Consider the following 144179-nt stretch of genomic DNA (forward strand, 5'->3'; position numbering starts at 1 on the left):
CTGGCTCTTCCATGTGCCAGGGACTCAAATACTTGAACCACCACCCCTTACACCACCTGCTTCTCAGCTGCATTGGCAGGGACTTAGATCAGGAGTAGCTGGGACCTGAACAGGCATTCTGATCCTGACACGGAGTGCAGGTGATTCAAGTGGCAGCCTGCTACGCCACAATGCTGGACCCCTCCCTTTAAAAAAGTATATATATTATGATTATTATTATTGGAAAATAATATACTAGTGGCCTCTCATTTCTGCCTGGCCCTGCCCTGGCTGTTGTGGGCATTTGGGAAGTGACTCAATACATGGGAAGCTTGCGTGTGCTCTCTTTTTCTGTTGCTCTGCCTTTCAAAAGAAAACAGGAATATTCTTTTTAAAATAAAATATCGGGCCTAGTAGCTAAAGTCCTCGCCTTGCATGCACCGGGATCCTATATGGTCACCAGTTCCAATCCCAGGAGCTCTACTTCCCATCCAGCTCCCTGTTTGTAGCCTGGGAAAGCAGTCAAGGACGGCCCAAAGCCTTGGGACCCTGTGCCCGTGTGGGAGACCTGGAATGAAGTTCCTGGCTCCTGGCTTCGAATCAGCGCAGCACCGGCCGTTGTGCTCACTTGGGGAGTGAATCATCGGATGGAAGATCTTCCTCTCTGTCTCCTCCTCTCTGTATATCTGACTTTCCAATAAAGATAAATAAATAAATAAAAACAAAACATCATCTGATACATGAGTACATGTTCATTTTTGTTGAGTTTTTTGGGGGGAGGGGGTATATGTGAGAATTTCTCTAAAGTAAACTCCCAGACACGGAGTTGCTAAATCCAGGAATTGCCTTCCCTCCTTTTGGTAAATTTCTCTTTTGAAGGAGCATAGCACTACACCCCTCTCCCTGCACGCGCGCGCGCGCACACACACACACACACACACACACACACACACATACAATCCTTCACCCTCCCTACATTTTTTACAACCTTCTCCATTTCACTGTTTGCTTATCTCTGAATAGAACATGATAACCTTCCGATTGCTTACTCAAGAGTTATGGCAAAGAGCTCAGAAGTGAAATCTCAATAAAATCTTATAAACCAGATGTTGTCTATGATATGGGGACCTCCATCATGTGGGGGTGAAATTCCTCTAGCTTCCTCTTTGTCCTTCCCTAAATAGGCTATTCAATCCTATCTTATTTTCTTTGTTTTAGACATGCGCATGTACAACATGAGCACATTGTATACCGTGTGTGGAGAGACAGGCAATGTGGGTGTTTATTAAAGCATATGAATTTGAATGATTTTATGGGGGAAATCACTCAGATTTTAATCAAATAGAAATGATGTAAGAACTGTAGTGGAAAATGAAAACTATAATTGTGTTCATCATGCATCTAGAGCTTCAGAGAAGAAGCTAACCACCACCTAGACACAGGAAGAGACTTGACTTGCAACACCAACACCAAGGATAAGGTGGATTGTTACTGGATTTGCCCTTGGGGTGGGATGTGATCTGACAGTATTTCAGAAGAGCACTGGAATTGAAAGAAGGAGTCAGTGCTTTACACACCACACTTTCCATTACATGTTGGGCAACACTGAGTTGTTTTCAACACGTGTGTCCATTATGGCGCTCGAATGAGAACATTGCATGGGAACTTCAGCCCACGGTGCTGTTGGCTCCCTCGCTCTCCCACCACTCACACCCTTAGGTGTTCCAGGCTCTGCTTCCTCCTTCAGTCCCTCCATTCCTCTCAGTTCATGAACAGATCCAGTACCCCGGTGTCCGCCTTCCTCTCCCCTCACCTCAATTCAACCTTCAGCCTGGGCTCACATCTTTTCCATGGGGTTCATGATCTGCGTTGAATCCCTTAAGCCTCATTCCTAAGCAGTCACTAAAAATATTTTAATGAATTAAAAATAATGTTTAGAGGAAATAGGGAGATCATGGATTTGGGGAACTCTTCAATAGAAACTCATTTGGGAGAAGAGATGCTTGTATTTAACCCTTGGAGGGTGATAGTTTGTTAAGAACTGTCACCAGGCTTCATTTCATTTCTGGAATTCGTGGAAGTGGAGTTCAGTCAATCCTAAAGTAGAGAGTTCTAGGTGCCTGGATAAATGGAACTAGGTGTTCTTTGTACAAGGATACTTCAAACATTCACAGGGAAATGCAGTATTGTCTTTATTTCCATTTTCCCATAAACTTTTGGAAGTATCCTCAGATCTATAAGATAACTTGCTTCAGTAGGAAATAATGGTGGGTTGGTGGAAGGAGTGAATGGTGTTCTGAAGCCAGGTTGAATAATGACCCAACTTATTATTATTTAAAGATCTATTTATTTTTATTGGAAAATCAGATATACAGAGAGGAGAGACAGGAAGATCTTCCAATCTTCCAAGTGGTCGTAAAGGCCAGAGCTGTAACAATCTGAAACCTGGAGCCAGGAGCCTTTTCCGGGTCTCCTATGTGGGTGCAGGGTCTCAAGGCTTTGGGCCATCCTTGACTGGTTTCCCAGGCCACAAGTAGGGAGCTGGATGGGAGTGGAGCAACCAGGTTATGAACTGCTGCCCATATGGGATCCTGGTGCTTGCAAGTTGAGGATTTAGAAACTGAGCCATCATGCTGGACCCAGCTTCATAATTTTTTTTAAAAATGACATATTTATTTGTTTGAAAGTCAGGGTTTCAGAGACAGAGGGAGAGATATAGTCTTCCAATTGTTGGTTCACTCCCAAAATGGTTGCAAGAGCTGTGGCTGGGATAGATTGAAGCCAAGAGCCAGGGGCATCTTTCCTTTCTCCCATGGAGGTGCGGGGTGCAAACACTGGGTCACTTCCATCAGCAAGGACTTAGAGCTGGAGGGGAAATGGAGACGCTGGGACTTGAACCAGCTCTCATACGGGATGCTGATGTGGGCAGTGGCCGTTTTATCGACTACAGCACAGCATCGGCCCCTGAATGTTAATACTGTTGTTGAATATAGGCCAGTTGTTCTGTAGGCTTTTTCTAAATCTGATTTTGTTTGATGTCTCCCCAGGGCTTGTGTGAGGTTTTTCATTTTTGGCAGCAACACCGCAGAGCAGTGTGGAACGCTGCATCCACATGGCAGGAAGGTCCTATTAGTGATGCTGACTCTGATCACTTGGTTGAGGCAATGTCTGCCAAGTTCCTCTACTGTAAAGTTACTCTGCGCCTTTATTATCAATAAGCACTTGGGGGAATTGTGTAACTGAGCCCCTGCGATGAGGAGCCCACCTTCTCCGCTGACCTCCCCTTCCCTTCCCCGGTGGGAAAAAAAACAGATTCCTCGGGCTTGTGAACCACCTGTAACTTGTTTTCTTCTCTTTAGGAGCGTGCCCCACCCCTTTCCTCCTTCGTCAGTTCTTTCAACCTTTTTTTTATATTTTTAAAATTTTATTTAGTTTGTGATATCTTCAACTTTCTTATGATAAATTAAAAATTTTTTCTTTTCCCCTAGAGAAAAATTCTCTGCCAGGTTGGGGCCTTGGGGCCCTGCACCGGCATGGGAGACCCAAGAGAACCTCCTGGCTCCTGGCTCCTAGCTTCCAAATCAGCCCTGTTGCGGTCATTTGGAGAGCGAACCAGCAGATGGAAAATCTTTGTCTTTCCTCTATAAATCTTCCTTCCCAATAAAAACAAATCTTAAAAAAAAAAGAAGAAGAAATTTGGGGCTCACACTATGCTATAGCACGTTAGGCTGCTGCCTGGGGCACTGGCATCCCACATAGGGAATTATTTGAGGCTCTGCTGCTCCATTTCCAACCCAGCCACCCTGCTTAGCCTCCTTCTAGGCTACCGGCACAAGTGCTGTAATTGTTACTGATGTTTCCTAATGATGTAAATTGCCAGGTTGTTTCTTCTCTACCTATTTAACCATGCATTTATATCAGAATTTGCGCAAGGGTATTCCTTCCTGGTGGTGATCCATTGCTATCACACGGTTGTGCAAACCTACAATATGGCTGGAACGACCGACTAATGTTCCAGTCACACGCCGGCAGCGTGAATGATTGGTCCGTTTCTCTAACACTGGACATTTAATTATTTTCAATAATTTGACACTGCTAGTGACGCTTGATATACATACATCTTAGCATTTTTAAATGCTTCCACAAAATTAACTTCCTTTTGAGAAATACTGGTGTTGGAAAAGTTTATGCTCTTGAGTTTGAGCTAAGCCACAAATTGACATTAAGTCCACATAGAAATCCGACACTCTATGCAACTGCGCACTCCACCCCGACTACCCGGGCGATAGGTTTCCGAGCTCTGCAAGCCTCTGCCGGCCGGGTGACTAGACCAAAGTGTCTAAACAGCACGTAACAATAAAGTTATTGATGTCGAGGAAGAAACTTCCGGTAGGGGCAAATCTATTTCCGTCAGGGCCTGTCTCAGTCACTTCTATAGCCCAACCGGAAATATTAGTGCCCCGTTTAAAGCCACGTCTGTGCAGGCCTCGGCCCCGCCCACGCACCGTGAAAGCATTTCCGGGGCAGCAGCATCCCGGCCCGGCCCGGCCCGCCCCGCTGCCGGTGCTGCGCTGGAAGCCCGGGTTCTCCCGGAAGCGGCCTCCCTGTTGGGGTCCCCGCTGTCCGGCTGCCGCTGCGGGCCGCCGGGGCCGAGGCGATGGCGGAGGCGCCGCTGCTGCTGCTGCCGGAGGCGGAGCGGGACGCTCGGGAGAAGGTGGCCCTTTGGGATCGGAGACCGGACTCGACGGCGCCGCTGACCGACAGACAGACCGACTCGGTGCTGGAGCTGCAGGCGGCGGCGGAGAACCTGCCGGTGCCGGCCGAGGTGAGGCGAGGGGCGGGCGCCGGCTGCGTCTCGGCGGCCCTGGCGGCCCTGGCGGCCCCGGGCCTCGCCGCCCTCCGCCGGGGATGTCGGTCCGCGGGCTCCGGAGCCCTCCCGGGGCTGTCAGGCCTCGCGGCGCCCGACCCGTGGTGGTGCACCGGGCGCGGGAGGGCGGTGGGAGCGTGCGGTGACCCCGGGTCCTGCGGCCCGCTGCTCGGGCTTGGCTGCGGGAGACGCTGCAGGTGCTGCCGGTTGACCACGTTGATGAATGCCTCAGCTGCCCTGTTCCTTGGGCCAAGGGGACTTGGGGTGAGCGACGCTTGATCATGATTGGGTTTCCTTCGTCACACCTCGAACAGTGAGTGGACTGTTGGTCCAGTACAGGTTAAGGGAGATCAGACTTCTTTCACTATAAAAGGGACTGTCTTTGAAAACTGGGCCAGGATATGATTAAATAATGCTAGTTTAATCCAGTTGGCATTGAGATGTGGGTAGGTAGGAACTCTCTCAGGTGGTTGACAAGCTTTGTCTTGTTGGGAGGGCTAGGTTGTAACAGCGTTGCAAGCCGGTGATGGTTATTTTTGATGTTGGAGGTATTCTAATTGATTTAGAGTTGTGTCCGAATGCAGACTGAGAGTCTGCAGGTTTTTTTGCCTTGGGAGTTTGGGTTGAAAGTTCCCTTCCCATTGGTCCTGGCATGCTCACTACTGTAACACAGGTGTTCCTGCCCAGCTTCTCTGGCCAACTGTAGGATATCGTGCCGGAAGTGGGCTCAAGGAAGTGGGAGGAACTACCTTTGGTTTGGCTAGCAAAGTCTTTTATGATCTGGGTAATAAAACTTATTTGTTCTATAAAAATTCTAGTCTATCATTGATTTGGCTTTCACTGAAGTGGTTTGCTTGGATTTTATAGTACAGGTGTTTGTGTTTGTAGGAGAAAGGAGAGTGAGAGGAAGAGAAAGATTCTACAAGAAAATTGCTTTTTAAATGTTCCCTTTAACTTACTGTATCCTTGTTTTTTTAACAGAGGAGTGGGGAGAGGTGCTCCTGTCTGCCCTCGGTCCAGCTCTCCCTGTTAGGGAGCCGTTCCTGCTGCCTCCCAGGGCCTCTTTTAGTGTGAGGGTGGAGGCAGGAGCCAGAGCCCACATCCCCGGAGGAGGAACGCAGGGGCCTTCACCTGTGCCCCGTTCTCATTGATTTTCTGAGAAATTGCTTCCCGTCTCTGAATTGTTTGGGGGTGTTTTGGGCATTGTGGCGTTCTTGATTTTTCTGCGCCATGAAGCTGGAATGTCTTTGCACTTGTTTGAGTCCTCCTCCGTTGCTTTCATAGGTGTTTTCAAAACAGTTTTCATGGTGGAGATCTCACCTCTGTGGTTCATCTTATGCCCCATTTTTTTTTTTTTTTTTTAGCTATTTGGCGGTGAGATCGCTTTCTTGATTTCTTTTTAAGATACTTTGCTATTGGTAACAAACAATGCTACTAATCTTTTCACATTGACTCTGCATCCTACAACTCTGTTGAATTTGTTTATTGGTTCTGATAGTTTTTGGTGAAGGCTTTTGTTTTGTTTAAAGATTTATTTGTTTTTATTGGAAAGGCAAATATACAGAGAGGAGAGGTAGAGAGAAAGATCTTCCCATCTTCCTGTGTGCTGGTTCACTCCCCAGGAGGCCATAATGGTAGGATGGGAAGTGGAGTTCTGGGCTCCTGGTTTTGATCTAACCCAGTCCTGGCTATTGTGCCTATCTGTGATATGAACCAACAGATGGAAAATCTCTCTTTCTCTTTCTGTCTCTCCTCTCTTTCATTAGTGTGTGTGTGTGTATGTCCTTCTGTGTCACGCTGCTTTTCAAATCAGTAAATAAATACAGATAAAGTATGACCAACTGTTTCAGTTCTAAGGAAGCAGAGGATTACATAAGTAGCTTCTAATACTCTCACTACTAGGATGGCATATGCCCTCACTGGATCTCCATGTGGATGGAGAGGATTCAGCCAGGTACATGTGCTCTGTCAGGCCCCCGCATGGAGAGCTTTTGTGCCTTGTGTTTCCCCTCATGGTTGACTGTTCTTTCTGCTCACCTGGTGGAGAGGGAGCCACAACACAATCCCTAGAGTCTATGGTGCAGTGGAGTGGAGTGAGTGAAGGTGAAGGCTGCCTGACCCATGCCTGCAAAGCGGGTGCTGCTGTGAGCTGGAGGAGAGAGGGCATGCTGTGGGGGCCCAAAGGACATGTCAGGGAGCTGGGGCAGTCAGGAAGACTGGGCTAGGGGCTCTTACAAGTGACCACAGATGTAGAGGATTAAAACACCATATGGTGTGTGGTGCAGTAGCTAAGATACCACTTGGGTTGCCCATATCCCATATCGAAGTGCCGGGATTTGAATCTTGTATCTACTTGCGGCCTTATGCTCATGCACACCCTGACAGCTCAGATCCCCACTACCCACGTAGGAGTTCTGCATTGAGTTCCAGCTGCTAGACACCCAAGAAAACTGTGTGGGGATGGACTGGGCCACAACATCCACCACTCATACACATGCAGGACAGAAAGGATAGCCTATGACCGGTAACTGCCTAGCACCCACTGGCATGGGAGAGAACTGGGTCTGGGAGTGGGTATGGTAGGGAAACCAGGGTAACTCCCCTGTTGAACCATTGCTCCCACTGGTGAGCATGTGATTCAGGCCTGGGTGTTGGTCAGACTGGGCACGGTAGCTCCGTCTGTCTGCACACATGTGGGGTGGTTTTGGAAGGGGGTGGCCCAGGCAGAGCCAGACCAGCCTTAGCTCACCGGCAAGTGCAGGAGCCAGGCTGGAATGCAAGGCACACCAAGCTAGGCTATCACACCTGCTGGTTTGTGTGAGTCAGGGATGGGAGCAGACTAGGCAGGACCTAGCTATAGTGCTCACCAGAGAGAGTTGGGACTAGGGGCAGGCCAGGTCAGGCCAGGCTGCAGCATCCAATGGCAGAGGTCAAGAAAAGAGATTGGTCATGCAGAACTGGTTCAGAGCAACCACTGGTGTGCACAAGATTTGGGGCTGGGAACAGGCCTGGTTGGGGAGCTAAGGGGATGTTCCGGTTAGGTTATAGTTCCCACTGGTGAGCGCAAGAACCAGAATGGGGGTGGTGGTCTGGGCTGGCCATGGCTGCCACGTCCCTTGCCATGAGTGTGGACAAGCTGTGGAGCACGCCAGACTAGGCTAGACTTTAGCATCCACTAGTGCTTGTGAGAGCCAGAGTGTGAGTAGGATAGGCTGGGCTAGGTTTTTGTTCCCACTGAGCCACAGTAGAGCTGTGTCAGGGTGTGGACTAGGTGTGGCTGGGCTGTAACACCCAACAGTAAGAACTGGGTTGGGTCTGGGACAGTTAGGCAAAGCTCCTGTTCCTGCCAGGACTGGAAGTGGACTAAGTCAGTCCAGGCCTAGGGCCTACTGGTGAACAGGAGATCTGCCACTGAGAGGAGACCTGATAGAGAAACTTGGGGAACTCCTTTGTTCTTTTTTTCTTTTTTTTTTTTTTAAGATTTATTTATTTTTCATTCGAAAGTCAGGTTTACAAGGGAGAAGGAGAGACAGAGAGGAAAATCTTCCATCCTCTGTTTCACTTCCAAAGTATCTACAACAGCCAGAGCTGAGCTGATGAAGCCAAGAGCCAGGAGCTTTCCCTGGGTCTTCCACATGGAATCAGGGTCCCAAGGTTTTGGGCAATTCTTGACTGCTTTCCCAGGCCACAAGCAAGGAATTGAAAGGGAAGTGGAGCAGCCAGGACACAAACCAGCACCATATGGGATCCGGGTGCATGCAAAGTGAGGACTTTAGCCACTAGGCTACCATGCCAGGTCTTGGGAAACTCTTTTGTCAGGGTGTAGTCCCTGCAGGTGAGCACAAGAACCAAAGCAAGGAGCAGCCCAGAGCAGACCAGGTTACAGTATCTATGGCATATATGTGGGTCAGGTATGGAAGCAGGCCAGGCTGGGCTAGTTTATAATACCCACTGACAGATTTGAGAACCATGATGGGGTGTAGGACTGGCTGGGTCTTGCCACATCACCAGCCAGTTCACTTCATGGCCGGGACTGGGTGCTGACTGCGCTGGGTTGGGTGGCATTTCCAGCTAGCACAAGCTGGAGCTGGGGGCAGACTGGGCTAAGCCAGGCTATAGCATTCACTGGAAAATGCCGAGATGAGATGGGCCATGCCACTTGGGCTATAGTACCCACCAATGCACGTGAGACTGGGGTCAGGGAATGAGCCTGGTAGGAGACTAGTAGGGACTCTAGTGTTGGGCACTGCTCCTGCTAGTGAGTGTGAGAGCTGGAACTGGGGACAGGCTGGGCAGGGCCACAACACCTATTGGCCTATGTGTGAACTGGGTTAGGGGGAGAGCCAGGCTGGGGTAACTGATTGTATCTACTGGTACAGGTATGAGCCAGAATAAGGATAGGCAGGTTGGGCTTTGCCATAGCATCAGCTGGCAAGTGCTGGGACTGGGAGCAAGTCCTGTTGAGGTTGGCTGCAGAACCACCTGAAGGGTGGAATATGCAAGGTGGGTCCAGTGGGGAGTCAGTGAGCTTCTCTCTGATGGGCTGCAACTCCTATTGGTGAGCATGAGAACCAGGACTTGGGACAGGCCAGGCTGGACAGGCAGTGGCACCCACTGGCACGAGTATAGGCTGGAGGGTGGAGTTGGTTGAGTTGAGTTATGCTTCAGTGTCAATGATGTATATGAGATCTCAATGCAATGTGGGGCAGATCGGACCAGTCCACTGTACATGCTGGCAGGCACAGGAACCAGAGCTGGGAGCCGGTCCAGTGGGAGTTACTGGGGGTCACACTGACTGGGATGCAGCTCCTCCCGTGCTATGTGGAGGCCAAACATGTGATGGGCAGGGCTGGGCTGGACTGGGCTGCAGCACCTATTGGTTTGCCGAGGATGGAGAGCCGAAAAAAGTAATCACCTACCCAGTGACAGCAAATTTCTGGGCATTGGAGACTCAGAGGTGGACTATGACAGCCTTGGGAGAATTTCCTCATCCTTGGATCTGTGATATCGGCAGCATTTCAAAACTATTGAAACCACATGAGCAGACCCTCAGAAAATGCTCCACAATGGGGACCCTAGGATGACATTGGGTGGCAGTTCCCCATTCCCTGGCCAGAACTCCATCCAGGTTTTCCCTGTGGGTGGAGCAGGGAGTTGGATGGGAAGTGGAGCAGCTTGGGCAGGAATGCTGGCGTGTGTAGGGTGAGGCTTTAATCACTGAGTCATTGTGCAGGCTCAGACGCTGGGGTTTTTTAGCTAAAGGATGTTGTTGGGCCAGCATTGTGGCGTGTTGCGTTAAGCTGCCATCTGTGACATGGGTATCCCATTTGGGAACTGGTTTGAGACCTGGCTGCTTCACTTCCCATCCTCCTCCCTGCTAATGTAACTCTGCTTTTCAAATAAAGCATAATAAATAAAACATCTTTAACAAGAGATCTTGTTGTTTGTCTTCTTTTCCCGTTTGGCTCTCTTTGTTTCTTTCTCTGGACTAATTGCTCATATTGGGACTTCCAGGAGTATGTTGAGTAAAAGTGGTAAAAGCAGGTATCCTTGTGCTGTTCCAGAACTAGGGAGAAGCCTTCAGTGAGTCTCCCTTCAGTGTGATGTTAGCTGTGAGCTGCTTTTGTATGTATATGATATATTGAAATTTGTTCTTCCATTCCTAATTTGTTCCGAGTTCTTATCATGGAGAATGTTGGGTTTTATCAGCTGCTCTTACTGCGTCTGTTGACCTCGGAACAAATTTAAGAATAGAAGAAACATACTTCAGCATATATCGTATATATAGAAAAGCATATGGGAAATCATACTTTTGTTTTTAAAGATTTATTTATTTTGGGTCCAGCACAGTGGCCTAGTGGCTAGAGTCCCTCGCCTTGAATGCGCCAGGATCCCATATGGGCGCCGGTTCTAATACTGGCGGCTCCACTTCCCATCCAGCTCCCTGCTTGTGGCCTGGGAAAGCAGTGGAGGTAGGCCCAAAGCGTTAGGACCCTTTAACCCATGTGGGAGACCCGGAAGAAGTTCCTGATACCTATCTTCAGCTCAGCTCTGGCCCTGTCACTTGTGGAGTGAACCAGCAAATGGAAGATCTTTGTCTCTTCTTCTCTCTGTAAATCTGCCTTTCCAATTAAAAAAAAAAATTTTTTTTAAACTTGTCAGCAGGAGGTGTGGGAGACTTGGCAGTTGGGGAGATGGTGGGAGAAGGCGTGTGGCAGTTAATGTGAGCGCTGTTCTCGGGCTTGGTCAGGCTGTTGTGTTAGCGCAGAGGGCAGGCCACCTCCAGTGGCACACAGGCGTCCGTCCTGGCCGGGTGGCAGTTGACAAGAGGTACAAGTGAGAAAAGGCGTGTGCATTAGCCCAGACTCACCATTGGAAAGGTGACCAAGTCCTTCCTTCCTAGTGCTGGGACATCATTGTCATGTTTATTTTTGAGGCTAGCGTTTAACTGACAGAACCCAGCAGACCATATTTGATTGGGTAGAAAATGCTCTCTTTTTCTTTGAAAGAAGCCGGGATGGAAATCCAATGTAGAGTTCAGAGAATTTTTAGGTTATTTACATGTTTTTGTGCTTTTTCAAGCTCCCAGTTGAAGACTTGTGCAGTTTGCCATCCCAGTCGCTGCCTGATGAGCTGATTTCAGTAGTGCCCGAATCCACAGAAGATGTTCTCTTGAAGGGTTTCACTTCTTTAGGAATGGAAGAAGAAAGAATTGAAACCGCACAGCAGGTGAATGGCAGTATCTTTTCCGTCTTTTCTGAGAGAAGGCTGATGAGAGGCCAGAATGGAAAGTTCTTAACATTTGACACTGTCATTGACAACAGATCTTTCTAGGACATTCTTGATCTTGTAGTAGTTGTGGCTGTGAAGTTTTTCAAAGTAATCTGTTGCTCAGTTGTATTTGCAATGTAGACCAAAGAATGATATGTCCAGTTTTGATGCTGATAGATTATGTTTATTAAGGTCTTAATATTGTGCATCTTTGACTTTGTCAAGTATATATGGTCTGTGTTAGTCTGTCCCCTCAGCATTTCCCCTTGTTGCTAGGTAATTCTTTTTAAAAACCCAGTTATCTCCTTTAAATGAGCCTTTAGAGCTACAAGTGTAATTCAAAAAGTTCATGGAAAATGAAATTAGAAGTTAAGTTCATTTTGGTGCAAAAATGTTGAGATATACGTGTGAGGGGCCTACAGTAAATTCATGAAAAAGCACACCATTAAGAACTGCATGAATTTCGGTCCTTTTGCACCAATAAAGAATTTCAGTTCTTTTGCACCAGTAGAAACTCATATTTTAATACCATTCTCTGTGAACTCTTTGAATTCCTCTCAGGTTTTTCAGTCTTTAACATGCAGTGTTTTCTTGGGTTTTGGTTATTCATAGCTACAGGGCTAAATATGCAGCCATTTCTTCAGCCACTTTTCAGTTTGACACCAGGTGTCAAAGTAAAACGCACAGCCAGTGTTTGAATTGTGTGGACAGTGAGCTGACAGATACATGTTGCAAAGCCATCATAAGCTCTCCTCTTTTTTTTAAGATTTATTTTATTTTTTATTGGAAAACCAGTTATACAGAGAGGAGGAGAGACATAGATCTTTTGTCTGATGGGTCGCTCCCCAAGTGACCGCAATGACTGGAGCTGAGCCAATCTGAAGCCAGGAGCCTCTTCCAGGTCTCCCATGTGGGTACAGGTTCCCAAGGTCTTGGGCCATCCTCAACTGCTTTCCCAGGCCACAGGCAGGGAGCTGGATGGGAAGCAGGGCCGCCGGGATTCGAACCGGTGCCCATATGGGATTCTGGCGCGTTCAAGGCAAGGACTTTAACTGCTCTGCTGTTGCGCTGGGCCCAGCCTTACTTCTAAGAGTCAGCTCCATCAGAGTACCTCTGTGTGCTTAAGCAAATGACTTACACTCTTGAACCTGTAGTTTATTTATCTGTGAAACATCAGTACCTACATTCTTATCCCATATGATTTTATGAGAACTAAATAAAATAGTTTGTGTAGATTTACTATATGGCAGGCACATAATAGACACTCAGAAAATGATAGCCAAGTACATGGCAAAATGGTATGCCCTTGACACTGACTCCCCTTAGAAAACTGGAGAAGGTAATCTAGCACCGTCTCTGCCAGCTAGCTTAGATGGAAAAAACCTCATGATTAAATTTGCATCTGGATGTCCCTCTTTCAAATAAAAAGTCATTACTATATTGAGTTGTGATTTGTGTCCAATGTAATGTACTCATATTAAGGGTCAGCTCCATGAATTTTGACAAGCTCAAATACGGGTATAACTAACATGCTGGAGACATAAAGCATTGGTCACGTAGTTCCTTCATGGTTATTTCAAGTCAGCCCTTCATCATCTCTTTTTAGTAATATTTTCCATGACACTCACGGTTAGCTAATGCCAAAGTTAATTTTCTTGCAGTAGTACTAAGTGGTGTTATTTCTGAGTTTATATTCCAACAGTTATTGTTACAAAATATTAATGTTGGTAATTACCCAAAGCCCTATGTTATCTGCTCAGATTTGGCAAGTTTACAAATAGACATTAGCCTCTTAGGAAGACATACACATACACACACACACACACACACACACACATATTTGCATGTTGTACTTTTAAGCCTTCTCCTTACTTGATTCTGAAAATGGCTAATTTTTTTTTATATCCTTTGCTTTTTTAGCATAGTGGGGTTTTTGTGTGTGTAATTAAATTGCCTATTTTGGCTTAAAGCTGTTAAGTCTGATCCCTAAACCAAAGCAGTTAATGTCTGCCTTTTTGTTGTACTGTTTTGCGTGTAGCCACTACTTATTTTATCGTTCTTAGTTTTGTTGACAATGTGATACTTTTTTTTTTTCCAGTTTTTCTCATGGTTTGCAAAGCTACAAACTCAGATGGATCAGGATGAAGGAATTAAATATAGGTATGTGTGGCTCTTGATATCCTAATTTTTTCATTCCTGTCATCATGAGTATTTCACATTTCCTGTCTTGAAAAGATTAAAGTTTAAAAAAAAGAAAAGACTCACATGAGCCAGCACTGTGGCTCAACAGCTAATCCTCTGCTATTAGCGCTGGCATCCCTTATGGGCACCTCATTGGAATTCCGACTGCTCTGCTTCCCATCCAGCTCCCTGCTTGCGGCTGTAGGAAAGCTGTGGAGATTGGCTCAAGTTCTTGGGTCACTATACCCACATGGGAGACCTGAAAGAAGCTCCTGGCTCCTGGCTTCAGAATGGTTCAGCTCCAGCTGTTGCTGTCCTTTGGGGAGTGAAACAATAGATGGAAGATTTTTCTCTCTGTCTCTCCTCTCTGTGTAAATCTGCCTTTGAAATAAGAAACAAATGTTAAAAATGAAAACAAGAACAGGCAATTAAAAAAAAAACACATTTAAACAGCCATTTTCTGTACAAATTACCAGAGAAAGAACTTAGGTCATTACAACTATAATTTGTGTTTTGTGTGGTGGTTAAAATGTCATTCAGGATGCCTGCACCCCGTATCGGAGTGCCTGAATTTTGATATTTAAATATTCTTTTTTAAAGGTTTGTCTGTTTTAATTGGAAAGACAGTTTTACAGGAGGAAGGAGAGACAAAGAGAAAGATCTTCCATCCACCTGTTCATTCCTCAAATGGCTGCAGTGGCTGGAGCTGAGCTGAGCTGATCTGAAGCTTCTTCCTGGTCTCCAGGAGCCAGGAGCTTCTTCCTGGTCTCCCACACGGGTGCTGGGTCCCGAGATTGTGGGCCATCCTCAAGTGCTTTCCCAGGCCACAAGCAGAAAGCTGGATGGGAAGTGGAGCTACTGGGGCAGGAACCAGCACCAATATGGGATCCTGGTGCTTGGAGGGGAGGACTAGCCAGTTGAGCCATTGCACCAGGCCTTGAGTTTGAGTCCTGACTGTACTTCTGACCCACCTTTCTGTTGATGTGCTTCCTGAGAAGGCAGCAGGTGAGGCTTTGATTACTTTGGGCCCTTCCACCTTGGGAGGCTTAGCATGAGTTCAGGCTCCTCACTCTGGACTATCCTGCCTGGGCTGTAGAAGGCCTTTGGACAACCACTGTCTTGCTTGCTCTCACACTTTCTTCTCTCTCCATTTTTCAAATATGTTACTTAAATGTATATATTTTTAAAGGGCTTATATCATAATAAATAGATTAGTGAGAGTTTTCTAGGAGTTCTAAGAGGCTTTTGTGGCTTTCTTTGAGAAGGAAAAGCATCCTTACCAGATTTTAAGGATGACCACTGAGATTGAGTGTTACTATGTGGTTCTGTTGATCTCTCTTGGTGGCATGGGGAAAATGGCAGGGAGCTACTGATATTGTTAACATTTATTGATGAACACTTGGCGTATGCTGCTGTTAATCTTCATAGTGATGCATTAGGAAAGACCCCTGTCAAAGGTGGAAGTGGTCTGAAGGAACCACTTCCTTGCATGACCTTACATGATGAGAGCTGGGATGTTTGTGGTGTTCCAGTATCTGAAAGCTGAGCTGGTAACTCATTTCCTTACATTTGGGGATCCAGATTATGGCTTCTAGGCTAATTCCTTCCATTGCTTAGTGTATTAGTGATTTATCTTCCCAAGTATTGAAATAGTTTATGGCACAGCTTTCACTCCATTTGATGAATATTATCAGCTTTTGTGAGTCAGTTGAACTATCCTCCTGAGATTCAAGCATTTTGGGAAAAATGAGGCTGTTGTTTCTTGATTGTGTTTATTGGGGGAAAATATTATTGTCAATCCCCTTTTGGTTCTGTTTTCTAGACAGATGAGGGATTACTTGTCTGGGTTTCAGGAGCAGTGTGATGCCATCCTGAACGACGTAAACAGTGCTCTTCAGCATCTGGAGTCGTTGCAGAAACAGTATCTTTTTGTGTCCAATAAGACAGGAACCCTACACGAAGCCTGTGAACAGCTCTTAAAAGAACAGGTAATTTGTAGTGAGAGGGTCATTGATTACACTTAATATCTCACATAGCCTTAAATAGATGTTTACACGTATTTAAATAGATGCATAACATTTTTTATTTATTCACTCTCTCAGTTCTGATTGAACAGCGCTGTGTGTTTGAGACCATGTGCTATGCATGTAGATTGTTCCATTTATAGCCTTTTATTCTGAAGAAAATGACACAAACAGGGCCGTGTCAGGCATTCCTGGGTGCTGAGCTCTGAGGTCTCAGTTCAGTTTGACAGTAGTGGCTCCAATAGCTTATTTCATTCACTCTTGGCTTTGAAACTTTTCAAACAAGCATAGTGATTTGTACCGGTAATGAAATTGATGAAAAGATCAACAGATAGGGTTGTACTTAAACTTGTAACTTAGAGATTTGAATTATCTCAGAATTTTCTGTAAATGTGTCTTTGTGTTTTAAAATGTTTATTATTTTACAGAAAGATGATATGAAATTTGCTATAATAATTTTTTGCCTACTTTGCGATTGCAGAAATATTTCAGTGTTATTCTGAAATCTCATATCTGATGTAAATTTATTTGTCTAATTTAAACCTATTCAATAGAATTTTGAGAATGAAATGTTGATTTGCATATTCTTAAAATAATAATTGATTTTTCTCTTTTAAAAATGCAAGTCGGAACTTATTGATTTGGCTGAAAACATTCAACAGAAGCTTTCCTATTTCAACGAATTAGAAACTATTAATACGGTAATTTTTTTTTACTTTTTGTAAAGTTATTTTTGCTTTGTGTTTCTTCTTAGTATGATTTTTAAACTTATACTGGGTCTCAGTGATTTTTTAACTTAAGTTTGTTTGCTGATAGACAGTTGTATTTGTAACTAATTGAGATTCCATTATGAGTTTAGATTTTTTTCAGATATAATTGAAGTTGTGTTTTTTCTTAAGCTGCATTACTGTTAATATAACCTCCATATCGGTTACCTCTAATTATATTTTATTTGTAATCCATAAAGATTATAAAAAAATCAATTTTAACTCTTGCTATGGTTAGGTTACTATGATAGTAGTAGAAGCACTTTTAAAACTAGCTTTAGTGTTTAGTTTGAAGGAAAGTATAATCTTCCTAACATACACATGTGTCTCAAAGTCCAGTAAAAAGGTACTGTGTAAGTTACATTTTATATGTTTCTGACACATGAATTAGTCCTAATAATTATATGTGAATCATGTTACTAAATCATTAAAGTAATCATAATTGCCATGGTTTACTAAAGATACAGAAGTAAAATCAGTTGCTAGTTGACAGTGGAATGTGTTGGGAAGTAGCTCATTGCCAAGCTATTTGTCCATCATGATAAAAAATAATTGGGAATAATATGCTTTCATAGGATGATTGCTAAACATAACATGACTGCTAGTTAATCCTTTAACTTTAAGAAAGTCTGCAGTGTTTGTAAATGAAATAATCATGTATTTTGTAAAGTGTTTGAAAGTGGGAAATCTAAGTGTTTGATGCCTTAATTTAATACAATATTTTATAGGGGAGTATTAGAAAATATTTGCTAATTCATAAAGTGCACCATTAAAGCTGATTAGGGTTAAACTGGATTAAAATCTGTATCTGATATTTGTCTGTTGAACATTGTTACCTGGGGCCTACATTTGAGGATATTTTAATTTTAGAATGTATTATAAAGACATTAGTTCACTATATTGCATCTTGACATATGCAAAGCTATAATTTTTACCTTTTATTTGTATCTTTCTATGAATTAAGATTAATATTTTTCTTCCTTAAAGAAACTGAATTCCCCAACGTTGTCTGTGAATAGTGAAGGATTTATACCTATGCTGGCCAAGTTGGATGACTGTATAACATACATCTCCTCTCATGTAAGTTATAGGGTTTTTGTATGTTTTTGAAGACTCCTCTAATATTCTTAGTATATCACTTCTTGTGTTGTAAAGCAATTGTTTTGCCTGAAAGGAAGATATGTACGAGTGACATGTTGGAAGAAAATTGGTAAATCCCAGTCATTATCAATAACATAATTGGAACATTTCTGGCTCCTGAGACTCCCCAGGAGTGAAGAGGGTATAATTGATTCTATCTCCCTAAAAGAATGAGTCATTCTTACAAATTGTTGATGCTTGACATGCTAGGTGTGTTGAAAGCAGAATGGGTTGTATTTCTGGTGCAAGTGAAGGGACAAGGCGTTAAATTCAATCACCCTTTCTTTCTATCCTCTGAAGATTTATTGCTGTATTTATTTCCAATCACTTCTATTTTTTTCTAGTTGGGACTTATGTAATATCCATAAAGTCCACAGGGTATTGAAAGTGTATTTTGCCAATGACTACAAATATTGGTTGAGTTCTTGCTTTGTGCCGGACTTACTTTGTGCAACTAAATAGGCATAGCGTTCATCTTTGTGGAATCTGTGATGTATATAAACCCATTTTTGAACTTTATATGTTAGTTTATTTAAGGAACATTGGATTTTCCTAAAAAGCTAGATTTTTGTCAATGTTTCCTCTTTGTAAATCTTTATCTTTCCTTTCAAGCCCAATTTTAAAGATTATCCTGTGTATTTACTGAAGTTTAAACAATGTCTTGCTAAAGCTTTGCACCTCATGAGGACATACACTGTGAGCACACTACAGACCCTCACCAGCCAGTTACTAAAAAGGGTGAGTTCATGCTTCCCACCGATACGTTCTTTACTTTGGAGTCATTCATCTTTGATGATCCTTTTCTGAGTTAGTACTTTGTGTTTCTGGAAAAGTTTTATGTATTGTCAAATAAGAGTATGTACTGAGCTTTCCTTATAATAAGAAAAATTGTCATATGCTAAATGTCCTTAATAATATTTAGCGGTGTAAGTGTCCAGCAATGTATGATTAATAATAAGATATAAACTATTTGTCACTTAAAATATTTCTATCTGTTGCATGAAGGAAATAGCTAAATAATAATAAGTTTTGTCTGAATGATGGGAATTAAAATTTTTATGCTTTCCCATATCTAGCAAGCATATTTTTACCAAACAAATACCTCCCAATACTTGGTATTATATTGGGAACTGTATGTTAACAAAAGAAGTTGCTAAGGTCCTTGCCCTTGTGGTGCTCACTTTATTTGTGTATTTATTTATTTATTTCAAAATTGTAGTAGATACTAGGTAAAAGATCTAATGGTGTTTCTTAGGAAATGAGAATAGAACAAGCTAGGATAGTCAATGACTATATTTCTTTCCTAAGAAAATGAAACCATAAAATTGTATTATATTTTAGGTAGCAGTTTGTAATGACGTGGAGTGTCTTTTTGGGCTTTCGGTTTAAAGCCACTGGCTTTTGGGTTCTGTCATGCTGTACACATTACTTTTGGTTAATGTAACAGCTGGACTATTTATTCTCGTTTGTAAAGTTTTAGCAAATTTAGGAAACTTATCAGTACCTGCTACGTGCTAGTCTACAACTATGTATTTGGGTATTGTAAGGGAGATAGTGAATGTCAGGTTGAGCAACTTAGTGTTCTGTGTTCAGAAAGTGACAGACTAATGAATCTGAATGTAGGTCTGTTTATTGTCAAAACTGAAGTAGCATGTGGGTGAATTTGAACTGTGAAAGGGAGGAGGATGACAATTTACTTCATTATTTCTCATTTGTAACAATAATATCTAATTGGAAGTTTTTACTGTAATCTTTTGATATGGAGGCTAAGCTGTAGTCATATGAAATGGTATCAGGTTTCTGGACAGTTACTTGTTTGCTAATTATCTTTCCTGTTTATCCTGTTTTCTTAGGATCCTTCCTCTGTACCTCATGCAGACAATGCCTTCACACTATTTTATGTGAAATTTCGAGCAGCTGCCCCCAAAGTCAGAGTAAGTGTTGGCATAAATAGGATATTGCTATGACATTTATTTAGCCAGCCCTTCTGAAGTCTTGTTGTGTTAAGTCTGACCCACACCTGACTGTTATAACCATTTAGGGAGTAAGCCAGCAGGTGGAAGATCTCTCTGTCTTTCCTCTTTCTTCCTGAGTTTGTGTAAATCTGTCTTTCAAATAAATAAATAGGATGCCAACACTATGAAATGCTATCAGTTTCAAATAGTATCAACCAATAAAAATAAATCTTTAAAAAAAGCATTTCAGATAATGAGATCAAAAGCCTGTAAGAATACTTTTTTTTTTTAAGATTTAATTTGTTTTCATTGCAAAATACAGAGAGGAGAGACAGAGAGGTAGATCTTCCCTCTGATGATTTACTCCCCAATTAGCTGCAGCGGCTGGAGTAGAGCCAATCCAAAGCCAGGAGTCCAGAACCTCTTCCGGGTCTCCCACATGGGTGTAGGCACCCAAGGCTTTGGGCTGTTCTTGACTGCTTTCCCAGACCACAAGCAGGGAGTTGGGTGGGAAGCAGGGTCGCCTGGACTAGAACGTACCCATATCGGATCCTGGCACATGCAAGGTGAGGACTTTAGCTGCTGGCTACCATGCCAGGCCCAAGAATACTTTTGATTCAGTATGTTGGGTTTGCCACATAAGAGGTGGGCAGTGTGAAGCCAGTGTGGAAGTGGAAACTCAGAGACGTGAACCACCTTGCAAGAGCACAAACAGCTGCTGAAGGCCAGGCACCTGGACTGTCTAGTATCACTCAGGTGTTTCACCATTGGGGTGTTATTTGAAATAATTTAGATGTCTAAGCATGGAAAAATGTTTGACTTAGGATATATCAGCCCAGTGGGCTATTCATAGCTTTTGCACATAGCGCTTTTTGAAATTTTTTATTGATAATAAAAAAGAACAGATTTAATGTAGTTCATAGATACAATTCTGAGAATGATACTTCTCCCCTTTCCTCCTGTCTTCTCTAACACTGAATACATAGCAGTAATTCTGAAATTGTTGAAAAATATAAAATGACTGGATGAAAAAAAATTAAACTAAAAAAATTAAACCTAAAACTAAAAGAAAATTATTGCAATGGTAAATTGTGATTTTCAATGATATTTTTAGCTGTTCTTTATGTTTGGTTTTTCCAAGTGGCTTGTAGTATGGTTAAATCAGAAGGTAACAGAGAGTGTGTTTAAATCAGACGAGTCTTTGATGCATTTTTCTTCTTTATTCTGTAGACTCTTATTGAGCAAATAGAGCTCCGATCTGAAAAAATACCTGAGTGAGTACCGAAAGTTCTTTGGCTTCCCAGTGAGCTCCCTGTTGGATAGTACTGTTCCAAATTGCTTACATCCCTAACTTTTTCTGAGCGATGTTCTTGTAGCACACCACTTATCTTGGGGAGTAAAGCACAAACCTAACTTAACACATTAAATGGCAGAAGAGACCCCTGTTCCTAGAAGGTAAATGTGTTTGTAGCCTGTGAAGCTTAGGGCACTGTGATATATGATGGCTTGTTTTTATTGGATTTCTGTATTCCTGGTATGTAGACAGGTGAAAGCTGGCCCTTGGAGGTTTGGCCACGTATTTTGGGATTTAAAATCAGATTCCATTTTCTTATCTTTTGAAATAGAAACTTGTAAAACCAGAAGTTCATATTGCCGTCTCATTGTGTTCCCTCAGATACCAACAGCTGCTGAGTGACATCCACCAGTGTTACCTTGATCAGCGGGAGCTCCTGCTGGGCCCCAGTATAGCATGTACTGTCACAGAGTTAACCAGCCAGAACAACAGAGATCATTGTGCCTTGGTAAGTGCTGGCTCCTTTGGCTTCATTGACGAACCTTCTGAGCTGTTTTGTACCTTACAGCTATTTTCTGCATATAGTTTTGCCTCTCATATCAAGACTGTAATTTTTCCGATTTTGACATGTTTAATTACTAACCTAATTCAGTTTTTCAAAATATTCAGTTTTATTTCTTTATCTGTGAGATATGAAGATTTGCAAGTAACTATTTGTTGAGGCTTCAGAGGTTGTAGGTTTATACTGAAATTTTTTTTTGATTTATTTTAATTTTCATTAAAAAATCAGATGTACAGAGAGGAGGAGAGACAGAGAGGAAGATCTTCTGTCCGATGATTCACTTCCCAAGTGGCCGCAACGACTGGTGCTGCGCCAATCCAAAGCCAGGAGCCAGGAACCTCTTCCAGGTCTCCCACACGGGTGCAGGGTCCCAAGGCTTTGGGCCGTCCTCGACTGCTTTCCCAGGCCCCAAGCAGGGAGCTGGATGGGAAGTGCACTAGCCAGGACATGAGCCGGCATGGAATCCTGGCATGTAATGCTAGGATTTAGCCACTGAATCATCATGTTAGGCTCCAAACAACTTATTTCTAATAAGATTTTATGTAAATATGCAGTAATACTTCAAATAAGTTCATGGAAAACTAGAAGTAAAAGATAAGTGTATGGGCAGGTGCAGTGGTGGCATGCAGATCTTCTACCTATGGCAGTGGTGTTCTGTATAGGCCCTGGTTCGTGTCCTGGCTGTTCCACTTCCCATCCAGCTCGCTGCTTATGACCTGGGAAAGCAATAGATGATGGCCCTGGTCCTTGAGACCCTGCATCTGCGTGGGAGACCCGGAAGAAGTTCCTGGCCCCCTGCTTCGGTTTGATGCATCCCTGGCTGTTGAGCCATTTGGGGAGTTACCCAGCAGATGGAAGATCTCTCTCTCTCTTTTTGTCTCTGTGAATCTGCCTTTTCATTAAAAATAAACCTTTATAAAAAAAAGTTTATTTTGTGGCAGTAGTTTTTGAAATCCATGCAACAGTTCTTTGATAATGTGCAATTTTTGCATGAACTTTCTAGAATTGTGTTTGCATAGATTTCAAAGTTTTTTTCACCAATATAAATTTTTCACTTAATTCCCTGTCCATGAACTTTTGAAGTACCTTCCTGTATGTGTCATCTCATTGCAAATGAAGTATAGACTATTGCATAAATTCTGGGAGCTTATATTTCTTTAATTGTAAGTGATGTGTGCTCGCTTCCTCCAGGTTCGCAGTGGCTGTGCCTTTATGGTCCATGTATGCCAGGATGAGCATCAGCTTTATAATGAATTTTTTACAAAACCAACATCAAAATTAGAGTAAGTGTTAGTGGACTCTTGTTGATTTATTTAGCTTGTGACCATATTGGAGTAATGTAAGAGTGGTGTCTAGTTAACTGCAGGTTTTTAACTGTGTGTGTTCAGGTGTGACAGTGGTTATTTTCTTAAAATAAACATGTGGGTTAAGGCCAACATGTTTTGAATATTTTTTGGAGACATTATGGTATGATGGTATGAATACTGTGAAGGGAACTGTGAGATCCAGATCTCCCTATCTCCACTAGGTATAGGGATTACTTCTAGTTAAAAATTCCTGTGATTCTAAACTAAGGAAAGATACTTAAGTACAGATGCCATTTAATGAGCTTTATTTTTCTCAGTATCTTACAGATCCACTATAGTCAGTTTCAGTTTTTTCATGTTGGCTGTTTTGAATTTTGCAGATTCTGAGATTGTGACTCTTAAAATGGGGAAGAGAAATATATATTTAAGCATTTTAATTGGGGTGATCACTTTCAATGCAATACTGTATGTAGAAAAATGCTGTTTAAAATGTGAAGAGTATAGAAAACTTTTTCTTTTCAAATGTTTTAAAAGTTTCTCCGAATATCTAGTATATTCCAAAGGACTTTGCATTTTAACTTAATCTGTAAGCATGTACGAATTATGAACTTGTCTTTCCTGGAGGAGGAGAATACAAGGATACTTTGATAAGTTCATGGAAAAATGAAATTAAGACAACTTTATTTTGGTGCAATAAAATGAAAACTTTGTATAGGTTTTTTTAAAATGCATTTTCACAAACTTTTTGAAGATTTCTCTGTAAATGGATTACAATTTTTTTGTGTGCCAAAATTGATTTGCATGTTACTCTCATTTTTCATGAACTTTTAAAAGTAGCCTGATCCCGTTTGATTCACAGTGAAGTAGAATAGAAAAGGTAATTGCTGAAATAATTTGTATTGTTTTGACAGGGCATACACAAAATTGTTGGTAAAAACTTCTAATAAATAAAATAAGATACAGTAAAGAAATACTGATTTAGGTACAGCTATTTGAACTTGTGGCTGTGGATTGATTATCAGGTCTTAACTTTTAGACCAAAAAGTTTACGGATTTGTTTTTACCCTTTCACTTCTCTCGTTCCTTCATATTCCCAGATACTAACGTTTAGGAGATACTGTTTTTTATCAGCTAGAGGAATTCGATGAGACTTTGCAGCTATTAGAAAATCCTGATGGGTTGACTACTAATACTCATGTTTTGCTGTTGTGTTTTAGTGAGCTTCTTGAGAAACTGTGTGTGTCATTGTATGATGTCTTCAGGCCATTGATCATTCATGTTATTCACCTGGAGACTCTGTCAGAACTTTGTGGGATTCTTAAAAATGAGGTCCTTGAAGATCACGTGCAGAACAATGGTAAGTAAGGAGAGATTCAATTTTATCTATAGCTCAGTGAATTTGAAAATAATTTAGTTTCTTTCCTCTCTCAACCCATCCTCAAATATTTAAACTTAGTATTTTTTGAAGCATTTGTTAGATGCCTTGCCCTGTTTTGAATGAAAACTACCTATTCAGCAACTAAAGGTACAAAGAGGAAAGGAATTTTAAAATCTGGGCAAAATTGTTAACAGATTAATTGTAGTCACTTCTTTTAGGCATCTGAAATCCAGAGATCAGTGACCCTGCATCTTGGGATAGGAATTTCTCACTGTTAACAGAATAATATAGTAGTTGACCTACCTAATTGCATACTTTTGATTAAAGTACAGGAAGTACTTAGTGTGCATATACAGAAATGGTTTGTCTTTTTGAAATCAAAAAGAAAAGCGATTTTCTGATACATTCCTGAGAATTTGATTGGTTCGTTATGGAGGACGTGATTTTCCTAATGATACTTACATGCCTTTAAGAAACACACTTCACGGCATCATTTTACTGGCAGCGTTTATTATTCTTAACTAGGCCTCCATTAGGAGACACTATGAGTTTATTACTGTTCCACAGTTATTATTCTACTTTATTCAGAGGAATGTACTTTTTTCACATGTTAAGGCTTCTACATGTAACATGTTTTTCACATGAATGTATTGTACATGAGCATCTAGTTTTCAAGGGATTTTCTAGCCCTTGAAAGGCTGTTCTGGAATTACTCATTTGTCTTAACACTGATGGCATGGAAGAAATACCAAATGCACCAATATCTTGTTTTCTTTTTCATTTATTTTTCTTTGTGAAAATGTTAAATCATTTAATAGCTGTGGGAATAAATTGATTTATAAAATGGGGACTATAATGAATTAATTAGCTGTCTTAGCCATTTAAGGTTTTTTTTAGATTAAAAAATATTATTATTATTTTTTAAAGATTCATTCATTTTTATTACAAAGTCAGATATACAGAGAGGAGGAGAGACAGAGAGGAAGATCTTCCGTCCAAAGATTCACTCCCCAAGTGACCACAACAGCTGGAATTGAACCAATTCAAAGCCAGGAGCTCTTCCAGATGTCCCATGTGGGTGCAGAGTCCCAAGGCTTTGGGCCGTCCTTGACTGCTTTCCCAGGCCCCAAGCAGGGAGCTGGATGGGAAGCAGGGCTGCCAGGATTAGAACCGGTGCCCATATGGGATTCTGGTGTGTGCAAGGCGAGGACCTTAACCACTACGCTATCTTGCCGGGTCCGAAACACATATGCTAAACTAAGATGTGGAATCCTACTGAAACAGAATATTAGTTTAGTTTCTTCTCTGCTGCATTTTCTTCTATCTACTGGTTCATTCCTCAAACAGTTGCAGTGATTGGGGCTGGGCCAGATTGAAACCAGGAACATGTAACTTCAACTGGATCTCTCATGTCAGTGTGGAGGCCAAAGGACTTGGGCCGTCTGCTGCTGCTTTTCCAGGCACATTTAGCAAGGAGGTGCATTGAAAGCGTAGCAGCCTGGGTATAAAGTGATGCTCATTGGGATGCTGGCATTGCAGGTGGTGGCTTAACACACTGCACAGTGCTGGCCCCTGCAGTCACAGTTGCTGAAGTGTGTGTGTATCATACTGCTTCTGAACAATTCAGCAACAGCTTCATCATACGGAAATTATTTTCCTAAATCTAAAGGAAGGGGTGTTTCACTTTTTTCTAGCGGAACAACTGGGAGCATTTGCAGCTGGAGTAAAGCAGATGTTGGAGGATGTTCAGGAGCGGCTTGTCTACCGTACCCACATTTATATTCAGACAGACATCACTGGCTACAAACCAGCTCCCGGAGACCTGGCATATCCCGAGAAGTTAGTCATGATGGAGGTAATATGAGCTGTTTCTTCTTGGAGTCCTGGTCCTTTCCTTCAGGGAATGTTACAAACCAGGATCTGGATGCTGGAGATGATCATTGTGACTGGTGTGCCATTTTTTCTGAGTTTGTCCAGTTGTCAGGGCAAGGAAGTGCATGTGTGTATACTCAGTCTGAACTTTACTTATTTTTTGGAGATTTATTTTTATTAGAGAGGCAGATTGACACACAGAAGGGAGAGATAGAAAGATCTTCCCTCTGCTGTTTCATTCTCCCAGTGGCCACAATGGCTGGAGCTGAGCTGATCTGAAGCCAGGAACCAGGTACTTTTCCTGGGTTTACCACATGGGTGCGGGGTCCTGAAGACTTGGGCCATCCTCAGCTGCTTTCCAGGCTGTAAGCAGGGAGCTGGATGGGAAGTGGAGCAGCCAGGACACGAGCCAGTGCCCGTATGGGATACCAGTGCTTGAAGGCAGAGGATTTGCCTGTTGGGCCATGGCATCAGCCCCTCAGTCTGAACTTTCAGGTCCTGCTGCTACATATCTTCATTAGCATTTTAATTTATTTCAGTGCCTAGATCGACAATTGCATAATAATAAGTTTGCTTATTTTTAAAGTTAGAGGCCGAACTTTGTTAGCCTGTTTAATGCCCTACCTTCTTACTGTTTCAAGGGTGTTCTTTGACACTTTCATCCCTTCCTCTGATTCCATTATATTTTGGCAACCCAGACTGAGCAGGGATGGGCAGCTTTTTTTTTTTTTTTCTTCTGCCAAGAACCATTTTGACATCTCTCTGCAGCTGGTTCACTCTCTGAATGCTCCCAGCAGTGAGGACTGGGCCTGGCAGAAGCCAGGAGATGAGAACCCGATCCAGTTTTCTCCTGCGGGGGTAGGGTCCTCACTATCCAGAGAACACATTAGCAGGGAGCTGGAACTGGGAGTGGAACGCAAGTGCTTGGGTCTCTGCTGCCCACACCAGGGACCCAGATGGGCTTCTGAGCTTTGGACTTACAGTTCTGCCTTTTGGGGCATTTGAAGAGTTAATTAGCAGGTAGAATATTTCTCTGCTTCTCTTTGTTTATCAAATGAGGAATAAATAAATGAACAAATAAAATATTTTATAAAAGATTTATTTTTATTTGAAAGGCAGATTTACTGAGAGGAGAGACAGGCAGAGAGATCCTCCATCTGTTTATTTACTTCCCAAAAGGCTGCATTGGCTGGAGCTGTGCAAATCCAAAGCCAAGAGCTTCTTCTGGGTCTCCCGAGTTAGTGCAGGGGCCTGAGGACTTTACTGCTTTCGCGGGCCACTAGCAGGGAGCTGGATTGGAAGTAAAGTAGCTAGGACTTGAATTGCTGCTTGTGTATGATGCTGGCACTGCAGGGAGAGGCTTAGCCTGCAGTGCCATAGTGCCAGCCCATGAATAAATACATCTTTAAATAGGCTTCTGTGAACTTTGTGTACTTGACTAGGTGCCCTGTATTGTTTCTGAAATGAAGTTTGTATGTATATGTGTTTATGAGACTAGAAATTAAAGTAATTTTTACATTTCCATGTACTTTTTTGACATAATTAATTCATTTCATATACTAAATAGTAAATTAAGTAAGGTTTTTGCATAATAGAACATATTTATGCTGCCATATTGCTAAAAATTACTCTTTTAATGTACCTCCCTTTTTTGGTAGCAAATTGCACAAAGTTTAAAAGATGAACAGAAGAAGGTACCTTCTGAAACAGCATTTTCAGATGTTCGGTTAGAAGGATCAGAGGATAACAGCCTCCCAAAGTCTGGTATGTGATAAGATCTTTCCGTGTTTGCTCATTCAGTTATTAAACCTTTACTGAAGACTTGTCATGCCCCAGACATGAAAAAATGTTTCTTGCCTTTGAGTTCACACTGTGTGGGGAAGTCTGACCCACTACAGTTGTAATCCAGGGGCGGGTAAGACGCCAGCGTAGTGCAACGGGTGTTCAGTGCTCTTGGGCCGTGGGAGAAGGGCATGGAGAGTCCATGAGCTCTGGGTGCAGGACAAGGTCAGTGTGAGGTATGGTGTCTGAGAGCTGAAGTGTTTTATGAAAGTGTGAGTGAGCCAGGTGAGCTTATTTAAGTTGAGTAGCACGTAGGAAGGCATAGGGGATTAGAAGACCATTGCTCCTTGGGAGGGGCATGTGGTTTGTTTGGGCACAGATTGTACATGGATTAGGGGCTGGTAAGACAGAGCCAACTTACAAGAAGTGTCGAGGAATAGTTCCATAGCTTTTAGACTTTCAGATATGGTACAATCAGGGCGGTTCCACAATTAGATATGCATTTTATAAACATACTGAGCGACTGGGACTGAGATGCATATTTTGAAAGGAGTAAGGTTGCTTCATGAGGAATCTAGACAATAAGCTAGATGGGAAATAAGAGGCCTAAGGGTTTGGTCCTGTGTGGCTTGGTTCTGGTAAACCTTTCACGTGTCGCTGGAGAGACCAGTGCACACCTCTCTCTGCTGGCTCCAGCGAAGCCTGCTGTTTCACGCATGCCTGGTTACAGGGAGGGCTGGCTGGCAGAACTTTAAAGCCTGCATAGGAGATTGTTCTCTTTTTGGAGGGATGAGAGACATACAGGGACATACAATTGGATGACGCACTGGATGTGGTGGCTAAGGACTTGAGTAAGGGCCTTGTGGAACTGCGAGGGGAGCTGTAGTTTATGAATCTGAGAAGCTGTTCTAACGTAGTTGCCGCTGCCACTGAACATGGGCAATGGGGTTAGTTGGTATGAATGTACTGTGTGTAAAGTGTACTATAGGTGGGTAAGATATACACCAGGTTTCAGAGACTTGCTATGAAATAAAGAATGCAAAATATCATAGTAGTCGTCTTTATGTTAATTATCTGTTAAGTGATGATATTTTAGATGTATTAGGTTAAAGAAAATAAATTGAAAATGATTCCATTTGTTCCTTTTCACATTGTTTTATGTGGCATTTTCATGTGCTACATATATAAAAGGCTTATCTGTTCTGTTGGTCAGCGCTCATCTAGAGATGAAGATGAAGAAATACTTTGCGCTTTGGGTTTGTGTGAGATCACTGCAAGGATGAGAGCACAGTGCTTGTCGCTGAAGTCTGGGGTGAGGATGAAGGGGGAGGAGTGAGGGAGACCAGCCTGGGAGGTCAGAGCAGGCAAGTGGGAGGCTGTGACTGACGCCTGAGGAGGAGCAGCAGTGTAGCTTAACAAAACGCATGAGAAGGATGAAGTCATCAGGGCCTAGTGAGAGAATGTGTTACTAAATTTTAATACTTAGAAGATGGTATGGTTTGGGATACAAAAAAAGCGATAGAAGGTAAAAAGAATGTAATTCTGAAAGCAAGCAGTAGCCAGTCTGCCCAGGGGTTGGTGGGTGTGAGGTGGAAGTGCCAGTGTTTGGAGGTGAGGTCATCCGTGCAGTGATTGGCGTTAACGGAACGGTGATGAAATTTGGGCTGGAAAGATTCTGAATCAGGTGGCAAGGGTAGCAACAACCTCCTTCTGGCCGGGTCCCAGGCATGGTGGACGCGAGAGACTGAGAGACCCCCACACAGGGCTGGGCATGAGCTGCTGGTTGAGGTGGCAGAATGCCCGTTGAGGTCAGGAGCCTGTTAGCGATCAGCGCATCCAGAAAGCTCAGGTTTGCCATGCTGTGCAGGCAAGGGGGCGGGCGGAGGACATTAGGCATGGCAGGGGGTGGTGCCTCTTGATGCCTCTCTGTGGAGGCACGTTTCCCCTGGTCAACTGTTGGTTAAACAAGAAAGTGAAAACTGAACAGACAAGCCAATTTTTGGGTTAAACACATTTTGTTTTCACTTAACTTTCATGGGGGTGGTGATGGTAATACTTTTCTTGTACTTTATTTTAAAGGGAAGGCCACAAAATACTATGGTTCTTTTTGTTTTAATTTAATTTAATTTTTCTTCTTTTGAAATTGTTACCATCAGTCTATGATACAGTTCCATAGGCCCTGGAATTTCCCCAGCCCCCTTCCCAAATCCTCTCCCCCCACCAAATTCCCCTATATCATTACTATGGCATAGCTCTTCATAAACAGTCACATGTTCATCATTGCGGGCATGGACAGTGGCAGAGAGTCCAGCCTCCCATTGTCAAGATGCAGCTAATAGTTTCATTAGTAGTCCATCTTTGATTTGGAAGTAGAGGCACACTGCACTGCATCCTCACATCTGGACATGACAGTCTCATTCACACAGTCACCACGCATCCCTCTTAAATGAAAAGCCACAATACAAAATCAACAACAGGAAGAAAACTAGAAATTTATAACTACGTGAAGTTCTCAAGAGGTTTTGATAGTTCAACAGTCCTGAATTGCTGGTGAACCCACCACTCCAATCTTGATGAAATCTCCTGAATCCACTGGCTGCTATAGTCCACCTTAGTGTCTCTGTCTGCCCAGATCTTCACTGCCAATGCTTGGCTGGGGTGGTTGATCAATTTGTTCTGTCCTCTGTCCTCTGCCATGGTACCAGGTGTCCTCTGGAGGCTCTGAAGTACTGTCATACTGTCCATGTGCATTTATTTTTTTTTTAAGATTTATTTTTATTACAAAGTCAGATATACAGAGAGAAGGAGAGACAGAGGAAGATCTTCCATCCAATGATTCATTCCCCAAGGGACCGCAACGGCCGGTACTGCACCGATCCGAAGCCAGGATCCAGGAACCTCTTCCAGGTCTCCCACACGGGTGCAGGGTCCCAAGGCTTTGGGCCGTCTTCAACTGCTTTCCCAGGCCACAAGCAGGGAGCTGGATGGGAAGTGGAGATTAGAACCGGCGCCCATATGGGATCCTGGCGCGTTCAAGGCGAGGACTTTAGCTGCTAGGCCATGCCGCTGGGCCCCGTCCATGTGTATTTAGATATGCTGTCCACTGCTCTGTCTGAGACACTGAGGAGGCCCAGCTCTGACCCACATACTCCACGGTCAGACCATAGAACCTGCAGTTCTCTCCATGGTTAGGGTTCTGAGTCTAGCAGTTCAGTTGGTAAGGAATCAGCAAAGAAACCTCATCTGAGGCCATCGCAGACCTTTCTTGTGTGTTAGCCAATAGAGGGTCCAATACAGTCTGTCACCCAAATCAGCCTACACACACTGGTAGTTGCAGTTGCTGCGCCATATCTGCCTCCAGCCCTGTGTTTTACACAACCCAGTGGGTGTTAGAGCCCAGTACAATCCTGCCCACCACATACTCAGCCTTCATGTAAACCAGTGGGAGCTGCAGTCTAGGCGGAGTGACCCACAAAAACCCCTACCAGGCCTGCCCCCTGCCCTGGTTCCCGTGCTTACCTGTATGTACAGCAGACTGGTCCCATCTGTCCCACATCCCATTCAGTTCTCGTACTTGTTGATGGGCATTGAAACCCAGTTTGTCCCAACCAGCCCCACTATCCAGTCTACAATGGTGCCAGCGGGTGCCACCCGGTACTCATATGGGATCCCAGGTGCATGCAATGCGAGGATTCAGTCACTAGGCTACCGCATCAGGCCCTACATTAGTTCTTTAAAACATGAAATGATTAAGATTGTCCTGTAATTTACTACTAGTGCGTTATGGATATACTCTTTACATTTTATTGTTTAAAAAATTTCAAATGCATAGAAAAATAGACATGATCAATGAAGACTCGTGCCTAACACTTGTATTCAAGGCTCAATGCTTCATCACATTTGTGTGTGTGTGTGTGTGTATATATATATATATATAAGCATGTTATTCATATCATTCACTCTTGGCTGTTTTTTAAAGCCTTAGTTTAACAACTAAGATCTATTTTTATAGAGCTTGTTAGAGGAACAGAATGCACTAAACATTCTAATAATAGATTATTTATAACTTTAGTAATTATTACAGCAACATCTCAAGAAATACAGATATCTTTGTTTTAAAGGTTTATTTTTACTGGAAGGAAAGCTCTTTTGTATGCTGGTTCACTCCCCAAGTGGCTTCAATGGCTGGAGCTGATCCAAAGCCAGGATCTAGGAGCCAGGCGCTTCTTCAGGGTCTTGCATGTGGGTACAGGGTTCAAAGATTTTGGGTCATCCTCTGTTTTTCTTAGGCCATAAGCAGGGAGCTGGATGGGAAATGGAGCAGCTGGGGCATCTACTGATACCAATATGGAATCCTGGCTCATGCAAGGCAAGGATTTAAGCCGTGAGCATTGTACAGGGCTCACAGAGATCTCTTATTTAAGCATAAAACCATTATCACACTGAAGTTTTTACAAAATTGTGTAACGTCTTCTACTCCTAGTTCATCCTCAGTGTCCCCTCTTGTCTGCAGTACTAGCCCAGCTCCACTCCTGGGCTTATTTGGCATCATCCTGTGACCCTGCCTCTGCCTCCTTTACAAATGCACTTCTCTGTTGAGGGATGCTCCCTGCCCCTCCAGCCAGCCTCTCCAGAGGCCTCCATTTCTGACCAACCCTGGTCTCCTGGGAGTTGAGCCTATAAACCAGCTCTGTGAGTATTCCACCCAGTTTTCAGAAGGCTGGCTGTCAGGCAAGCCAGAATTGATTAGCCTTTTTATTTAAAAATTACCTTGCTTGCTGTCACTCCACTGCCTCCATTGGCTCCCATGTGACTACACACTACAGATCTGCTTCCTTTTTAATGGCTGCTTCCTGTGAGTGCGCTGGTCATTTACTCCATAGTTAGTGTTGATCACTGTTTAGGAGAAGCAGTTTAAGAAAAGCCTCAGGTCCGTGAGGCTGGAATGTAATAAAGTACGTGTTGTTTTGTGTTCTTACTCGTACAAAGCTTATCTGCACTAACTTAACTTTCTTGTGGAACTTTTGATAGAAGGTGGGGCTGGAAAAGTGATGTGTTCTAGCTATTGATAGCTAACAATTTTTAGGCACTGCATGCATGATTGTAAGACAAACATCTGTGTGTGTGAAATTTGTTTCAGGTTCAGCAGAGTCTCTCAACCCTAGACCGCAGACCACAATTTCTCCAGCGGATCTGCATGGGATGTGGTATCCTACCGTGCGGAGGACTCTCGTCTGTCTCTCCAAGTTGTACAGATGCATAGATGTACGTGTGCACATTTGCTGGTTCTTCCATTTTGAAATGTTTTTCTTTCTTAATTTTGTTTCCAGTTTTTAGGAGATTGTTTGAAAGACAGTCCCAGAGAGACGTGTGGTTGGGAGGTAGATATCATCCAGAGCTGGCTTGCTTCCCACATGGCCACAGCAGCTGGGCAGGCCCGGCTCCTGTGCGATGGCAGGGGCCCAAGACTTGGGCTATCACCTGCTCTGCTCCCCAGGTGTGTTAGCAGGGAGCTGGGTTGGAAGCAGAGCAGCTGGGGACATGCTCAAGTATGGGAAGCTGGCCTAACAGACGGTGGCCCAGCCTGCTGGACCGCAATGCTGGTCCCTATTTGTAGATCTCGTTGTGGTGTTTTGTGTATTATTCTTAGAATCAAGATTGTAAGATGAGGAGGTGACTTGAAGGTAAGTGATTAAAGGTTTCCTAACCTACCATTCTGTAAAGCCAACAGTCTACTGCTTGTCTTTGGTGAGTTCAGGAACACCTTGAGTTCTTTTGGATGTATTTTTGTGTCCATGTTTGTGTCTTTCTGAAAACAAGTCCTCAAAAGAGTCCGTGGTCAAAACCAATTTTAAAAACGATTAATTTATCTGCCTCATTTCATTAATGAAGGTAGATCTAGAAAGGTTAGGTGATAGTCCAGTGTCACATGGCTTTAATAAACATTTCATCTTAAATTTGGTATTAAATGCATTGACTTTAATTTAGTTTTAATATTCAGTTTAAATCAGCATCCTTAACAAATGATACTAAATTACCTGTTTTGCCATCTCTGACCAAGTTAGTTATTTGCTGAAAATAGTGGTACATTTAAAAATTATTACTACTTTTTTTTTTTTTTAAAGATTTATTTTTATTATTTTTTCATTGGAAAGGCGGATATACAGAGAGGAGAGACAGAGAGGAAGATCTTCCATCCGATGATTCACTCCCCAAGTGAGCGCAACGGGCCGATACTATGCCGATCCGAAGCCAGGAGCCTCTTCCGGGTCTCCCACATGGGTGCAGGTTCCCAAAGCTTTGGGCCGTCCTCGGCTGCTTTCCCAGGCCACAGGCAGGGAGCTGGAAGGGAAGCGGGGCTGCCGGGATTAGAACCGGCACCCATATGGGATCCCGAGGGTGCAAGGCGAGGACCTTTAACCACTTGCGCCACCGTGCTGGGCCCTACTACTTTTTTTAAAAAAAAGATTTGTTTTTATTGAAAAGGCAGATATACAAAGGAGGAGAGAGAAAGGTCTTCCGTCCACTGGTTCACTCCCCAAGTGGCTGCAGTGGCTGGAGCTGAGCCAATCTGAAGCCAGGAACCAGGAGCCTCTTCGGGGTCTCCCATGCAGGTGAAGGGTCCCAAGACTTTGGACCGTCCTCCATTGCTTTCCCATGTCACAGACAGGGAGCTGGAAGGGAAGTGGAGCAGCAGCTGGGACATGAACTGGTGCCAATATGGAATCCTGGCACTCGAAGGAGGAGAATTAATCAATCAAGCCATTGCTCTGGGACCAAAAGAAAATTATTTATTTAAAAGAGAGTGACAGGCAGGGGCTGTGGTAGGGCAGGAGGGAGATCGTCCCTCTGCTGGGTCACTTTCCAAATGCCCACAACAATTAGGAGTGGGCCAGGCTGAAACCAGACACCTTGCACTCCAGCTGAGTCTCCCACATGGGGTCAGGGGCCCGAGTACTTGATATGTCACATACGGTCTCGAAGGATGCAGTAGCAGAAAGTGGGTTGAAAGCAGAGTGGCTGGGACTTGAACTGGCAGGTGTGTCAGTGGGGAATATAGGCACCTCATGTAAAAGGGTTTTTTTTTTTTTTAAGATTTATTTATTTTATTGGAAAGGCAAATTTACAGAGAGAGAGACCGAGATCCTCCATCCAGTGGTTCACTCTCCAAGTCGTGGCAATAGCAAGAGCTGAGCTGATCTGAAGCCAGGAGTTTGTTCCAGGTCTCCCACGTGGACGCAGGGTCCCAAGGCTTTGGGTCGTGTTTAACTGTGTTCCCAGACTGCAAGCAGGGAGCTGGGTGGGAAGTGGAGCAGCCAGGACGTGAATCAGTGCCCATATGGGATCCTGGTACACGTAAGGAGAGGACTTCAGCTACTAGGCTACCATGCCAGGCTCCTAAGTAGTGTCTTAATCACTGCACCAATAACCTACCACTGGAGCTTGTATTTTGTAGTTATATATTTAAGAAAATGACAATGTGACATGAAATCGTGTTGCAGTTAGGGCTATGTGGGGCTCAATCTTGCTTGCCTGTTTATCACTGTTCTTAGCATGCAGTATGTGCTGTTTATTGAAGGGTCACTTGTATGTTTCTGGGGAATCAAAACTATACATTGATCTATTCAGGTTCCATTTGAGCAGGCAACTGCAGGAGAAGTACCAAGAATTAATGCAGTGGTGAAGGCAAGCAAGCTCATCGCCTAGGATCTTATCTTTTTCTGTTGTGTGCCGCAGGCTGACTGTTTCTCTTTCATTCCACCAGAGGGCAGTGTTCCAAGGATTATCCCAAGAAGCCTTGTCAGCCTGCATTCAGTCTTTACTGGGAGCGTCAGAATCCATCAGCAAAAACAAGGTTTGATGAAGTGTTGGGTGAAATTTTATTACTTATAATAATATTATGGAACATAACATTTGTTTCCAGGCTGAGAAACGTGAAACCCTTTTGACAGTGGGACCTATTTAATATTGGATTTTGAGGACCTTTGAGAGAAGCGAGTGTTCACTGTAGCACCAAATGAAGGCTGTGCTACGTAACAGTCTAATTCACTAAAGTACTGAAGATGATGCTTAGGTTATGAGCTCTGCAGGGTGCAGTGTTCTTGGTAAAGCCTTAGCAGCGCGGAATATGGTACTACTGTTTCCCTGGAATGCTGAGAAAGGGTTCCAAGGAAAGGGAGCAATTTGTTATTGTAACTGCAGTGATATTCTAGTCAGATGACCGCACTTGGAGTAAATTAGCCAGTCAGTTTTGAGCAGTTGATGTTAAGGCAACAGGAGACGGAACTACAGTCCCATCCTGTCCCCTCCGCTTCTCCCTGAGAGTGCAAATCAAATAATACAGTATGATTTTAGTTGTGTGTTGAAAAACACATCGAGGGAAGTATGCAGCAATGAAAGCTTCTCCAGCCAGGTATTTCTTCAGGAAGAAACAACCGACTCCACAAAGAGAAAGATCAGATGCTTGCGTCCTTTGTTCTACTGTCTGTCTTTTAAGGGGCAGGTGAAAAGCCTGGGGATTGTTCAGTCTTACTTCTTGTTGCTGACAGACTGTCCTGTTCCGCCTCGTTGTGTTTCCCACATGTTATGGGGGTTTGAGTGTGTGTCAGGAAGCCCTTAATTTGGTGTTAGCTTATTGATCTTGTGTACCTTTGTGTACTTTTGCCATTAAACTTAAAAAAAAAATGAGATCAACTTTAAAAAAAATGAGATCAATGTCTTAGAGTTTTTAAGGCCAGAAATTACTATGTATTTACATTATGTACCTAGCTTCCCAGTAAATGCATGTGATGCTGTTTGCTGGGTTACAGCTGTCTTAGTGAGGTCGCTGAAATCTGTATTATACTGTTTTTAAGAAAGATAGGATTACAGACAGAGGGAGAGAGAGAAATCTTCCGTCAGCTGGTTCATTCCTCGAATGCTTGCAAAGGTTTGGACTGGGCCAAGCTAAAGCCAGGAGCCTGGAATTCCAACTTGGTCTCCGATGTGGATGGCAGGGGCCCAAGCACTTGTGTCATCCTCTGCCGCTTTGCCAAGTGTGTCAGCAGGGAGCTGGATGGGAAGTAGAGCAGTCAGGACTGAGTTGGCACTCACATAGGGTGCTGCTGGTGCAGGGAGCAGCTTAATCCACTGCACTGCCATGCAAGCCTTGTTTGTCATAACTATTTTTGACATTAAAGTTGTTAGTTCTTGTAAGATAGAGGAAATATTTCCATATCCTGCTCATCTGACACTCTGTATTGCAGAATGCAACGTGCGGTTCCGTCGTAGTTGTCTGACTTGTACTGATTGTATTAGAAGGGAACTGAGGAGGAGTCACTTCAGTTAAAGACTCACCTTGTTTACTGATTTTTATTGTTTCATGTTTTCCTAACATAGTTAAATAAAATCTCAATAGAAAAATGTTCAAAATAAGATTCTGCCTTGAGCAGCAGCAGGAAGGCCCGAGTGGTGCCTCGCTGTAGTTATGATGGGATCCTCGCCTGCTGTGAGTCCTGTGAGTAGTCAGTGTTGGGGAACTGAGTTAGTGTTTTCGCAGCTGAGTTTCCATCACAGGACTCCGTAGGTGATTCCTGAGAGGGCAGAAGGGCACAAGGCCGCTGCGGGGGTCGGGGAGAGGACTCTGCTGTCGCGGGACCCGCAGGGTGACTGCAGAGCACTTCATACTCGGATAGTAGCTCCGATGTTCTGGGTGGTAAGACCACTTGGCCTGAGCGCTCCAGCCAGGTCCCTACCAAGGCTGGAGAGCACGAGCGGTCACAATCGTGCACACACTCGGAGCTTTTCTGTCCTTTCTGCCCTGCGCTGCTGTCCCGTCTGTCTTAGCACAAGTGGAAGTAGACTCGACTTCTCTTTCCAAAGTCGGCCTTGCTTTGTTAAGATTCCTGAGTAGAGCAATTGACAGTGTTATAAAGGTTTGAAATGAAAAATTTCCACTTGATTCTAAAACGGATAGTATGGGGAAGCTCACTACATTAGGGGTGTGGGAACATAAGGCTGTGAAGTTGGGTAGGTTAATGAGTTATATGTGCCTGTTTTTGTTTAATATGTGATAATTTCAATTTTTCTGTCTTACAATTTAGACTCAGATTGATGGACAGCTTTTCTTAATTAAACACCTTTTGATCCTTCGTGAACAAATTGCTCCATTTCACACTGAATTCACCATTAAGGAAATTTCCCTGGACCTCAAGAAAACTAGAGGTACTTTATTGTCCTGGCTGACACAGCTGGGTGTGCTTGATCTGTCCAGGTGTGTCAGCATAGGCTGTAGGTTTAGTTTATGTTCATCTGCAATTTGTTTTGCATGCTTTGCTTACTAACTGTGTTACTTGTTCATACTAAGCTTAGCCAACAACTTCCTAATTGCTTCTAACTTGCTGTATTTTCTTCGCGAAGGAAATTAGACCTGAGCATTTCAATGTGTAATATTGCTTGTCTTTGACTATGCTGTGCATTAGAACCAGTTAAAACATGAATAATCGGGCCCGGCACGGTGGCGCAAGTGGTTAAAGGTCCTCGCCTTGCACCCCCGGGATCCCATATGGGCGCCGGTTCTAATCCTGGCAGCCCCGCTTCCCTTCCAGCTCCCTGCCTGTGGCCTGGGAAAGCAGTCGAGGACAGCCCAAAGCTTTGGGAACCTGTACCCGCGTGGGAGCCTCGGAAGAGGCTCCTGGCTTCGGATCGGCATAGTATCGGCCCGTTGCGCTCACTTGGGGAGTGAATCATCGGACGGAAGATCTTCCTCTCTGTCTCTCCTCTCTGTATATCCGCCTTTCCAATGAAAAAATAATAAAAATAAAAAAAAAAAAACAAAAAAAACCATGAATAATCAATGTAATAGCCACTTGGAATGACTTTATATGTTGAATTTATGAAAATTCAGGAAGCTGACTGGGTAAGATGGGAAGAATGTTTGTCTGAAAGAGTTCCATTTTATTCCTGGCCCGTCACTTCTGCTTGTGCAGTCTTGGATGGGTCTTCCGGCTTATCTAGCCTGCCTTCCTCCTAGGGCAGGCAGGCAGGCAGAGTCGGCTTGCTACCATCCTTCCTTCCTTTTTTTTTTTTTAAAGATTTATTTTTTATTATTTTTTTATTGGAAAGGTGGATATACAGAGAGGAGAGACAGAGAGGAAGATCTTCCATCCGATGATTCACTCCCCAAGTGAGCGCAACGGGCTGATACTATGCCGATCCGAAGCCAGGAGCCTCTTCCGGGTCTCCCACACGGGTGCAGGTTCCCAAAGCTTTGGGCCGTCCTCGACTGCTTTCCCAGGCCACAGGCAGGGAGCTGGATGGGAAGCGGGGCTGCCGGGATTAGAACCGGCACCCATATGGGATCCCGGGGGTGCAAGGTGAGGACCTTTAACCACTTGCGCCACCGCGCCGGGCCCCATCCTTCCTTCCTAAGATTTATTTTATTTTTATTGCAAAGTCAGATATACAGAGAGGAGGAGAGACAGAGAGGAAGATCTTCCATCTGATGATTCACTCACTTGCCAAGCAACCACAGTGGCTAAAGGCTGCACTGATCGAAAGCCGGGAGCCAGGAGCCCTTCTGGGTCTCCTACGCGGGTGCAGGATCCCAAGCCTTTGGGCTGTCCTTGACTGCTTTCCCAGGCCAGAGGCAGGGAGCTGGATGGGAAGTAGGGCTGCTGGGGTTAGAACTGATGCCCATATGGGATTCTGATGCGTGCAAGGTGAGGACTTTAGCCACTAGGCTACTGTACCGGCTCCACTAGGATACTTTCACCAGGTTATGAAGATTAGTAAGAATGAAAATGTGTGGTATGACTAAGTTTCAGATGCTTCAATCAACTTGTTATTGAATCAGCTGGTTAAGTAATCACGTAGAAAGCGCTTTTGTGTTGGTGTAGACATTGAATCATCATCTCCCGGCACATGCAAGGCGAGGACTTTAGTCACTAGGCCACCGCACTGAGGACTAATGGGGAGATTTCTAAGAGATGGAAGTGGTTGACTTCTAAGATGTTGATGTTAAGCAGTAAAGGATAATCCATGAACATTCCCGGTTTCCCTTACTCTAAGCCATCCTTCACATAATCAATTCATTTTTTTCTCTTCTGTAGTGGGACAGTTGAGAGTTGTTCAGATTGTCCTCCAATAGTTCAGAACAACCCAAACACAGAATTTCCAAGGGTGGCAGGTTTACATTCCAGAATCACTTTGCTCAGGACACAGTAGACCTGATTTGACTCTCCTTAGAGCCGGTTTGGCCACATGTGCAGTCCTAAGACGCAGTCGGCCCATTAATGCTCTTTCCTGTCTGCTGCAGAGCATAAAATCTTTGTGTTGTGTGTGTGTATGTGTGTGTATGTTATTGATAAACATGGTCATTTTAAAAAATGGCCAGATTTTCTGACCTTTGGTGATAAAGAATATACAGTGTTTTCAATAATGATTTATTTGAAAATCAGAGTTACAGAGAGAAGAGGAGATACAGAGAAAGGTCTTCTCTCTGCTGATTACTCCCCAGATGTTCACAACGGCTGGGGCTGGGCCAGGCTGGGCCAGGCTGCACTCCCAAGCGGGCGCAGGGCCAAGCACTTGGACCATCTTTGGCTGCCTTCCCTGGTGCATAACAGAAAACTTAGTTAGAAGTGAAGTGGCCAAGACTTGAACTGGTGCCTGTATGGATGTTGGTGCTGCAGGTGGTAGCTTAACATGCTGCACTACATGCTTGTCCCCAGAATACATACCTTTCGAAAAGCTTAGTCTCGTCAGAGGATTCTCTCTCCAACTGTTTTGGTGATTTCTTTCTTACCAGTGTGGCATATGAGAATGGTGCTCTTAGCCTGAAGAAGTCCTGGCTACTACCGATCCTGACTCTAAGTGATAGGATAGGCAGCGTGATAGAGATGGAGGGAGAAAGAGAGGCCCTTTTTCCTTTTCGTTTACTGCCCAGTTGGCTGCAAAGGCCAGGGTTGGGTCCTCCTGGAGGCAGGTCTCCCATGGAGGCAGGGTCTTCCAGTGCTCTGCCGTGCACATTGGCTGGGAGCTGGATCAGTGCTGGAGTGGCAGGGGCTTGGGCTGGTGCTTCTATGGCATGCGGCCATTGCCAGGTGGTGGGTTAATGTGCTCCACAACACTGGCCCCAATTTACATTCTTGTTATTTTTTTTTCCTGCCAGTAATTTGATGCTGCTGGGTTCTCATGTAGGCACAATGAGGTGTCAAAAATGCAGCATCCCAAGATTTTGACATATTTTGATTTAAATTTTGTTTTTCTCCAAATATGGTAAGATAGCCATAACTCTAGCATATATATGGTATCTGATTCTAATTTTTGCAGACAGATTTTCTCAGGTATCTTATAGAAAGATAGAAGATACAGAGAGTCACTTACTAAAGCTATACTGTGGATGTAAAATCTACTAGACAGAGGTTCTTTGTCATTCAGACCAGGCCCAAGGCAGGAGGCGTCAGCAGTGGTGTGAGCTTGCAAAACTCAGCTTGGAGATATTTCGTGCTTTGCTTTCTCCAGGAGGCAGAACAAAGCAAAGCAATGTCTTACTATCACTTAATAATACTGGCTGTTTTTCCTTTTAAGTCTCTAATCTCTCACGACTAACATTATATCTCATTGCATTTGAACATCAATGAGACCTCCGTTAGTATTGTGCCTAGATTCTAGTTAGTCTGGAGGTTAAGGGGTAAATATGTCCTTCTGGTGTTTTCTTCCTGACTGACACATGAGCTTACTTGCTCAGCTTCACGTGAGTAAGTCTCTGTGCCAGCCAGGAGCGTCACAAAAAAGCTGGGTGAGTATGTGATTATTTTCTTCAAAGAGTCTACTTAACACCTGAAAAGTAAAGCAGGGAAAATTTCAAGGTGTTGATTACCATTTGTTATTTTTTCTTTCTTTCTTTCTTTTTTTTTTTTCCTGCCAATGAGGGATCAATAGCCATTTTGTAATTCTGACCTCTAGAAAAGAATTCATTGTGGGTTTCATCGCCATCCTTGGCACTCATTTCCCGCTCAGGCGTTCAGAAGGTGGGCTGGGGAGGGGGGATGGCCTTCTGCTTTGTGCCGGTAGAGAACTGGTGTGTGATGCTCGGCTTCTTGTGGCCACTGTTCACTGGGTGAGTGATTCTGTTTCACAGATGCAGCATTTAAAATCCTGAACCCTCTGACTGTCCCACGGTTTTTTAGGCTGAATAGCAACAACGCCTTGATAGAGTTCTTGCTGGAGGTGAGAAGGAGTCTGTTTCATTGGCGGGGGGGATTTCAGTGACATTCCTTACATGTCTGGTAATTTCTAGGCGCATAAAAACGGGAGGAAACTGTCATCTTTTTAAGGGTACTCCTGAGATAAGAGAACATTATCTCGACTCTAAAAAAGATGTGGACCGTCATCTGAAATCGGCCTGTGAACAGTTCATTCAGCAACAGACGAAGCTGTTTGTGGAGCAGATGGAGGAGTTCCTGACGAAGGTATAGACACTGGGGCCTTTTTGCTGTAGTCCTTTTGCATTCTCCCCTAGATTTCCTTTTGAATTAGCCTCCGTGAAATGTGCTGTGATGCAGAGCAGTAAGCCTCAGCCCTGATGTTCCTGTTTCCTGGTATGGAGGTGTTGTGGCCTACAGACTTCTCAGTATGCTTGCAGAACTTTTGTTTTAAGGGGAAGAGTGCAAGTATTGCTGCGTGGTTACTGCCCACCTTGCTTAGCTGTGTCCTGTTTATTCACACTGTCAGTTACCTACCCATGAACTGGGGTTCAGCTCTTTCCTGGACTTGCATGGAGACAACCACAATCCTGTATATTGGCGTTTCCTATTTCTTTGGTTTTTTTAATATTTATTTTTATTATTGGAAAGTCAGATATATAGAGAGAAGAGACAGAGAGGAAGATCTTCCATCTACTGATTCACTTCCCAAGTGAGCTCAACAGCTGGTGCTGTGCTGACCCGAAGCCAAGAGCCTGGAGCCTCTTCCAGGTCTCCCATGCAGGTGCAGGGTCCCAAGGCTTGGCTGTCCTCAACTGCTTTCCCAGGCCATAAGCAGGGAGCTGGATGGAAAGTGAGGCTACCAGGATTAGAACTCGTGCCCATATGGGATCCTAGCATGTGCAAAGCAAGAACTTTAGCCACTAGGGCTCTGTTATACTATTTTTTGACATTAAAGTTGTTAGTTCTTTTAAGATAGAGAAAATATTTCCATATCCTGTTTATCTAACACTCTGTTGCAGAATGCAAAGTGCATTTTGGTCATAGTTGTCTTCTTACTTATACTGATTGTATTTATTAGAAGGGGAGACCAAGGAGGAATCACTTTGGTTAAAGACTCATCTTGTTTACTGATTTTTGTAAAAGATTTATTTATTTTTATTGGAAAATCAGATACACAGAGAGGAGGAGAGACAGAGAGGAAGATCTTCCATCCGATGGTTCACTCTCCAAGCAGCCGCAATGGCTGGAGCTGGGCCAATCCGAAGCCAGTAGCCAGGAGCTTCTTCTGGGTCTCCCACACAGGTGCAGGTTCCCAAAGCTTTGGGCTGTCCTTAAAAGCTTTCCCAGGCCCTAGGCAGGGAGCTGGATGGGAAGTGGGACCACTGGATTAGAACTGGCATCCACATGGGATCTCAGGGTGTGCAAGGCGAAGACTTTAGCCTTTAGGCTACCACACCAGGCTTGAGATAAACCTTTCTACAGCTTCTTTTTTCTTTTTAAAAAAGGATTTATTTATTTTTATTAGAATGATTTACAGAGAGAAGGAAAGGAAGGAAGATCATCTACCTGCTGGTTTACTCTCCAATGGTCACAGTGGCCAGAGCTGGGCTGGCCAGGAGTCAGAAGCTTCTTCTGGGTCTTCCACATAGATGCAGAGTTTCTTCGACCCTGGGACATTCCCCCCCCCACCACTGATTTCCCAGGGCACAAGCAGGCAGCTAGATAGAAATTGGAGCAGCTGGGACAGGAACTGGTACCCATATGAGATATCGATGCTTACAAATGGAGGATTAGCCTGTTGAGCCACCATGCCAACCCCCTTTGCATCTTCTTCATCTGTCTGTTTCCTTCCTACTTTTTGGTATAATTAGTAGATGGTTCACTCCTCAAGGGGCCACAACGGCTGGAGCTGAGCCAATCTGAAGCCAGGAGCTCCTCCAGGTCTCCCACAAGGGTGCAGGGTCCCAAGGCTTTTGGCCGTCCTTGACTGCTTTCCCAGGCCACAAGCAGGGAGTTGGATGGGAAGGAGGGCCGCCGGGATTAGAACTGGTGCCCATACGGGATTCTGGTGCGTGCAAGGTGAGGACTTAACCACTATGCTATCACACTGGGTCCTCAGATCATTTTCTAATGAACTTCAAAATGTAATCTATTTTTACTTGTTAAGAACTTTTCACATTGGTTTTTGCATGAAATGAACTCAGCAAGAGTTCGTTTAATTGTCATTGGAGAATTAGGGAGTGTAGTAGAAAGAGTGTGAACTTGGAGCCAGTGAAGTTGGGCCTGGGCCTCCTGCATCTTCCTCACTGAAAATGCTGGCAAGTGAGCTTCTCCATGCTCAGTTTACTGACCACTACAGGGGCAATGGCTACAGCACCTCCTTTCCTGCTGGAGGTTGGGGCGAGGACCCGATAGGATCATGCGCGTAAAAGCACTTTGTGATCGCCGAGTGCTGTTGAGCTGATGTCTGATGGTGAGGTATGACGGATAAGAACATTCTGCTTTTGTGAAAACCCTGAGGCATTTCAAAGGAAGTATGACTTTACGTTTGTAGCTAAGCTACAAGGGTTTCCTTGTGTGCGACGTGTTTATGCTGAGGAATCAGCCTCATGTAGAAAGTAGTCATTTTCTTTGAAACAATTTGAATAAAGTATTGGAAATTCATTGAGATGAAGTCTTGGCTTTTCCCTAGAGCTTTGTTTTCATCTCCTTACATTGAAATGTTTTAGGCAGAGTGTCTCAGGATTGTGTTTTTGTTTTTCTTTTTGTTTTTGTTTTATAATATAGCATATACCTTGAAATCTCAAAAGAGGTTTTGCTGGAAAAGTTTAATAGCTGTAAAGCCTTACAAAAATCGGTACATGTTACTTGCGACTGCACATTATGTTTTTAATAAGTTATAATGCTGCTGTGTGTCCTTTGAGAGCAATCTAAGTTTAATTTGTCATCAGTGAAATGCAACTTTTGCTTTTTGTTTCTTTTACTAGGTTTCAGCGTTAAAAACAATGGCCAGCCAGGGAGGCCCCAAGTACACACTCTCACAGCAGCCTTGGGCACAGCCAGGTATTTAGATTTTACTACTTTGGATGCCTTTTTTAGGATCATATTAATTTGCCTTTATATAGTCCTCCCCGTGACAGCTTCTAGTTGGTTTTCTATTCACTCTGGGGTCCCACTGAGTGAGTTCATCCAAGATTCTGTTTGGAGCTGACAGACCTTAACTGGTTAGTCCTGCTTGCATTTCAAGAAGCATTCCAAAGAAGGAAGACTTTTTAAAAAATTGCCCGGTTGAAAATGTGTCTTAGTTGGAAACACCTTGAGCCTTCCGTACACCTGCTACCCATTGTGCTGAGCTTCAAAACAAGTGCTGCTTTTGGTAGGATGAGGTTAAGGAGACAGCATGCCCATTTTGAAGTGTATGCAGAAATGTTGGGCCACTGCTTTGTTCCACATTTTTTCCAAGTTATATCCTCTATTGATGTTTTAGAGTGCTTGAAAAGATTTGTGAAGAATTGATGTGTCTGTTGCGACCTGGCAAGCACCATCGTCCTCTTGACTGGCAGTTGTATTTGAGATGTTCCCAGTCTTACTCTATACTAAATGTAAATTTTTTGTATGTGCTAGAGGGATTTTTTTTGGCGGGAGGGAGGTTCATTAGTTTTAAACAGTTGCAGGTTATTTTTGCAATATATTGTGGCATTTTAAGTTGCCATTGAACCAGAGTAAGTTACTTTGTTAAATTGATATTTCTGGCCATCCCCTGTCTCATACTGTGATAGAGAACCCCCAAAGCTAAAAAAGACAAAATGGTGAAAGAATCAGTGTTATAATTACGGTAAGCTGTGTCCAAGTTGGAGGACAGATTTTTGCACAGAGAGATCCAAGGAATGATTCTGGCTTTGCACCCTTGAAAAATTGGCTGTCTGCAGGCACCTAATCTGGAATCAACTATTTAGTGCGATTGGTTTTCCATATTGAAAGAATGTTGTGTCTGCCAGGTATTCATTTCTACTGGGAAAAATGATTGAAGTCACTCTAAATAAACCTCCAAAATTTTCAGTTGTTAATGCCTCAAGCTAATTTGAAGTTGCACCAAGAGTTAAAAAGAGGAGCTATGGATCTCTCTCTCTCTTTTTTTTTAGATTTATTTATTTTATTTTTACAAAGTCAGATACACAGAGAGGAGGAGAGACAGAGAGGAAGATCTTCCGTCCAATGATTCACTCCCCAAAGTGAGCGCAACGGCTGATGCTGCACTGATCCGAAGCCTGGAATCAGGAATCTCTTCTGTGTCTTCCACGCGGGTGCAGGGTCCCAGGGCTTTGGGCCATCCTCGACCGCCTTCCCTGGCCACAAGCAGGGAGCTGGATGGGAAGTAGGGCTGCCGGGATTAGAACTGGCACCCATATGGGATCCCGGCATGTTCAAGGGGAGGATTTTAGCTGCTAGGCCACGCCACCAGGCCCGGAGCTATGGATCTCTTAAGGACATTTGTGTGTAGAGAGTTATTAGTTGTCTTTGAAAGGAAGATAGAATTTTGTTTTGCAAGTCTTCTCTGTGAATTCTGAGGGTGCCAGTATGGGTTTACATTATTTGTCTAACAGCGAATAAACTTTCTGACTTGCTGTGTATCTTTTGTTTTCTGTGGTGGAGAGTGAATGTTCCGCCAGCTTGCTTGTTTGAACTATTTGTAATCAGAGTGAGATCGACATCTCAGAGCCCGCTTGATGCAGTGGTCCATCTTGTCAGACAGGAACTGGCTGCTCTTCCTGTGATACTGGAAATTCTCCCTAGCCTTTGGCCGCTGTCCCTCCTGATTGCTGCCAGCCAGGGAGCAGACTTTGCAGCGTGCAGCTCAGCCGCTCTCTGGATGGAGTTCTGATGCTGTTTGGATTGATTGCAGCCTTTGGCTCAAGGTTTCAGTCGCTTATAGGGCTTATTTAGAAATAGGAGGTGGTTTTTATTTTGAATGTTTTATGTACACGGAGCACTTGGGTGTAATAAATCTTTCTTGGAGCAGGTAGATACCGGCAAATAGGCAGAGGCATATTTAGTACAGCTAAACCCAGGGGCTTGATGCATAATTAATGCCCTGTTCTTCCCCTTTGGAAAGATCCTTTCTCTCAAAACAAGGGCTGTAATTTTCTCAAGTAGGATCCTAATAGAATTCGTAGAATTACATCTGTTGCGCTGTTCAGGGTTACAGGAACTGTCATTAGTAAAGCAGGGGTACATCAAGGAAACTGACAAGGGACAGATTGAAATAGGGTTTGCCACTTTGTCATTTAACCTATTTTATTTCTTTTTGCGTGAGGACATCTCAGTGAATATAGTGGTATCATTGGGGTCATCTTGTGGTTGTCTTTTGTCCTGTTTAGCCACAGGAAAGGTATGGGATTGATTTTTCATGATCTGTAATGTGCGAAGCCCACACTTCCATGCCAAAGAGAGATTTAGGGGCCTCTTGGGGCAGGAGTATTAGGGGCCGTCTGGGCTACTCTGTCCCAGAAACTGAGGGTTCTGCTTCCTGCCGGCTTTGCAGGGTTCCTTTCATGATAAACTCCCGGGAGGGTGGCTTGGAAATGAAGATGCTAATTTCTTAATTTACTTGGGGCTACCTATCTTTCTCAGAATTAGGGAACACTTTATTCAGCTGGCCTGGGTCCCCACTTTCTGGTTACCAGGCATTCAGGAAACTGATTTAGTGATGATAGAAGCTGAATGTTTGGAAGCAAGTGGCTTCAAGGGGTTTTCATCTGTGTCATGAAAAGTAAACAATTCCTGGATTTTTTGTTCTTGAATTCATGGCACTTTCTTACCCAGCTTTACCACAGCTCATGCCCAATTGAATATTTTTTTTATGTAGAGAAAAAGAGCCAGATGTGCTGGTACAGAGCGTAAGAGACACAGTTGAGTCCCCATCATTTTTTCCCTTGTTATCACAAGTCCACCATTCTGCTATCTAAGAGTATCATGGCATTGTAGGTATAGGCAATGGTAAATAGCATAGTATCCTATTGTCAAGTGTAGCAGTTTCTTTGGGAGTCCTCCTTTTATTCAGGAATAGAGATGCATACTGCAACACATCTTCACTTTCTGGTATGCTAGTCTCCATTATACAGTTCATCTATGAGAATATATGTGCATGTTTACCTGTGTATCTGTTGATCTTGTATTTTGCATGAATATTGCTTTATATCAGAGAGAACATATGGCATTTGCCCTTTGGGGATTGGCTTATTTCACCAAGCATAATAGTCTCCAGTTGAGACCATTTTGTTGCAGTTGGTAGAATTTCGTTCTTTCTTATCACTAAATTTCAAAGGCTGCATTGTAGTGCCAGTGAAGGTCCTGAGGCATGCTGGGAGGCTGGTGGGGGCAGGGGTACTTGCTGCCCTTGGGATTGGAATTTCATATGTGGTAGATACATAATGTTTGTGATTAAACTTGATAAATAAACAAGAAAAATGAAAGAAATTCTTTAGGGAAATAAGAAGCCTTTTGTTTTGCTGTTTGTCTCTCCTTTCACTCCCTTGTGAATTAAAATGGAAATGTGTCTTCGCTTTTTCTTTGTGGCACTAACAAGGTTAATTTCTTTCCAGCGAAGGTCAGTGACCTGGTGGCTGCTGCCTTCAAGACAATAAAAGCAAAGTTGCCTTTGACATTGAGGAGTATGTCATTGTACCTATCTAATAAAGATACCGAATTCATCTTGTTTAAACCTGTTAGGGTGAGTATTATTATCATTTATTTGAATGTTGGCTGTTAACTTCAACGGGTCTGTGTCATAGAGCATTTTCTTCTGCTGGTTGTCATTTAAAAATGCTGGTATACTGCTCTAGTGAGGCTACTTAAAGTCACTGCGGGTTAATCATCATTACAATAATAATCTTGAAAGGCTTAAAAGGCCTGTGTCTGTCTAATCATAACTTTTTCTCCCATTCTCATTTTGCCTTACACTTCTGTTACCTTTGAGAGTAGAAATCAGTAAATAAACTAAATCCAGGCCTGACAGTGCATGTGACCCAACGCTTGAGAGCAGCATCTCTGGAATTGCACCCCATTTGCTTGGCGAGTAGTGGAAATAAATGGCTTATAGCAGCTGCCAAGGGATTAAATGTCAGTGGAAATTTAGGAGTCATAACTTCCCATTCTGTGTTGAGCTCCCATCTTTACCCAAGGGGTTAGTTGATTTTTAAAGTAGATTTTATGTGTCTGGAAACTTTACTAACTTTTGTGTAAGGAATTGCTGCTAAAGACTCACATTATTCTCTGGGGTGACAGGGTCTGCTTGAGTTTAGCTTTCTGGGAAGTATTCTCTGATAAGTCTTCATCAAGTTATGTAGCATGTGGATTGGGAAGTGCAAATCGGACCTCTTTGGGAAATCTCAAGAAGGATCCATTTTCTCCACTCTTCTTGGCAAATGTCATTACACTTTAATATTCTTGGTGCTTTGTGTTTAAACTCTGTGTGTGTGTGTATGACTCACTTGACACAATTGTCTCTCTTTCTAAGAATAACATTCAGCAAGTCTTCCAGAAGTTCCATGCTCTGCTGAAGGACGAATTCAGCCCTGAGGACCTCCAGATCATCGCCTGCCCTCCTATGGAACAGGTGGGCTGCAGGGCGGGGCCATTGCTGCGCTCACGTACTCTTGGCCGTTGCTCCTCAGTAGTTTTAAAAATTATAATTTATTCTGATAAGAATCTAACCTTTAATTTGCTCTCTCAGATTTTAGGAGCAGGGGGTGGTTTTAGAATTTTTAAATTGCTTTTTATCCTTTCAGATAATGAAGATGGCTGTGTTCACAATGATTGACTTGTTTGCAAAAAGCTCAAACAGTGGCATTTAGCCTTTCTAAATACTTTTCTTTGAACTATGCATAAGAGACTCAAATTCCAGATGAAAAAAAGGGAAACATTTGGGAGATTAGGATAACAGAAATATTTTTTTTTCTTCCAAAAATTAGAAAAACTGAATATATAGCCCAATCTGTGTTGATTGTTTTTCACTTGTTCAGTTCAGGAAACAATTTTCCATTGATTACCTGCTGTGCATTAGTAGCAGCCCTGGGCTGTGGAGAATATTTTCTTTCTGGTCTTTGGTCTGGCATCATTTAGACACTTGATGGGTGGCAGGTCTGCAGTTTGGGGAGAACGGCTAACGGCGGTAAGAGTCTGAGTGGACAGGGTGGAGACAGTGCCAGCAGCTCTGGAGCCCACGCAGGGGCTTCCATCTTCTGATGAGATTTCCTCAAACAGGGAGGAAAAACGTAAGCTGAGCACTCCAGAGGAGGCCACTCAGCTGTCTTATTTTCCTTTGTTTTCTTTAGTAGTTGTTGCATGAATAGAGATATGAAATAGATGGATCAGGAAACAGTGTATGGCAGTGCGCTTTTTTGTGGGTTTATTTTGCTATGATTTCTTTCTTCCTTTTTGTTTAAAGATTTATTTATTTTTATTGGAAAGGAAGATATACAGAGAGAAGGAGAGAGAAAGATCTTTAGTCTGCTGATTCACCAAGGGGCTGCAACGGCTGGAGCTGAGCCATTCTGAAGGAGCCCAGAGCCTCTTCCAGGTCTCCCACATGGGTGCAGGGTCCCAAGGCCTTGGGCAGTCCTCGTCTGCTTTCCCAGGTCACAAGCAGGGAGCTGGAAGGGAAGTGGAGCAGCTGGGACATATGGCATCCTGGCCCATGCAAGGCAAGGATTTGAGCCCCTGGCTGCTGCAGTGCGCCCTATTTTGCTATAGTTTCAAACTTAAAGCCAAGATGCAAGAATGGTTATCAGAAGCTCCCATATATCCATGACTTTATTCATTTATACTTTGCTCTTTTGCTTGGTCACTTTCTCTCCTCTTCCTCCTCCTTTCCCCTTGATCTTACTCTGAATTTTTTTTTGTGAGGAGATTGGGAGACACTGTGCACCCTTGCTGCAAAGTGCTACATGTGTGCCCTGAGAGTAAGGACTCCTGCACTTATCAAAACAGGAAGGTCTGCCCCAGGGCTGCTGTCTAATCCAGGTCATATTCACATTCCACCAGTGTCCCAGTAGGTCCCTCGTAGGCATGTCCCCTGGTCCAGGTCCAGTGCAGGATCCTGCTCCATCAGGTGGCATATTACTGTAGTTTCTTTCTTTCTTTCTTTCTTTCTTTTTTTTTTTTTTTGGTAAGATTTCTTTCTTTTTGGAAAGGCAAATACAGAGAGGAGGAGGAGAGACATAGAGGAAGATTTTCTGTCTGCTGATGCACTCCCCCAGCAGCTGCAATGGCCAGAGCTGAGCTGATCCGAAGCCAGGAGCCAGGAACTTCTTCTGGGTCTCTCATGTGGGTACAGGTTGCCAAGGCCTTGGGCTGTTCTTGACTGCTTTCCCAGGCCACAAGCAGGGAGTTCGATGAGAAATGGGGCTACCAAGACATAAACTGGTGCCCACATGGGATCCTGGCGCATGCAAGCCTAGAACTCTACTCACTAGGCTATCGTGCGAGGCCCTCCCTGTAGTTTCTTAAACCTCCAGCTGTGCCATGGTCTTCTCTATTCTTGGAAGGCCAGTTACTTGGTACACTGCTTCTCAATTTGGGGATGACTCTTTCCTCATGGTTAGATTCAGGTTTTGTATGGTGACCATTTTGGTTACCAGAGCAGTTATACCAAATAGAAGATTTCCTAGCCAGATCTGTTTTAAACAGCTACAAGTGTCCAGGACCTGGGGGACGGAGAGGCTGTGTGCAGGCTTCCCCCTCCCCTGCCTTCGCCACAGCCCCATCTCCCATATCCATAGCTACCTTCTTCTGGAGTCCAGGTGTTCCCTTGCAGAGTGGACAGGACATTGCTGTGGTGGGTCAGATTTCCCTCCATGTGAGCTGAAATTCACCCAGCAGGTCCACTCTCCTGCATTTAGTCCAGCTTCTCTGCAGCTCTTCCCAGAACACTCCTCTGGATTGAACAAGGTGCTCTTGACTATATACCTGTAGCTCTGTCATTTGTCAGAGTTGGGGTTGTGTTTTTGCCTTCGTTCTCATTGAATATTAAGCAACCCAAAGGCAGAGCCACTCCTGGCAGGGCCCATGCATGCTCAGTGCACAGCAGCTGTGTGCCAAGATTCGCCGCTGCTGTGGACCACTTTGTTTTACAGTCACATTGACTGATTGTGTTGGACTCTTGGTCCTCCTCTCTGTTCTCCCAGCCCCGCGCTTTCCTCATGGTTGTTGTTTCACAACAAAGCTGACACAGTTCTTCACTTTGCCTTTCAGCTGACCCTCCTGCTGACTGTTTCAAAATAAGCCGGCCAGTCGGACTGTGCCTGTCCATGCTCTGCCCGGTAGGAGCATGTGGAGAAGTCTCTCAGCCAGCAGGATGCTAAGGAGAGCGATGTGGGAATGGTCCCCAGCCCATGCAAGTGTGCTGCTCGGGGCTGACTGCAGGAACCCATCCAAGCCCAGCGTTACAAGATCGGTGTGTCCCATTTAACAACATCCAAATGCCAAAGATGAATGGATGGGCAGCCATAACCACCTGCTGGGATGGTCCCAAGAAGTGTGAATGTTTGACAGGTAGCTGCGACAGGTGCACAGTGAAATGTTCCTTCCAAAGGTGGACAATGAAAATAGGTGAGAGCAAGTAGGGGAAAGAAGTTTACAAGAGCACAACTAAGGAGAAAGCTTCGGAGAGCACAGCTGCTGCCGCATGAAGCAGGGCAACGCTTTGATCCCTGAGCATTCCACAGTGACTGTTATTCCTTCCAGAAATGTTCTTCCTACACTCTGTTTATGGTCATGTTTCCTCTATCATTTGAAGTTTAGTTTGGAATAGGTTGGTTGCTTGTGAGAACATGTTCTGCTTTCCATGTTTGATGTGAGGTGGTTAAAGATGCAAGAATCTCGCGGAAGGCCCTCGTAGCTGCCCTCCCTGACTCATTTAGGTGCAGAGTGTTCAAAAGTGACAGCCATGTGTGGTATCTAATGAGGATCTTCATGATACAGTAGTCAGTGCTTGTGAGGGGGATGACCAATGAAGGTGTCTTAAACCAGCCCCATAAAGGAGAGACGGAAGCCTGCACAAGGGCATATGTCGTGAATGAAGGCCAGGGCTAGCACACGGTTGGTTGTACACTGCCTTTGTGTACTTCAGTTCCTTGAAAAGCAAACACCAGGCCCAGGCGATAGTGTAGTGGTTAAAGTCCTCGCCTTGAATGCGCCGGGATCCCATATGAGCACTGGTTCTAATCCCGGCAGCCCTGCTTCCCATCCAGCTCCCTGCTTGGGGCCTGGGAAAGCAGACGGGGACGGCCCAAAGCCTTGGGACCCTGCACCTGTGTGGGAGACCTGGAAGAGCTCCTGGCTCCTGGCTTCGGACTGGTTCAGCTCCAGCCGTTGCAGTCACTTGGGGAGTGAACCATCAGACGGAAGATCTTCCTCTCGGTCTCTCCTCTCTGTGTATCCGCCTTTTCAATAAAGATGAATAAATCTTTTTTTTTAAAAAAAAAAGCAAACACCTCGATGGACTGTGTGTTCAGCTGGCTGTGTGTTCACCGGTGCTGTGCTGTGTCATGTCCTGGCCTTGGTGGCTCTCCTGCCGGGAATACATTCTACCAATAAACATGGGGTAACCAACACTGCCCACACCTTAGAACTACCACTCGGTATCAGGGATTATTAGCTTTGTGTATATCTGGGAATTTCCCTACAAATGCCTGATTCCTGATTGGATTGGTTTTGCCTCTAGTGTTAGAGCAGGTGTAGCTGCTTCTTGTTTCCAGAACAATTCTGAGTCATGCAGGTGCTGGTCTAGAGGTGGGATGCTGCTGAGGCCCAGTGGCCTTGGGGTACCATACAGGTGGTGGCTGTGACTTCTGCAGCTGTCTCTCAGTGCCTGGGTGGGCAGCTGGGGTCATGCCCTGTGTCTGTCCATGTGCACAGGCCGCTTGTTACTCAGCTTGGTGATGGTCGCTGATAGAGCTTATTACTCCATTTGGGAAGGTACAAGGGAGGCGGGTCCATGTGCCATCTTTGTCATGAAATGAATGGATTAGGAAAATTGTATTTACTTTCACTTACTGTTTTAAATACATGTTTAATGAAATAAACTGTAAAGTATACATTTTGTGTAAGTATATGTACATTTGATTTTTAAGTAACCTTTCCAAAGAAACAGGCTGATTACTGTGTAGTACTGGGACTGATTTTGCTTTCTGTACAGGGCAGAGTATGTTCTTAAGTGTAAAACTATTGAACAGCACTTGTTCTTGTGTTTTGGTTTTACATTTCTGAAACTAAAATACCTTAAAAAGTGCTGAATAGGTAATAGTGATCCAACTTGTTTGCTAAATGACTATTTGTTTAAATCTGTACAGTTTCAAGTGTTTCCTTATACAAAAGTGTATGTATATACTTTCAGATGATTAATTTAAAATGCTTTATATTATTTGGCTAGAATTTGCTGTTTTTAAAAACTGTGAATTTTAAAAAAAATACAGATTTTTGCTTTCTACTTTGTCCTCATGTGTCGTGTGTGTGTATGAATTCTTTGAAACGTTAATTTGGTGGTGTTGTGGTGCAGCTGGTTAAGCTTCTGCTTGTAACACCAGCATTCCATACTGTGCTTCTGGACCAGATTCCTGATAATGTGCCCAGGAAAGCAATGGAAGATGGCCCAGGCACTTGGATTCCTGCCACTCATGTAGGAGACCTGGGTGGAGTTCTGGCTCCGGGCTTTGGCGTGGCCCAGCCCCAGCCATTGCTGCTGTCTGGGGAGTGAACCAACCGATAGAGGATCTCTTTCTCTGTTTCTCTTCTACACTGTCTTCCAAATAAAATAAATACTTGGAATTTTTTCTTTTTAAATTTTATTGGAAATTGTGATTTTTGAGGTAATCTACCGATTTGCCTGCAGTTGGAAGAAATAATGCAGACACCCGTGTGGTCTGCCCGTTTCCTCACCTACTGATGACCTCATGCAAAACCACAGTCCAGATCACTAGAAAGTTGACGATGCATCCCACGAGTCTGGGCAGATTCCCCTGGTTTTGCAAGTACCAAAGGTTGTTCCTGTGGCAAGGTAGCTATTGTGGAGAGACAGTTTTAAGCATCTTAGTATCTCATTGGTTGCAAAATGGCCAATACTCTCATAACAAAATTCTGTTGAAACATAACATTATCTGGAAGCAATAAAAACAAATTTGTATTTTTGTCCTGGTTAGCAACCTTATTCCTTTTATCTCTTGTGCCATTCCTTATAAGGAAAAGTAGTCTTTAAAAAAAAAAAAAATATATATATATATATTTGGGCCTGGTCGCGTGGCCTAGCGGTTAAAATCCTTGCCTTGAATGTGCCGGGATCCCATATGGGTGCTGGTTCTAGTCCTGGCAGCCCCACTTCCCAACCAGCTCCCTGCTTGTGGCCTGGGAAAGCTGTCGCGGACAGCCCAAAGCCTTGAGATCCTGCACCCACAGGGGAGACCTGGAGGAAGTTCCTGGATCCTAGCTTCGGATTGGCGCAGCTCCGGCCGCTGCGCTTACTTGGGGAGTGAATCATCGGACGGAAGACCTTCCTCTCTGTCTCTCCTCCTCTGTATGTCTGACTTTCCAATAAAAATAAAATAAATCTTTAAAATATATATATATTTGAAAGGCAGGGCAAGAGAGAAAGGGAGCATTCACGTGCTAGTTCACTCCTCAAATGCTGTGCACAGCAGCCTGAGCTGAGTCAAGCTGATGCCAGGAGCCCAGGGCGCCATCCGGGTCTCCTGTGTGGGTACAGGGGCCCAAGCACTGGCACTCTCCTGGCATGCTGGCATCTTCACTGCTGCAGCAGTTGCCCACCACAACCTCAATTTCCAAGAAAGAGATTTTAGTTAAAAACAACCAGTCCTGGGGACGCTGATGAGAGAGAGGTCTTCTCAGAGGAGAGAGCACGTTTCTTCTGTGGTAGTTCCCCTCCCCCTTTGTTTGGCTATTGTTCTTCAGCCCCAAATCCCAGCGAAACGCAGGCAGCTGCTGGAAACCCACAGCCTCATCTAATAAAAAGTCATCCGATAAACATGTATCTTTTTCCTTTCAAAATGAAAGTTTCTTTTTTAGCTTTTAATTATACAAATATGATTAGACTTTTCTGTACTGTTTGGTTTTGGTGTAAATGTGAAAGTCTCCTAGATGAGTTCTTGGAGGTAAGCTGCTATTAAAGCATGGCATTTATATCCCAACCTTTACCTAGATATATTTTCCTTTAAAAAAATGATTAGAGATACAGCTTCCATGAGCTAATTAATTCCCCACATTGCCATGATGGCCGGGGCTGGGGACTGGGTCGGGGTGGAAGCCAGGAGCCATGAACTCAACCTAGGTTTTGGGTGGCAGGAACTGACTGGTTTAAGCCCTCAGCACTGGCCAGGGTCTGCGTTAGCAGGAAACTAGACTGACAGAGCAGCACGTTGAACTCAAGTACTCTTGACAAGGGATATGTACATCTTCCTCTTTTTTTTTTTTTCAATGTTTATTTTTCTTGAAAAGAGAAATTTATGGAGAGGAAGAGAGACTTATTCTGTCTGCTGGTTCACTCCCCAAGTGGCTGCAGCAGTTGGAGCTGAGGTGATTGAAGCCAGAGCTTCTGGGTCTCCCCTCTGGGTGCAGGATCCCAAGGTTTTGGGTCCTTGACTGCTTTCTCAGGCCACATGCAGGGAGCTAGATGGGAAGTAGAACAGGCAGGATAGGAACCGACACCCATATGAGAACCCAGTGCATTCAAGGCAAGGATTTAGCTGTTAGGCTGCCATGCAGGGTCGGATATGTACATCTTAACTGGCTTCTTAGTTGCCTGGTTAAACATTCATCCCTGAGTTTATTACAAAAAAGGAATTCTTAGAAGATTGGGCTCTTAGTACATATTTTTTTAATGAAGTCAAGTGAATTGTAATGATTAATGCATAAAGACATGCATACATGCCCTTAAGTTGAACTATTTGAAAGTAAGTTGCAAGCAGCATGACATTTTACCTCTAAATACTTGAGCCTCCATCTGGGAAGGAAAATGTAGCCCTCAACATTGACCTTGTGGCACATGGCAATGTCTGAGACATGTTAGTTGTCATAACTGGTACATAGAAAGTCTGAACTGGCTTCTGATGGCTAGAGGCCAGGAACGCTGCCACTAATCCTGTGATGTGCACGATGGGCCACACCAGGAAGAACCATCCCACCCAAAGTGGCAGTGCTGAGGTTCCGCCATCTTGCATCCCTCTCCCTTGCCATTCCCAGCAGCTTCTGTTCCCTCACCTGGCTTAGTTTTCTTCAGAGCTAACACGTGATTGGTTTTGCTTGATGATGTTTTTCTCTTCCCCAACAATGAAGCCTGTCACCTCCCTGGGAAAGGAAGCAGTGCCTATCGGAGGCACGCAGTGTGTTTGTGTTGGTTGGCTTGCCCAAGTCATGCAGCGCTTTCCAGCTCTTCCTGTTACTGCCTGGTTCCTGCCCATTCTCCTGGCAGGTCATTAATTCCTTCCTGCCCCTGGATTTGCAATGCCAATACAATCTGGGTCAAGATTTTTAAAAAGAGATTAATTTGATAGAATTATAAAGAAAAAGGGAAGACAGATCTTTCATCCTCTGATTCACTCCCCAGTTGGGGAATGATTTAGCCAATAATACAGGTAGCAACAGTCTGTCCTCCCCTTAGCTACTTCCCAGTAACACAAATGGTAAGTTATTCCATCTAGTAATTTGAGCTTAAATGAGTTTCAAAACAACACACAATAGCTTAATCCCAAACTTGGTATATTTATTCAATATCAAAAACTTTTTAGTAAGTTCAAGATAACTATTGCACAAATAAAAAGGCTTCAAGCAGAACAACTGCATAATTAAAGATTAATAAAACTATTGAGTGGATTGTTAAATGGGATAGAGTGGTTTTACCAAATACACAAAATGCGATCTATCACTAAATAATTTATGATGGTAACAAAAACCCAATATTAAAAATGGCCAACATGCTTCAAACTGGATGCATTTTAAAAAACTTGAAAGGCATTGCAAGTGAGAGATTTTCCATCCATTGGTTCACTGCCAAAATGACTACAGTGACTGGGGCTGGGCCAGGTTGAAGCCGGGAACCAGAAACTCTCAGTCTTCCATGTGGGTGGCTTTGGGCCCATTTCTTCCATTTCCCACAGGCATTTGCAGGAAACTTGATTGGAAGCAGAGTAACCAGGACTTGAAGTGGCACTTTTGGCGTTAACAAGCAGTGGCTTAGCCTGCTATACCACAATGCCTGCCCCTCGTTTGAACTCCCGATAGCAATGAGTTTAGGAAAGCCCTGGCTCCATTTCTCATCAGCAGTTGTCATCATTGTTGAGTGCAGCAAGAGAAGACAGTACCAACTGCATCAGGGAAGACACGGGGCTGAGACCAAACCACAGATTGCACCACCAGAGCGAGAAGAGCAGGAAACATCGTAGTTATTTTTATTGAAAGAAATGGTGCTGACTGACTCCACACTGTGGCAGAGCCTGCTGGTCCTTTGGGCACACGTGACTGACATAGGAAGAAGTGGGAGCTGGCAAAGCTTGCTCTGTCTTACCCTATGGTGCCCTCTGCCTCTTACCAGGCAGCAGGAGGGTGCTTACCCTGCTCTTGGATTCTCCAGCCTCCAGAGCAGTGAGCTCCATCAGCCCCTACTCTTTACAAACCGCCCAGTCTGGGGTATCCGATCAGCAACAGAAAGCAAACAGACACAGCCCCAGCTAGGGAATTTTTTGGAAGTGCTTGTTCCTGCCAACTGAAATGCTACTGAATCAGAATTTTCTCATCGGGAATGTGGGCACTGGGGATGGAGGATTTAGGTCTAGTGTCTCTTCCAAACCCAGATGTAGGGTAGAGGAGAGCACTGGAACAGCAGGGGGCTGGGCCTGAGACATGATTGCAGGTGTGGTCCATGTGTTGAGATCTCATTAGGCCTTGTCCTGTAATGTGTGGTAAAGGGTTCCTGGGCATACGAGTCAGGTACTGAAACTCCTGGGGGTTGGTGTATGCAGGGATGTGCCTACAGTAGTCATATGGTTGTTTATGGCTCATTACCTTGCAACAGAGTTACTGCTTATTTTAGCTTCTGGCACCATTTGCCACCAAGGTGTGCCAGTCACGCAGTAGCAGTGACTGTGGAATGCCTCTGCCAGCCTCCTGCCTGGTCCTGATGATGGCATGATGACATTGGGTGAAAGTCAGAGGTTGGCTGTGGGTAGTGAACAGAGGGAAAGGCCATGGTGTGTGTGTCTTCCTAGACAGGGGTTTCCTAGACTGACTTGGCTGAAGCTGGAGTTAAGGTCATCTGGGAAATTTGAGGGTGTTCTGGGGTGCATAATGTGGGTCTAGAGCAGGGGGAGCTGCTCAGCTTGATTCTCCTTTCTAAAAACTTCTGCCCTACTTCTCATGCTCAGGTATTAAAAAGGAATAGTGTTTATAAGAAACATCTCACTTCTAAAGCACACTGGGTTGGACCAAGGGTGGTTTCCTGATGTAGGTAGATTCAACCAGGAGCCATAGGAAGACAAAGCCATGTGATCTGAGATGCACAGGAAACCTGGTCCTCTAGCAGCTCCAGCGCAGGTGATGGGAAACATCTTCCTAGGGCCTGTGGACCTGGGCCCCAGTGCTTCCCAGGGCTCAGTGCACCTAGACCTCTGGGTCAGTGTTCTACTGTGAGGTCATCATTTTCTTCTTGCATTCGGCTCCTTGATGACTGTTAGGATTGACCTAGAGTGTCCCAGTTGTTGGAGGAGGTTGGTGCAAGGACACTCTTGGGCTTATGCTAAGCTCCTGGGGCAGGGAGCTGTGTGGACGTTAGTTTGCTGTTTAGAATTTTCAGTGTTTTGGCAGGATCAGGAAGGGGGTGTGTGTGATGAGAATCCCTGGGGGGTGGTTAGGGAAAGGGAAGGTGGAGCATTGTGCATAAACCTAGGGATCCAGGAGCTAGGTCATGTTTATCCTCCACTCTCAGTCTTAGGACATGGGGCAGTTCTCAGGGGTGCCCAGATAAACCCATTTCAAGAGTTGCCACTGGATTTCCGGGACTTATAAGTCCCCAGAATAAGGTGACTTATTCTTAGAGTATAGCACCTTGGAGGTTGGAACTGGCCTCCTGGGCTCTCTTGTGTGGGCTGGGAGTGATGAGGCAGGGCCATGAAACCAAGTGGGACAAGAGCAGCAGCACTGGGGGAGACCTTGAGCTGTTGTGCTGCTCTGAGGTGGGATGTCAGCAGAATGCTGTTGCTTGATAGCTGGAGGAATGGGAGTGCCAGTCTTCACTACCACTTTCTAGTGGGTGGTCCTGGGTATCATTTCACCACTAAGAGCCCCCACTGAGAAGAGCCTACGAGTTACAACTCTACACTGCATAGTGTAGGGCCTGATACATGGCACCTGGTTGAGGATCATAAGACACTCAGCGGAGCAGGGCTGAGTCAGCAGCCAAGGGAAATGCAGTGCTGTGGCTTGGATGTCAGCTGGGGCTCATGTGAGGAAGGGTTGCTCTCCAGGCTGGCGCTTCTCGGAGACTGTGGAACCACTGGGAAGTGGGACCTTAGGTCATGGAGGTGTGTTGCTTGGGAGGAGGTCTTGTGTGACTTCTTGAGTTCCCAAGAGAGGGCTGCTTTAAAAGCCTGGGCTTGGGCCCTCTCAACCTCTCTTCTTTTTGGCTTGCCACATGAGCTTTCCTGTTCTTGGCCATGTACTGGGCTGGGGCCAGGCCTGCACCAGGCCTTCTGCTCCTTTTGAGCCCACCGTGAGCTAAACCTCTTTTGTCTCCCTAAGTAATTGGAAACAACTGAAAGCTAACACTCTCAGCTTTCCTTAAGCCATGGGTGAGAAGCACTTACCTGCAGTGACACACGTGGTTTCTATGGGACAGATACCAGCCTGGGGTTTCTTATGCATTAACCAATTCAATACAGCCAACCATTGTGAGGCCTATTTTATGGATGCAGACACTGAAGCATAAAGTTCCTTGCAAATCAGGCTGCAGGGGGCAGAGGAAGCTTTGAGTCCATACAGTCTGTGTCTTGAGTTAAGGCAAGAGTCCAAAGCTGCAAAAGAACCTTGCCATAGCAGTGACTGCTGGGAGCAGCCTGGGCAGGTGTTGGTACCGTTGCCTGCTGCCCTGACCATGGGCTTCCAGCGCTGGCAGTTCCTAGCTGATTCTTCAAGGTCTTTTTCATGCTCAGACAAGGATTCTGTTAAGTGTCCCCCACCTCCAAAACCTAGCTTTATACTTCTTTTCAACCAAAGGAACTGTGAAAGGTCTCCAATGACAAGCCGATTCTTAGAAGACACACCCAGGTCCTTCAGAACTTTGCCTAGGGTTCTAGAGGACACACCTGTCCCCAGAGAGTTCAGGGACTTTGACACACAGCCTGGAGAAATTCAATGATGACTATAAATCCAGAAACGACCACACCTTCATCTTTGAATGGTCCTCTAGCAACTTCTTGGCGACCTTTTTGAACTTTTTCAAATCACGGACTGACAGGGAATTCAGGATCCTATTCATTTTTTTCAGGAGGGTCTGAATTTTCTGGGCCGTTGGGCCAGGCTCCACCTCCAGGATGGCTGTCTTCCCCATTTCACACAGAAGCTCTGGGCTGGTGAGCTGTGGGCATGTGGAGAGGGCCAGGTGAGGGCCAGTGCTGCCCAGGCAGCAGCTTCCCTCTCTAGGCTCTGGGGTCCTGACCAAACCTTCCACCCCCACCTACCCCGCCCCCCGAAACTTCAGTGCAGGTGTATTTTCCCAGCCCTGCCACCTGTAGCTTCCCTGATACTTCCCTGGATACATTCATTTGACCTGGGCCTTGGCCACATGGATGATGGAGACATGGGTGGATCAAGGCTACAGCCCAACCTGGGTCCAATCCAGAGACTAAGTGGACCAGCAGTGGGTCTGTAGCCAGCCTGGCAGGGCCTGCCTGCCAAAGACGATCTCCTTGGAGCAGTCAGGCTTTTCATGGAGTCCGCTTGTGAATCCCACTCCCCTCCTTCCCCCACTCCTCCACCTCCGGAACCCCAGAAGTATATGTGGATTCTGTTGGGAAGGAACCACCCTCCCCAGCAAGGTCACCTCAGTGCCAACCTCTGCTGAGGAAAAAGGCTCCTGTAGGGAATTAGTACCGGGTAATTGCAGCATGCTCTGTTTGTGTGTGGCACCCAGCTAATGGAATGTCTGCAGAGCAAGGCTACTCAAGCCTTGCAGCAGTCTGCCCTCACCCTGCAGATAGCTGTGAGCTCAGCAATGGGCAAAGAAGGGTGTGTCTTTCCCAGCGCCCTTGCTTGCTCAGCCCTGGCTCTGCCTTCCTGCAGGGCTGCTTCAACTGCCAGACAAGTGATGCCTGTTGACATCTTGACGGCGAGCTTCTTTGATGATGTCAGCTTCCCATGGTGCTTAGAAAGTTGCACAAAAGCATTTGTATGTGGGTAAGAATCAGGTAAGGGCAGACAGCTTCCAGAACATGGCCTAGAGGGTCATGGCATGAACCAGTCCAAGCTTGCACTCACCTGGATGTAGGTGGGTGCAGCTTACCTTATACCTGGTGCCCAGATTGAAACAAATCCGCTTCTGTTCATGAACGAAGGTAAAGATGATGTTATCCTGTCTCTGAATTTGTACTTTGATGTACTGGTTGATTTTCAAGGTGATCGACTGGACCGGGGGTGTGTGCACGTGGATGCCCAGGTTCCACCAGTTCCAAGCCTTCGTGTGCTCATCTTTGGGGAAGTAGTAGCCCAGGCTGTTGCTCAGGCTCAACCTAGATGGGGAGGGCGTGTCAGGGGGCTGTGGGGCTCAGCCTGAGTGCAGCCCTTCTGCAGCAGAGACAGGTCCCTGCCCACAGAAAGGCCTCTGGGGCAGGTGAGGGAAGCTCCAGCTGGGAGGGCCAGCCTGAGCTCCTAGGGTCCTCTTCCTTGACCCCTCGCATGCCACCTTCTTCCCTTCCACTCCTCCCATTTCTTCATCTCCTTCATGCTTTGCATGCCCCTTGGTCTGCCTGAGACGACTTCCCACTCTTCATGGTATGGCTGGCACCTGCTGATCCAATGGGGTCAGTTTCAAGGTCTCCTTCTGATCAAGGTCTCCTGTTTGTTCTCCACAGAATCCTCATTTCTGCTTGCTAATTTCCGTCATGTAATTCCTTAATGTGTATAGGCAATTACAGTAAATACATTCTACGAAGTCACCAGTTCAGTAAATGCAGTCCCTGTAATTCCTAAGGGATGTCTACACCACATAGGCAGAAGCCTTCCTGGTTTTCAGGCACCCAGTGGATGCCTGAGGCTACAGTTAGAACTGAACTATGTATGTATATATTATGTTTTATCACACATACATAAATTCTGTACATATGATACAACTTTCTGTATAAATTGGACACAGTAAGAGATCAGCGATGATGAGTGACAGACAATCACAATGATATAGTAACAAGTGTTATGTGAGAGCTCTCGTTTTCAAAATGCCTTTCTCTATAGTAGTCACCCTCTTCTACCTGTGACTGATCACTGGTAACTGAAACAGCGAAAGTAAAGCAATGGCCAAGGGGGTCGCCTGCGTACACTCAGGTGCCCTTACACATATACATGTCACAAAGATTTAAATCTTGCACCCTAAAGGCAACCCTTCCTGGTAGATTGCTTAAGAATCAAATGACTTTGCTGAGGTAATCACTAATGCATTTCAAACCTATTACCCTGGCCCACGGTGGAAGCTTCTCACTGCCTCGCTATTGCCCCCACCTGCTCCCCCCATCTCCAGGCCCTGGTCCCTATTGTGAGATTTGATATAAGAAGGCCTTGCCCCGTCTCCACTGGGCAGTACACACCGGATGCCCATTGCTTCCAGGTGCTAGCCATCAGTACTTGCGCTATGCTGTTCCCATGCCCTGGAGTTGGGGGTCCGCCCTGTCTGGGGGTGCTGGGCTCCCTTTTTTGGGAGATGATTATGGTAAGGGATACAGGTGGACAAACTCCTCTCTACATGGAGGGCTGGGCTCTGTCCAGGGTGCTGAGGGTATCAAGGATGGAGGACAGAATCTAAGATAATTCTCACTGGGTTTGACTCTGAAGAGGTTAGTAGGAGATGCCATCAACAGGATGTAGCTGCTGTGACTCCGTCATGGGCTTCCCTCTCCCATTACCACCCCAGGGAAGCAGGGGCATGAGGGGGTGTTATTGTGCCCTCTCTGAGTGCAGTAACCTGCACCCGTCCCACATGGTACCCACTCTCTCATTTACAACATGTGGGGGGTCAGAGACAGGACTGGAAACCTGACTCAAGCCACACTGCTTCTCCATGGGCAGGAGGGTTGGGACAGGTGCCTCACACTCACCACACCTCTCTGTTGTCATCGTAGAAGGTGGCATGGCCCGAGTTGTTCACAAGAGCCCGAAGCCACATGTCCGTGCTGTCTTCGAGAATGATGTATGTGAACTTGCTGCCTTGTGTGCATGAGATGAGCAGGGCTAGGTTTCCTGATGGGTAGCTGAGAGCTGGTTAAGGCACAAGCAATCCTTTGGGATGCCCTGGAGAAAGTAGAACCTTACCAAGGGACAGGCCCTCATGCAATCCCACTTTCCAGGCCCAAATCCCAGAGATTTTAGCTATCAATTTATGTCAATAGGAACATCCCAGTGCTCCAGCGGATACTGGATCTGGCCTGTCCCATCAGGAAAGAGAATCTGGAAGACTTTCTTGTTGGGGTAGAGAATTATTCTTCCATCACCTTGATGTGCCTGGAGAGAAAAAACAAACCTATGGTTATGGTCTGAACATCTGCTAAAGGAGCATGGTCCCTCAAGTCTTGTGTTAGTGATTAGTGGATGAATGCTAATGGTTGGTAGATTAGGGGTGGAAATTTGAACTGGTTATGGCATCTAGCAAATGACCTTAGTGTGATGTGTGGATGAGGTCCTTTGGTCATCAAGGGTGTACTTCCTTGGAAGACAATTCTCAAGGGAGAAGGGAGTCTACCAGCCAGTTCTCTCTCTGACTTGGCTCACCATGTGGTTTTTCCAGCCTCACATATGAAGCTGAAATAAACCTTCCTTCCTCCTAAGTAACTCCCCCAGCCAGGTATTGTAGTGAAGCACTGAACAGTGCACCCAGGAGTGAGCACTCAATGTCCTTCCTGAGACAGTGGGGCAGCCGCCTGAGCGTTTGGGCCTCTCACTTCCCCCAGCTCACACCAACTCCCTGGGGACTCTCAGGGCCTCCTCTTTCACTTCTCTTTCTGAAGAGGAAGTCGACCCAGATTCCTGCTGTGTGTGAACATGCTAAGCTATCTTTTCAAGCACCTAGCCTCCTGGCTTACTGGTTCTACTACTTTCCTTGAGCTGTGGGAAGAAAACATGACAAGCTAAGAAGCATAAAGCTAGGCATTTATTCTCTTGGTGTTCTGGAAGCCACAAGTGTGATGTCAAGATGTGGGCAGGTTTAGGGCTGGCTCCTTCTGCAGGTCCTGGAGAAGCCTCATGCCTCACCCCCCTGAACCCTGCAAAGCACAGCCATTACTGATGTTCCAGGCCTGCCTTTGTCTTCATGTGGCAATCTGTGTATCTTCATGTGGCTTACTCCTTACAGGGACACCAGTCACGTTATATCAGGGGCACACTCTGTGCCAGGCTACTGGAACAGGCTACTGGAAGCCTGGAACTCAATCCAGCTCTCCCATGTGGGCGGTAGGGACCCTAAGTACTTCAGCCATCACCTGCGACCTTCCAGGATGTGCATCAGCAGGAACCTCAAGTGCAGCCAGGATTTGAACCTGGGCATTCCAACATGGGACGTGTGTATCTTCTGCAGCACTGCAGTAAGAGTAGATTTTCAGTGTTTGCCTCACAGGCATAGAGTATTTATGTGAGCAACACAAACAGTTGTGGGAACAACTCCTCTCTCAGCTCACTGTTTTCCTTCCTGGCATCTGGCCAGGGCTGGCACTACTGGATAGAACTTTTGTATGCGGCTCTGCCCCCAGATGGAAAATGTGCTCCAAGGGAGTGGAGTATTGCTTTGTGCTTTTCTGCGTCTCCAGCACCAGGAACCACACCTGGACACAGGGTGCTCTTAACACATACCTAGCCAATCCCCACTGCATGTCTCTTTTGTCCATTCAGTGACCACACCCTGTTGTGACCAGTGTTCACTTATGACTATGTTGCATCAGTCTTTACCAATGTAGCATTTGTTTTATTTTACTTTATTTTTACAGAAGCTTTATTTATTTTTATTGAAGTCAGAGTTACAGAGAGAAGGAGATACAGAGAGAAAGATCTTCTGTCTACTCGTTCGCTCCCCAAGTGGCTGCAACTGCCAAAGCTGAGCTGATTTGAAGCCAGGAGCCAGGAGCTTCTTCCAGGTCTCCTAGGTAGGTGCAGGGTTCCAAGGCTTTGAATCATCCTCTACTGCTTTCCCATGCCACAAGCAGGGAACTGGATAGAAAGTGGAGCATGCAGGACATGAACTGATACCTATATGGGATCCCGGTGCATGCAAGGTGAGAGTTTAGCCACTAACCCACCGGGCCCAGCATGCTTTATATGTTAGAGCAGGTCACAGTAAAACTGAATGGGGAGCATAGTAATTCCCATAAGCTCCTGGTCCCTACACCCACCCGTTCTCTGTTGCACTATCAAGATCCCACCAGAGAGGCACATGTGTTACACTCTACAAACCCATAACAAAGCCAGTAGATTTCGTGCTCTGCGGGTTTGGACAACTGTACAATACCACGTGTCTGACACTGTAGTATCTTTTGGAACTGTTTCACTGCCCTGAAATCCTCTGTGCTATGTCTCACTACCCCACTCCAGCTCAACAACTCCAAAGTTGACTAATCTACAGAGGTTTTTTTCTTTCTGTGCTTTCCAAAATGTCATATGGTTGAGAGTATACACTATGCAGTGTTTCCAGATTGCTTTCTTTCATTTTGTAGTAATGCATTTCAGTTTCCCTCTTGTCTTTTTATAACTTGATATAATTTTTATTTATGTATTTATTTTTTTGGTGCTATGTGAGACACATTCCATTGTGGTGCAGTGAGTGAAGCTGCTGCCTCCAACATCAGCATCCTATATGAGCCCCAGTTTCAGTCACCGATGCCTTACTTACAATCCAGATCCTGGGAAAGCAGCAGCAGAAGGTTTAAACGCTGAGCTACTCCCACTCATAGGGGAGATCTGGATGTTCGTAGCTTCAGTCTGGCCCTATCCGGGATGTTGTGGATTTGGGGACCTGAACCAGAGGATGCAAGATTGATCTCTCTCTCTCTCCTGTGTGTGCATGTGTGTGTGAGTGTGCATGCATCCCTCTGAGTAACTCCGCTTTTCAAATAAACTTAAAAAATTTTATCTTGTGGATATTTTTATGCAGACTATTGGGGGAGGGATCTATATATTTTAATACATTTTCCCTTTATTTCCTCCCCTATGAAAATGCCTGAGATGGATCCTATAAGGCAGAAATGTCTCAACACATCCCAGTAAAGTTCCACCTGTGAGTAGCCTGGTGTCCCTCCATCCAAGGGTGCGTCTTTCCTATTTGTGTTCACATGGTGCCATGGTCCTGATGGCCCTCTGAGGAGAGTGAGAGCCTCCCGAGGGCCAAAATACCTGTGTTAAAGTGAGAAATACCAAATGCATCCACCTCACTCACATTTTTAAAACTTCTACTTCTTTTTATTATCATCATTTTATGATACAAATCCAAAGGCCCTGGGATTTCCCAAATCCCTTTCCCAATTACCCACCACCCCACCTCATCGAGTTCCCTTATATCATTACTGTAGTATAGTTCTTCATACACAGTCATATGTCCATCATTGCAGGCATGGACAATGGCAGAGAGTCCAACATTCTATTGTTAAGATATAAGTAAACAGTTTCATTGGGAGATCATCTTTGTCCAGAAGTAGAGATGCATAATGCATTGCATCCTCACATCTGGATATGAGAGTCTCCATTACACAGTTACTATACATCCCTTAAATGAAAAGGCACCAAACAAAATCAACAACAGGGAGAAAAAAAGAAATCAACAACAGCATGAAGTTAAATAACATGCTACTGAATAGTTAATGTGTCGCTGAAGAAATGAAAAAAGATCAAGGACCTTCTTGAAGAAAATGATGCTACTGTATGATCTATGAGTCATTGAAGAATTTAGTGAGAAAGAGTTTTGAAGAGAAGAAACTAGCAAAAAGAGAGCCTGGTGAGATAGCATAGTGGTTAAAATCCTTGCCTTGAGTGTCAGGATCCCATACGGGCACTGGTTCTAATCCTGGCGGCCCTACTTCCCATCCAGCTTCCTGTGGCCTGGGAAAACAGTCGAGGACGACCCCAAAAGCTTTGGGACCCTGCACCTGTGTGGGAGACCTGGAGGAGGCTCATGGCTCTTGGCTTCAAATTGGCTCAGTTCCAACTGTTGCAGTCACTTGGGGAGTGAACCATCAGATGGAAGATCTTCCTCCCTGTCTCTCCTCCTCTCTGTCTATATCCACCTTCCAATAAAAGTAAAAAAGTAAAAAAAAGAAACTAGCAAAAAAAAAATCAAAATCCATGAAATGTAGTTTTCATTGATCTTTGTTGCTGAGATATGTCTCCTATAGGCAACAAATAGATGGGTTTTGTTTTTTAATCCAGTCTACATATCTTTTATTTTTATATATATTTTTTGAATTTTGTGGTACAATTTCAAATAGACAATCCAGTCTATTAATCTATAGCATTTAATTGATGAGTTTAAGCTGTTTACATTTGGGGCTAATAAAAATGGATGGTAATTTGGTTCTGTCATTTTAGCAGTGGGTTGTTCATTGATTTAGTGTTCTGTTGTTATTTTCCTGGGATGTTCTTCGCATTTGGCTTTGGTTTTGGTGGGTGCTAATCCTCTTCTCTCTCAAGAGAACATCTTTAAATATCCTTTGCAGGGCAGGTTTGGAAAAGGCATATTCTTTTAACTTTACTGTGGAAGAATTTTATTTCATTTTCAAAGACTAAGGAAAGCTTTGCTAGGTACGTTATCTTGGGCCAACAATTTTTTTTTCTTTTAGAATCTGGAATATGTCACTCCATTCTCTTCTTGCCTGTAGAATGTCCTATGAGAGGTCTCCTGTGAGTTTAATTGGCATTCCTTTATACGTCAGTTGTTATTTTTCATGTGCACATTTAAGGATCTTTTCCTTAGGTTCTATGGAAGAGAGCTTGATTATCATGAGTCTTGTTCAACTCTGTTGGGAGTTCTGCGCCCTGCCTGGATGTTGTTTCCCAATTCTTTCTCTAGATTAGGGAAAAATTTCCCTTATTACTTCATTAAATAGAGTTTTAAACCCAGCTTCTCTTTCTGCACCTTCTGGAACTCCCATAACTCTTACATTTGGCCTTTAATTCCCATAGCTGTTATATTTGGTCTTTCAATTCCTGAATACTTTTCCTTTGCGCCTGATCCAGCTCTGCTTCCAGCTTTTTGTTTGTTTTCCTCTGGTGACAGGAACTATCTTCTAATTTTGAGATTCTTTCTTCTGCCCCCTTCATTCTATTTTGGAGACTCACCACTCTTAATTTGCTGTATTCTTCATTTCTGATATATCAGCTTTCATTTGATTCATTTCCTGTGTGACATATTCCTTGAATTTCTTGAATACCTGCTTTACATGCTTCTCATTGTTGATAAGTTTTATAAGAAGTGTTTTGAATTCTGTATCCCCCATTTTCTCGATGTCTTCCTCAGTTAACTCTGAGGTTGGCAAAGGGTTTTTCTCATTTTTCTCCTCATGCAGAGGAGTCTTCAGTAATATTCATTGTGCCTTTGTCTTTTTAGCTTTGGTCATTGTACTTCTGGTTATCAGATTCTTCTCCTTGGGGCAGGTTTTTAAGCTGTGTTCAATTTTACTTATTGCAGTTGGTACCTGGCTCTTTGTTTGCAGTCACTAGTGCAACTCCCTCCAGCAAGTTCAAAGTCTGGACACATATGTTAGCTTTCTACCATGGCCTCCATAGTCCCAGCTCTTTGCTCACCAGTTTCCACCTCCTGTGATACCATGCTGAGGCTGCACCAAAGTCCGTACAACCTTTCTCCCACTTCCTGTTGGAGCAGGTCCTGGGATTAGGGAGACATCAGGTATCCTATATAGCTAGATTGTTGTTGTTGGTGATCTTGCCGGAACCCGTTGGCTCTTAGGTCTGAGGGCCACACAAACCTATTTTGAACTGTTTTGACCCATATGATGTCGGTATTTCCCTGTGCACTGAGCTCAGTGAATTCTAGCTAAGCTAAGTGCATGAACAGCTCACTGTTGTCCCTGCAGTCTTAAAGTCTTTGTTACACTGTAAGAAATGGCACCTGATGTGCCACTACTAGAGTTCTTGATCTGCTGGCTGTCAGGTCTGAGGGTTACCTGGATCTATCTTGGTTGGAACCTGTAGGGTGCCACATGTTTGCAGTTCATTGGGCCAGAAATGAAATCACTTCCAGCTCAGTGCATGTGTAGTCCTGTCCCATAGTCTTTGCCTCCCTACACAAGATGGTGCCTGATTTGGCTCTAGGAGATGGACTGGACTGTGAAATCTACCCTGTTCCTGTACCACCTATCTGGGACCTGCCATTCTGTCTCTGCTCCTGATCAAATGAAACAGATCAGCAGGATGAGCAGTTCTTTGTCTGGGTTCATTTTCTGAGCTGCCGGTGAATGTTGCTTTCTACCTTGTTGCTGGTGGGGTTTTGGCTGTCAGTGGAGTTCAGATTGTCATTCGCTGAATGCCGCTGGGGCATGTTACTGCAACACCACACCATTATGTCTGCTGCTTTCTTTTGTCTGTCAGTCTTCAGGTGCTCTTCAGGGACTATGTCCTGACAGACGAATTTCCCAAGCTCCTCCATCAGAACCTCTCTCAATGGCAGATCTCGCACATACTGGTGGTCCATGGGCCAGCCCCACTTAGTCCACCTCCTGTCCTGGCAGGAACAGTGGCCTTTCCTGCCTGGCCTTCAACCCATTCCGGTTATTATTGTTGGGTGTTTCAGCTCAGCCAAAGCTCGTCCATACTCACATAAGGCTCACACATGCCTCAGTAGGGGCAGAGACCTAGCCAGTCCATCCTACACCTACTGGTCCTCCAGAGAACCAGATGTTGCTGGAGTCTAACCTAGCATGGTGTGTCCAGTCCCAGCTCACACTTGTGCCAAGGGAGATTGCAGCCATGTCCAAAGCAGAACGTAGCCCCCATTCCAGCCCACGCACTCACCTGTGGGAACCGCAACCCAGCCAGAGTGTCCTCTTAGCTCCCCAAAAAGGCCTGTTCCTAGCCATAGATCACGTGCACACCATGGTTGCTCTGACCCAGACTGGTATAGCCCCTCACCTCTCTTGGCCTTTGCCTTAGATGCTGTAATCTGGCATCCCTGGCTCATCAAACCAGTAGGTGTAAGAGCCTAGCTCAGCATGACCTGTGTTCCATTCTGATTTCTTTTCTTGCTTGTGAGCTAAGGTTTGCTTGGTCCTTCCTAGTCTGCCTCCTTCCATAATCAACCCACGTATTAGTCAACTGTTGGAGCTACTTTGCCCATCTTGCCCGACCCCCAGGCCTGGGCCATGTGATCATCAGTGAGAAATACCAATGCATCCACCTCACTCACCTGTAACGTCTGTTTTATCCACTCTGTGTCAATTTCTGGTTTCTTAAGACGAACATGAACAGCAGATTTTGTTGTGGTTTCTCCCTTAGGCTCCTCGATTTTCGGTGGATTCGACAGAGAGTATGTGAGCGTGGACATCTCTGATGCCTTCTGACCTGTTGATTGGTGGTTGAGCAAACACTGAGTCCAGTGTTTGAATTAAGTAAGATCCGGATGCTAAGGTGACTTGGAGGGCTTGTTAGAGCAGCCATGCCCTCCACCCCATGTAAGGCAGGCTCCCAAGTAGTAGGAAAAGCAAGGTCTTAGAAGAAGTGGGAAATGTAAGGACTAAAATTCCAGCTGTTTTCTCATTCATTCAGCTCAGATGTATCAAAGGTCTGATGTGTGCCAGCCCAGTGCTCTGTGCTAGATACAATGCCAAGGGCCACCTGGCACAGATATGATGGTGAGAGGGGGGTAGCACAGCACTATTCCAGTGCTGCTGTGAGTGGATTGCCGATTGGACAAAATGTGTGGCTGAGGGTTGAAAAGATTGAGGGCAAGCTAGGAAAAGTTAAAAAAAATGCATTTTGCACCTTAAATATATGTTATTTATCACTGAAAACATTTATGTGTGTTAAAAATAGGCTACTTTAAGTGGGGGGAACCCCTGGGTGGAGCAGGTGGACAGGAGGAGGCTTGTATCCCAACCCTGGGGACTCCCGGATCCTCAATAAGGACTATCAGTATGGACACCAAGGACTACATCCCAACTGCCAAGCCGACCATGGGGAACTGGAATGCCTTCGGATGCCAAACACTCTGACGCCATCCACCCCTGTTTGGATCTACCACATGGGATGGAAGAAACCCAAACCCTTCCTTGCAGGATCCAAGGTCATCGGAACAGTAAGCTTCCTTCAGGACTAGGGAGAGGAGCTTTCTCTGGTCCTTACTTAGTTCCAACTTTGGATCCCCACCCTATCTTGCAATGACCATCAGGGTCGTTCCGGAGCCCTCCACCCCAACACACACACACACACACACACACACACACACACACACACACACACAATTAGAATAGACAGAGAACAAAAAGGAAAGCTTGGAACTTGACAGGAAACGGTCAGCGTGGACTCACACATGCCTTAGTAGGTAGGATACAAAGATTAGTTACTCCTCACTAAGGTATTGAAGATTTCTCTGCACACCCCTCCTAAAACTGTTCTATACTTCAACTGTTGACATATGTCTTCTTAGAGTTATAAGCCAGTTTAGACTATGCCAAAATCTGCCAAGTTCAGCAAAATTAAGCTTCAACACTATAAACTGCTGAATGCTAAAATGAAAATAGTCACGAGACAGCTGAATAGTATCCTATAGCCATTTTAAGGTGTATAGCAGCCAGTTCTTTGTATAAACCAAAATTGAAATGTCAATAAAGCAGTCAGAGGATGCGGTTAAGAACTTACATTTTTTAACATATTTGTTACTCAATACCATGTCAATTAATTCCATAATGTTGTAAATTGATGCTGATGTTATGTTGTGGCTTTTAATTGGTCAGGACGATATTCTGTCAGCTCTGCTTTCAGATCAGAGGTGGTCTCTCCAAGAAACTGTTGAATTTATCTGGACAATAAGATAATGGACTCTATGCTTGCAATGAAAGAATCTTAACTGAATTTGAACTGTAATACTGCAATAAGGTGGAGGAACCCACCATGGGGGGAGGGTATAGGGAAGGGATGGGGGAATCCTAGAACCTATGAGACAGTGTCACATAATGCAATATAATCAATAAAACAAAACAAAACAAAACAAAACAAAACAAAAACCAGGCTACTTTATATGTCAGTGTAGGGTAAGGTCATGGTGACTCAACAGGCTAATCCTCTGTCTGCAGCACCAGAATAACATAGGGTGCAGGTTTGGGTCCTGGCTGCCTCACTTCCAGTCCAGCGGCCTGGGGAAGTATCTGGAGAATGGCTCAAGTCCTTGGGCCCCTGAGCCCATGTGAGAGACCCAAAAACATGCTCCTGACTTCTAGCTTCAGATTAGCTTAGCTTCAGTTACTGGGGACATTTGGGGAGTGAACCAGCAGAAAAAGATTTCGTTTTGCCTCTCCTTCTCTCTGTAAATCTGCCTTTCAAATAAAAATAAATATGTCTTTTAAAAAAATGCAGGGCATTATCATTCCTTTGAGTGTGGGCTGATGACTAGGGCAGTGGGATGATGTTATTCTCAAGTCACACCCATCAGTTATGGCTTATCCTCTTCAGTTTTGGCAGTTTCTAAACAGTTTAAATTTCGGAGTCATAGTATCTTTTAAGAAAAAAATTCCTACATTCTATATTCATTTGCATCTGTTTTGTCTACACTTAAAGTGGGTTATAGAAGCTATTTTCTTGTTTTTTTTTTTTTTTTAAGCATTCAACTTAGTGTTTCTTCTACCTTTGTCCATTTGTATAAGAATTGTGGCTTAGAACTTGAATATATGAAGGGCACCATCAGGGCAAACCCTGTGCCCAGCATCTCCGTTAAGTGCCAAATCCAGTGGTGGGAGCTGCAAGGAGCAGAGCCAAGCCTTGGAGAGGCATCTCCAACGAGGGTCAGCCAGGATGTTCCTGGTGGAGAGGAAGAGCCCCGGCTCAGCAGGTGATTAGAGAGAGGTCAGTGAGGACACCACAGGTGTCTGCCATGAGAGCTCCCAGGAGAGAACATGTCCAGCTTCTGAAGGTTAGGAGACTTCTGGGGGAGGGAAGTCTCTCACACCCAAGGGGGAGTTCCAGAAGCAGCAGCATATGGTAGGAGGGTAGAGTGCAGAGGATCAGTGGAAACTGAGGGTTCAGGAAAAGCAGGCTGGGCTAGGTTATTGGTCCATCTGCCCAGTCAATGTTATCTGTTGTGCACCTGTGTGTCAGGGTCACTGTTGGCCCTGTTGTGTCAGGGGAAGCAGATGTGATGCAAGTGAATAGATGAAACTGTGATATGGCAGATTGGAACTCAACCCACATACAAAGAGGCAAGATTTCTCCAGGACCAGGCCTCTTGTTTGTGTGTCTTAGCTCAAGGTGTCCCTGATTAATCGTTTATCAAAAGGAATTCATTAAATTGAGGGAGTGGTTCAACTGGCCCTACAAAGTTCTAATCACCAGACTCAGTAAGTCATTTGCTTCTCCAATAGGTAATACCTTGATGGTTACTATGGTCCAGAGTGGGTGTGTTTAAGAGAGTTCTAAGTCTGGGGCACAGTGTAACTGCCACCTGCATGTAGTCCTTCTGCAGACTAACTGAAGCCCATGTATCCTTGAAAAGCATGGAACTACTGGTTTTAAAAGCCAGGCCATGAGCAGCCCTGACCAGCCAGGAACTTAAATGAGAGCTAATGATGTGCCTCGTAGGCTCAACTTCAATCCATTAGAACCGCCCTCCCCCGGGCCTTCAGAGTCCAGGATTAAGTGATAGCTACCCAAGTCCTTGCTCTGTACTTTACAAATACATGACCACTTTCTTCCACCATGAAAAATTAAGAAGGGCAAGAAGGATGGAAAGTTGCATTCGTATGTACACATGTAAACACTAGCTTGCAAGAGGCAGCCAAGGAATGTCTAGATGAGAAGATAACATTTCAGCGAAGCGCTGGATGAAATGAGAAGCAGCCCACAGGCCGATGGAACTGAGAGTGTTGCAGGCAGGAGCAGCACACACAAAGGCCTTGTGGCAGGGGATGCTTGGTTCACTCAAGGAAGGAGCAAAAAGCCAATGTGATTGAGCCTTCTAAGCCACATGAAGCATGCAGACATTTTCTGGGAGGCAATGGAGGCTAAGGAAGAGATTTTAAAATTTTGCATTGGAAATGTTAAGACTGAGAGACAAAAGGACAGGAATCAGGGAGACTAGAATTTCAGGGGAAAAGATGATGGTGACGGCTTCCTATGTTTTGTAAAGTGGGGGTAATGCTACCTACAGTGTCCTAAGTGTTTATTGCAAAGTAATGTATGCAAAGCGTTTGGCACCTGGTTGAAGTCCGATACAACTTTATTCTTCTCATAAAAGACTTTGTCATGTTGATGCTTCTTGATGCCAACTGTGATGTTCTGCTTGGTCTCAGCAGAGTAGATGACTCTAAACAGGAATGGCTGCATGCCATCAGGAGCCCAGCACACAGGCCAAGGCAGGACCCCTCTCACTCTGGAATTAGTGATAATTTCCAGGCAGCTTTAAACCTAGCATACCCCGCGTGGAGCCCATGTGACTCTGTAGGCTGCATACACACGGTGCTGGTCTTGGTTTGGAAAGAGGAGTTTTTAGAAACACAAGAATCGAGAAGAATGGACCAAAGACTGGAAGCAAATGAGTTTGCCTCACCATGGGCTGTTGGAGAATTCTTTGGGACTTGCCACAGTAAGAACATGAAAAATTAAGTATCACTGTATAAAGCACCCAAAGCATTCATGCTTTTCAGGCTTCAGTTGCCTAGAAGAGCAGGGAGTAGGTAGGGCTGCTAGCGCAGTCTTCAGGGGGAATCTAGCCCTTTGACTCATACCACATTTGATCCTTCAATTAGAAGTCCTAGTCTGGGCATACGACAGTACAGTATCCTGAAAAAAAAAAAAATCTTATTCCTCAAAACGAACAAGAGTATCAGACCAGGCCCAGTGCGGTAGGTAGCTCAGCAGCTCAAGTCCCCGCCTTGCACGCTCCGAGATCCCATACTGGCACAGGTTTTAGTCCCGGTGGCCTAGCTTCCCATCCAGCTCCCTGCTTGTGGCCTGGGGAAAGCAGTCAAGGATGGCCCAAAGCCTTGGGACCCTGCACCCGCGTGGGAGACCTGGAAAGAAGTTCCTGGCTCCTGGCTTTGGATTGGCTCAGCTCCAAACCATTACAGCCACATGGGGAGTGAATCATTGAATGGAAGTTCTTCCTCTCTTTCTCACCTCCTCTCTGCATATCTAACAGTCAAAAAAAGAGTATCAGACATTCATGTACATATCCACCCATTGAGGGAACATGTCATGGTGCCAAAGACAGACCCAGGTATCTACAGCTGAGGGGAACAGAAACACAGTGGAAGACAAGTGGCACAGTCAGTACAGCAGCCATCTGTTGCTGGGATTTTTTTCTTGTTGTTGTTGGAGGGGAGAGGATACAAACATCTTTATTTATTTATTTGCATTTTAACTGTTATTGTTATTTTCCATGATATGATTTTGTGGGTATAATGGAATCCCCTTCTCCTATTCTCCTTCTTCCCTCCCCATTATTCTCCTTCCATTTCCTCCCATTTTATTACATTAGCGTAGTCCTTCAGTACTAGTCACAAGTCTAACATTCTGCTGTTTGAGTGTACCGTGGCATTGTAGGAATTGGAAAGTCTGGTAACACATTGTGAAGGTATATTTAACAGTTCCATTGGGAGCCTTCCTTTTATTGAAGAGATGTATCTTCACTTCCTGATATGCTAATCTCCCTAACAGAGTTCATCTATGGGAATATATGTATATACATATTATCTATGTATCTATCTTGTATTTTGTATGGTTGTTGCCTTACATCGGAGGAACATAGGATATTTTCCTTTTGGGATTGACTTGTTTCATTGAGTATAATGGACTCCAGCTGGAATCATCTTACTGCAAATGGTAGGATTTCATTCTTTCTAATGGCTGGGTAGTATTTCATGGAGTACAACTATTCCAGTTTCTTTATCCATTCATCTTTTAACAGACATGTGGGCCGTTTTCATGTCTTCACCATTGTGGATTATGCTGCTTATAACTATAGCCTTGCAGGTCACTTTCTCAACATGCAGACTTCACTTCCTTTGTGTGAGTCTGAGTGTGGTGGGTCCACCTCCAGGCAATTGAAGTGGTCCTGTTCCCAAGGCCAAAGATGGTGTGAGACCTAGACTCAGATACACATATCCTATTTTATTCAGCCGATATAGCTGTAAGAAGCAGACTTTGGTTCATTTTCAAAGTAAGGCAAATACAAAATCATTAGCTAGCTAGTGTAACAGCTTGCAGGTGTTCAGAAAGTAACAAGTTTATGCACCTGGAAATTCCCAAAGCAATCAGGAAATGAGACATTAGGGGTGATTAACATAGCAAAATGCATATTAGTGGAAATAATAAAAATTGAGTGATGTCTGGGAAGATTGTAGTCCTGTAGTACTTAGTCAATGAGGAAACAGGGTAAAGACATGCGTGTTAGTGAATGAGTACCTTGCTCCAGGGTGTGCCTGCCTATTAGATATCTCATATTGCAAGATCATTGGTAACAAAACACCGATCTTGCAAGACCCTTAATAAAGTCTCGCTTTCCCTGCACTTTCCAAGTCTGAGTCCATTCTTGAGTGCACAGGCGATGATATTTTCTACATGCCAACTGCTGGTTCTTCATTGAATATGCCAGGATAAGCCGTGGGTTTCACTTGAAGATCTGGGGCTGGAATGTAGCCTTTCTATTTAATGGGGGCAGATATTTGGCCTGTCTTTGTCTTCCTTAGAAGTACCATATGCTGATTATGCCACTGGAGTGCACTAGTTTTCTTTCTTCTCCTTATTCTATTTCACAGGGTGTGACAATCTTGCAATCAGATAACGTATGTAAAAGGACCTGGCCTGCAGCTAGTGCTAGCATCAGAGACAGACTCTGGTGCTGGGATGGAAGCACTCTTGAGAGGGAAGGTGTGGCCATGATGGGTTAACTCTGTGTCCCCTTGGCATCGTCATTTCTATGTTACCTGGATCTAGTAATCTTAAAGTTGAATTTCTCAGCTTAGTAGCCAGATACCTTAGTCCTTTGACCAAAGTCTTCCATGGTTGCATTGATAACTTCTGTGACTGACAAACGTCAACAAAGGGATTTCAAATGCTTCCAGTATTCTAGAAAAGACTCTGTTTCTTTTCCAAATTTTGCATTAATATTGACTTCCCAAAGCACTCTCATTACTACTCCCAATCTGGAATAGATCCCCTCCTGTGAGGTCCCATTCTGTATGGCAATTCCCTACTTTCTTATCTTTCCCCCAACAAGGGATAAGCCTCTTGAAGTCCTAGACTAGGTTTTTCTTCTGTGGTTTAATCACCAGGTAGGTCTTCCAGGGAGGTAGCAGGCACTTCTGTCTTCCTTAAGAACACTACAGGGGGTGAGAGGTAGCAGACAAGCATTAAGCTGCACAAAATGATAGAGTAGGTCTTACCTTCCCGTCTCTTCAGAATCCACAGGATTGCAGCTTTGTATTTGTCAAAATTTTTCTTCAACCTAGAAGGCAGGCAGATCATCTTTGTAAGCCAAGGCTGAGTTCACACCTACAAGGCAGGATACAAAGTATCTGGGGTCTTGCACCTGCCAAGTTCCTTACATTGGTGGGAAGCTGGGCTGTTCTGCTGCCTGACCCAGCCCTTCTTTCAGCAAAGCCCAGGAATGAAGGAATGCCATGTGACACTCACTCAGTACTTCCTACTTAGTATGTACTTGACTTTCAAATCCAGGCACATGGCCTGATTCCAGAAACCTTCAACATAAATTCAAAACAGGTCACTTTGTGGGTTAGAGACAGAGCCCAGGAACTCCAGTTGCAAGTTGTATGAGTTAAGTTCGTACAGCTTGATTTTCTAAGGCTTGTTCACATCCCAGTGAGGGTTACCTCTGGAAATGACTTGAAAAAAAACAAAAACAAAAACAAACAACAAAACAAAACAAAACCAAAACAAAAGAAACAAAAAACCAGCATTGTCTGTGAATGGGACGGAGCTGCTGTAAACCCCTTTGCCTTTAATAGGACACTTGCAAATAGGCTCAGTCACAACCATTTACCACGAAAGTCACACTAAGGCCCAGACTTTTGAAATGATCAAGCCACTCACTCAGCTCACGTCAATATACAAAATGTGTTAACCTGGCATTTGGAGGACGTGGGCTGTTTTACTTTCAAGGGCAGCTGTTTTCTGGTTCTCAGATCACAGCCCCTTTGAAAGGGAGGGCCCCAGTAAGATGAAGCTTCCCAGGCTTAACTGGATCTGAAAGGAGCCCTTCGACATGACAGGTTTTAAGTTCTTAAGATGCCTTGAAGACAGCAAAAAGAATTTTACTGTGAGCAACCCTAGGAAGCAGACATCTTTTGCTGGAAAGAGCTGGACTGTTTCATTTTGCAGACAACAATGGTTTACTACTTGTATGTAAGAAGCAATAGGGGAAACTTGGAAACGAGATCTGCATGGTCTGACAGTATTGCTTTTATTTGCCAACACTTCTAGTATTTAACAGTAAACAAGTCTACTGGCACCTGTGAAAAATAAAGACCAAAGAGTCGTGAGGATTGGAGACCTATCCTTCAGGATGCTGAATGCAAGCAAGGTTAACCTCAAGGGAGGGGACCCAGCTGGCAGCATTCAATGCCCCTTTGAAAATGGCTCCTCTCCTCTCCTCTCCTCTCCTCTCCTCTCCTCTCGTCCCCTCCCCTCCCTTCCCCTCCCCTCCCCTCCTCTCCCCTCCCCTCCCCTCCCTTCCCCTCCCCTCCCCTCCTCTCCCCTCCCCTCCCCTTTTCTCTCCTCTCTCTTCCTCTCCTTTTTTTTCCCTCTCTTTTTGGGTCCATCTTTGCAAGCTAGCAGAAGGAATTCCTACCAGTTAGCTCCTCAGTGGTGGAGTTCACAGGTGCACATTGCTGTATCCCACCTAGCTTGGCACACCATGGGTGCTTAGGAACTATTTGTTGCCAGCAGTCAACACATGAACCTGTCTTACAGGCTTACATGGGAAGATGGGCAGGAAACGGCCCTTGGCTGCAGGATGGCAAGCTGTTGAGTGTTTGTTCCTGCTGATCCCAAGCCTGGGAGATCTTGGTGATTTCTATTCTGTAGGTGTGACCCTCCTCTCTCCTCTGGAAACCTTGGGGAATCTCCTGCTCCACAGCAGAAATTTCTGACAGTTCTTCTCTTGTGACTTTGCAAGTGTTGAGCGCTCTGTCCCCAATGCCTGTGCCACTGCTGGAGGACATACAAAAGACCCAAAGGGCTCCAAACACAACCATGCTTTCTCAGATGTCTGACCACAAGGAGGGGAAAGAGTCAGGCTTTGTGCCAACAGTACTGTAGACTGGAGGCACAAATGTGTTTCTGGAACAGTCTGTGACCTAGTGTCAGAAATGGGTCTGCAACAACCCTATCATTCCCCAAACTGAATCAGGACTCTGGCCAGGACTCCAGCTGAGGTCAGCTCCCAACTCTCCCTCCTCCATGAGCAAAACTCCAGCCAGCCTCAGGGGGAAGCTCTGGAGCTTGCTAAGCAGATATCCAGGATTTTGACACTCCATTGCTCCTCCTAAAAGCCCAGAGGTTTCTTGCTTTTTGGACTTTTGTTGATATTTTTGGTTCCTTCAAGACTACCCATGCCTTGGATTTCCAGTCTCCACTCCCATGTCCCTTGACTTTTACCTAACTGTGCCCCTCAGGCTTGTGATCTCCTTGGCCTGGGGTCTTGATCTAGGTCTGGCAGCTGGCTCATTTTGTCTTCTTGTCTGCTCCCTGATGCTGGGAATTTGCTAGTGTGTGTGTGTGTGTGTGTGTGTGTGTGTGTGTGTTGCTTTGCCCAATTCAGCCTTCTGCTGCCTCCTCTGGCCTGCCCGCACCCACCAACAGGCAGCTTCATCTCCCCAGCTACTCACAGCATTCTTAGCTTCTTTTTGTTTTGACTTTCCAGCAGCTTGGTCAGGGGAATGTCAAAATCCTCCTCGAGTTCACGGAGAGCAGCCATCTCTTGGATGATTAACCTAAACACTGACTGATAGGAGCTGTTAAGAAACTACAAAAGGGCCACAGAATCAAAATCCAGGAAATGGGAATTAACAACTCATTTATCATGTTTCTGGCTCCCAAAGCCTCCTGCCTCCGCATCCTCAATCCATCCCCCATAGAAGCCAACAGGGTGATCTGTAAAAATACAAGATTAGTCCCTTTGCCACAAAAGAACTCCGTCAACATTTGAGAAGACTTTGGGCTGGATCTTCCTTAAATGATTCTGTAGGTATCTATTTTAAGAAAACTCCTTACAGAGCAAGAAGAAAACATGAGTGGAATTACAAAATTTTGGTAGTAAGAAAGAAAAGGTCTTTCTAACATAAAACAATATTCAGTAGTTGGGATATGAAGTGACAAATGAAACGCTCTAAAAATAACAATGTTGCAGCAACTGCCAGAAAGAAAGTTGGGATAAAAATGCAAACTGGAGGAGTTGGCATTGTGATGCACCAGCTTAAACTACTGCTGGGAATACTCAAATTCTGTATTGAAGCGCTGGTTTGAGCTCTGGCCACTTCACTTCCATTCCAGTGCTCTGCTAATTCGCCTGGGAAATAGCAGGTACTGATTTAAGTACAAAATTCCTGCCATCCATGTGAGAAATCTAGGTGGAGTCTCTAATTACCCTAGCTTTGGTCTGGCCAAGTCCATGCTGTTGTGGCCATTTGGGGAATGAGCCAGTGGACTGGAGATCTCTTTGTCTCTCTCCTGCTCTCTATAAGAAAATAAATATTAAAAAAAAATTGGGAAAAAGCTCATATGTATGTATGTCAGAAAAAAAGACTATATTTTAAAAAAAAGATTTATTTTACTCCCATTGGAAAGTCAGATATACAGAGAAGAGGAGAGACGGAGAGAAAGGTCTTCCGTCCGTTGATTCATTCCCCAAGTGGCTGTAACAGCCAGAGAGCTACATTGATCTGAAGCCAGGAGCCAGGAGCCAGAAACCTCCTGCAGGTCTCCCTCTCAAGCAGAGTCCCAGGGCCCTGGGCCGTCCTCGACTGCCTTCCCAGGCCACAAGCAGGGAGCTGGAAGGGAAGAGCGGCCTCTGGGATTAGAACTGGCGCCCATATGGGATCCCCGCACGTGCAAGGTGAGGACTTTAGCTGCTGGGCTACCACACCAGGTAGAATCGCTTTTTTTTTAACATGTAAAAACTCTGAAAAAATCAGAAGGGAAAAAAATAAGCACCTGATACAACTTGGATTAGTTTGAACTTGGCCCTGCCAGGCCCACACTCTGGCAGCTTGGTTACAGCAGATGATGCTGGGAAACAAGGATTGTATAGTCCAGGTTCTAGATGTTGTCTTCTCCTCTCACGTGGGCTCCTCTGTTGTGACATCGTCCATCAGCCTGAACCAGGGGGCATCCTTGATCTTGAACACTAACCCTTCAAAACAAACCTAAACACACCTCTTTTCTGTGTAAAGTTACCCTGTCTCAAGTATCTCATCATAGTTATGAAAAACCAGATAAACATAGCAGTATAATGGAAGAGTGAAAAAAAAGCACAAAGACATAGGTGACCAACAGATGGACAAACGTGCGTCAGTGTTCACAATGAAGGTGATGGAGAAGGCAACAAGGAGACATTGTTAACATTTGTCTTACCAAAAGAACCACAAGTGAGGAAACTTTGCTGATGAGGATGTGAGGAAGGAAGCATTCTCATGTCCTCTGGGGAAAAACATGGTGCACTTACAGGGGTGGAGTGGTGGTGGAAACTGATCAATATCCTTTATGTTAAAGATGAACCTTTGAATTCAGGGTTCAAGTGCTAGGAATTTCTTTAGCTACAATTGCATTTCTGTGTACAACTCATTGCAAAATTTGAGAGAGTGTGTGTGTATTTATGAAGAACTGGGAAAGGACTTAAGTATCCACTGAAACAATGCTGGTTAAATTATAGTACAAGATATAATATTATACAAATATTTCCAAAATATGCTATGCAGGGAAAAGCAAATTAGGTACATTGTGAATACTGCGATCCTATTTATGGGTATGCACCTTTTTAAAGATATGTAAGTTTATATAGGCCTTAAAATTTTCAGAAGGAATAAACAAGAATATAAAGTAGTTACTTCTGGGAGATAAGGCATTGAAAACTTGAAACATTTATTTTCTAGCCGTATTTACTATTTCTACATTTTAAAAGTCTGGTGCTAGGGCCCGGTGGCGTGGCCTAGCGGCTAAAGTCCTCACCTTGAACGCACCCGGGATCCCATATGGGTGCTGGTTCTAATCCCGGCAGCTCCACTTCCCATCCAGCTCCCTGCTTGTGGCCTGGGAAAGCAGGTGAGGATGGCCCAAAGCCTTGGGACCCTGCACCCATGTGGGAGACCCGGATGAAGTTCCTGGATCCTGGCTTCGGATCGGCACAGCATTGGCCTTTGCACTCACTTGGGAAGTGAATCATCGGACGAAAGATCTTCCTCTCTGTATATCTGACTTTCCAATAAATAAATCAATCTTAAAAAAAAAAGAAAGTCTTGTGCTAATGGTAGCTTCACAATTTTAAAGCAAAATTGAATGAAAACACCCAAAGAAAACAAAACAATACAAAACAAACCAAACAAGAACAAGTCAGGTATGTCACATTGCCTGCTGACAGTCCTTTTGTGAAAAAGCCCTGGGGTGGCACAGAACTTTCAACAGGAGCATACCTGCTCAAACCACCTGTCCAGCAGAACACTCTGGAATGTTCCTGAATAGGCCTTGGTCTTTCTGAACTTCACTCAGTCACAGGGAGGGTGTGCTGCTTGTGAATGTGGCTCTGCCTGATACAGCAAAACCTCAACACACAGAAGCTCTGAGGAGCGCTGAATAATTTAAGAATCTAATTAAATCAATTCCTTTAAGTTTCCACTCTAGTTGAGAAATCTTTCTACAACACCTGAGTTTACTTTCCTGTATTAATAAATTCAATACGATAAAGCCAAGTTCAAGCCATCTTTTTTCTTCCTTGCCTGTGCCATTTCAGTATTTGAAATGCAAATCTTGTTAATACAGTGCTGCAGAGAAGCAAGTGTGGAAGGTGAGGAATTGAGGGCTACCTAGGCAGTGAAGCCAGAAAATTTCCTAAATATATATATACATTTGAATATATAAAATCAAATTTTATATAAAATATATAAAATTCAAATATATATATTTGAATATCTAAAATATATGTTTATATATAAAACATATATTTGAATACGTGTATTTATGAATATATATATATATATATTTGAAACTAAATATCTAGGTTGTGGCCTTTTGTTTGTTTTGTTTTTCACAATGGAAATTTAGAGAAATACATCTGCTTAATTTTGGGTTGCAGGGATGCAATCTTTTGTTGTCCTGGTTGTAGTGAGACCTGCAATCTTGCTGAGTAACAGTACTCTCACTCACACCAACCCGGGTTATAAGTCTTAGAGCTAAGTTGACACAGTAAACTAGTGCCACCAGGTTGCTCACCAGTCAAAGTGTTTATATGTCACATAAACGTTTATAAAACAGAATATTTATAACGCAGAATGCAAATTTTGCTTTAAAGGCAATGCAGCTTGAGTACCCCTGCTCTGAAATCTATGTGTTTCAGACATAGAATTTTTAAAATGGGGAATATTTGTATATATGAAAGGTCTTTAAAAAATCTCATGGAAATGCATTATAGAAAAACAACTATGCATGGATTTAAAATTTTTTGCACCCATCTAAATTTATCATCGAATTTCATTTTCCATGGACTTTGAGAAGTATCTTCATGCAACGAGATGATTGCTGATGGGACTTGAAGCACAGCATTCATTCATGCTCTTGTACTTGTTACCTGGAGGCAATGCTATATGGGATTTTGTGATCCTGTGCTTTGATGTTGACCTGTCATATGAGGTCAAGTGTGAAATTCTCCAAGTACAGCCTCATGTTGATGCTCAGAAAGTTCCAGTTTTTCGAACATTTTGGATTTCAGATTTGTGGATGAGGGATGCGCCACCTGCTAAACACATGCAAAGCTTATCTAAACAATTCTGACTTTCCATCTTGTGTCTAGGTAGAGCAGGGGAGAGGATTCCTGCTGAGCTTTCAGTGCTGCTTCTCTGTCCCTCTGAAGGGTGAGGTCGGAGGGCCTGACAGCTGGGGAGATGCTAACAGGTGTGGTGTTTGCTGGAAGTACAAATTATTGCCTAGTGTCTTCTGTCTTGCTAGGTTGCCCCATTAGAGACAGTAGGCGTTTCTTAACTGTGTTTGTTAGAGTTTAGAAGTTGCTATCTTTTCCAGCACCCAGTCTGGGACACACGTGGTAAAAACCAAACCAAACCAATCAAGCAAAACCCGGAGAACTCCTTCCCATGTTGTTCTTTTCTTGGCACCTGAGGCAGCAGGGAGCTCACTTCCTCCTTTCCACTGTTCAGCGCCATCTTATGTCATTTTTTTTTTTTAATGTAATGTCTAGAGTGTTAAGTTTAGGCTTATTTTTACATAAAATTTCTGCAAAAAAAGAATCTGCCATGATAGCCTAGGTAGTATAAGTGTTTGATTTTTCTTGTGTATCTTGGAGCGCTTTGTACATATTGCAAGACGAGCACTCAAAATAGGAGCTTGCAGTGTGATATTTGGATTTTGGTCCTGTTTGACTCAATGTGGACTTCTTAAACCCATGTCTGCTTTCATAAAAAGCCCAGCTGGGCTATGCCAACAGAATAGTGAAGCTATGGATCCCAGGCCTCCAGAAGCACTGTGTCTGGCCCTGAGTCACTCCTCTGATATTTGGAGGAATATGGTCTCAAGTTTTTACGCAACTTACGTTGACATCGAACTCTTCGGCTTCCTGTTTGTCACTAACTTCTTCTAGTAGAGAATCTTCTACATTCTTGTCAAAGCTTGGCTCTTGGCCTTTTGGTTTTGGAAGGCATATCAAAAAGCAGGACATTTGGGAAAGAAAAAAAAGCGAGAAGTATATTTATGACATTTACCCTGCCCTTTTCAGAAAAATGCACACATAATGAACTGTTAAATAAATCCACCAAATTATCTAAAATTCAACTTGAGGGTATTCATGAGGTAGAAGAAGCCCAAGGATCCCTTTTACTGGCTGACTTGGAAAGCCAGTGTTGTTCCTGGGGCTTTGGAGAGACATTGGACAAGTGGCATTCATGATCTGTCTACACCTTGTACAGGCACCTGGAGGCAATGCTATTCAGGATTTTTTTATGATCCTGTGTTTTGACTGTGACCTGTCACATGAGGTCAAGTGTGAGATCATTCTCCATGTGAGGGCATCCAGAATGAAGTAAGGGAGTGAGCAGGAAGATGGAGCCTTCCTAGCAGGGAATTAGGAGGCCGTGAGGACACAGTGATGGGAGCTTGACTGACACATGTGAGGACTGCCAAGGGCCTGGATGGAATATTGGTGGTGGGCCAGACGGGGAGATCAGAGAGAGATTGAGGGGCAGGGACCAGCTCGGGGACCCTGTGAGCCTGTGGAAGGGTCAGAGCTGAGATTTATGGTGTGTGTGTTTTTCTCTTGGATGCTGCAAGCAATATATCTTCCATCACTTTTTGCCTAAGTAAAGGCCAGCTTCTAAGAACTCCATCCTGCTCATATTTGCTACAGTGGAAGAGATGACTCTCCAGGCCTGTGAGCTGAAGAAAGGCTCCAGGAGATGGCGAGGACCTTTGTTCCTCAAGGTCGGCCTCAGCCTCACTGCTCCCTGGGTCAGGAAGGGGACTACAGCCCCCTGGGTTATGGTGTGCAAACTGAAGAGTGAAACTGATCATTTGTATTTAGGGCTGTCTTCCTTCTGGAAAGGAGCAGATCCTCATCAAGGGCCCTGAGGCAGAGGCTCGTACATGACAGTTGGTCCCTTAGGGAAGTCACAGAAGTCTGTGGTGAAAGCTTCAGCAGCACACCTGTCCCTTCAAGTTGGGATGTCCAGAGGGATGCAAAAATCACCCTGATGGCATGGGGTGGAATGCCTTGATTCTCTGTGTGTAATGGACCACCTTCCTGAACTGGGCATTCTTGGACGACGAATGTCTGTGACTCCATCATAATCTCTTGGTGACCCAAGCCCTACCCCTTGAACAAGATCTAAAAGAAGGACAAGTCCTGGATATATGGCCCATGACTCATGTTTATTCTGGTTAAATGACTGTTTTTGGCTGTAACCCCTGGCCCTGATAACACTACTGTCACCTCTGCAAACTACTTATGCCTTCCACTTGTGCCATCTGTGCCCCATCTATCTGGTTAATAGTGTTTTTTTGTTTGTTTTGTTTTTTTAATGTCCCCTCTGGTTTTTCTTTACTCAGAATGTGGTTTCACTGTTTAAAAACTCTTTACTTTGGAGGTTCGAAGTGGTAGTCTAACAGCATCCTGTTATGTGGTTACTGTCCTGGCTGTCTTGGTTGGTGAATAAAGACTCCGAGTTCTTTAAGATTGCCTCAGACTCATTTCTGGGATAGATTTAGTGAACTTCCAACATGTGCCTTTAGGATGTGGGGACAGAGAGGGGACATTCTTCACCATCTTCTTGGTGCTGAATTTTGGTTCCATAATAAACTCCCTGACTCATCTACATTCCTTAGAATGAAGGACTCCATTGAGTCGGAGCTACCTGTGCGAACACAGGTTCCTTTCTGCTTACACACGGCCTCCCTTAGCCTTGGTGCACTCCGGAAAGAAAGAATTCCCTGAAAATTCTTTCCCATCATGCCCTGCAGGTACACATATGCCATGGATACTTGAGTACTAAAAATGGCCAAGGCAAGGGTATGCCCAGAAGGATCGCAAAAACACTGTTCGCAAGCTATGAGCCTTGGAAATGACTGAGGGAAGTTTTGAAGAGCCCTATAGGAAAAACCCAACAAGAGCTCCTGGGAATTGAAGCAAGCACTCAGGAAGTTCCTTATGGATGGCACTGAGAAAAAAAAAATGAATACACTGGTGGGAAAGGGGTCTGAGAGACTGAGGAACAACTGGTATAAGTGGCTCTGAGTTCCTTCCAGTGCTTGCCTGTGATGGGAATTGGGTTTGGCTCAACCGATCATTTGTGTGGCCGTATGCAAAATCCACAGTTAGCTTGCAGGGGGAGAGAAATAGCTTTTTATCATAGGGAGAAGGCAAACTTGGCAGCCCCCGAATACTGAAAATTGGTTCTTAGAGCATTGACTTCAGAGTGCTAACTAAGCTTGGTAACATCAGTGTGCACTGTCCACATGTCACTTAGAACCCAGTTAACAGTCAGTCCTGTAGCTAGAACTGGGGCTGCATTCCCAGGAAGAGGTTCACTGATCATGGGCTGGCCCTCTGGGGGGAGTTCTGTTGACCTTAATCTCTGTTCTGGTGAGATTGTTAGATCCTCCTGAAGTCACAAGAGGTTGGGGGAGGCCAGAGAAAGTGTCAGGGCAGGCTCTGGTGGTGGCTCTGACACCTGTGATCAAAGCCCCTGGTGACAAGAAAATAAATCAGAAGGAACTTCCCGAGTGCTTGCTTGAATTCCCAGGAGTTCTTGCTGGCTTTTATCTATAGCGCTCTTCAAAACTTCCTTCAGTCATTTCTAAGTTGCTCAGCAGCCCTGCACCACGCCCCTCATTCGTGCAGTGGGGACAATCACACTCTTTTGGGCAGTGCAGAGGACCAGTGCTAATGAAGGACCATTCTTGACACAGCCTGTCCCCCAGTGGAGCATGACTTCCCCTGAAGAAGTCTAACTCTCCCTCATCCAAGTGAGTCTTCTGCAATGCTTTTCTTAGTAGAACCACAGTGTCTGGATTGGGAATGCACGTTTGAGCTGTATGTATTTTTCCTGCTAATGTGGGGAGGAGCCCACAATCCCCACAAATTTGGGCATTTGGTAGAGGTATCAGGTCTTGCATAAAACACAAACTTCATTCCATTCCCAACCTGTACGCCTTGGTTGATTGATAAGCCTTGAACTTTGCACAGTGCATCCTTTCAAGAAAGGTACTGCCTGGCACATGTTTCTTCCTCTTATCTCACTCCCAAGGGGTGTTTTGGAGCAGTGCTGTTAGGATGTCAAAGTACTGTCCCAGAAGTTCTTTGACCCTTCTATCAGGTTCCTGAACCTTCTTCCATGCCCTTCCTTGTTAAAAGCCAGCTCTAGCAAGAAGCTTGGTAAGCCTTGTGTAGGAATGAACCACTCTTGCTGGTGATCCTCAGTGTCTAACCAGCTTCCTCTCCCCTCAACACCTCCCAGGTGATGTCTCACCATGCAGCTCCACCTGCAATGAGTAGCCTGTGAGGTCAGCTCTACCCTGATGTCTCCTCCTAGTTCCCACTGACTTGGCCCTGTTCTTTGGCTGTGTCCATTCCCACTTCTTGTTTTTGCTATTTTCTAAGCTGAGACAAGTCTTTCTCCTCTCTTCCGAAAATCTCATTATTGAGGGCTCTATACTCATCTCAAGGGTTCTGGATTAATGTCTGCCTTCCTGTGCCAAGTTTTCACCAGATGATATTTTTCTTTGACAGGTGATGAGGAAGAGAAAGAAGAGACTGCAGCTCTGAGAAATGAGCAGGTGCAGCTCCACTGACAAAGGAGACACAGGTGACAGTCATGTTTTCACCTCCTCCACCCTTCATGCCATAAAATCCTTGTTATCCCAAGCAGGTGGGTCAAGGGCTGGGCTGAGCTGGCATTTGTTGCAGACACAGATCTATAAGCTATTCTAAAGCCTGGCTATTCCAAGTATGCGCTGTGGCTGAGCAGCAGCAGCTGCCAGTAGCTTGTTAGGAGGACAAATTCTCAGTCCTGGGAGTCAGGATCTGCACTGAATGAGATCAGCAGGGGATGGTGTGGCGCATCAATGTCTGAACAGTGCTTACTCCATCATCTCTGGAGACGGAGTAAGATGGAGAGACTTGTACTTGGCAGTGCCCTTCTCGGGGAGAAGGAATGCACAGTCCTGCGTTCAGCCATGAGGTAAGGAATAGGGTTGGAATGAGGTATATACAAAAGATTTGATATTCACATTCCATGCCGAAGTGGGACAGACCAAGTTCCTGAAGTGTTTTCTAATGGGACTAGGTCTAGTTAATTGCTGGGTCTTTGTTTCATGGAGTGGTGCGTGCAAGCTGAGGCACCATAAGGATTTTCCACTCCTGCCCTCACTAATAAACAATAAACCTTTATTTGGGGCTAGCACTGTGGCATGGTGGATTAAGCCATCTCCTGCAAAGGCAGCATCCGATGGGGCACTGGTTTGATTTTCAGCTTCTCCATTTCTGATCCAGCTTCCTGCTAACGTGTCCAGGAGGGCAGTTGAGGATAGCTCAAGTATTTAGGTCATTGTACCCATGTGGTAGAGCTGGATAAAACTCATGACTCCTGGCTTTGGCCTGTTGTAGCCCTTGGCCGTTATGGACACCTGGGGAGTCAAATAGTGGATGGAAGACTTCTCTTTCTGTTGCTACTTTTTCCTCTATAACGCTGCCTTTTGCATTATTTATTTATTTATTTATTTTTAAAGATTTATTTTTATTAGTTTTTCATTGGAAAGGCGGATATACAGAGAGGAGAGACAGAGAGGAAGCTCTTCCATCCGATGATTCACTCCCCAAGTGAGCGCAATGGCCGATACTATGCCGATCCGAAGCCAGGAGCCTCTTCCGGGTCTCCCACGCGGGTGCAGGGTCCCAAAGCTTTGGGCTGTCCTTGACTGCTTTCCCAGGCCACAGGCAGGGAGCTGGAAGGGAAGTGGGGCTGCCGGGATTAGAACCGGCACTCATATGGGATCCTGGGCGTGCAAGGCGAGGACCTTTAACCACTTGCGCCACCGTGCCGGGCCCAATTTATTTATTTATTTTTTAAATCCTGCATCACTTGCAGGGACTCTGGTCAATTTGCTGCCAAAGATTCAGTGGATGAGTCTCTATGGACAGGAAAAGACAAGGGAGTCTACATGTTCCAGTCAAATCCTGACTTTCAGGCCTCAGGAGTTGCTGAGAACAGACCAGAACTCTGTGTGGACACCTGCAGGACTTAGTACAAATCGGACCACCCCATCCAGCACGCACTGTGGAAGTCAGGCACTTTCATGCGGAACTCTTACCATTTTCATATTCTTTATCTAATTCACTGCCACCATACACTGAAAAAGAATAGGGGAAAAATAAATATTAATAGGAAATTCTTGCAGGTATATGGGAGACTCTAGTTTACACCTTTAACTCCTTCAGGGAATCAGTCTAAAAATCATCTCCTAAATCAGCCAGGAAGGCCGTTTGTTTTAGCATAGCAGGCATCCTTGGCCTTCAGCTCTCTGAGTCCTACAGCACAAGCTCAGGGAAAAGTGACTCTACCACCCGTTGCCTATTTTTCATCTTGCCCATCAAGCTCTGAGGAGCTGAGACAGCGTTGTACAGCCTTATGCTCAACCCCAGTACACAGTAGCCTATGGCACATGCTGCTGGCTGACTCTGGAGAGCCTGTCATTTTCATTCCTAATGTCATTGTAGATCTCCCCTCCGTTTTAAGAAGAGGATGTGCTTGGCTCTTGGACTTTTTCTTGCTTTGACACTAAGTTCCAGAAACAATGCTTTGGCTATTGGCCTTAATAAAGGCTTCTGGGCCCAGTGTGGCAGCCTGGTGGCTAAAGCCTTTTCCTTATACATGCCGGGATCCCATATGGGTACCGGTTCTAATCCTAGAGGCCCCACTGCCCATTCAGCTCCCTGCTTGTGTCCTGGGAAAGCAGTCAAGGAAGGTCCAAGCCTTGGGATCCTGCACCCATGTGGGAGAACCGGAGGAGGCTTCTGACTTCTGGCTTCAGATTGGTGCAGCTCCAGCTGTTGCAGCTGCCTGGGGAGTGAATCAGCAGATGGAAAATCTTCCTCTCTGTCTCTCTTCCTCTCTGTAAAGGTGGACTTTCCAATAAAAATAAAATAAATCTTAAAATAAAGGTCCCCATGTCTAAAATGGTCAAGAAAGAGAAGGTGCTCCTTAGCTGAGGGCATGCTCATCCTGCGTCATACTTTTTCCTGGATGGATTAGTGACTTTTGTATGTTTTTTAAAATTACCTCTGTGGAGGGTTTATCAGCGCAGTAACCATATTGGACTGTTTATGTTCAGTTCCTGGTTCTGCCTTGGATTCCTGCTACTTGATAATGAAAACCCTCGCAAAAAACAGGTAATGGCTCAAATGCTTAGGTCCCACCACCAACATGGGAGATTGGAATGAGTTCCTGGCTCCTGGTTTCAGCCTGGCCCAATCCTGGGGGTAGAGAACCAGTGTGTCGGCTGTCTGTGTCTTTCTGTTTGTGCCTTTCAAATAAATAAAGACAATTGAAATCATCTGAAATTTTACCTTCCGTTTCAGACTCCAGGGAAGTTAGCATCGTTGTTTCTTTTTCTGCTTTGGATTTTGCTATTAAAGATGTAGCTGTTAAAAGACAGAAGAGGATGTCCATTAAAGGTTGTAGCCTTACACTTTTGGTGGGTTCCTAAGGGGTAACTAGGATCTGAGGGTCTGTCTTGGTACCAAAGCAGATGGTCAGAGTGGAAGAACTGATACTGGAACTTCTGTTGGATGTCCCCAACCTTCCTCATCCTCCCACAACCCAGGTCTGCCACAAGTCAGTGATCAGAAAATATTGCCCGTGATGGCCTTCCTTCTGGTCACACTGGATAGTTTGGGTTCCCAGGACAACTAGGATGCCTGGGCACAGGGAGACTTCAGAGACATTCCCCTACTGCAGAAGCCATAGCACTGAGTGGCTCCAAGACCACATATACCCACAGTCGGATACCCGTGTCTCTGGTATTCCACTGCCAAGGGCTCCTTGAAGAGTAGATATGGAATGCTGGCTGGGAAATATAGGATTGTCTAATATAGAGCCACTGTGATGTACAATGAGTAGCCTCTGTACTTTTTTGTTTTTAAGAACTGCTGTTAGTTCTTTGGTAGCCTTGTTTATATCTTCTGGAATTTTGTCTTTTCCTTTTTGTTCATCCACTAACCTGTCTCCTGCCTATTATTTGCACATGCACATGTGTGCTCTACTCTACCTTCTGTTCTTAATCTCTACTTCTCTAGCAGAAGTAGAGAAGGACCGTGATGATGATGAGGTGAAGGCTGACCTGCTCCACCTGAGTATGGGAGTGCCAGCAGTTGAGCCTGGCCTGTGGTGTAGGACCCTGGCAGCAGCCATATCCTCAGGTTCCTCGGTGTCACACTGATAAGAAACTTTCCAACTCGTCCTACCACAGTAGAGCTCTCATTGTAAAGAACCATTTCCCTTTTCTTGATCTGTATCTGAAGTTTCCGTTAGTGGTTCCCCATTCTAGCCCATTAGTTCAGATGGGAATTTCAGGTCTCTGCTTGGAGTAGCAGATCATGAAATATTTAAAGACTGTGTATTTTCCAAACCTAACATTCTCTCTTTGCATCAATGGTTCTTAGTGTGTGTAAACCCAGCCTTTTTTTTTTTTTTTTGAGTCTTGGCCAAGCTGTGTCTGGCCTTTATAGAGTGTTTGCTCTGCATTGAATGTACCATTCCAGGGATGGCCCTTCACTGTGGGCCAGAGCAGGACTCTCACCCTTGTATAGTTTCTTACTTACATTTAGTGCTATTATTATTATTATTAAGTGCTATTATTTTCTCCCCACCACTCAGCTCTGCTTCCAGCTTATCCGAGTTGGTGGTTGAATAAAACATCTAATAGCAGTCTGTGTCTCTCCATCAAGTACTTTTCTGTCCTGTTGTTTTCTGGAGCCTACTAGCAGAATCTCCTATAAATTATTAATGCTTTATATCCTGTTTGATTCTGGTTCTATGTTTCTGCCCATCAATGTCTTTGATAATCTGATTGCATGGTCCCTGTAGTCCTGTAGCTTCAGATCATGTACATTCTTGCTTATTTGTATCCAAAGTCTATCATAAGAATGCTGCACTGGACAGAGCCCTGTGGCTGTCTACTGGAAGCCAGGTTGACCCTGATCCATTAAGCAGTGTTTCCAGTGGCATCCAATCAGCCCTTGCCCCATCACCTTACATTATCATGCTCCTCATGTCTATCTTATCTAAGAGCATCAGGAAGTTTTTGGAAATGACATGTCTGTGGAATTTGGTCATATTGGATTACCGCAGTTTGTTGCTGTAATAGCTTGTTCAAAAGCCAGTATTACATGATTTTCCTTGCTGATGGCTGTTGGTTTCTTGTAGTCATTTTGCCTCCAATATTTTTCCCAGATTGGCACTGACTCATTTCTTTGATTTATGACAATTCCACAAAATCCAGAAACAATAGGATTCGTCTATGCCCTCACTATATATTCTGGAGTATATTTTGTTTAGGTCAAGAGATAGAAGCTACTCTTCTTTTCTGACATTTATGTCAGTTTTTGATTTCTGCTATTTCTTACCTAATTTTCTTGTACCCTCTTCAATCCAAAGATGACTTTCCTTCTCAGTGAAGTGAAAATGAAACAGAATTGAGAAACCTGACTCTGTCTGAATCATTCATCAACATTGTGCTATGCAGCGGTGGTCTGGCTTGACCCACTTCACTCCAGTCATACCTTAAAAGAACCTCTGTCTTTCATTGGTGACTACATCATCATTGTTATCATCTTTTTGATCAGCATATTTACTCTGGAATCCAGTTTTCCTGACACTTTTCTTAAAGTCTGGAGCTATTTTCCTGCATGCAATGGCTGAAAACATTGGCAAATTTGTAAACTTTGCATGTGATCTGTCCACTGCAGGTTAAAAAAAATACCAATTTGCATTTGGGGGACTTTCTATTCCTTTTTTTCCATCTGGCCAAGGGCTTGAAGCATCACTTCTGCCCCAGCATCTCGATAGGGATATATTTCTAGCCACAGCCTTCTTCCTACCAAAACAGGTTCTTCGGAGAAGGATATTGCCTTTTATCACCGTGATCAAATACTGAATCAGAATGGGCTCAACAACAATTTCACAAGTATTTAACAAATATTTATAGGTGCTCATTCTGGACCAGCCACTAAATCTTGAGGATTTTTTCAAGCGTGGATATAATGCTTAGAGTTAGACTTTCTGGTCTGTTTAGTTTATAACCCTGCTTTGAGCCTGGATAGATAGATCCACAAAGGTATAAATAGTCTTTCTCATCCTCCTGAACACCTGCTACAGATCATGAGGCCTTTCCTATGCTTAGAGCATTCTTTCCATGTCAGACCTGTCACCCTCTGGAGTCACAGACTCTAAGGATTTATCTGAGTGTTCGCTTTCACATGTGACTCTAAGTGCTATTTGTGCAGAAGGGTTATGCAATGGAAAGTATTGTTTCTGACTTATAGGGATTTAATATCTCCATAGTAGAAAAAAAATCAGACACAAGAGCTGAGCGTCTTTAAAACATATCCTAAACTGGAGGTTGGCTGCTTTCTGCCATGTTCATGTGCCTGGGAATCCTCTGGGCTCTGATAATGATGCAGATTTCACACCCATTCAGGTAGGAGTTCAGACCAGGCCTGGGAATCTGCATCTTTATAAGCATCCTGCAATGGGACACAATGGGGTGTGTTCTCCTCTGCTGCCTCTCAGTTGCATCACCCCAGTCCTTTGTATTGTTTTGCTATGGCCTCCTGTATTCCTCCAACAAAGAAATGGGTGGCTTCCACCTTCCCTGAGAGCACATCCCCCCAACCTCCCTTTTTCCCCATGCTTGGGACTATTTAAGCAATCTGCTTTGCAACTGCAGAAGGCCCGGCTTCTCCCTACTGTGTGAATGACTACCCCCGTGTCCCTTACCTCCTCCCGACTTGGTTTTGAGCTCCTCTATCTCCTCCTCTACTTCACCTCTGAGGAGGTCTCCCACTCTCACACCTCCTCTTCCAGTCTGCGACTGGTGTGTGTTGGATATGAAGCTGAGGAAGGTGCATGTTGCTCCTCAATAGTTGTTAGGTTTGAAAAGCACTTAAAGTTCTTAATGTTCTTACACGCAGCTAATTTCCCGCAGCCTCTCACGTACGTCATGAGGTATTAGGAGGTCCTTTATTCCAGCAGGGTAGGAATAGGAGTGGTGGTGGAGGGGGACAAAACATTCGGAGAAGTGTCTCCTGCCATGGGGGCAGGATGGGGGCTGCCAGGGCAGGGGAAGAAGGCAAGATGGAGGACAGGGGAGAGCCAGGTAAAAAGGGAAGAGCGAAGAAGGGGAAGAGAAAAAGCGGGGTACACGTCGAGGATCATTTGTACAACTTAGGTGAGCCTGTGAGGTGTGCGGGACATGGGGAATTGGTTGAGAGGTGGGACTGTGGGCGGGTCCCAAGGTACTGGTGACAGATTATCTGAGCAATAGGTGGGTGGAAACTAGGGGGAGGGGTCGCGAGAGAATGAGGGTTGGGGTTCTCAGGTAAGACGCCAGGAGGTCACATTTCATTGGTGGATAACCTGAACTTCGAGCTGTGGGAAAGGGGAAGCAGAAGTGGTGCTGGGTCCAAGATGGGATGTTAAAATCACTCCTCACAATAGCCCCTGGTTCACTTGGGATTTTGTCTCTGGGGCTGAGAACAGGGACTGTTTAACAATTAGTGTAGGACATGACCTGTGACCTTCTCATTTTTGCTTTTGTTTTGTTTATTTATTTTTCCATTTTGGGTTGTGAAATCTAGTTTCTTGACCCCCGGAGGGAGCCAGTGGAGAGGGACGGTTCTTTTCCAGGTTTCTTGGCAGCTGACCTGGCCATGTGGCCCAGAGCAATGCTAAATCTCCCCATGCTCTGTCAGTTTTAGTTACACCTGCTGATTGTGTGGGCTAACTCTCCAGGAAGACACACTGTCCCTCACAGGCAGAGGGGAAAGCCCTGAACTACTTACTTGTTCTTATGTTTTAATCCCTGATGCAATGACTCTGTCCACAAGTATCTATGAGCTCCTGGTGTGTGTCATTGAGCCTGACTTGAGGGGTTCAACATGCTAGCTCAGGCCATGGCTATTACAGTGTAGAGTGACAGACAATGCCTGTGAGTGGTCAGACTTTTATTAAACACTCAGCCTATGATGACTTTCAGGAACTCAGTATTGGAAAGGGACACCCACACATAGACCAAATATACATAGTGCTTACAATCTAGAGACATGCAGATGTCATTGGCTCTCTAAGTCAGTTTAAAACCCAACATGATGGTGGTTTCACAGGGCATGTTGAAGAACCATCTTGGCAGACCTTCTTTCTGGGGGTTCGAATGGACTGGAACTTCTTTCCCTCCCACAGAGGCCTCCCCACCACACCTCCCAGTCTCCTCCTCTCCCATATCTTTTCAAGCTTACACATTGGCACTTTAGAGACAATTACCCCGTAAGTGACTTCCAGGATCTTGCTTATGAGTACTTAGATGAATGCTCAGATTCCTCCCAGAAATCATGCTGATGGACTTGATAATGGTTCTAGCTCGTGAGGCTCTATGAGGGCCCACACACTAGTAAACATCCTAAATGAATCAATTGAGCCCATAAAATTCTCCATCACATGCCAACTGGTGTGATCCCGTCTTCCATCTCTCTATCCCCTCTTTTAGGGTTTCTGATTGCTAATTTCATTAGGTCATATCTGAGCTACCAACTGTAGCAGGCATGAAGAGTGGTGGGGAGGTGAGGCCAGGGTGATCTAATGTACTGCTGTGGTGGCTGCAGATGTGAAACAAGGCTACAAATCACTGACGGACTGACCCCACCTTGGCTCAATTCAAATGATTAAATACTAAATTATGAATGATGTTCAGCCTTCTATCACTGGGTGCCCCAGGGTGAAGGGCCCTTTGGCATAATTGGGTAGGGAATTAGGACCCAATGCAGTCTTGCCAAGCCATGTCCTGGGAGCCAGGAAAACCTACTGTGTGGGCTAGTCCTGAAGCGGGTGTGGCTGTGACCTACTGCATATTGAGGTGAGTCAGAGGTGGCCAATACCTTAGTGGCCCTTGTCCGTGTAATTATCTGGAGAAGGTCTATCCCTCACAGGGAACCAGGCTGTGATCTGAGAAGGAAATGGTCATTGTCTCTGAAGGCAATCATGCCTGTGTTCATGTACCAGGAGAACAGGGAGACTTAGGCAGGAGCCTGGGAAGAGACTTGAGATGGTCCAAGATAATGTTTGGTTTTGCACTTGGCTGTTTTCTCTAATGGAGTTCTGGGATGGGTAGATAGCAGGTAGCAGGGACCATAGAGGAGTTTACTTCTTACTTAGAATATGATTCCAGATAACTCAAGAAGCAATTTCATCCCACTAGGGTGAGAGATGATATTCAAGTCCCAGTATTTCACACACAGGATGTGTGGCATGAGTTCCCTCTCCACACCCTCCTTCCCTACCCATTGCCTCAATCCCACAGAGACACTGGGTGCATGGTGACCAGCAGGGTGCAGTTTCCCTTACCTGGCTTGCTCTCATAGGTCCATTCTGTCTGACTTTCCTGGTCTCGCATGGAGGAGAAAGGATATGTGTAAGTGTAGTATTCGTTGAAAGCTTCTGAGGTGGGAGGAGGAGCAGCGTAGGTAAGTTGAAAAGGGGAGTGAGTAGTCACCATTGTGATGCCAGTGGCTGAGCTCCTAAGAGACAGGACGACAAGAGTTTGGTCAACTTCCAGAGGCCAGATTAGTACCCTAGTTCTAGAGCATACAGGGATGAGATCCCATTGGGATGCCAAGAGACAACACAGATCCACTTGAGAAAACTCTGTAAAGCCGCAGCTGCCCAACAAACAGAGGAGGTCATTTTTGAGGAAATGTTGGCCACCAGGTCATTTCCAACTCTGCTATGTACACCTGCCTTGGACTGGGATATTGCTGGACCTTCTGGGGGTATACCCATCAAGGCTTTGCTGTGGTCTTAGCTCCCAGGAATTAGAACTGGAGTTTTGGTTTATCTGGAAATCACACTAGCTTTGTGTTCCATCCAGAAGCTTGGGGAGTAAGGAGGAACTATTAGATTCTAGAAGAGATTCATTAAAAGCCTGTTTTTGTGGTTTCTGTGGAGTGGGGAAGGGGACTGACTGGTAGATGCCTAGGGCACCTGTGGCAGGTGTGAGCATGTGAGTGGGGGAGCTGCTCTGGTCCTGGAGCAGCTCTTCCTCTGGTCCTGCTCTGCCCTTCCTGTTTATAAGACACATGGCCATGCTATGCTTGACTTGTACTTGACTTTTTCCCTTCAACCATGCCTGCCTTCACACACACACACACACTGACTCTTCTTGTCTAAAGGAGTTTAGGAAGGATTCAGTCTCTTAGCTCTAAAATGTGAGGACCTGTCTGAGCATGCTAAGGACCAGATCTTGCTTCAGGGGACCCAAGACCAATGAGCGTATGGGTACTGTTAAAGCTCCCTGGGGCCTCTCTGATCCTCAAGGGTCTGTGCAGAATCTGGGATGAGAACCTCCAGTGCAGAAGTGTGATTTAAATATGAGATAGGCATTTGTGTCTTGAGCAAAGCCACTGAAGCCATGCTTTTGCATTCTCAGCTTCCTAAGTTTCTACCTGGTGGCTCAGTGGTAGCAGCTTGGGGAAGAACATCGACCTGTAGCCCTTGCTGTGTGTCTTGCGTGATGACCATTGCTCTTAATGCTCCCCTTGAATTAGTGTTCATGAAATTCTCACCACAGTCTCATGAAGCTGCAGCTCTAACTCTCCATATTTTCCAGGTGAGATAACGGAGGTACAAGTCGATGGAGTGGCTGTCCTACAGCACACAGTTGTGGGAGAGTGGAGGCTCGGACCTTGGGCTTCTGACTCTCTGACCTGCCTGTTCCTTTTTTTAAATTATTATTATATTTTTGACAATCTTTACATAGTTAATTAGGGTAAAGGTTCAAGGGCTATAGGAAAGTGGGTAAGACTATTATTTCCATATTGTTTCCTTCATGTTTAAAGGGGGGTATTAAGGGAGAAGGCCCACCCAATTTCCCACCCACCCCCCACGTCCTGGATGTAGGGCATGCTCTGAGGTTCTTCCTCAAGTGGTTTTGATAGTTCACCAGTTATGAATCGCTGCCAATCTTGCCACTCCAAGCACTATGCGGTCTTTGAAGAATCCACTGGTTGACGTAGTCCATCATAGAGTCTCTGTTTGCCCCGTATTTCGCTGCCAACATATAGCTGAGATGGTTGGTTGACCTGTTCTGTCTTCTCTCTTTTCTTGGTTAGGGTTCTGAGTCCAGCATTTAGATTAGGAAGATCTCCAAAGAAACTTTGTCTGAGGTATGCTCAAACCAGATTCTTGTATGTGCTAGCAAGTACAGGGGCTGGCACAGTCCATCGCCCTGATCAGCTGGTGGTTGTGATTGCTGGGTTGGCTCTGTTCTCACTCCCGACTTCCACTGGAGCCAATGGGTGTTGTAGTCCAGCCTGGTTCTGCCCAGCACATACTCGGCCCTCGCATAAAACAGTGGGAGCTATAGCCTAGTTGGAGCAACCCACAATAACCCCCACCAGGCCTGCCCCCTACCCTGGTTTGCTAGTATGTGTAGCAGTAGTCCAGTCTGTCCCACACCCCATTCCACCCCAGCTGCTGTCTTAGTTTTATGTCCTCCCGTGGAAGTGGTAACCCAAGAGGGAGGAGCCCACTATTTCCCTCTCAGGCCTCTCCCACTTCCAGATTGTGCTCTTCCAGGTAGTTCTGTGGTTTGACTTGACAGAACTAGAACCAGTGCCAGCTTCTGCCAGCTGATGCTGTGGCTAAGCCCAAACAACCCTCACCCACTCTAATTTTGTTTGCACCACTAGGAATAATCAGCCCAGCCTGGCTTTTCCCTGATCTAGTCCACATGAGGCGCACAGGTGTTGTAACCCTGCCTAGTCTGGTCTGCCCTCATCCCAGCTCATGCTCTCCAGCAGGAGTAGCTGTCCAGCAATGGAATCCTCCCTAATTCCCCTACCAGCTCTGCCCCCTCCCTTCCTGGTTCTCATGCTGGTTGGGCGCTGCTGTCACATCCGGTACAGGCAACCTCACCTTGGCATTCTGTATTGTGCACTAGTCTTTGTCGTGACCGAACCTGGCTCATCCCACTCTGTTCTGGTGCTTGGATTTGCCAGTGGATGACGTGGACAGATTCACCCTGGTCTTCCCCCGACCCATGCCAAATGTATGCCAGTGGGTAACTTTCCATGGCCTGCTCTGGGCTGTTTCCTATCATGTTTCTTGTGCTTATCTGCCGGGTCTGTGTCCTGCCAGAGGAATTGCCCAGGCTCCTCCATCAGAACCTCTCCCAATGCCAGATTTTGCGCATATCAGTGGGTCCATGAGCCAGCCCTACTCAGTTCACCTCCTGTCATAGCAGGAATAGTGGCTTTTCCTGACTGGCCTTCAAGCCAAACTGGTCCTTGCTGTTGGATGTTTCAGCCCAGCCATGGCTTGTCCATACCCACATATGGCTCACGCATGGCTCAGTATGGGTTGAGACCTTGCCTAGTCCATCCCACATCTGCCCTGGTCCTTCAGGACACCAGAGGGTGTTGGAGTCTGGCTTGGCTCGGTGCATCCAATCCCAGTCCACACTTGTGCCAAGGGAGACTACAACTGTTTCCTGTTCAGAATGCAGCCCCCATTCCAGGCCACACGCCCATTGGTGGGAGCCTTAACCCAGCTAGGGTTGTCTGCTTAGCTCCCCAACTGGGCCTGTTCCCAGCCATAGATCACATGCATGCCAGTGGTTGCTCTGACTCAACTTGGCTCAGCCCCTCACCTGTCCCGACCTCTGCCTTAGACACTGTGGATTAGCATTTCCTGGTTCATGCAGACCAGTTGGTGCAAGAGCCTATCTCGGCATGACCTGTGCTCCCTCTTGGTCTCTAGTTTCACTTGTAGGCTAAGGTTTGCTCAGTCCTGCCTCGTCCACCCTGTTCCATTACCAATTGACACATTTGCCAGTTTGTGGAGCTACTTTTCCCAGATTCTCCGACACCCAGGTCTGGACCACATGTTCACCAGCAGGAGCTATGACTCGCCAAGGGAGTTTCTCAAGTTCCTCCACTTAATCCACTCCCAGACCCAGTTCTCATGCATACCATTGTGTTTAGGCCAGGTTCAGGCAAAGTCTGGCCTTCCATTTGGCCTTTTATGAGCTGGTGAACGTTGCAACCCTGCCCACCCCACACCCTATTCAGGATGCACATTCGGGTGCTGCTGCCCTGGCCAGTCCAGACTATTGGGGGTTCCTTTATCTGTGATTCAAGGCAGGCTCCTTGGTCACACCTAGCTTAGTCCATCACCACCCCAACTCTTGAGCTAACCAGTGGGGCTAGACTTATTTCCAGAGGGTTTGGCCCACACATCCCTCACAGAATTTACCCCCAGTTATGGTTCTCGAGTGCTAGTTAATGTAATCGCCCTACTTAATGTGACCCTTCTCTTGATCCATCATCATGATTCTGCTGGACAAGCCCCGAGCCATAGCTTTTGCATGGACTGGCATTTGGTGGTCAGAACTGTTCAGTGATTACAAGTTTTTCAAAGCAAGAGTTACTGTCATTGGGAACCTTTACAATTACTTTATGTCCTAGAAGCACAATGGGTTCAACTTGGAGCTACCTAAGCAGCTATTCAAAGAACCAAACCCCAGAGCTCCCTGGCCAGGTGGCCAGCAAGTGGAGCCTGGCACCAAATGGCACACTGGCCGCCTGGGGACAGCTCACCACGTGCACATGGTGGCTGTCCTCTGGGATCCAGGCATGAGACGCCCCGTCCTGGGACCCACCAGCAACTGGGAGGCTGCTGGAAGTTTAAACTCCCAGGCCCAATGACCTGCCTGTTCTTGATGGTGGCTGCAACACTAACAGGCTTATTCCCTGTCATGTTATATGTGATTTGTGGGTATCAGCAGCTGAAGTGAAGGAACCTTAGAAAAGCCCTTGCATGTGTGTCCCCTTTAAAGAGGGAGTTGCTTGTCTTTTTCCCCTTGCTGGGCCTCTGGGGACGGACAATATGGATTGGGGGTGGGGGAAGTGTGTGGTCCAAAGTAGGAGTTTGGCTGCTACTGAGTTTGGAGCACCTGACCTGGCCAAGGTAAAGGTGTTCTGTGTGGGAACCATAGTCCCATAAGTTCTAACTTTGGGCTTCTCTGCTAGGCAAAGCTGGGATTCCCTTCCTGGTTGTCACCATAGCCAAACTGGCCTCTTGCTCTTCCTGGGATCTAGTGTTTACCCACTTTACTAGCAGAGGCACATGAACAGCTTCTCCCTGCAATCATGGACAGAAAGTGGTGTGTCCCCACAGTGGCTTCTCCAGAGCCCAGCACTCAGATGTTATGACCCTACAGGCTCCCTGGGGACTGGCTGGCACAGGTCAGGTCTGCAGCTGCAGCTTGGCTGAGAGACACTGCATGCTCATTCAAATCTTGGAAGTGAGCCAAGCTTTCTTCTCTTCCTCTTGGGCATTCAGTCAGCTGTTCTCCAGGCAGGGCTGCTGGTGAGCGATTTTCGGCTTCTCCCACAGGAGACCTCCTTCCATTCAGATGCCTCTGTCTTTTTGCCTTCACTTGTGTCTTACTTGTGAGCCACTGGGATGGCAGAAGTGAGCAGAACTGTGGCTTCTAGAAGAGTCCATCCAACCCTCTTCCCTCAGGGGACCTGCTCCCTGAACCCTAACTAACCCCATGACACACTCTCCCTTCTGCTGGGATCACTAAAGATTCTGAAACATCACCCCAAGTGTGAATTTACATTTGACTTATCCCCAGAGACAACGATTACCTTGCAATAGGACTAGATTTGCTTTGCAGTGGAAACATTGTCTTGAGTTCTATTGGAAAAACAGAAAGACACTATTGGTCAATGAATAAACAAATTCTCTTCCTACTAAAAAAATGCATCATTGAGGCAGATGTGTGGGACAGCAGTCAAGTCAACAGCATGGAACATCTGCATTTCAAATTGGACTCCTGCTTCGAGTCCTGGTTCCAGTCTTGATTCCAGCTTCCTGCTAATGTGCATGAACAGTTGGCTGCCTCTCCCCTCCGTCTTATCAACATCTTTCACATCTTTCTTCTTACATATGCAAAATTGTTAGGTTCCCTGGAAATGGCATTTGGAACACCAACATCCAACCAGAAATTCAACTGAATCAAATCATTTAGTCTAGAAACAGCACTTGAAGCTGCTAAAAAGGAGCTAGCAAGGGTGAAAACAAAAACCCAAATGAAAGCATTATGTGTATCAAAATCTATTAGGTGAAATTATGATTAATCAATGTGGGTCACTTATTGTGATCTTATGAATCAGGATCAAAAAATGTAATGATCATCACATTTATTTGCCACAAAGCAGAATTCATCATTAGGAAGATCTTGGTTTTGTAAAAGCACAATGGAGCTTTGTTGTGGTGCAGTGTCACTGGATACCATGTTTTACGGAAGTAGGGGTAGCAATGCAGTACCTTCTTGCTTGTGAGATCAGACAATTGTATTTTTAGAAAGATTTATTTAAAGTCAGAGGTTGAGGCAGAGAGAGAGAGAGAGAGAGGGAAAGAGAGAGAGAGGCTGAGAGAGAGAGAGGCTGAGAGAGAGAGAGGGAGAGGGAGAGAATCTTCCACCTGCTGATTCACTCTCCAAATGGTGGTGACTGCCGGAGCTGAGTCTGTTCGAAGCTGGGAGCCAAAAGCTTCTTCTGGTCCTCCTCTTTGAGCCCCAGGGAGTAAAGTCTTGGGCCATCCTCTTCTGCCTTCCCAGGGTATTAACAGAGAGTTGGATTGGATGTAGTGCTGCTGGGATTTGAACCAGTGCCCATATGGGAAGATTAGCCGGCGATGCCATCATGCCAATCCCCAGAAGACTATTTTCACACCTTACAATTTTATGATGTGGGAGAGCTTCCAAAGACTTTTAGATATGTTGCTTCATCATCTACTCATTGTCATCACAATGTAAAGATGGGGATGAAGGTCTCTGCACCTGGGGAAATTGCACTACTGATGGCCAGTGGCATGCTCAAGGTCATGGGTCCCACTGTGTGTGGGATCTTCTGACTTCAACACGACGATATTACACCACACTCTAACCCTCCCTGGAAGGCCAGCCAGATGTGACTTAGCAGCAACTGATGTGTATTTATATTAAAGCTGGTCATTTGACTTACTGGATTTCTCTTACAAAGCTGGCTCTTGACAAGTCATCCCTTTAAAGAACAGAGAAAATTGAAGGCTGCTTTTTCAGACCTAATCCGATTTGTCTAGATCCAAGAAGACCTGAGAAATTAATCTTGTTGAAAAGACACAAGGCAGAGGGTACAGACCCTTCCCCCATCCCACTTGATTACACATCTCCTATCTCTTGATTATGTCCATTTCACAGAGGGAAAATGAGGCCAAGAGAGAGTGGGCACTCACAAATCAATGTGGGGTGGGGAGTAACAGCAGATAGCATGGCATCACGCTAATACCAGTTAACACTATACAGCCTCACCATGTGCCTGGCCTAGCTCCTAATGCTTTCTATAATTTAACCCCTTTAACCCTCACAAACTATTCCTAGTTTACAGTGAAGAAAACCAAGACAAAGGGTGGCTGAAGTGATTTTCTTGAGCTCATGCAGCTAGGAATTGGGAGAGAGCTTGTGTGCAAGTTAGGCCAAGGCTTCTGAGAGACATGAAAAAGGACAGCACTCACGTCTCTCTCTGCCCTGCTAGCCTGTGGCAGACATTGCCGATTCATCCCAGCATTCTTCTCTGCTGAACCCAAATGGGGCCTAGGCTCCTCAACACAGTGCTCTACCACTGACCTCTAGGACCGAATCCATCAGGACAGATGGGAGCCTGTTTGTCAGCTCCAGGCTTACTTTATAAATGTTAATGAATTCATAAAGTTAAACTAAAAATATGTGTGTGTGTGTGTGTGTGTGTGTGTGCATGGACATAATGGACATACACATGCTTTTGTGAGTAATTGATCACTTGATTTAGTCTGCATTTGCAGTGGGTTAGCAAGGCAGTCTTGCTAGGCACTAAGGTACAATATAAGAAAGCAAATACAAATGTCTCATAACACTTGGGTACTAGAAGGCTATTCTACATAAAGACAAATTGTGATTTAAATTCTTTTGAAAGGTTAAGAATTCTTCTGCAAATCTCTTCTTAACTTGTTTTGTATAATCTGGCTTGGTACCCTGTGTTTTTGCAGACTGAGACATTCCTTCATGTGCTTTTAAAGATATTTTAGCATTCCTCTGACTGCTTTTTTTGTTTTCAGTGTCTCTTCAATTTTTTCCTAGCAGGGCATTTATTTTCAAAGCTTTTGCTTTATACACAGTTCCATTCACTTGACAGCACTGCATTTGTCCTACTCTAGTGGGTAATATATTTACCAAGATCCAGTGCGGAGAGGGACATGTTAAGAATGTTTGATTCATACTGTGCAAAAGAAAAGCCCTGAATGCCATTTTTCAGTGGTAGAACTATACTTTGTTTTTGAACAGTAGGGATATTAGGATTCCAAGAGAGTGCATAATGGTGGATGCACAGAGGAGAGGGTTTCCCAGTGGTAGAGGATTTATCTCCAATGCAACAACCACATTTCCACAAAGGGAGTAGGAGTGGAGGATGACATATCTGACTTGATGGAGGGAGACATAAAGGCAAAGAACACCCGTGTGGCTGCTGAGAACACCTAACATGCAGGAGACATGTTGTGTGGACTCAGTCTTTTAGGAATTTGGAAATCCAAATTTCCAGCGATGCCTATGTTGGGAACAGGATTGGATACAGAAAATAAGTTGAGTTCTATCTCTAGATTAGCTATAAGATGATGCAGGTGACCTGGTGTTTTTAAAATTTCTGCACCTACATAAAGGATATGGCAGTCCATTGTAATCTGCGGGACACCTGGTACCACAATAGAGGACGGAGGACAGAACATATCGATCATCTACCCCAGCCATGTGCTGGCAGTGAAAATCTGGGCAAACGGAAACTCTAAGGTGGACTATGTCAGCCAGTGGATTCTGGAAAGATTTCATCATGCTTGGAATGGCAAGATTGGCAGAAATTCCGAATTGCTGAACCATCAAAACCACTTGAGCAGTGTCACGGACCCTGGGATGGGTGGGAGGCTGGGTGAGGCTTCTCCTTTTATCTTCCTCCTTACTGAAGATACAGAAAAATAGAGAGAACATGGAAATAATGGTCTTACCCACTCTCCTGTAGTCCTTGACCCTTTGTGCCCTAATCAACTATGTAGAGATTATCAATATAAAAGAATAATTAAAAAGATTTTCTACATCTAGTTGGATGTGGCCATGAAGGCACACTATCAAGAGAAAAGTAATGAGGGGCCTGGTATAGTTGCTTAGCGGCTAAAGTCTTCACCTTGCACTCACTGGGATTCCATATAGCTGCCAGTTCTAATCCTGGTGGACCCACTTCCCATATAACTTTCTGCTTGTGACCTAGGAAAGCAGTTAAGCATGACCCAAAGCCTTGAGACCCTGCATCCGTGTGGGAGACCCGGAAAAGGCTCTGGGTTCCTGGCTTCGGATTTACATAGCTCCAGCCGTTGTGGCCGCTTGGGGAGTGAATCATGGGATGGAAGATCTTCCATGTATATCTGATTTTCCAATTAGAAAAGAAGAGTCATGGGTAAATGTTCATTAGCCATGGCTGACAAATTGCACACAGAGATTACTGCCAAATACAACAACCCAAATTAAGGAAACATTGCCAACTGCAAAAATACTACTGGAAAAATGTTAGCCCTAGAAGGAGAGCAAGTATTCCAAAGTCAACGACTCACTGAAGAGTAACATTTCTTCCAGGCGGCCAAGTAGGCACCCCAAGAAACATACTTGTGTCTAGTGACCTCACAACAACCTGTAGAGATATATTCTAAGAAATAACTTAGCTCCATGGCTGTTCACCATGGAATGAACTCTTTTCAGAAGAGTAATACAAAATCAGAGGCAATAAAAAATCAATGACAGCAGACTGATGAAAATGTTGTAGTTCGTCAACACAACGAGATGAAATGTTTTGTAGGAAATTTAACAGCATTAAATATGAAACATGACAGGTGTTCATATATGTAAACCTTATTTATTATTATAATATCTATACTAGGTGAATTTTAAAAGGTTCATGGAAATACGTATTATGAAAAATCTATGCCTGGATTTTAATTTCTTTTGCACAAAATGAATTTATCTGTTGATTCAATTTCTGTGAACTTTTTGAATTTCCTTTTTAGAAACAAATGTACCTTAAAAAGCAGATTGCAGGTCTGGCATGGTAGCCCAGTGGCTAAAGTCTTTGCCTTGCATGTGCTGGGATCCCATATGGGTGCTGGTTCTAATCCTGGCTGCTCTGCTTTCCATTCAGCTCCCTACTTATGGCCTGGGAAAGCAGTCGAGGATGGTCCAAAGCCTTGGGACCCTGCACCTGCATAGAAAACCCAGAAGAGGCTCCAGACTTCTGGTTTCAGATCGACTCAGCTCTGGCCATTGGGGCCACTTGGGGAATTAATCCTCAGAGGGAAGATTTCCTCTTCTTTGTATATCCGACTTTCCAATTAAAAAATATTTGTTTTTTTTCAAAAGCAGACTGCAAATACAAGAAAGTATGATATTTGCATATGTAATGTATATGTCTGAGGAAATATAACTAAAGCATGAAAAGTAATTATTGTCTCTGTGTGACAGCAACTCTTGTCTTCTTCTTTTTGCTTACAGTAAAGTATAAATTTGAAAAGTTGATATTAGGGGATATTGTTTCAGTGCAGTGGGTTAAGTCATTGCTTGTATTGTCAGCATCCCAGATAAGCATCTGTTTGGATTGCGGCTGCTCCATATCTGATCTAGCTCTCTGCTGATATGCCTGGGAAAGCAGCACAAGATGACACAAGTCCATGGGCCCCTTCCATGCATGTGGGGAACTTGGATGGAGCTCCAGGTTTCTGGCTTCAAATGGTCCAGCTCTAGCCATTGGGCAATTTGGGGAGTGAGCCAGTAGATGGAAGATTCTAACTCTGCCTTTCAAATAAAGAAAAAAAAGACTACTTCTGTGCAAAACGTTTTGAAATCTATGTGTGCTATTTTCATAATATTCATTTCCATGAAATTTTTGTTGATTCCTCATATGCAATTTCTGCAACATCCACAGTGAATATGTACCACTTGCGCAATACTGGTAAAGGTAAGAAATAAGTTATTGTTACTATTAATTATTATAAAGATGCATTTTGTGTTCTTGAGGTCTCCCTGACTGTTTTGTGTGCTCCATGCTCTGGGGACATGACTCTTACAGTTGTGAACAGAACGGGGCCAGTAATGAGTCAGCACCATGGACAGGGCCAACTTCTAGTTGAGCTTTGCTCTTTTTTCTGGGCTGGTGGTGAGATAGAGCTACCATCCTAGAGCTTCCTCATAGAGATACTCTCTCTCTTCCAGAGGCTTTCCCTTCTGGATGCACTCTCTCTCCTCTGGATACTCACCCTCTTTCAGATATTTTCCGTACAGGTAGTCCTTACTGGCTAGATACTTTTCATCATATAGGTATTCATCTTCCTGCAGATACTCTCGCTCTGAAACCGATTCCTCTTGTTCTTTGCCTTCTGGAGATGGAGATATAGCTTGCAAGTCCCGGTCATCTACTTTGGCTTCAAAATCCTCTTCCTCTGAAGACAAAATCGGTGTGGAATGCTGGGAAGTGGTGGGTGGGCTAGCAGGGGATGCAATGGATGAGTGACTATTTTTAGCTGACATGATGAGGAAGTTTTTGGCAGGCAAACCTCTTTAGCAGCAGGTTAAGTCACTTTATTGTCCTGGGAACCAAAAAAGGAGTAAAATCCTATTAGTAAATGGTCAATACTGCATATTGATTTCGATCTGTTTTTGTGCATTTATTTCATCCAGTCATCTTTGGAGGACCCTTTAAGCATGCAGATGGAAGCCAATGAAAAGGCAATAAGAGAGAAAGAGAGGGAGCAGGGACTTTATCAGCAATGAGCTGGTTGGAAGACTATTTCTGAAGGCAAAGCCTTTGAAAGTAATTTCAAAGTGATGCATGAAACAAAGTAAACAATGAGGGGTGGAGAGCAAAGGAAGCATCAATATTTAGAGGTGTAATCATAAAACAGAGTCTTGCTTATTTATCAAGAAACAGTTATTGCTTCAATGAACAAGCCTGAGACTGTATTCCAGGAGCTTGAAATCTGTGGAAGAAAAAGAGTCATAGGGACAGATTGCTAAACACAAAGTGACAAGCACAATAGAAGGAATACACACAGGGTGATGCAGATACAGTGGTCAGGAGGCACTTGGTAAATTGAGACTCTGGTGATTGGTAGTCTGTGGGGAACATTCTTATGGCTGTCACGCCCACTGTCACCCTTTGCTAGGAGTACCATCTACTGTTGACTCACTCAGGGAATGCTTAATTGCCAGTTGACTTCACTGAGAGCATCTAGTACTGAATTTTATTCTCATGGTGATGCATTAAAAGAGGGTAGAATTATGTTCAAACTGTGCAAGTTTATAGGTGGGGACTTTGGGAAGTGATTAGAAATAGATAAAATGATAAGGGCAGAACCCCCTCCCATATTAGATCTTGGTGGTTAGGTGAGACTCCAGGTGCACCCAAACAAATGCACATTGCCTGTCTCCTGCCATGTGATGCCCTGAGGACCATCAGCAAGGAGGCCATCGCCAGATAAGGCCCTTAGACCTTATTCTTCCAGAACTCCAAGCCCAAACTAACCTCTTTTCTCTATGACAAAGCTCATCTCAGAGGCAAGTATACCGCAAAGTGAGGATGCAGTGCAGTAGGCATCTCTACTTTTCAAAGACGGGTTCCCATTGAAGCTGTTAAATATATATATATATATATATATATATATATATACATATGTATATATATATTTAAAAGAGTTGTTTATTTTTATTGCAAAATCAGATATACAGAGAGGAGGAGAAGAGACAGAAGATTTTCCATCAATGATTCACTCCCCAAGTGACAGCAACGGCTGGTCTGCGCCAATTCGAAGCCAGGAGCCAGGAACCTCCTCAAGGTCTCCCATGTGGGTGCAGGATCCCACGGCTTTGGGCCGTCCACCACTATCCCAGGCCACAAGCAGGGAGCTGGTTGGGAAGTGGAGCTGCTGGGATTAGAACCGGCGTCCAGATAGGATCCTGGCGAGTTCAAGGCAAGGACTTTAGCTGCTAGGCCATTGCATATATCTTGACTTTTAGAATGCTGGGGTTTCTACCATTGTCTACTCCTACAATGCCTTGATACACTTAGAGGAATGATGGATTTGTGACTGTGTATAGGAGAAAATGGATTAGGGAAGACGAGATGGGGAGGTTGGAAGGTGAAATCTCTGAACCTAAGGTACTGTATTATGAAAACATTAATAAAAAATAAGCAAAGTTTGAGAAAAGAAAAAAAGAAGAAGCTTATCTCAGTCATTTGTGACTGTAATGAAAATATAGACTAGTACAAGTGCTTTCTGCATTGGTACTAACATCATTACTTTGCTATATTTGCACACCTGTCTTTCTAGCCATGTGGACTTTTTTCCCCCAGGTTCATAATTTTTATTCTGATGTTCCATTCTATCTTTTATTTCTTTTCAAATTATTATTGTTTTAAGATACAGCTCCATAGGCCTTGGGATATCCCTTACCCTCTCCCCAAGCCCTCTCCCTCCCACTGAGCTCCCCTATATCATTACTATAGTATAGTTATTCATACACAGTCATATGTCCATCATTGCAGGCATGGACAATGGCAGAGAGTCCAGCATCCTATTGTCAAGATATAGTTAGCAGTTTCATTGGGAGTCCATCTTTGTCTGGAAATAGAGATGCATACTGCATTGCATCCTCACATCTGGATATGATAGTCTCCATTACACAGTTACTATACAGCCCCTTAAATGAAAAAGCTACAATAGGGCCCAGCGGCATGGCCTAGCAGCTAAAGTCCTCACCTTGAACACACCAGAATCCCATATGGGTGCTGGTTCTAATCCCAGCAGCTCCGCTTCCCATCCAGTTCCCTGCTTGTGACCTGGGAAAGCAGTCAAGGATGGCCCAAAGCTTTGGGACCCTGCACCCGTGTGGGAGACCTGGAAGAAGTCCCTGGCTCTGGGCTTCAGATTGGCGCAGACCAGCTGTTGCGCTCACTTGGGGAGTGAATCATTGGACGGAAGATCTTCCTTTCTGTCTCTCCTCCTCTCTGTGTATCTGACTTTCCAATAAATAAGTAAGTAAATCTTAAACAAAAACAACAAAAAAGAAAAAGCCACAATACAAAATCAACAACAGGAAGAAAAATGGAAATTTACAATGCCACAAAGTTTAATAACATGCTACTGGATATGATAGTTTCCATTACACAATTACCGTACATCCCCTTAAATGAAAAGCCACAAAACAAAATCAACAACAAGAAAAAAAAAAAGAAATCAACAACAGCATGAAGTTAAATAACATGCTACTGAATGACCAAAGTGTCGCTGAAGAAATGAAAAAGAAAATGAAACAGCTTCATTAAGAAAATGATGCTACTGTATGATCTATGAATCAGTGAAGAATTTAATGAGAAACTGTTTTGAAGAGATAAAACTAAAAAAACAAAACATCAAAATGCATGATATATATTTTTCACTGATCTTTGTTGGTGAGAGGTATATTTTGTAGGCAACAAATAGATGGGTGTTGTTTTTAAATCCAGTCTACTAATCTGTGACCTTTGATTGATGAGTTTAAGCCATTTACATGCAGGGTTAATATGAATGGATGGTAATTTGGTCCTGTCATTTTAGCAATGGGCTGTTCATTGATTTGGTCTTCTGTTGTTATTTTACTGGGATGTTCCTTGCATTTGCCTTTGGTTTTGGTGGGTACTATTCCACTTCTCTGTCAAGAGAACACCTTTGAGTATCATTTGTAGGGCAGGTTTGGAAGAGGCATATTCTTTCAACTTTTCTTGACTGTGGAAGAATTTTATTTCATTTTCAAAGACTAAGGATGTTTTGCTGGATATGTCATCCTGGGCCAACAATTTTTTTCTTTTAAAATCTGGAATATGTTTCTCCATTCTCTTCTTGCCTGTAGAGCTTCTTGTGAGAGGTCTCCTGTGAATTTAATTGTCATTCCCATACATGTCAATTGATTTTTTTCATGTGCACATTTAAAGATCTTTTCCTTATGTTCTATGGAAGAGAGCTTGATTACTATGTGTTGTGAAGATCGCTTATGTTCATCCCTCCTGGGAGTTCTGTGCCCCTCCTGGATGTTGTTTCTCAATTCTTTCTCTAGACAAGGTAAAATTTGACTTGTTATTTCACCAAATAAATTTTTAAACCCAGCTTCTCTTTCTGTAACTTCTGGGACTCCTGTAACTCTTATATTTGGCCTTTAAATAATGTCTTTCAATTCTTCAATATTTCTTTAGCTTGACTCAGCTCTACTTCCAGCTTTTTGTTTGTTTTCCCTTGGTGAAAGGAAATATTTTCCAATTCCGAGATTCTTTCTTCTGCTTGTTTCACTCTATTTTGGAGACTCTCCACTGTGCTTTTATGTTATCATATTTTATTTTTTTCAATAATGATTACATGGTTGATCAGTGTGGGAAGGATCAAAATTTAGGGAAAATTGGATGAATTAATTGCTTCCAAATTTGCTATTTCCTCTTGTTGTTCCTGGGGCAAGGGGAGAAGCATAGGGGGAAACCACTCATGTCTTTTCACATGTACCAGTATCCAGGAATAAAGATACCTTATATCAAATCAGAGTCTCAATGTGTACATATTCCAAGGGTTCTGTACAAGTGGTTTGGATAGTTCTGAAATGCTGCTGTTCTCACCGATCAAAGATTGATGTCACTCTCCCAGTGTCCATTGGCTCCATTCACCTAGATTTTTCTGCTGTCATCATTTGTTTGGGGTAGTTATCTAGTTAGTTCTGTTCTTCTATAGCACCAAATATGTTGCCGCATTCTTTTTTTTTTTTTTTAACAGCAGAGTCTGTGTCCACTGCTCTACCCTTTTCATTAAGTAGGGCATGTTCTTGCAGGCAAGTCTAAGTACCTGGGCCAGGTGTCCCAAGCATCACCATATCTTCCACCCCTGGGGCTCATGAACCCAGCATCCACCTAGTAGTCAGGCTCCAGGACCCGGGACAAAAGCACCTCCAAATCTACCACCCCTGGGGCTCACAAACCCGACACCCACCTAGTAGGCAAGTCCTGGGGTCTGGCTCAATTGACCCACACCTCACCAGTTCTCTCTGTCCCCGGAGCTCAGGACCCATCCCTCACCACACAGGGGACCCATGACCTGAGCCAAGCTACCCAAGCCCTATCAGATCCCCCATCCCTGGCACTTATGTAACTGGCCTCCTCAACAAAGCTTGTTGATAAGAAGCTTTATCACAAGTATTTTGAATTCTCCCATTTTCTCTATGTACTCCTCAGTTAACTCTGAGGTTGGCAAAGGTGTTTGCTCCTTTTCAGGGGAGTCTTCAGTGATATTCATTGTGCCTTTGTCTCTTTTTTTACTCTTGGTCATTGTACTTCTGGTTATCAGATTCTTCTCCTTGGGGCAGGTTTCTAAGCTCTGTCACCCACAGGTCTGCAATTCAATTTTTCTTATTGCAGTTGGTACACAGCTCTTTGTTGCAGTCACTTGTGCCACTTCCTCTAGTGAGTTCCAGGTCTAGGTTCTTATGTTAGATTTCCACCATGGCCTCCATATCCCCAGTTCCTGGCTCACCAGTTTCTGCCTCCTGTGATACCGTGCTGAGGCTGCACTATTAACTGTACAACCTTTCTCCCACTTCCTGTTGGAACAGGTCCTGGGATTAGGGAGACACCAAGTGTCCTATATAGCTAGGTTGTTGGTGGTGTTGTTTCTGCCGGAACCTGTTGGCTCTTAGGTCTGAGTGCCATATGGACCTATTTTGACCCATACGATGCCATAGTCAGTATTATTTTCCCTGTGGGACCAGTGCAATGCACAGCTCAGTGAGTTCACCTCCAGCTCAGTGCATGTACAGCTCACTGTTGACCCCTGAAATCTTAAAATCCTGACCACACTGTAGGAAATAGCGCCTGATGTGCCATTAATAGAGTTCTTGATCTGCAGGCTGTCAGGTCTGAGGGTTACCTGGATCTGTCTTGGTTGGGACCTGTAGGATGCCACATGTTTGCAGTTCATTGGGCCAGAAATGTGATCACTTCCAGCTCAGTGCATGTGTAGTCCTGTCCCATAGTCTTTGCCTCCCTACACAAGATGGTGCCTGATTTGGCTCTAGGATGAACTGCACTGTGGAATCCACCCTGTTCCCACACTGCCCATCTAAGACTTGCTGCTCTGTCTCTGCTCCTGGTCAAATCAAATAGACCAGCAGGACGGGCAATTCTTTGTCTGGGTTCATTTTCTGAGCTGCCGGTGAATGTTGCTTTCTACCTGGTTGCTGGTGGAGTTTTGGCTGCTGGTGCAGTTCAAATTGCTGCTTGCCAAATGCTGCTGGGGTATCAGTCACTGCAACACCACACCATTATGTCTGCTGCTTTCTTTTGTCTGTCAGTCTCCGGATACCCCTCTGCTGTTGTTCTGTCCTCTCCTATTTCCTGGAATGTGGCCTCTCTGCTTCACACTGGCTAATGCTTTTTTGCATCTGTTTAAACATGTCCTTACCTCATTCTGCCATCTTGATTCTCCCCCATGTGAACTTCTTAATGGCAGGGAAGATTGTTACCTTTTGAAGAAAGTATTTGGAGTCCTTCTTGGTATTGCCTAAGCTGCAATCCCCTCTGCTAAACAAAGCATCTCTGCTCTGGATTACTGGTCATCCTGGGAGCACTACAGCTGCTCTGCTCGTCATTCTTCATGAAGAGTGTTGTGTAAGCACCTAAATCAAACCATGGCATCTGCTGCTTCAATTCTCCCAGCTACTTTCTGTTGTGCTTAAAGTGCAATGCGAACTCCTTTGTATGTCCTCTAGGGCCTGCCTACTTCTCTGACCTTGTCTCTTCCCATCCATCCTCCACTGCCCTACCTTGTCATTCTTTCCATTTGAACAACTCACTATATCTAATTATGTATCTATTTCTGTGTTCCCTTGTTCAGACTTTCTCATACACCAGACACAAGTGTCTCAATGACAAGCACCTCATGTGACCTGTTCTCCAAACTAGCACCAATGAGTAATCCTGGAATCTGGTGCATGATAGATAGCTACTAAATATACTTGCAGTGACTTAATAAAGAGCCATAAAGAATTGCCTTCAGAGCAGTGCATCCTAAGGTTTAAAAAGTGACATTTATTATACAAATTGGAGTAAGTTGAAGGGGCTACTTGTTGTGGAGGTTCAGAAACCTGTTTGCTTTGAAGAGTTAAAAGATCAGTATTTATCCTTTTGTGTACTAGGGATTCAGCAAAAGGAGACCGCCAGATCATTTTTAGCATATCATCTGATGCCCAAAATGAGGGGTATGGTGGCCAAGGATGTTCATAAAGGCAAGAGGGCATCTTCACCCACAGCCTGAGGTGATGTTGTGGATGCACGAGTGAGCTGCTAGATCCCCTTTCAAGGCAGAACTTATATCCAGCTATTGGGAGTGTGATCAATAATAGTCTTTTCTTGTCAGCACCTTTAAGATCTGCCTCAATTGCAGAAGCTCCTTCCGGGAACCACATCCTTCTCAGGAAAGCAGGGGTCCAGTAAGAAAACAGCATGTAAGAGGTGGGATACCCCTTGGCGGTGATGTTCAGGCTAGCAGACTGGCCTAGAGTTGGCAAGCCTGTTCTATAAAGACCGTCTCCCTTGGCTAGGTCCTACTTTGCTACCTTTTGCCTCAGGAGCTGATCCTTGGGATACTTGGCATCTCAACATTTCGCATTTCAACACTTTGCGCCCAGTGTCTGTTTCCAGAGAGCCCATACTAGGATAGATGGTTTCACAAAATACCAATCTGGAGAACTGACAGCAAGAATTAGAAATTCAATGGTTTACAAGTTTGGGGTTAGGGAGTAGTCAGACCTGCCTGGGTCAGGGGAAATAGACCCCACTGAGAGATGACAAAAACTGTAAAAGTAGAGGAGTGGGCAGCTGGAGAACTGCAAACCCATTATCATGTATTTTGTGTTGGATGATGTCAAAAGACAAAATTAGGTCTCCCAGAACAATGGCTCAACTGGCTCATCCTCTACCTCTAAGCTCCGGGATCCCATATGGGAGCCAGTTCGTGTTCCAGCTGCTCCACTTCTCATCCAACTTCCTGCCTGTGGCCTGGGAAAGCAGTTGAGGGCAGCCTAAAGCCTTGGGGCTCCGCACCTACGTGGGAGACCTGGAGGGAATTCCCGGCTACTGCCTTCGGATCAGCTCATCACCAGCTGTTGTGGCCACTTGGGGAGTGAACCAGTATTTTAATAGATCTTTCTCTTTTTCTTTTTTCTGTCTCTGTTTCTTTTTTACTTTGTAGATATGTCTTTCCAATAAAAATGTTTTAAAAAATTAAAAAAGGCAAAATTAGGACAAATTTAGTTATAGATCTTACTGTCTTTTATTGGTGATTCATGAAGTAGTGCAGCTTCCATTATGTAAAATAGAATGACAGCCCCAATGGCAGAACAGCAGATTTTGTAAGGTGGCAAGAAGGAAATAGAGCAACAAAAGGAAGCTGATAGCTAACACCTGGTTACTTTAGTTACTTTTTCCTATAAGGGTTAAAGTAGAAGAAACTTCCTTATGACTGAGACTCAAGTCACCAGGATCTGTTTGAGGAAAAATGAGTGTTTTGGGATCTAGGCAGTTCCTAACAATTTTCAGCTTAATTATGTGGCATTTGGCATGAGTGATTTTGTCAAAATCAACAGTCACCAAATAGAGCCTTGGTAGCAGATACTAGATACCTATAGGCCTCAGTTTGCTAACTTCCTCGCCTGTCTCTTTGTAAAGCCAACTTTAAGATTTGATGGAGTAGCACAGTTAGCCCTACAATGTTCTCATTACTTAACTCACGGGCTCATTTGCTTCTCCCATAAATAATGCTTTGATGACCAATATTATGTCAAGGGTTTTGTTAGGGTATTTCTAAGTCTGGGAAAGGGAACTCCAGGTTAATGGCTGGATGTATTGAAGTCCACTTGTCAAGATAAAAATTCCCTGAAGAGCACAGCATTGCTGAACAACCAGGAACTTGCAATCAAAGGGAACAGCTAACTGGACCGAGTAACAACTGTGACTCCAACCAGTCCCTTATTGCCTGACTGGAGGCCACTATGCAGTCATCCTCATTTCTTTTCCTTTTGTTCCTGACTCCTCATTCCTTGTAGCCTCCTTGAATACCGCAAAGCATCCTCCTTCAGCAGGTCATATTTCTGGAGGTGTAAGTCTGTTACCATCTACTGATAGATTAAACACCCCCTTTCACCCACCCTCAAACCTCATGCATGTTTTTTTTTTTTAATCACTGGCTGATGCTCCAAACAGCTAAAAAATGTTTGATATTTAAGTTTCCAAAGTCTCTGACATTTTCCAAAGTTGCTTTTGGATTTTCAGTTACGTTCACAGAAGGAATGCGATCACCAGTCACCCTGGATCAGTCCAGACCGTACTGTAAGGGCAACACCTGTCACAGAATGGTCAGAAAGTGTCCCCAGGTCACCCCTGTTTTAATACCAACTTCTCCACCACAGGAGGAGACTAAGCCATATTACTATAACATGTGGCACATGTCAAGACATGTTTCTGAGTTATGCCAGCTTGGACTTGTTCCCACCCATGCATGTGAAGACAAGATCTTCTTCTTTTGCATATTCATGTCTCTTTAGAAGAAAAGATAATAATTTCCCCTTGCTTAAGGAGCCACAGCTTTGAAAATGTTCCTCTGTGGCCTCCTTATTGGCTTCAAATAAATGACTTTGTATCAGTCCTCCCAGTGCAAGTTCTAACTGAATTTGCTGGGGAAGCAGCCCATAATTTGGGGTGGGAAACAATTCTATGCTAGTCCTTCAAGCAGTGGCTTAGTCCTACACCAGCGACCTCCCATACTTTTTGCTCAACAGCTGTTACTGGGAAAGTGTTCTTATTAAAGCACCTTTTGGAGCAAGACGATTCTCTTTGCCATTTGCTGGACAGATAAGAAATGACAGTGCCTGAGAGCTGTGCCTGCAGTTGACTTGCATTTTTGTGTGTCATGACTCTGCAGTAAATTCGTGTCTACATGTCATTTGCCTCTAATGCTTTTTGGTGGAAGCAAGATAGAAATAATACATTAGACGGTAGAGGAAGCTCTTCTTTGGGCGAGGGGTGGGCTCCTGAGAATCTCTGGGGTCTCCAACTATGTCTGCAGAAGCCGCCTGCATTGTAAAGGAAGCCATCAGCTCTATTTTGCCTTAATATCTAAACCTACCATCTGTGACTTCTTGTTCCGGATATCTTCTGCATAAGCCAGAGGTAGGCACGATGAGCATAGTGACAAAGGAACTTTACTGGATTAAATTTTAGTCAGGTTCTTGAACTTTCTCCTGGGTCCATCTGTATACTTCCTTGTAAAATTCAGTTTTTGCAAGAACTGTGCTAACAAAGATCAAAACGTCCCACCCCAGGTAACATTTCTTTGGCAGATATTGGGTTGGTTATTCAGAGAAGCTCAGATCTCTGCAGACAGAGGGTTGGCCCTGAATAGCTATCCTTTTGTGGGGAGCCTCTGTCCACATTAGCAAAGGAAACATTGGAAGCAGACAGGTTGCTTCTCCTCAGATTCCCCTGTCTCTGGCAAATAGGGGTTAGAGACTAAACCTGGCTCAGGCAAAGATGTCCTCCAGTAATGGGAGGCTGATACACGAGTGATGTCTCTGCAAAATAAGACAAGCTCGGTCATGCATTCCTCTGTCCAGCTTTCATGGAGCGCCCTTGCCTCTCCAAGAAGCCCCAATCACACTCCCTATTTCTTTTTTACCATTCAGAATGTTCCAGAAGATACAGCCGTTTTGTTCCTCATTTGAGTCTTACACTTGGTGCACAGCTCCTGTGTTTAGGCACATCATACAATTTGTGTGAATTCCCCCTCTCTCCCTGATAACCTGTGTATTGCCAATTTATTTTATAGGCTAAAATGGTCAGGTCTTCAAAGGTAAAAAATAAAGTTAAGGCATCCTTATACTGTTAAGTCAGTTTAGAAAGATCCCTGGTGTCCACTCTCTTCATCTGATCACTCTGTATCTTAGCAGCCTCCTCATTCTCCATCATCCTCTGGTGATGACTGATCCTCCTGCCTGTGTTTAACAGGTCAGGTTAGCCAGAATCTCTCTCACCCTTGAGATGGTTTCCACCCACCCTAGCGACATTCTTCTTGCTAATCCACGGATCACTACCCTGCCTACCCTTGCCTGTGAATTTCCACTTCTCGAGCTGAATTCTGAATGGGGCTCAGTGCTACACCCTCTTTTTTCTACTGCCATGGCCCAGAATAAAATATTTTTTACTATCTTACGGCTGTCCCCTTTTGGTTTTCCTTGATGGTGGGTCTGTCCATCTCTGCCCTAGAAGGGATGGGGGAAGATGCGTAGGCACAGTCATTCCATCAAAGGCTTACACGTCAGGTTTCCCTACCTTTCAGACTTTTTAGCTGCTTAAGAGATCCAATCAGCTGGTCCCCCGGACAGCCCAAGTGCGTTTATCAACAGCAAGCTGTCACTCAGGGCTCCCAGTCTTTTCTTCCTTTCCATTTTCTCATCAGGCCTTGTGAAAAGGTCCAGTCAGCGACATTCTCATGTCAAAGCCCAGAAGAGAAACTGCATTCCTGACGCCCTTTTTAAAACTTTTTTAGAAATTTGTCAGAAAAACTCAAAGGCACCAAAGATAGCAATGACATCCTGATGTCCAGCAATGTTGATCTCGGTCCTTTTTTGATGGCTGTTTCTGACAGCTTGTGAGTATATTTCTTCAATAATACTAAGGAAAAAAACTTTACAGTGTGGGTGGTAGCTCATTAATCTCTAGCGTGGTTGTACAAAATGGTTGCCTCCACCAAATCAGGCTGGTAGTATAATAATATACATAATATTAATACTGTATCACAAATACTATGTTTCTAAACATCAGAGCAGAAAATGAGAATTAACAAAATTGTCAAAGGATTGTGGGTTTGTAGATTCTCTGAGCAACAGGAGTCAACTATGGCCTGGCTTTTCAACGTGGAAATTGACAAGAAAATTTCTGAAATGTCCTAAAATAAGTCACAAAGGTTGAAAGCTGGAAGAGAGGTAATGGAGTTAATTGAAAGAGATACAGGCAGGAAGGAATAGGAGAGCTGGAAGGCTTTCTTTTTCTTCCGTAATTTTTGCATAGCCTTGCATTGTAACGCCACCTATTACCTGTCAACCCAGTGCACTTACAAATGCATCTTTCTATGATGCACCTGTGTCTCATTTATGATAAGGAAATATCACTTTACCTGCAAGGAATTCCATATAACGGTGCCTCACACACACTAACCTCCATCTAGATTCCACCCCTTTTGCATATTTAGAGAACCCGTTAGCCCATGAAAAGGACATGAGAACAGCCCTTTCTGATTGTTGCCTCTGCTCCTTGGTTTTGGATCTGTTCCTGCTTCTTGTCTCTCTAGGCAACTCTCTGGCCCACTCATGAGCATCTCTCTGTGTGGGGTTGGTCAGCATCTCCACTTGGATGCCTAGGACGTCTCCAAGCCACTGTGCTCTTGCTGAGGTCCTGCCCTTCTTCCTTAGACCTCTCAGCTGGTGAGAAAGCACTGGGCATCATCCCAAGCTCTTCTCATCCACTCTCACTCACATTAGCTCCCTAAGGAGGTCAGGCTGGCATCACAATCAAAGGCCCTCTTGGTTTTTCATGGCTGCTACATTCCCAGCCTGGTCCCAGTCAATGCCACGCTTCGCCTGGATCTGTGCCATGGCCTCCTATAGTAGTCACGGCTTCCCAGGGGAACAGCAACAACATATGAAAATGCTTCCAACATCTTGGGGGGAAAAGTAGAATTCAAGGATAAGTTTATATTAGTACAAAAACACTTAGTCATCCTTTTGTCCCTCTCTTAACATGCACTTGCCACAAACTCTTATAACGACTTCTCATATGCATGTATTTCAAAATACCTTGCACTAAAGTAGACATCTTTAAAATGTATCCGTTAATTTATCCATTTAAAAGGCAATAAGACAGAGAGAGTAGCGGTGACAGCAAGACAGGATTGAGTGGGGGTGGTGACTCATTTTTGGGTTCTGTTAGCAAAATGCCCGCAATAGCAGAGGCTGGGCCAGGCTGAAGCTGGAAGCTGCTCCATCCGGATCTCCCCTTGTGGGTCACAGGAACCCAACTACTTGAGCCATCCTCTACTACCTCCCAGAGCAGGCAGCAGCAGCAAGCTTTAATGTGGAACAGAGACAGTACACAAACCCAGGCACACTGAGAAGGGGTGCCAATGTCTTAGTTGGTGTTTCAACTGCCACCCAAAGGCCTGACCCTAAGCTCATTGTTTAAGTCCCCTTTCCACTGATCCTTTGAAGAAGAAGGGATCCTTACTGGAGTCTGGCCCAGGTGATACGGAGGCTGAGATGTCCCGCGGTCTGCTGTCTAGAACCAGGGGAGCCAGTTCATGGCTCAGTCTGTGTTTGGGGGCCTAAGGAGAGGGCCAGGGGACCCAACAGTCCCAGACTGTGAAAACCTGAGAACTGGGAACTTCCAGGTCTGAGGGCAAGTGAGATACACATCCCGACTCAGGAAGGTAGCAAAAATATTTTAGTTTTCTTTGTCTTTTTGTTGTAATTGGGTCCTTAATGGGTTGGCTGGTGAGAGCAGATCTAAAGGTACTTGCTTTACCAATTCAATTGTTATCCTCTTGCAGATACAGTCTCGCTGACACACCCGGCAACACTGTGCTACTGCCTCTCTGGATAGTCCTGAGCCCAGCCAAGGTGGCATGCAGATTTAACCACAACACCTAATTAACAATGGCCAGTTCTTAGAATGAAAGTCAGAATCACGTCCCTTGCCTGTGCAAGGACCCCACACGGCCCTGACTCTGGATGAGAGGTCCAAACCTCTTAGTGCCTGTGATAATCTCCTTACCACTCTCTCTCTCATCACCCCTGCTGCCCCAGCCTTGCTGGTCTCGTGACCAAAGGCTTGGGCCTTGTTCTGGTGTCACTGAAAACAGAGAACAAGTTCAGGGTAAAGGAAAGAGAATATTTCAGCTGATGTAAGGGTAGTGGGCATCAAATCAAGGTTTTTAAGAACTACCTTTCTGCTCAAGAGGGTGTTTGAGTTTTTAAAGATGGCATAGGGACAATCAGGAATCAGGTGGACAGAAGGTGATAGCTGTTGTGTGCTTGTATATTTCCTCTCTCATACAACTCTGCTTGTATAAGAAAGAAGCTGAGAGAAGGAACAGGAACAGGACAAAGAGTGCCTCAGGACATGGCTGAGTCAGAAGCCAGCAGTCAAGTTCTGAAATATCAACAACATAACTCTTGGCATGGGATGGCTATGTGGGCTCCAGTCAGCCAAGGAGGTCCCGCCCCAGGACTCTCGGAAGCTCCTCCCCTCCTCCCGAGCCCCGCCCCGAGGCCCTGCCCCCTCCTCGGAGGCCTCTCCCACCCGACAGACCAAAGCTCCTCCCTACCCTATTCTGAGGCTCCTTTGCCTTCCCTCCATACCTCCCGCTTCTGCGCAGGTATTTCCCTTCCCTAAATAGATAGTAGAGGTCCAGTCCCTCCAGTCCCGCCTGACTTTTCCCTGTAGGAATCCTTGCTGTCTTCTCTCCTGAGCCTGCCCAGATGACTACACTGATATGTTTTAGAATTCTGGCCAGTGGCATCCCAACAGACTACCTGGGCTATCATCTTCCACATTGGCCTTGTCTTTATTTAATCAGTGAAAGTTTCTCCACGTACCCACTCTCATTCTTCTCTTGGTCTGATCTGTTTGTACTTTGGGTCGCAACACATTTTCGGTGGCCTATGGTTTGTTCATCATTGTCAGCTTTATGTACTGAATACAATTGTTTCCTCCTTGCAAATGAAAACACTAAGATTCAGAGAAATCAAGTGACTCCACTAAGATCAGACAAGCAGGAAGTGACCGGCTGGGTTTGGACCCAGGTCTCAGTTACAGATCACCGCTCCTGCTTTCCTCCCAACCAGTCTCCCTGCTCGCTCTATCTGGACAACCAGGCACCTTAATAAAGACATCAAAGAGAGGGTGGAGAGAGGAGGGAGCCATTGGGGTTCTATCACGTGTTGAGCACTTACATGTGGCTAGACCTGGTGGCATATTTTGCTTTCCCACCCCATTTCCATTCACAGCAATCTGGTAAAATGTAACTGTCTCATTAACTAATGAAGAAAACAATGGGAGTTAGGTAACTAGCCCTAGGTCATAATTCTGGGCTTTTTATTTGGGATTTTATACTAGCTCTGTCCACTCCTGATATCTGAAATCACCCTGAGAAGGAGGAGATAAACAAGATATATCTCCCTTTTCATCTTTGTAACTCAAGTTCTTAAGGGATTCCTTTACATATTTAGAGGTTTTTATGGCAATCTTCTCTACTTGTGAAAAGGAAATTGATTTGGATAAAAAGGCAACCCCAGTTCCAAGTTTACTGGACAAATTTCCTAGAGTCATGTAGTTAGTTTTTCGATGAACTTCCCTCAAATAAAGCAAAATGATCAGCGACAGAGCAGGATGATTGGAGCTGCTGTAACAGATGGCATTTCCAATTCCACACAGTTCAACTTAGCTTCTTGGTGGAAGGGTATTTGGGGGCTGTACCCTGTCTGCACAGTGCTGAGATGCTGGCATTTTCACACATACACACACATAAATGCACCTCTTGGGATGGTAGGCAGCAGGTGGTGGGAGAGATTACACCATTTTGGCTGAGCTCCAAACGCACAATGCAATTTTGAACATGTTTCCTGTTCTTACTCCATGTCTCTAGATTGCTTTTCTCACAGTATCAGTCATTTGACCTTCAAAGTGTGTAAGTTCCTTTTTTACCTGGTGTTTCTAACACTAACCATATTTTGTTCAAAATCCTGAGGGCCAGCTGTGTGTTGAAATTCAGACACATTGGACACATTGTTGATATGGAGAGGATGTAGGGCGACACCCTGCTGTGCGTTTTATTATTACTGCTGCAGAAAGCATGTGCATTTTCCCAGTAGGTGGGATGAAGAAAATTGTTAAATAGCCCTACCATATTTTAGGTGGGATTTCCTTCCAGTTGAATTCTAGAAGGTCAGATTTTCAGACGAAAAGAATCTCCCAGAAACTGATAAAAAAAAACAAAACATCAGTTTTCAAAGTCCTGGATAGTTTGAACATAAGAGGCTTCTAATACAGTTCGAATATTTTTGGGTGTTCTATTGATGGCAGCAAGCAGTTTATCTAATGGCTTTTCTCACTGGGGAAGTCAGTAGATTTGAAATGCTTTTTCTGTAGGAACATCCTGCAAAGCCCAGCCAGGAGAATTGCCAATCCTGTTCTTTCCATTGTCTGACAAGGCAGTTGACATTCTCTGCTGGCCCAGATGATTTGGCTGTCATGTTCCCTGTGTGCATCTGGGCATGCTGTCCACTGCACAGACATCAGCAACTCCCAAGGTCAAACAACACATCATGTGATTCTTTTCCTGTAACCAGAGTCTGAGTCCAGTGGTTTTGTCTAATGGTTAAACTCATCTGGGGCGACCTCAGATTGACTCTTGTGTGTTTCAGCCAGTGCAGGGTCAAGTTTGGTATGTCACACCAGCCAATGCATATATTGGTGGATGTAGCTGCCTGGTCAACTCTGCCCCAGCCCCATATCTCACACAAATCAGTGGGTGCTGGAGCCCAAGCAGCCAGCTTGCCATAGACCTGGTCCTCATGTGTATTCAGGATGCTGTTGCCTAGTCAGGGTGACCCTTAATAACCCTCGCTGGGCCCGCCTTCAGTCCTGACTTTTGCACGTGCCAGCCTCTGCTGTGGCCCACTCTGGTCCAGCTAATATCCCATCCAGCTCTCGTTCACACCCATGGATGCTGCAGCTTAGCTCAACCTGACCTGCTTTGAGACCTGTCCCTTACGTATGCTGACCAATGCTGCTGCCTTCTCCAGCCTGGCCTTCCCCCAGCCCTAGTTCTTGTGTTTATCCCATAGACAACCTGGCAGGGCAGTGCCCACAGTTCCCCTCCAGGCATGCTCCAAGTCCCAGTTCTTGTGCCTGCCAGTGGGTACTGTGGTCAGGCCTGATAGGATTTGCACTCAGACCTGGCACTTGCCAGTTGGTGCCGTGGCCTAGCTGGGCTGGCCCACATTCATTTTTGCTCTCATATGGGTCACAAGGTGTGTCAGCCTGGCCTAGCCTAGCCCACCTCCAGACCCAGCTCTCAGGCTCACCTGTGAAAGCAGCAGCTCAGCATGTCCTAGCTGGTCTTGCCTGTGTGCTAGCGGGTGCTGTGGCCCCATCTGAGATGGCAGGCCCCAATCTTGGCACTTACCAGCAGGTGCTGCAGCCTCACTCAACCCAGCTTTGCCTACTCCTTATTGCAGCTCTTGCTGATGGGTGCAGCAGCCTAGACCAGCTTAGCTCACTCCCAGCACAAGCTCTCATGTGAACTGACAGATATTGTGGTTCAACTGGGCTCGGCCTGCACCCTGTTTTGGCTCTTGCTCATGCCAGAGTATGCCAGGGTATACTAGTCCAGCCCACTCAGCCCCATACTTGGCCCACACATATGTTGCCGGGTGCTCTAGCCCAGCCTGCTCTGGTCTGCCCTCACCCCCAGCTCACTTTGCTCAATAGTGGAAACTGTGGCCTAGCAGGGAGTTTCCAGTTAAATTTTGGCATAGTACATAGCACTAGCATGAGACACAAATATTTATTAAGTTATTTAAATATTACTATTTAATAAATGAAGCTGTTATGACTTTCTTTTCGCTTAGGGTACTGTGAGGAATTCACTGACATGCCAAGGGTGCCAGTGTTACTGAAAGTTTAGTGCCTGTCCCTGAGCCAAATCAAAATAACAAGGTCTTGGGGGTGAAAAAAGGAAAATACTTCATCTGTTGACAGATGAGATTAGCAGACCTCCGAGTCTCAAGAGCTATCACTCTGTTAGATGAGAGTGCTTGGGGGCTTATAAAGCAGGCGCTGGCATGGTAAAACCACAAATCACAAAGGAGCTACCAGGACGTATCACTAGATTGATGGCAACTCATTCCCTTCCGGTTTCATCATGGTGTTCCTTGAGGTCTACAGGTGGTGACATTAGATCTAGCCTGACCAGGTCGTTCTGTTCTAGAAAAGAACATGTGTGCCTTAGCAATGTGGGTTAGCAGAAAGCCAACAGTGCAGCCCCAAAGCATCAGCTTCCTCACCTTACCTTGATTGAAATTGTTTATATTATTTTATACCTGGTTACACATTCCCCGTGGTCAGTTATAACTTTCTATTTCTTTTTATTGTTTTATTTTATTTTTGATGATGTTTACATAGTTGATCAGGGTGAGAAGGGTTGAAGATCAGGGGAAAGTGGGCGAGACCATTGTTTATGTAATTTCTCTTTCTTCCTCCTGTATCTGGGGGGGAGGAGAACACAATGGAAGAGACCATGCTCAGCCTCCCCAGTATCCGACTGTCATCCCAGGGTCCCCATTGTGAAGCATGTTCTGAAGGTTCTGCTCAAGTGGTTTGATAGTTCTGAGATGCTATTGATATTGCCACTGCAAGGATGAGGAAATCCTTCCAAGTTCTATTGGCTGACATAGTCCACCTCAGAGTTTCCATTCATCCAGAAGTTTGCTGTCAAGCTTTGCTGGGGATAGTTAATCAATTTGTTCTGCTCCCCTTCCTTTGCAAACCAATGGGTGATGAGGTAACCTTCCATCTGACTGTTTCATGGTGTTAAGGGGCAAAGTCAGCTGTTTTAGTATTTCAGAGATTACCTATATAAAGATAGAGTTACTCTGTGTACAGCTTCATTTTTCAGGAGCACCAACAAATATTTGACAGAGTTTTTCTCCAGAGTTACCACAGTGCATCCAACATTTGTTTTTTTTCTGATCCATGAAGCTATTTCCCTCTGTAACGGACATCAATTCTGTGGTATCTAATGGGGCATCAGTGGGGTCCAGGCCTGATAGGACACAGTTGGTTAGTGATCTATGTCAGTCTTGTACAGGTCTCCCCGAGAGGTTGGGAGGCCAGGTATGGATTTTTAGAGCAACATAAAGTTGTCAAATAACATGGCTAATCAAATCCAGGCCAAGGGTTCCTCAAATTTTTTGGGAAGAGACAATTGACTGTTAACAAAAGCTTAGGACTTGTGGTTTAGCATAAGAAATTATTTTGAGTTCGATAGTTCATGAAGCATCTTCATTCTATTATTCTTTGTGATAGGCACACTCCCCATCCTTTACATTTTTCTTCTTTCACTAAGAAATAAAGATTTATAGAGAAACATTCCTCAAACCACAGAATTGAAAGAACTCCCTTGTCCAGCCTAAACTAGCTCATGTATTTCCTTCAGCAGCAGTAAGTGCAGGAAGTGTGCCTGCAAAGCAGCTGTAGGAACAGGTGCAGAATTACATCTCTGGTAAACAGCAGCGGGGATTACAGAGAGCTTTCTTTAATAAGATTAATTCTGAACTACTAAGAGCGGCTTGGCATATCCCCAAAGATACGAGGCATTTGTATCTATGTAAGATTAAAGGAGCCTTCACACAAAGCAATTTTATTTTTCAACATCAAAGACGGGCTTTGGAGGGGTGGCTGGAAGGAGGCAAACTGCACTAAATGTGCTAGTGCAAAGACTTCTTGATAGGAAAGACAGCCTGCTCAGCCAGGAATTGCATTTGTGGCTTTCACTGCCTGGGACCTCCAGGGCATTGTTCCTAGAATCACAGGATTATGGAAGAGAGGCCAGGGGTTAGGAATCAGGAGGACAAACTAACCAGGCAGGTGGCTGTCTGGTGATAACCTTGGCTTTCTAGCAATGGGAGCTCAGGGCTTTCGGAGGCAGGCGGTTTGACAGCTCCAATAAATAGCAATGACCGTGACGCTGGTAATAATCATGATAGCAAAGATCACAGTCACCATTTTTATGGGCGAAGCACTGTACTTAGCATGTAACAGATGATAGAATCTCTGCCCTTAAATCATCCTCGCTCTGGTTCCCAGTCCGCCTGCCCAGGTCTGCTCCTAGGAGTGACACCACAGACATGTTTCATTGTATGCTGTAAGTATTTGAAAATAGCTTTCATGTTCTTTTCATTTTTTTACATTTCTGTGCTACACTTATTTTTTGACATGGATACAGGTATTTACACGGATTAGTATTAAATTTCATCTTGCTGGCGTTGCTTCAGGCTCCCAGGATGTTCAAATATTTGTGAATCTGGATGCTAGTGCTCAGTGTCTTAACCACTCAATATATAATGTGCTCCTGAGATTTGGAAACCTGTTAGTTCCTTCCTTCCTTTCTCCCTCCCTCCCCTTCTCTTTTCTTTCTCCCTCTCTTCTTTCCTTCTTTCTTTTCTTTTCTTTCTCTTCTCTCTTCCTTCTTCCCCTTCCACTTCCAATTCCAGAACCACAAAGGACTGATTGAGAGAAACGGAGAGATAGAGTGAGACCAAGAGAGAGAGAGGGAAGGAGAGATCGATCAGCTGGCTCATCCCCAAATGGCAGCAAGAGCCAGGACTGAGTTAGGAGAAAACCAGGAGCCTGAAGCATTGTCTGGGTCTCCCACGTTGGTGGCAAGGAAATCTTGTGGACCATCCTCTGCTGCCTTCCCAGGCACCTAAGCAGAGAGCTGGATCAAAAACAGAGCAGCTGGAAGATGTAACAGTGCCCCCTTCCAGCCTTCCTTTTTTCCACAATTATTTATTAAGATGCTGTGTCAGATGCTGGGACTGGCACATTGCCTAAGGCCTACCCTTCAGATATCAAGAAAACTTCTTGCTTAAGCAGGAAGACAGAAAAACTACAATATAGCAGAGTGTGATTGTGTGCTAATTGAAAAAAAAGTGAGTTTAAGAAAATTCATTTAATTTGAAAGAGTTACATGTAGAGAGAAAGCAGTTAAATGAACCATTTCAGTGATTTTCATTGATATGGTGCTTGGGCTGATCTGGGTCCAGGTGAAAACATGACAACAGGTACACACTGAAATCAGAAGGTTTTGTTCCTAGAGGCACCTTGTATGATCATTAGAACCTCCGTTTCAGGGCCCACAGAGTGACTTCCAAACGAATTCAGGCTGCAACTTGGCGAGGGTGATTGGAGCCAACCCTTGCCTCAGAACTGGAGGCAAACACCTGCTGTTGGTGCCAACTTAGCACCCTCGGAAGGCTGGTGGGGACTGCCCAGTGTTTTAGAGAAGTGAGTGGGGTTCAGGAGGGAGGATCCACAGAGGAGGGTGGGCTTGGCCCTTGGGTCAAAGGAGTTGGCTTGGGTGCTGGGCTGGAATCTTAGATTTGTGGAAGATTTTTGGCTTAGTGATGGATGCAGGCTGGAAAAGTTGTAGCATCTGCAGCCACAGTTTTTCCCTTAAGATTAAGGCCAGGAGGGATCCTGCACGATGGCTCAGTGACTGAATCCTCACGTCTCACATACCAGTATCCCATGTGGGTGCCAGTTTGTGTTCTGGCTGCTCCACATCTCATCCAGCTCCCTGCTTATGGCCTGGAAAAGCAGTGGAGGATGGCCCAAGGCCTTGGGACCCTGCACCCACATGTGAGACCTGGAAGAAGCTCCTAGTTCCTGGTTTTGGATTGGCTCAGCTCTCGTTGTTGGGGGGTGTGTGGCGGGGGGGGGGGGGGGAGGCCAGGGGCTCTCTGGAATAAAAGAATAAAAAGCACGGCCAATCTTTGTAGGGAAAGCATGGCTCCAAACACTTCCCTTCACTGAGCCAGGCGAGGTCAAGGGAGGGAGCAGGGCAGAGAAAGAAAGGAACTGAAGAGTTCCTGTATTTGAAACTTCTTTGTTGCTCAGTGACTGGGCAGCTCTGATCCCTGCTGCTTCCCATTTAGCATAAGGTGGGGAGGAGGGGAGGGGATGGGAGGGCAGAGAGAAGAAGGTGGAGGAGCAGGCAGGTCTTCAAGGGAGCGCTAGGTAACCACTCTCCTTACCCATCTGACCCCCTTACCTGAGCCAGGCGCATCCATCATCTCTGCTGCCCACGAGTCTGTCTTCCCGCTCTGCATTACCGTGGGGGACGGCGCCCCCTCAACTTCCCCGGCCCCCATCCCGGTGGGCGGGCGGGGAACTCTAAACTTCTGCCCCTGTTCTTGCTGTCCTCTTGCCAGGCGCGGAGAACGCTTGCTTCGGGCTGGCGGCTGGCAGCACAAGTGTTTTTTTCTTCATTGTTTGCGTCACAGGCATTTGCTGCGGGATCCCGGTCGCCAAGGCAGAGTGGACTGCTTCCCCTGAAGGGAGACTGCGACACCAACCTCAGAGTCACAGGCATTCTAGAATCCAGAGGTCCAGCTCTAAGCCATGGACGGCTAAGCATGTGCTGAGCGCCTGGGCTTAGCACCTGAGCCTAGCACCTGAGCCTTAAGCAGCCCACAGGGGGACTCCACTTCTCCACATTGGCAGGGATGCAGTAGTACCCAATTCCTATTCACCAAATGGGTGATGAAATTTCAGCAGAACAGAGTGTTAGGAGGACAATACCCTTTGTGTCCAGGTTGTTTGTGCTCAGGTTGTACAATTGATGCTGTGTACCGTATCACTGAGTTTTCCTAGGGGAAAGCTCAGTCAAATCCAAAGGAGTTACAGTGACTGTCTCATCTGTGTCTCTAACTCAGTCATCTTCCCTTCTGCATGCTCTTCCTGCTTCCCTCCCAAACCCCAGCTTAATGCTTTCTCCAGCCTTCACCGCCCCACACTTCTGTCATTTCAAGGCCAATACCTGAGGTTGCTGGTGGCGACAGGACAACCCAGTGCTTAATGGAAGTTTCCAGAGATAACATCTATTGCTTTCTTGCACCTGCCCTTCACTCTGCAGCAGAGCCAAAGCAGGTGAGGCTGATAGCAATTTTTTTCCCCCCACAAAATGGAACTGTTGTCTTCTCTTTGCCTGGTATTGTTCCCTGTGACTTACAAAGGGGCTCAAAGAAAATCCGTTTTTGCAGCTCCCCCTCCCCCAGAAAGCAGAAGTTGAGGGCCACTCTGCAGTTACCAGGGCTCTTTTCCTTTTATAAAGCAGGCACCACCTGCATCCCTTTTTCAAATCCTGGATCTGAGCTTTGCTTTAACCCTTAACAGGTTCTTACTCATTACAAGGTCCCAAGCATTGTGTTTTGCCTGGTGGTCAGTGTTGCTTGTGACATCTCTCTCACACTTGGAGTTTGACCTTCTCATTCCAAGGGCAGCTGGTTCTGATAACCAAAACTCAGAGAACTTTTTTTTTCTAAAAGTCTATAGGGATAAAAAACTTTTTGTAAATCCCACTTTTTCAAATACTGTCAGCTTTTTTCTTCTAAAAAATTGTATTTATTTGAGAACGGAAGGTAGGTAGGCAGGTAGGTAGATATGACTCCAGGCCAAAGTCAAGACATGCGAGCTTATTCCTATCTCCCAAGTGGTTGGGTGAACCCAAGTCCTTGAGCCATCATCACCTGTTGCCTCCTAGGGTGCTCACTAACAAGAAGCTGGATTGGATGTGGAGGGGGAGTCACATCCAAACTCTCCTATAGGATGCTTGGCAGTGCTCATGCAGCCAGGTTTTCCTCCCCCTCGGTGATGCTCCTACAGTTCTTCTCTAACTGCAGAGTGGAATACATCCTCCACATGGCAGTGCTCACTGATGCTTCTGTAGCTTTTGACCCCATCCCTGTTTGACTGTGACCCCAAGATTATAGAGGCCACAGATAATCTCCAAGGCCCAGAAATATGAGAGGGTCTTTAAACAGTTTGTGGTAATCATGTATTATGGAAAAAAAAAACCCTAGGCATATATTTAAGACATTTCTGCCACAAAGCTTTTCACTCCATTTCGCACAGTTTTTTTTTTTTTTTTAACTGTTCTATAGGAAGAGCAAACAAATTGTCCCTTTGCTAACTTGGTCTGCAGGGATTCAAAAGGTATGCAATGCATTCACCCAACAAATTATTTTCCTGGAAGCTTAAAAGTTTCATGAGTGTGACCTGAGAAATCTATTTATGCCCTTGACACTCAAGAACATCAGCAATGCCTGCAGAATAGCTCATGGGGTGGGGGAGGGAGGGAGCGAGTCACTGAGTACCATATGTGAGTGTCTCACAACGGCATCTCTTCGGATGTGCAGCATATTTCATCTGCTGTGTGCGGGTGGTGGCCCATATGTGGAAAATATTTTTTTCCATTTTGTTTGATATCCTGCCTGGGAAATGGAACTTTCTTAGTGAGCTGAAGGGGAATGTTCCAAGTTCCGTAACCTTACCTGTAGCAGGGAGGCCAGCTGTGCTCATCATAGTCACAAGCTAGGTGCACCTTTGCAGAGATCTAAGCACAGCAGGTCCTTGCACTCAGCCCAGGGATGGGGAATGGATGGAGCCTGAGTCTGACTCCTTGGTGGTGATGTCGTTGATAGAGCTTTCGAGCAGAGGGGATAAAGATTAACCATAGAACATTACTTCCCCATAAACATGGGAGGCTTGTTCTAACACAAGCCCTGCTGTTGTCCCAGTTTAAGAGTTCTCTACTAACATCCTGGAAGGATCAACTCACCAATGACCCCATAGTTGCTAAGGATAATCTAAAACTGCTCCATGGCTAGTTGATAGCATGCCTCTTCCCAGTTCTTCCTGGATCCCTGTGGAAAATCTCCCTGGAATCAACTTTTGGCTGCACCTGTTTGCCGCAGGGTTTCCAGTTCTGCCCATGTGCAGTGATCTGGGTTGGAGGTGGACTGCATCTCATCAACATTGACAGCATCATGGATTTAACTGCGTGTAAGAATTGGGAGGGTTTTCCACAGCTCTCCTTCCCTGGTGAAATGGAGCAAACAGAAGATGGTGTTTTAGGGATCAAAAAAATATTTGTACATGGGAGCCGAAGCTTTGTTGGAATGAAGCTTCTGGGTGGCTCAAGCTGTCTTTAAATAGGAGAAATAAATAAATAAAATAAATGAGAAGATGCAAGCAGAATTCTGTTCGGTGCGCAGACTCATAACAGGGTGGGAGTACAAATCAGTGTGCAGGGCTCTCCAGATACGGATAAATAGGAGGTTTCATGGAACTTGGCTGCTCTATTTATCTATACACACACTTGGTTCGCCTGGCGGACAACGGACCCCAGAGTAAAATGAAGAGCTGTTGAATTATTATCTCAAAATGCGCATCATTTTTATAACCTGTTCTGAGGGATGATGAACTCATCAAGGGAAGAAACTTGCATGGCTCTGAGAGAGCTGTGCTGTGATTGGGTGCCTGTGTCCCAGTGATTTATGGTGCCTTTTAATGCAGCTGGGATTGGGAGCGAAGGTCAGCATGGATATTTTAGTAGATGTATGAGAGTGGATTTTAGATATAAATTATGCAATACTTGAAGTTCAACACAGATACAAATTGAGCAGCTCCTTCTTGGTGTTTGGGGAGTTATGACTGATTTGTGGTCTGCTTAGGAATGGGGATAGGTAACCCTTAAGTTATGAAAGTATTTTTCACATTAGGACACCGGTAATTAATTAAGGGTTCATATGGTAGGGTCATGTGTAGCAATGCTTGGTGTTTTGACCCCTTTAATCCATGTTCCTGCCCACAAGGCCTCAGTGATAGATTTCTTTCATTGTTCACAAAGGAATTCTTAGACCTTGTCTCTGAGTCATGCATGAAACACTTTTATGGCATCATCAAAGTGGGAGCTTGTTTAGGTTGTAGTTGGGAACCTGATTTTCTCTAAGACAAATCAGAGGCTGTATTTTATTTCAATCTGAGATGTAGCTTGGAGACTCTCGATAATGATGTTTGTTTTCTAAACATTTTGAATAGAATTGATTTAAGTTTCCCATTAGGAGGTGAGAAAGGGTTTCTACACAGTTCAGACTTTACCTGGCAGAACTAATTAAGTTAAAAGAAACTTGAAGCTGTGGAGCAGCCAGGAATAATTTACTTCTGGGTTTATTCACTGGTGTCCTCTCCTGATGGTTGCTGACTACCCAGAAGCTTTGGTGTGAGTAATTTCTAAAGTAGTAGAGGCCTGAGGAACTAAGTCCTTCCTTTTGCATGAAGTACTTAATACCCAAGAGGAATTGGACTCCTGGGCAAGTCAAGAAGTTATCTGAAAACCCCAGAGGTCGGATCCCCATGCCTTGTTGGGAATACAGCCACTTAGGCTGAAGGGAGACTGGTTGAAACCATAGCACAGGGATCTGAAGACTTGTTTTCTGCTCCAGGCCTGCTAGGATCTGGTGTGATCTCTTCCTTGACAACCTTTATTTCTAGGCCCATGCATGGCAATACCCATCTGCTCCATTTGTTCCTTGCTGAAATGTTGAAAGAATTTTGTTCTTAGACGTCCCAGGGTGAATTGCGCGTACACTGAGCTGTGATGCTCCAGCAACATGGGAGACTTTGGTGAGTTTTTCTGGTTACTAAGGTTTGTAGGTTCAGTAGGACCCACAGCTTCTAAACTATATCTGCCTTTAGATCAGCTGCAATGTCTCCCAGGAATGTTCCAGAACTGTTTTTGCCTCTGTACTGGAGAGGGAGGTGTCTCTGTGTTACCTGTGCAGCTCATCTCCCCCCTCTCTCAAACCCCCCCATTGCCCGTTCCTGTCCCTTGTGTTCGTTAACTAGTTTCATGATCGTTGGAGCAGTCGATTCTCCCTCTTTTACAAAACAATAAAAATGGATAGGAGCTGGAAGAGGGAGGAAGAAGGAAAGCACAGAGAGGAATGGTCCTATTGGATGGGTCTATTGGCTGTGTCCTATTGGGGGTGTATGGCACTGTCCAAAGCACTTTTTTGTCACCCAAACACGATGAGAAGAAGGAAGCATCATTGTTAAATTCAACCAGAAACCTGAAAGTTTTTGAAGGTAACACTTTGGACAGTACCTTGGTTCAAGCATGGCCAAGGGGATGCTGCATTGCTATTCTCTGCAGTTTCAGCCACAGGGAGCCTAGACAGCTCATGCCACGGTGCTCCTTATGAAGAGGAGATTGTGATGGGAAGTAGGATAGGGGGTATGGAGGGGTCCCCTAGGCGCAGTCCTAAAGGTGATATGTTCTTGTATGTGATCACATTGAGTCTTCACATTCAGGAAGGCAGTGACTTTTGGCAGATGAAGAATAGGGAGTTAAGGGCAGTTGCCCGTAGCCAAGCTGTGATCACTTATGAACTGAGGGCTCTGATGCCACTGTCTAAGCCATACTGGCCAGTCCTCATTCCGCAGAAATTCTCTGAGAGGTTGGGAATGGCCTTCGGCAGGTCTTATGTGAGTTTCCGCCAGGGTAGGTGGCATGTGTTGGCATCAGAAGCCGTTCTTGGCCTGACTCCTAATTCTCTGGTTTCATGTCCTCTGCTGTCCCACAGTGGGTTTCCACAGGCAGAGAACCTGCGCTGGGTGATAGTGGCTCCAAGGGAAGCATGCTGTGCATCGGAGGGGACGGAATAGTATGTGAGCCTCACTAGTTCTTATCATCAGTATTCCTCCTTGTACCCCGCATGGGAGAAGAGCTGAGGCCTCTCTGGGAAGGCAGTGACTAGACTGTCTAGACCCTCTTTTACTTCCCTCCTTCTTTTCTTCCCTCCCTCCTTGCTCCTGTCCTTCCTTCTCTCATTCCTTCATTATTTCTTCCTTTCTTTAAAAATATTTATTTAGTTTTATTTGAAAGGATAATTTACAGAGGGACAAGGAGACAGACAGATATGTGTTCATGCACGCGTGTGCATACACACACCCCCACACACACACGAGAAAGAAAAAGAGGGAGAGGGAGAGAAAGAGGGAAAGACCTTCCATTCACTGATTCACTCTCCAAGTGGTTGCAACAGCCAAAGCTGAGCTGATCTGAAGCTAGAAACCAGAAGCTTTCTTCAGGTCTCCCACATGGGTGCAGGGTCCCAAGGATTTGAGCCATCCTCTATTGTCTTCCCAGACCATAAGCAGAGCTGGACAGGAAGTAGAGCAGCTGGGCCACAAATCGGCTCCTGCATAGGATGCCAGCACTATAGGAAGAGGATTAGCCTGTTATGCCACTGCACCAGGCCCTCCCTTGTCATCCTTCCATTTCTAACTTGGACTCCGCTGCTTGTTCTCTTGGGACAGATCTGCTGCTGGATGTGATTGAGGCCTCAGCCAGAGACCCTAAAGGTTCACAGGCACGACCAGCTGGGACGACATCTCAGAAAAGATCACTAAATGGCTAGAATCCTGCGACTATTGTTTGAAACTGTATTGGTACTTTCTAAGAAGATTGTTTTTTACAATGCTGGCATTGAAGCTTGCAGAATTGAAGTTACAGGATTTTGGATGAAAACCCTGGAGACAATAGGAGCTTCTTTCATGAACTTGCTTGATGGTAGAGAAGATGGATGTTACAATTCCGAGTTGATGAGTGGTTTAGGACATCTGGGCTCTATGAGGAAGTCTTAAGGGTGTCCTACCTCACTGATTGTGTCAAGTTTTCCTTTTTATTCACTCATAAGAGTAAACCATGACCAAAATCTATGCCCAGTCAAGCCTGAAAGAGCTCTGTCAATAAATATAAAATAAATCCCCTAGATACAAGAAAATATTATAATTAAATTTGAAGAGCTTTCTCTTTGTCTTGGCATAAAAAGACAAAAAGAAAAGTCGGGCCCGGTGCAGTAGCCTAGTGGCTGAGGTCCTTGCCTTGCACGTGGTGGGATCCTATATGGGCACTGGTTCTAATTCCAGCAGTCCTGCTTCCCATCCAGCTCCCTGCTTGTGGCCTGGAAAAGTGGTCGAGGATGGCCCAAGGCCTTGGGACCCTGCACCCACGTGGAAGACCCAGAAGAAGCTCTTGGTTCTTGGCTTCAGATCGGCTCAGCTCCAGCTGTTGTGGCCACTTGGGGAGTGAATCAGCAGATGGAAACTCTTCCTCTCTGTTTCTCCTCCTTTCTATATATCTGACTTTCCAATAATAATAAATAAACCTTTCTAAAAAAAGATAAAAGAAAGGTATAATCACCACAGAAAGAATCTTGGATTCCAATAAACATGGCACATGCTTCACATGAATGTGCCGTGGTGCAGAGAATATATAACTCATATTTGAGGATAATGTTTTAAAAAGAAAGAAAAGCAAAACAAAAAGAACACCAAGATGGAAGAGAATGAGGAAAGCAATGAATGGCAGCAGGACACTTTTTAGTTTATAGTGAATAGCTGCCCATCGTTGGGTGGGGTGTGGGGAACCCTGCCCCTTTATTGCTTGTCCTCATGGAGGCTTCTTTCTGGCTTGCATAGAGCCCCCTCGCTGTGGTGGTGGTGGTGGTGGCTGTGGCAGAGCACACACTTCTGCACAGGGTCCAGTCTGTGGGGGCTCTGCTGTCTCCAGTTTCTCCTCCCAAGTTGCTGGTGGCATGCAGCAGGCAGACAGGGAAGGCAGAGCTGGACACCGTGCGAAATCGAGATAGTCATCTGCCTCTAATTCGAACAATAAATTCCCATTCAAATGTAGCCCCATGGAGGAGATCAGATGAAGAGGATGGCGTTTCCGGCTGCCATTTCAGAGAAGTTGCAGAGAGGCAAGGAGGCATGAAGGAGAAGCGCAGGGAGTTCAACCAGGGCATAGAAGCATGGCTTCCTGGCAGCTTCCCTAATTGCAGCAGGGGACCTTCACCTCCCCTCCCAGGCAGGCTTTTATATCATCTGTGGACAGAGAACAGTGTGGCTCTCCCAAGTCTTTCTATTTCCAAAAAGGAATTTGGGTAGGAGTTACTCGGTCTCTGCTTCGGACACCGCAGATGGATTATGTCCTGTGTGTGTGTGTGTGTGAGGTGGGCCAGTTAATTTGTCTTGTTTCATAGCTTACTGCCAGTTGGGACCACAATTGCTCTTGATGGAGAGAATTGTACAGCTTTGGAGAGTTCTGGGCCTTTGAACTGGAAATCATGACTATGTGACGTGGGGTTGCACTTATTGAAACCAGACAGGGTATTTCTCAATTATGTGGGTATTTAATGAGCAGAATTTGTTCATCAAATCAATTTTCATTTCTTGTTGTGGTGAAACCAAGCTATGCTTATCCATCAGTTCACTGTAGACACAGGATTCCATTTTACCAGTGGGATGTAAGCCACTGTTAGGTTGGCCTGTTCTGTCTCAGTCTCCATTTGTCAATCAGATGCCAACACTCAGGGAGACACTGGGAGCCAGGAGGTGACAATGAAGGGTGTCATCACCTGGGGTTTCTGTGTGACACGGAGAAGAGCCTCCTATCTCAGCTTTGACTTCATGGGAGTGAGAATTTACTTTGTCTTAGGCCTCTTAGATTTCAAGATTTATCTGCCGCAGTTTCTGGGATTATCTTGGCAAAGATGAAAATGATGGGAGAGGGTCTTGTGCTATGGCTCAATGGCTAAATCCTCACTTTGCAAGCACAGGGATCCCATATGTGTGCTGGTTCATGCCTGGCTGTTCTAGTTCCTATCCACCTCCCTGCTTATGGCTTTAAAAAGAAGTAGAGATGGCCCAAAGCTTTGGGACCCTGCACCCGTGTGGGAGACCCGGAAGAGGCTCCTGGCTTCGGATTGGCGCAGCACCGGCCGCTGTGCTCACTTGGGGAGTGAATCATTGGACGGAAGATCTTCCTCTCTGTCTCTCCTCTTTGTATATCCGCCTTTCCAATAAAAAAATAATAAAAATAAATCTTAAAAAAAAAGACATAGTCCTATGGTATTTGTAGCAAACTCAAATAGACAAAAGAAACAAGTAGGCTTAAGTTGAAAGAAATGGAAAGCACAAAGAGACAAAAGGCAAAAACAAACAAAGAGGGCTGACAACATTAGACAAAACAGAATATAGAAGTCATCACTCAACAATATAAACAGGAAGATTTTGCAGTGATTGAAGGTTGTTTATACACTAGAAATCACAGACATTAAAGAATACAGCAGGCACGTGGTGCGATCTACTAGAAATTTAGGAAAAGCAATGAAAGCAGCATTTTTTTAATATTCTTTTGAAATATGACAACTATACCTTGCAGATAGAAGTGAATACAAAAAAAAATTGAGACTGTGACCAACTGACTTATATGAATATATTTGCCTAGAATCATGTATATATATATATATATTACTCAAGATAAGAATGTACATTTTTTGTTTGTTCATGAAACAAAATAATTAGGTACTTATTTATAAGGAAGCCCTTACAAATCAAATAAAGTAGAGATTTTATGGGCCACATTTTCTGGTTATCATTCAATAAGAATAAAACTAATAACAAAGAAGATCTTCTCACTATTGCTCTTCTTCCACAAACATTTCAGTCCTTGAAATTTCAGACTTTTCTAGATAACTTTGAATGAAAGAGGAACTCAAAATCATGATTGGCCTATAATACAAAAACATAGAAAACACATGGTGCCTTTATTTTAAGGAAGTCAGATAAAACACAGATTTTAGTTTTAAGAAGTTAGAAAAGCAAGATAGGTAAAATTGATGATGAAATGGAACATCCTACAAATGTGAAAAGTAAATAAAATTATTTCTTTGAAAATATCAATTAAAATAAAGATAAATTCCTTGACAACACACCTAATGAATGTTGGAACTGTGGAAAGAGTAAAAGAGACCCACAAATGCACACACACACAGACACAGACACACACACACAATCTAACTATATTCTAGAATATTAGTGTGAAGGTACAACTACTGGTCTGGGGAAATAAAAATCCAAGTCACTAAAATTGGTTTCAGAAGTTGAAAACTTGAATTGACCAACAAATGATCACTTCTGCAATTGGATTAAAGCACCAGGATCAGGAGAATTTGCTGAATTCTAGATAGTGTAAAAGTCCAGGTGATATCAATATTATATAAGTAATTATACTCTCACTTCATATAATTTTAATATAAAAAATGAAAGATAATTATGAAACTAGGGAAATCTCTAGATTTTTCTACTTATTCATCTGTATCTATCTATTCATCTATCTATACGTGTTTTAAGTAAAATCATTAGCAAATGTATAACCTGACAATGGACAAAAAAACAAGGAGGGTTTGGTTAAAATGCAAGGATAATGAAACAAGAAAATACATCAACCAGTATACCATTGAAGGGAAAATGATTATGTTGATTAAAGTCAGAAGTCTTCTGACAGAATTGCAACTCGTCCTGGGTTGAAACAAGTGTAATTGGATTAGATGGTGTGGCGGATACTGTGGGTTGGTTGACTGACCCATTTCCCACCTCCTTTTTCCTTGGCTGCTTCCATTACTGCGACTTTGTTGCCATTAGGGATTGCAATGTGACTTATGTATCTGAAATCTGTATTTATTTATTTGAGAGAGATGGGAGCATGGAGAGAGAGGCTTTCTATCTATGGATTCAGATTAATGCATGCTGGTATTCATACCAGTTCATACTAGTTCACAAAAGACCCATGTGGAGCTGAAGCTGGAATGGGACTGGTTGAATCCAGGTTTCCCATGTGGGTGGCAGGAACCCCATCCCTGACTGTCACTGCTGCCTCCCAGGGTCCGCATTAGCAGGAAGCGAAGTCAGGAGCCGATGCTGAATTAAAGCCAAGTGTTCCAATGTGCAACATGGGCTTGTTAAGTGCTAAGCTAAGTGCCCGATATTTCTGCAAGTTTTCTGATAAAGCTTTTGCTAATGGTCTCAAGATACCTACCTTGAATGTGAATGTGAATGTGATGCCTGGAATGGTAAAGCTATTCTGGTGGAGCTGGTAGATCCATTCTGCAAGCATAAGGGGTCAGCACATGAAGTCACAACTGCTTCATTTCAGAGTTGATTGAGCTGCTGTATCAACAACAGTAATTACCTTTCTCTCAACTTTGCGTTTAAGTCAGTCATATTTTGAGTTCTTTTTCAGACAAGCCAACATAATGAGACAGAAGCTCCTTAAAAACAAAAAAAGACCAATTACCAAAAATCAGCAGCAGGTAAGCCATTTCAATGAAAATACAGACAAAACTGCACAGGGAGTATCATCTCCTGCTATTATTATTCAACAGTATTTGAAGGATAGAAGGAGTGCAATAAGGCCGATTTTTGAAAAGCACACAAAATGACATAAAACAGTACAAAAGGTGTAAACTCCCACCATAATGCAGTAAACGAAGCCCCTAAAATTCAGCTGTGCAGCATGTGGAGTTGTAATTTTGTGAGTTAATGAAGGGGATCAGTTGTGTAGCCAGTTGGGGATTTGGGGGTTGGACTATGTTGTCTAAATCAATTTTGGTGATCCTCTGGAGAATTTGTCTGCTTCACTTTAAGTATTGGTGGCCTGAACTTTTTAGGACAATGGCAATAAATCTGGGTCTCTCCCAGTTGTTTTGCTTCTATTTTGTTGGGGAGATTGGTTCAGGGAAATAATGGAATATAAGAATTCACTGGTCATCTCCCCTTCATGTGTTTCCCAACCCTACCAAATAAAAATGATCCTGTCATTTAAACTCACTTGCTGATCGTCTAATAGCAGAACATACATGATCATAGGGTGCATTATTATTCTTGTGATGAATATTTGTATCAAGAAAAAGCAAAATTTTCTTTCTATTTACTCTGGGACTGTATTTTTAGAAAACATGAGTTTCTGATCAAAAGTTGTTAGACTTAATAGATAATTTGGTATAGAGCTCCAATACCACATAAATATAGAAAATCAATAGCTTTTCTCCACTTTGGCAATACTCAAGGATGTATGGGTTTATCAAGGTGGTTGTTCATTTATAGGCTTTAGTCCTGCACCCTCACACTAAAGTAGTGGCACTTTCTGCATTTACTGACAGACATCGGGGAATGTCCATGATTTTGCTATGTGTAAATGCAAGCTGCAAAATCATTTGTAAAGTGGAATTTTACAACCTATATAAGTATATGCCTAAGGCACGCACATGTGTGAGTAAGGAGAAAATTCTGAAATGTACAGTGGCCTCCTGATTCTGGATTCTTCAGAGTAGGTTATGGGTAGAGGCATGGTGGGGCCGGGATATGTTGAAAGGGACTTGTTTCCATATGATTTTACCTTGTTTCATGCTTCATAATGAGCAAGGGATTTGTGAACTTTGAAAAAATAAAGAAAAAATGAAAAAAAAATTGCTTTCTAGTTTGATATTTAGATTGATTTCTAGATTTCTGATTTCGGGTTGTAGACTGCATGCTGTTCCTGATGCTGTCCAGCGAGGGCCGTGACCGTGCTCCTTGGGCTCTCTCCATGGTCGTCAGCAGAGCGTGCTGGACATTGACTACAGCAGCATGGGACTGGGGATGGTGAGAAGGAAGGCATTTTCTCTTTGCATAGGCTTGCATTTTTTAAAGGCACAATAGAGGCCTGAAAACCATGGTTGGCCATTGATCATGGCCTAGTGGTCTGGATATCTAAGGAGCTGTAAAGACTTACCTCTGAGTTACCTCTTTGGGGTGACCAACAATGAGCCATAGAACACCTGTGCTTTCAGGTAAGCACTTGCCATCCTTACCTGTGGGCCGTGGGAGTCTCTGTTACAGGTTGCAAGAACCTGTCTTCATTGCAATGTGATAATTCTTCTTTTCTCTACAGAAAACCTTTCCCGATTGATCACGGC

At 44.6% G+C, this 144179-nt stretch overlaps 2 protein-coding genes across 2 annotated transcripts; one reads left to right on the forward strand and one right to left on the reverse strand.

Annotated features, from left to right (window-relative positions):
- Window positions 1-4530: 4530 nt before the first annotated feature.
- On the forward strand, window positions 4531-53295 carry COG3 (component of oligomeric golgi complex 3). The gene is made up of 23 exons (XM_040991379.1): window positions 4531-4804; window positions 11429-11575; window positions 13716-13777; window positions 15621-15786; window positions 16449-16523; window positions 17577-17669; window positions 18342-18467; window positions 19583-19663; window positions 20915-20958; window positions 21360-21486; window positions 22732-22823; window positions 24065-24204; window positions 25920-26080; window positions 27756-27861; window positions 33020-33144; window positions 35645-35734; window positions 37962-38082; window positions 42002-42090; window positions 42198-42332; window positions 45056-45131; window positions 48671-48798; window positions 49585-49683; window positions 52320-53295. The coding sequence occupies exons 1-23, from the start codon at window positions 4637-4639 to the stop codon at window positions 52347-52349; spliced, it is 2481 nt and encodes an 826-aa protein (XP_040847313.1). The 5' UTR covers window positions 4531-4636; the 3' UTR covers window positions 52350-53295.
- Window positions 53296-61412: 8117 nt separating this feature from the next.
- On the reverse strand, window positions 61413-110165 carry ERICH6B (glutamate rich 6B). The gene is made up of 13 exons (XM_040991046.1): window positions 109895-110165; window positions 104176-104224; window positions 98870-99042; window positions 92821-92895; window positions 91566-91604; window positions 86299-86387; window positions 81374-81510; window positions 78911-78972; window positions 71725-71879; window positions 64744-64829; window positions 64427-64579; window positions 62626-62851; window positions 61413-61701 (listed from the first exon to the last, which is right to left on the reverse strand). The coding sequence occupies exons 1-13, from the start codon at window positions 110163-110165 to the stop codon at window positions 61486-61488; spliced, it is 1731 nt and encodes a 576-aa protein (XP_040846980.1). The 3' UTR covers window positions 61413-61485.
- Between the last annotated feature and the right edge of the window lie 34014 nt (window positions 110166-144179).

Source organism: Ochotona curzoniae, unplaced genomic scaffold, assembly GCF_017591425.1.
Source record: "Ochotona curzoniae isolate NIBS_2020 unplaced genomic scaffold, NIBS_Ocur_1.0 contig_64, whole genome shotgun sequence".
In the NCBI taxonomy this organism is placed as follows: Eukaryota; Metazoa; Chordata; class Mammalia; order Lagomorpha; family Ochotonidae; genus Ochotona; species Ochotona curzoniae.

Coding starts and splice junctions, on each gene's coding strand:
- COG3 (XM_040991379.1), top strand. CDS start 4,637: ATGGCGGAGGCGCCGCTGCTGCTGCTGCCGGAGGCGGAGCGGGACGCT. Junction 27,862..33,019: donor TAACAGCCTCCCAAAGTCTG/GTATGTGATAAG, acceptor AATTTGTTTCAG/GTTCAGCAGAGTCTCTCAAC. Junction 45,132..48,670: donor GCAGCCTTGGGCACAGCCAG/GTATTTAGATTT, acceptor ATTTCTTTCCAG/CGAAGGTCAGTGACCTGGTG.
- ERICH6B (XM_040991046.1), bottom strand. CDS start 110,165: ATGTCAGCTAAAAATAGTCACTCATCCATTGCATCCCCTGCTAGCCCA. Junction 91,605..92,820: donor CCTGGAGTCTGAAACGGAAG/GTAAAATTTCAG, acceptor ATTCTTTTTCAG/TGTATGGTGGCAGTGAATTA. Junction 64,830..71,724: donor GGATAAAACAGACGTTACAG/GTGAGTGAGGTG, acceptor TTTTCTCTCCAG/GCACATCAAGGTGATGGAAG.